Source organism: Convolutriloba macropyga, chromosome 1 (assembly GCF_964194025.1).
Source record: "Convolutriloba macropyga chromosome 1, txConMacr16.3, whole genome shotgun sequence".
Classification (NCBI taxonomy): Eukaryota; Metazoa; Xenacoelomorpha; order Acoela; family Convolutidae; genus Convolutriloba; species Convolutriloba macropyga.
In genome coordinates this window covers 17,138,619-17,248,641 of record NC_134468.1, presented here as the reverse complement: position 1 = coordinate 17,248,641, position 110,023 = coordinate 17,138,619, and the positions used below count along the sequence as shown (strand labels likewise).

At 34.3% G+C, this 110,023-nt stretch overlaps 3 protein-coding genes across 10 annotated transcripts; 2 read left to right on the top strand and 1 right to left on the bottom strand.

The window, feature by feature from the left end:
* Window positions 1-15,260: 15,260 nt before the first annotated feature.
* Window positions 15,261-19,196, top strand: LOC142346225 (protein CFAP276-like). Its single transcript, XM_075398742.1, has 3 exons — window positions 15,261-15,633; window positions 16,047-16,279; window positions 18,916-19,196. The coding sequence occupies exons 1-3, from the start codon at window positions 15,538-15,540 to the stop codon at window positions 19,103-19,105; spliced, it is 519 nt and encodes a 172-aa protein (XP_075254857.1). The 5' UTR covers window positions 15,261-15,537; the 3' UTR covers window positions 19,106-19,196.
* Window positions 19,197-24,590: 5,394 nt separating this feature from the next.
* LOC142335775 (uncharacterized) lies at window positions 24,591-96,758 on the top strand. 6 transcript variants are annotated; one of them, XM_075384130.1, is made up of 9 exons: window positions 24,591-25,192; window positions 54,075-54,567; window positions 59,617-59,729; window positions 69,464-69,784; window positions 70,334-70,882; window positions 74,125-74,175; window positions 74,314-74,334; window positions 77,135-77,248; window positions 96,144-96,758. In XM_075384130.1, exons 2-9 carry the CDS (start codon window positions 54,326-54,328, stop codon window positions 96,608-96,610), a joined length of 1,878 nt encoding a protein of 625 aa, XP_075240245.1. In that variant the 5' UTR covers window positions 24,591-25,192; window positions 54,075-54,325; the 3' UTR covers window positions 96,611-96,758. The 6 variants fall into 6 exon arrangements, with proteins under 6 accessions (XP_075240245.1, XP_075240266.1, XP_075240243.1 ...); XM_075384128.1 differs by lacking the exon at window positions 24,591-25,192 and adding an exon at window positions 40,828-41,160; XM_075384144.1 differs by lacking the exon at window positions 24,591-25,192 and adding an exon at window positions 52,293-52,815.
* LOC142346202 (uncharacterized) lies at window positions 82,336-95,532 on the bottom strand. Of its 3 annotated transcripts, none has more exons than XM_075398717.1 (6): window positions 94,390-95,532; window positions 92,795-92,983; window positions 90,500-90,795; window positions 89,637-90,168; window positions 88,942-89,266; window positions 82,336-82,834 (listed from the first exon to the last, which is right to left on the bottom strand). In XM_075398717.1, exons 1-6 carry the CDS (start codon window positions 95,123-95,125, stop codon window positions 82,630-82,632), a joined length of 2,283 nt encoding a protein of 760 aa, XP_075254832.1. In that variant the 5' UTR covers window positions 95,126-95,532; the 3' UTR covers window positions 82,336-82,629. The 3 variants fall into 3 exon arrangements, with proteins under 3 accessions (XP_075254832.1, XP_075254840.1, XP_075254847.1); XM_075398725.1 differs by having other exon boundaries at window positions 88,942-89,263; XM_075398732.1 differs by having other exon boundaries at window positions 92,795-92,980.
* Window positions 96,759-110,023: the final 13,265 nt, after the last annotated feature.

Here is a 110,023-nt window from a genome sequence, read left to right as displayed (position 1 = left end):
ATAAAGAAGACATAGACTCACTTGATCTTGGTGACTATGTGACTGAAATAGGCAACGCAATGAGTTTGCCACTACCACAGGCATGCAAACTTTTCATCAGCAACAAAATTATGTTTTGCATTACCGCAATTTAAAGTATTTTGTTCATAAAAGCATAAAAGTTACAAAAATACGATCAATCAAGCGATCAAGTTTGATCAATCAAAATGGCTTTCCAAATTAATTCATTTGAACACCGACGAGCGCCAAGAAGCAATTTCGAAAATCGATCAGGATTTTTACAAGCTGAAGTCCAATTTTTCATCTGGAAATGTTTTGAGAAACAGAGTGGCAGTAACGTTTGTGCAAACAGAAGGGGAACTTTGAAGGCTACCTCCGAAAACAACTTAACTTCAATCAAAGCAATCGACGGAGGCCACTCTATCACCACAAATAGGAAACGGTCAGTTTAATGGAACAAGCCTGCTATTGTGGGGGCCAGCATTCTCGAACTCTCAAAACTCTTCATGCCTAATTTTTACTACAATGTCATATAAAGGGTGACAAATTGACGACTGCTTTACTCCGACACCGATTCATTTGACTGCAAAAAACAGGTGATTTTTATTACGACCTAGAAACCAATTCAGCTCTCAGAGCGCTTTTTGTTTTTTCCAATTTTTGCAGAGGTCACCAATTATTTGACGGATCTATTAAAAAAGTTCCTAAAAGAATAAAAAAGTTTGCACAATTGAATCTCAACCACGAAAATTCAAAAAACATTATCCAAACAGGCGAAACAGTTCGCATAGAAAATGTAAATTTCACTTCGGAAAGACATCATTGTCAAAAGATGTGCGTAAATAAGATAGCACTCAGCGCATATGATGATAAAAGGTATATAATGCAAGAAAAAGAGACAAATTCACCTTTCGGACACTATTCCCTGGCAGACAAATTAACTTCCAAACAAAAATGTAACGATACAAAGTGGGGTATTCTCTCAAATGATGACGATCCAGTAAATGTGTTTTAATTGCCTCAATGTGGAGAAGCTTCATGCTGGAAAATTCAATTGAAGCAATGAATGACGCTATTGACTTCATTACTCTATCTGATATCAGTGATATAAGCGATCAGGAAACTCCGAACACATTTGTTTCTTTAGTAAAAGCTGAAGAATGTTGTGACTCATCTATCAGCAGTGATAATCTATCTTTGGCCATTTATCGAAAATCAAGGAGACAGCTAAGAACCAACAGTAACCTCTGCACTGAAATAAAATTCAGTGGTGATCAACCACTTTCAGATAAGTTGGAGGGTGAACTAAAAAACGTAGAAAAAGACAATGAATCGCCTATCATTTCAATCAAACGTACTAGCGCACGACGCATTGTTGACCTTGATAGCAACTGAAGTAATTTTTTTCTTGTTTTTTATTAGTACAGGAAAGTAAAATCGATTTCGGAAAGTAAATTTTCGAAACATGCAAAGAATAAAAGTTGATCATTCAGGATCTCATAGAACACAAAGATGCTTAAACTCGAGAGCCTGCAGAAGTTTTGACAGATAAGAATACTAAGGAATTGAATAGTAAGTTCTATCAGCAATGGGTTTAAACAATGACACATTACCTTGCAGACAGTAGCCTCCTGACCGTAGCAATCACCATTGTAAGAATCGTAGTAATAGGAAAGTTTAACAGGAATGGTGGTAATTGAAAAATTTAACTGGAGAACTAAAAGCAATAACAGATGTATAAAAAACAAGGAAGAAACAAAAGAACAGACCAAAAAATGATGTACAAAAAAACCGATAAACTAATGTATGAAATTATTTTATATCAAAATTAACTAAAGTGTTAAACAAATTTAAAAAAAATCGAAATGAAAAAAACAATTTACGGGCTGTCCCGTGGAATTTTGAATAAACTGGAATGACCAGAGTATGAATTAGGTCATTGATTTTTTTTATTTGAACCTAATCCGTCGTTTCAAAAGCTTCACATTTCGCTAAATTCTCATCGCCGTTGTCTTTTAGTTTGGAGGAGAAAGGTTATATTCTCCTTATAGGTCCTAATTGTGAGCTTTTACTTTAAACTGGGACTATCAGACAGAAAGGGTTTTATTGCAAGTTTTTATCAAAAAAGCATTCGTTTTCTACCCTGAAGACCCAAATTAGCTTCTCTGTTCAAAAATTAACTCTCCTTCAGCATTTGCTGTTTTACATTTATTTATATCTAAATTGGACTGCTTTTTCACCTCGACCCAAATTAATTTCAAAGTCGCTAAAACACTCAAGAAAGATTGACATCTATGCAATGCGGGTTTTTCAATTCCAAATTGGTACATGATGTTACCTCAATGTAATTGAACAGAAACCCGCGCCAATGGGAAGGAATATTGTCATACACAGTTACTGACAAAGCAGAACTCATTTCTGATTCGCAAATGTTATATGGATAGTAGAAATTAAAAAATGAACAGGAAATGAAATGCAGGGATTTGTTTATTTCTGTTTCTCTAATTGCTTTCACCAAAATTCACTTTTAGCCAACAGACACCATGTTACAGCCAAGTTTTCTCATACTTATTGTCCAGTTTTCCGTTTGATGATCCCGCGAATTTTTCAGGCACAACACAAAGATGCTTGAACTCGAGAGCTTGCAGAAGTTTTGACAGATAAGGATACTAAGTAATTGAATAATAAGTTCAATCGGCAATGGATTGAAACAATGACACCTTACCTTGCAGACAATGGCGTCCTGACCGAGGCAATCACCATTTTAAGAATTGTAGTAATAGGAAAATTAACAGGAAGGGTAGTAATGGAGAAATTTAACAGGAAAACGAAAAGCAATAACAGATGTATAAAAAACAAAAAAATAGAAAAGAGCAGACAAAAAAATGATGTACGAAAATAAAATCGATAAACTAATGTGTGAAATTAACTAATATCAAAATTAACTGAAGTGTTAAACAAATTTAAAAAATATCAAAATGAAAAAATAATTTACGGGCTGTCCCGTGGAATTTTGAATAAACTGGAATGACCAGAGTATAAATCAGATCATCCAGTATTTCTTCAATTTCCTCCAGAACAGAACTAATGTTCATAAGATGCTCAATGAGCTTCAAATTCTCATCTTCCCACCCATCTAAAACTTAGATATCGCCTTTTGTGATTGAAAGCTTGACATTTATGCCATGCGGATTGTCAATTTCCAAATTGGTAAAAGATGTTACCTCATATGATTTGACCAGAGCCCCACGCCAATGGAAATTAATATTGTCATATACAGTTACTGACAAAGCAAAACTCATTTCTGATTTGCAAAGTTTATATGGATAGTAGAAATAACAAATGAACAGGAAATGAAATCCAGTTGCTTATTTCTCTTTCTCTAAATGCTTTAGCCAAAATGCAGGTTTAGCCAGTAGACAACCTGTTACAGCCAAGGTTTCTCCTAATTTCCTCCGCTAAATTCCACAGAAGAGCTCATAAACAAAAGTTCGTATCCATTTGTTTTAAAAGTGTTAATAATTGTCTTTTGATTGAAACGCTGAAAAAAGACTCATATCAGGAAAATTTTCCGTTGTTTTTTTCGAATGCCCCTTGAACGTTGCAGGCACAACTGTTTTTCACGTGTTTTACAAACTCGTCTTTGTGAAGAACAGCCTGCTTACAAAGTGGACAAATTTGGTCACATATTTTCCCTGAAACTAGGGTCTGGTAACTATATAGGGGTAGATTTCAAGATAATTTTTGTATATTCGGTGTTTTGAGATCTGAAAAAAACAAATGTTTTTTTCATCTATTACCTTTATTTATGTAACGATTTTTGACAATTTGTAAAGTGATTCAATTTTTCTTTATCCTTTTCAGGACACAGCAGGTCACACATTTTTTTTATTTGAACTCAATCCGTCGTTTCAAAAGCTTCATATTTCGCTAATTTCTCATCGCCGGCGTCCTTTAGTTTGGAGGAGAAAGGTTATATTCTCCTTATAGGTCCTAATTGTGAGCTTTTACTTTAAACTGGGACCACGAGACAGAAAGGGTTTCATTGCAAGTTTTTATCAGCAAACCATTCTTTTTCTACCCTGAAGACCCAAATTAGCTTCTCTGTTCAAAATCATCTCCCCTCTAGCGTTTGCTGGCTCACATTTATTTAAATCTTAATCGGACTGCTTTTTCACACCGACCCACTCAAGAAACAATGACATCTATGCCGTGCGGATTTTTCAATTCCAAATTGGTACATGATGTTACCTCAATGATGTCGACCAGAAACCCGCGCCAATGGGAAGGAATATTGTCAAACACAGTTACTGACAAAGCAGAACTCATTTCTGATTCGCAAAGGTTATATGGATGGTAGAAATAAAGAAATGAACAGGAAATGAAATACAGGGACTTTTTTATTTCTCTGTTTCTCTAACTGCTTTCACCAAAATGCACTTTTAGCCAACAGACACCATGTTACAGCCAAGGTTTCTCATACGTATTGTCCAGTTTTCCGTTTGATGATCCCGCGAATTTTTCAAGGCACATCTGTTTTTAAAGTGTTTTTCGAACTCGTTCTTGTGAAAATAAGCATGCTTAAGAAATGGACAAATTTGGTCAAATATTTTTGCTGAAACTAGGGCCTGGTAACTATTTGAGGTGTCGTTTTCGAGACCTATTTGTATTTGAGGTGTTTTGAGAGTTGAGAAAGAAAAGAATGATTTGAGGAACAAAAAGAACTTTAGAAGCAAAAAATTGGTGATTCAAAAAATATCTACTGCAATTTTTTATATAACAAATCATCAATTTTTTATATAACAAATCATCACAATTTTTGTGATGATTTGTATAATGTTCCATAATCTTTCTATCATATAGCACCAGAAAGGAAGGCCTTCATTCCAAACTTTTATCAGCAAACCATTCAATTCCTACCTAGAAAACCCAGATTCGTTTTCCTTTTCAAAATTGATTTTTTGGACAACATTTGCATTATGCATTTGCTTGACTCTTAATTGGATCATTTTTTTTACATCAAAGCAAATTAATTTCAAAACCCGTAAAACACCGCAAGCTCATTTTTTTTTGTATTGAAAGTCGGTTTTGAGAAGGCCGCTTCGCTTTAATTAAATTCTCATTAAAATCATGACCCTAATGAAAATTTGACAAAAACTAAATTTTGCCCCTTTCAAACTCTTAATGTTCAAGTTAGATCCCACTTGCGCGCTGAAGCAAAATTTTCTTTGTGCCAAACTTTGTATTCCAATTTGACAAAAAAGATGAAGACACAAACTATAAAAGTATGAAACAGGTAAGGTAATCTTCCATATGACTTGTAATTACTCATTTAAATTCCTTTTCCGAACAAGAAATCAATTTTTTTAGAGATAAAATATATTGCAGGGGGTCCTACAGTCCTATGGCAGATTACCTTGCTACTTACGTGTGAGCTACAAAATTAAATTCTTCGGCCGATAAGAGTAGTGTGTAACGTATAAGTTGAAGCTACATGGTGCTCCGTTGGGTTGATCAATTGAAACTAACTTTTTTGTTCGTTTCAAATCGTGTTCGATTTCGGCTCCCAAATTCCAGAAACTGCTGAGATAAACTTCATCTCTCTGAGAGCATTCTTTTTTGAAAATTTTGAAAAAGTTCAAATTTCAGTATGAATGTCTCACCTGCTGCTTAAATTTTTGTTGTGCTTCTAGTCAACTATTAAGAAGAATTGGCTTCACGCAGATTTTGCCTTGCAAAAACGATTTTCCAAAACTCGAGCTTGAAAGATAATGCAGTCAGAAATTTGTAAAGGTTTTGTCCCAGAAGTTTTGTCCTAGCCGCCAATTTCGGGCTCAAATCAGTGTTTAAAACCTTTTTGATGATCTTTTTAACACCTCCAAACTTATGTCGTTCAAGTGTTCTTAAAGAGACAGCGTTTATTATTTTATTATTCAAAACTCAATCCAAACCATTTTTGAAGACTTCAAAACCAATCAACAGCTAGACCAGTCATTTTTGTCAGTGTTTAGAGAACATAAAAAAAATGACTTTCTTTTTTGCGTTAGCAACTGAAAAAAAATTACTTCTACTTGATTTTTAAAATATTCAAAATAAATGAAAATTATTTTAATTGTCCAGAGAAAAGCCTACCGTGCATCTTACGCAATCAAAAAATTACGCAATCAATATGGAGGATGGAATAAAACTAATGGCTTGTCCCCGACACTTAGTATAAACTGGCAATACAAGCAGTTTAGTCAAATATTCCAGTTCCTTATCTTTTTCTTCAAGACAGAATGAATGCTTATTAGCTGTGACATCAATTTGTTGTTTTTCGCGTCTATCATTGAATTGAGCAGTCCCGTTTAACGAGATGAGATTTGTATTATAAACATTATCGTAGCCAAACGTAGTAAACGAGACAATTCAGTTTATAAGTGAGGGAAGCACTCATTTTTATGTAGTTGAGGAAAACAACATAGATAAATGTAGTTTTTGGCCAGATGATGCTTACCTTGATATGAAATTCGTCCTATTATTCTGCCAACAAGAAAGATCACGTTAGCGCACTTTTAATAGCGGCCAACCGGTAGCTATTTTTTTAAAAGTAAATATTGAGTCTCAGAGTTCTCGATTACATTTCACTTCGTAGTTTATACCAGTTACCGCCCGTTTTATCACCACATATAAAAACTGCTTACGTAATCAAAACATGTTGCTGAAAAATGGGCGGAAAAACCTAATAGTCTTTTGTGGGCTGGCTCATTAAAGCATCAACATTTGCATTTTTTGTGAATGAGTTGAGTTTCTCTGATTTTCTAATAGCGCCAACAGAGAATTTTTTTTTAATTTGGATGGTTTAGCGAAGATCAAGAACAGATACTGGGAAATCAGAGCATGCAACAAAAAACAGTAGAACTACACTACACTATCTCCTGAAAATTTACGTTAATTAAGCATTAATTGTTAAAATTTTTCATCGAGTCGTAGAGTTTTCTAAAAGAAAACGGTTGGTTGGTTAAATGAACTGAAGGCTAAACTTAGAGCAGACTCGGAGATCAATTTGAATGAAAATGTTTACAAGCGGAAAAGAAATTTTGTGTTTGGAAAATTATGGAATAATCCTAGGAATATACAAAATACATATTTGTTTAGAATAGAAAACAATCTCCTCGATAAAACATCAAAGTTTACTTTCAAGTCGTCCATCGTTGTCTGAAAAGATCTTTTTGCTGTAGCACTCAGAGAAAAACCCCTTAACATGGTCTATATCGCTAATTATTGGAGCGAGTATTCGAGATATTTCGAAATTCTCTCAAGTTTTTCATAACGTTACAGAAAAATTTTGATTTTCTACTGAAGAATATTAGCTGACTTACAAATTTTCTCCCAAAGATTTGAGCAAGGAACTGGCTGTTAACAAGGAACTGAAGTCGGTCTTCGATATCGGTAACTATTCGCAAACAAATCCACTTTAAAGCACAACATTTGGGAAGAAAGTTTCGTTGTTCGACGATTAATTGTGTGGTGAGGAGGTTATGGTAGAGTTCTTGGGCTCAAAACCAAAAATGTACTCTATTCTATCTCAGGTTTAGTTTTTTTAATTAGAACTTCAACCCTAAGATTTATACTGCTTCATTTGGAGATCAACTTCTGGTAGTGAAAAAAAACCGTGAATAGAAATAAAAATTGTGTCTTCTTTGAATCACTGCTCGTTTCACTATTAGAGAAAAAGAGCATGAATAAGGTACACAGAATGAAGTGAACTAGAAATATCCAAAAACTTCTCACCAATAACTGTTTCGAAAACATTCTCTCAAAAAAAGGAAATAAACGAGCGTTAAACTACTAGATTATTTCGAAAGTGGACCCACTGTTAACAGTGTGAAAACCAATCGATTTTGATTAACCGCGTACGATGACAAAATACTTTTTTTACGAGAACGGAAGACATACTTCACCGTATGGCTATCATTTTGTCGTAGACAATGTTGTTATGTTGTCAAAAACTTGAAAACTGCACGATAGTATGAAACAAGTAATGCGTTGTTCTGGTGGAATTGATACAATTGATTGTTCAGAATGTAAAACAGCACAGAGACTGAAAAGAAACAATTCAAAATCTGTGGCTCAACCAAAATTTTCAAATACAATTTTTCATCATTTGATTAGGAGTATTTGTAACGGGAATATACAAAAAACGCGCTAGATTCAAATGGCAGTGCATACGGATTATCTGACAAAACTCAAAACAAATTTATTATGTCCGAACCGCAAGAAAGTGGGACCGAAAGTCCAAACTTGATTCAAACTAGTAAACAAAAAAGAAAGCGCATTGTCATTGAAAGCGGTTCTACCTTTTGAACTAATCGCGAATATTGCTGTTTTCAAAAAAACTTTTCACAATCTCCTTGAATAAAAATAGAGAAAAAAGTTTACCATGAAATACACAGATAAGAGTTCAAAATTTGTTCACTCATTTCATTTTGGTTAGCCAAATAAGCTGAGATCCAAACGATTGAAATTCAAAAATAAGGATTTTTTAAAGGAGAAACAGAGTTGCACTTATATCAAGAAACTGATGCCCGTAAATTGGAAGGGTTGAAATTTAATGAAGGTTGAAACTAAATCATGACAGGCATGATATAATTCCCGCGCTGATCAAACTCTCATGAAACATTTTTGTTCATAAGAAAATTTCTTTTCAGCTTTTTCTTCAGACGTATATAGATAATGCGGATTTCTCAGGAGTGCATGAACTACATTAAAAATCCTTTATTTTAAAAGATGTTTTGAAGCAAACTTTTTAAAATTATTTTCAACTGATTTTTCTACTTTTGCGTCTGAAAAGCTACTATAAAATTATTTGTTCGTATGTTTAAGTAGTTGATCGTGCCTTAAATTTCTACCAACAGTTTCCAAAATTAGTGTACTACACTTCTACTTCAACTATGTGTAATCAGTGCTCTAGATGAATTAACTTACATTGAAATAAATTAACCCGAAATGATTAATTTGGTTTACATTTTCAAAAATAAATTAATCTGTTATACAATGTGAAGCTCTGTTAGTTAAAACACTATTGGTTATGATGTTTAACTTGATAGTAACATTGATGATAGTGCTGAGATGGTGTTTTGTCTGTATACATCTGTTGGCTTTGCCTACTTTTGCATGTGTTTGAATGCTATTGCTCCTGCTGCCAATCAATCAATCGATAAATTGATCAATCAATCAGTCTACCAAATATTCAATTTAACTTTTGTCTAATTTTCTTCTACATTTCAAATTGAAGCAGCTGTTCAGCGGAAACTTCAATAGAATTATTAATTTGAATTAATGAAATTGGTGGAGAGAGCTGGTCAGATCAATTATAAAGAATGATTACGATTGTGTGATCATGAAGTAGGAGTTATTGTTTTGATTTGATATCCCTCACGACCAGCTATGGTCAGGGTTCCGTGTTGACGAAAAAACTCTACTTTTTATCTAGCTTCCATACATCTTTATTTGAAAAAAAAAATGTATCATAGCTATGTTGGATCTCACCGCTCATTGAGTCAGAAGAAATGTGTTTTCCCCTCTCATTGAATACTAAAAGCTTGAGAGATGAATCTATTCGTGATCGTTGTTGTCAACCCCACAATCAAACGCAAAAACAAAAAAAGAACGTTTAAACGAGTATACAATTAAGCAACAAGCAATAATCTGTTCAGTAAAGTGTGTTCAAGGGAATTTGGACTTAGTAAAAAAGGGCAATGTTAAAAATCACCTCCAAAATTCTTGAAAACAATTAATTTAAAAGTAATGAAAACCATTATCTAGCAACTGAAATTATTGAATAGCCTCGCTATTGAGATCTGTAAATTAGAGATATAGTCTATTGCGCTTTCTGTCAACGTAATTAGGGTGATATGGGACTGATCATTAATGTGTCGCGAATGTGATAAAATAACAAGTCAGCAAAAGTTCAACAAATTTGAAAATTGACGAAAATTCTATCAAAGCCAACAAACCAATCTTTAAAAGATAAAACGGCAAAGAAAACTACGTTCTAATTTACTTGAAAGAGAATGTAAGTTCTCCCTTTGCTGAGACTATGCGTCAAGATGACATAAATAAGACAAAAATAGTGAAGCGCAAAAAAGCGCTAAAACATTTTTTAAAAGAAAAAGTCATGGCAATCATCAACTTTCAACTGAAGAATCTAAGACTGTTTAATTTTACCTGTTTAAGAGGCCAATTGGACCTGTCATTAGTTGAACTTAGGCAGAGGAGATCAAAAATAATAACAAGAACAGGCAAAATTCAAGAATTCACGAATAATTTGTCGCAAACACAGTGCCGAAGCCCTAAAGAAGTTTGATGTTTTTTCATTAATCTTCATTTGCAACTAGGTTTATTTTGCGAATAGTTTAAAATTTTTCCGGCTCCTAATGAACATTAAAAAAATGGCAAAAGAAAAAGAACAGGCGCCCCATTACAATCCGATAAATTTTTGCTTTTTAATAAAGACCAAAAATAGTCCTACTTCTGCTGCTTGTCCATTAAAACAAATAGTTTGCTCATGTCTCATTAATTTAAATTCTTCATGAAAACAGACTTGTGTGCAATTGTGGGATGTAAATAATACAGAAAGGTTTTTTAAAAGACAGAACTAAAACAATCCGTGTCTTTTAGCTTCCAAAAATCAGTGATGACACCAAAACTGGTCTTGCTATCGCTAAGCTCCTGTTGAAAAAGATTAATCTCAAATAGTTGTCTAAAAGATTTATCAAAAGTAATTATTGAAATTTGATAAATGTCGATTTAAATTAGCGAAAGGACTCCGAATTGTTAATGCCAGAATTTTTATATAGGAATTGGAGTTAAAATTAGTAGGCTAAGAAGTAGGCTAAGAAAGCATTTTGGTGTCACTTTTCAATAAGAATTGAGGAAACTGTGATTTTTCCAAATTTTGGACAATTTTCCTAAAAAGTGTCCTTTTAAGCGTTTCAGGAGCTCTCTTTCAACTTTAAACTTAAGTCTTATGAAACTGCTGCTGGCTGTTTTGTTTTAATTTTAAAAAAAATGATCAAATTTCCACAAAGAGTTTTTCTACGAAAAATGAGAAACAGTGGAAGTTCTACTTTTTACAATTTTTCTAATGATATGATTCACAACTCTCTACAATGAATGTCGATCGCAAAAATTGGCCGAACAAAAAACACTGTTGAGCATATAGTTCATCCAACAGTAAAGTGGGTTGGAACCTTAAAGTGGATTGTGCTGTGAAAACCAAGCAAATTTTTGCGAATGGAGGAACTTCTGTGACTGCATAACATAAATATTAGATAAAAAGTCAGGTTTCTAGATCTACTGCACTGCTAATTTTGTCAGGTATTTTGCATTGAACACTGGTAGAATCAATCAGCTAGAAAAGGAATCGGATCTATTGTGTTCACCAATCATAGCAGCAAAACATCTGTTTTGAACATTTAGCAGATTTAGCAAACATATTAAGTTTTAAAAAATGTACACTAACAGGTGGTATTTACCTGAAAACGCATTTCTTTCCGGAACAAGGAACAAGTAGTGCTGGTAGCAAACATCAATTGCTGAGTTGTCGTCAATTGCATGAAACATTTAGGGGCAGCAAGGTGATGAACTGTAATTCGGAAATATAACCTAGCTGAGAGGTTGACTTCATGAAAAGACGAATAAAGTCGACCTGGAGTTGTTTCTCTACATTAAATAAACAGTCAACCTCCTATTAACGGTCTTCTAGTAACCTAAAGTCTTCCATAAGTCGACCAACTGTCTTTTCATACCCAATATCGGTCGACAACGGTCTTTTCGTAAATCGACCAACGGTCTTTTCATATCCCATATCCGACAACCTACGGTCTTTTCGTACCCAATATTGGTCGACTCATAGCCTTTTCATAAGTCGATAAACGGTCCCTTTGCAACCAATATCGGTTGACCACGGTCTTTTCATATCCGGTTCAGTCGACCTAAAGTCTGATCATAGGTCTTTTTCACCAAATTTGTAGGTTTTCCTAAAGTCGACTGCGACCAATATCGGTCAACGCACAGTCTTTTAATATATAATACAGTCCACCACCTAAAAGTTTTTCATATTTCGTCCAGCGGTTAATTCATTTTCAGTACGATAGACCTAAAGTCTTATCATAGGTCTTCTTTTACGGAAAGTTTAGTGCCATAGACAACGGTGTGAGGCTCGCGAAAACGTCTTGTATATTTTTCTAGGCTTCTTCAGCTTCTTTGACGACTAGGGACGGTTCATTCTAAGCTCCAAAAGGAGCGCACCAAGCCTGTAATCACCAAAAAAATAGAGAGACCATAGAAAAGGGTGCGTTGAAGCGCGAGAACACGAGAAAAAAATTTAAAAAAATTTTGCGGTAAACTTTATTCGAAAACTCTTATTCGCTGGTTTGCACATAATACCTAACGAATTACTATCTATTATCATGCTCTGCCTAGACGAACTCCACTATTATGTTTGATTATTTTTGATCAACTTCATGACTTTATTCAAAAACTATTTCTCAAGAAAACCTTATCATTTTTTTTCATTATTCTGTTTTTGTTGCCTTAAAGTCGACAATGACCAATATCGTCGACCTAAAGTCGTCCATGACCAGTATCCTTGACTTAAAGTCCACCATGACCAATGTCGGTCGACTTAAACTCGACCATGCCCAATATCGGACGACCTAAAGTTGACCATGACCATTAAGGCTGGCCTAAAGTCTGATCATATCCATCATCGGTCGATCACTGTCTTTTCATATCCGATATCCGTCGACCACAGTCTTTTCATAAGTCGACCTCTCAACAGGGGTATCAATTGGAATTAGACCGGTAGTTTGCGACGACTCAGCACGGACGACGTGGGAAGTAAGAGCAAAATACTTCGCTGCCTGCTTGCAACGATCTACCATCCAAAGACTGGTGCTGCTTGCGTAACGACTCAGGGTACATTTGGTGTTTGTCAAGAACAAGGTGACGATTGAGAAGAAGAATGTGAAGAACACTTCGATGAGTTGGTGTGAAGAAAATTGCGACCAGCAAACCACTTGTTGGGTCTACCCGTTGATTGATTAGGTTGGCGAGATCAGGCAAACCCCTAGAAGCTTTACTGTGAAAATCAAGGCAAAAATAAACTAATTATGCTATTAAAAACTCAACAAGTCAACATGTAACCCAAACTTGAAAAAGTTCAGTTATTCTTTGGCCCTCATCGTTGCTGCCAATCACGTGCGCTACAACAAAATATACATATAGCAATTTATGAATTAAACAGGTGAACGGGACAAGAAAGTACTGGTGAGAGCTGGTAGGATGAAAGAGGTTGTAGATAGAGAAATGAAAAAACTAAAAAACCTATCTGCTCAATAAAGAAATTGTCTTTTTACAAAATTTATTTGAAACTTTTCAACAAAATCTATAAAAAAGGCAGCAATTTGTCGCAGCAAAAATGCGTCAACCGAGTTTAGATTATTTTCTAAGCAATGTCAGGAAATAATGGAAATTAGTTCTGTGTAATATCAGGCGTCATTGCGCAAAATTTTGGCACTATTTAAGAGCATCAAATAATTTTCTACACTTTTCTTTATAGTTTTTTAAATCATCAGTCATCATTTCATTGCTTCAATGATACTTCAGCAGATTCTCAATTAAAGTTAGATACTGCGAACCAAAGTCGAGCTATGCTTTTATTGGCGAAATGATGGTGTCTTTTGCAATTGTTTTTTTCCCAGTATAATTCATTTTTATAGGTTGAAACATCATAGCTCTATAGCTTTATGTGTTTGAAACACATAGAGCAAACACGTTATGTCTTCACCGTTGTTGTGTGGGAGTAAAATGCTAGTTATTAAAAGGAGATCTGCCCCCAAAATGTTACTTAGATCAGTTTTTGAAAATGCGTACCGGCGGATCACGTTAGCAAGTTAGAGAACATAAAACATACTTTTACATACTTTTTCAAAAAAACTTTTTAAAAAAGTTTTTAGATCGTTGGGATCATTGTCAACGCAGATATTGATAACTTTTACATTACAATATTCTCTCCCGATGAGTGTAGAGTAGAAATAACTGAAGATTGAAATAGAAAACACTGGATAGAAATCGGAAAGAGAAAATAGAGAACACTCCATGCTGAACTAAAATTTCGGAGAGAAGTCAATCGTATAGTAGAGTAAAAGTGCAACATCAAAGGGTTGTCGCAATATTCAATAAGTTCTTTTTTCAAAATTTAAGTGCTTCGTAACTAATTATCTGTTGTTTATCTTCATTAGAGTGTCCAATTTTTTGATGACCAAGCTGAAATAAATTGAATTCTGTTAATTTCTAGCCAGGATGACAAACTTTTTAGCTGAAACATAGACGAGACAAATTGAAATAAAACAGCCGTTGTAAATGACACTGGCATTTTTGCTTCTGAACAAAAAAATTTTCAGCTAACATTTTTCAAATAGATCAAAAGTCAAGCGCCGAAGAGCAACTGTTTAACTTTTTGTTAAAAAAAACAGCAATTTTGTTTTCAAATATGAGCTCTAAGAGGAAAAAAATTGGGTATTTTTATTGTCTTCTTTTGGATCCGTCCATATATTTAAGTGTAGAAGTTAGATTGATTACGAAGCTGAAACTTTTCACAAATGTCACCAGTTGTTGGTTATCAAAATGGCTATCAGATCACACACACTGCTGCAATTTTTGAAGAATTTCTTCTTCGCAGAATTTTTGGTAGACTATTTAATCTGGGTATGAATAGTGCTCATAAACTAATATAATCTAGAAGTATTTTTGCTCAGGCTTAAGGAAATAAAATTTTATTTTTGCTAGGGGTGCCGATCCACGTCTTGAATTGGTTTCATATTAGTGGTAACCCTTATTTTGATTGCAGCGAGTTTTACCAAAGTTACGTTGTATGAATTTGAGATATTTTGGTATAACGCGTCGGAATCATTTATTGGGCACAACTACCACTCCGCAGTGAATTGTACGCAGACTGAGTTATTGATTGGCAACAATGTAGGCGCAAAGTAAACGAGAGTTTTTTTTAACATAAATTATCACCAAAGTCACATTGATTTATGTATGAGATCTTGTATTTTTGTAGAGTTACGTAAAACATTTTCATAAGTTTCTTGTACATATAATGAAGTGAATGTAGTACATATTTGATACGGCTCTCATCATTCTGTTTTGTGTGGTTTGACCGTTGCTTCAACACACGTTTGAGTTGATTGAACAAATTGAAAGAACAGTGTATCATTTTGCGCACGTGCGAGAGAAAAATTCCATCAAAATAGCAAATAATAACATCATTATTTTTCGCATTTGTGTATTACCAGCTAAGCCGCATCTAAGCTCCGTCAGCAACCAAACAACCAATCCTTATTAAACTAATCGCTAATCTCCGTAACGTCCGAATAAACAAACTATAATAACTAAGATTAGTTATAACTGCTGTCGTTAGTATTATTGTTATATTGATAACTATAACTAGCTTTACCCATTCATTAATCGTAAAAATTAGAGAGAATGATTGCGAGCAGTCTTATGTCCAGCAGGGATCCCTACCCCTTTGAGAAATTCCAGAATGACGACAACTTTAGAGGCAAGCCAGCTGGAACTATGGTAAGTTGCAAAAGTTCGATAATTTGGGTTTTTCCCGCTAATGTCCCCCCTCCCCCACAAAATTATGAAATTATAGCCCCCATTATGGTTGGTTTACCAAGATGGGGGCCATATGATATCTGACCAATAAGCTGGGGAGGGGGGTGTGGTGGCTATAATGGGAAAGACCCAATAATTTTTCACTTTGAAACCCCGGGTCTTTCATAGCCGCCAGCAATTTATAGCTCCCCCTTATGCTGTAACTGGACTGCATGTTATAGAACCACTAAGCTGGGGTCTATAATAGGAAAGATCTTAAACAGGAACGTGAAAGTGATGTTTGAAACTGGAACTTGCAGATTTCGATATGCAATGAATTATCGGCGGGCACCGGTTGATTAAGATCATGCTGATGATAATGGTATATATTGTAGCCCCGAGTGTACAAAGAGGCGACCCATTTGGACCAGCAGAAGGATCCCTGGAACAGACTGAACATGACCCCAACTCTGCAGAGTGTGCGTAGGAGGGTGAACCACTTCGACCCCCTCGCACCCAACGATGCTCTGGACTTTGAGCTGAAGACAAGCTATGACCAACATGCTGACCTGTTCCAACCTAGCAACTACTCTGTCCTTCAAAGGGAGACACTTAACCTCCCACACGGGTACATAATTGTTTATATTTTGAAAGATTTACTTTTGTCACCAGAAAATGAGCATCTGTCGTTAATACACGCACATGCATTTTTCAAAAATGCCTAAAGGCTGCGGCCGCAGAAGTTACAATGCCATAATATCTTGGATCGTTTCCGTTTGTGCCTCCTGTGCGTTTTACACCCCCCCCCCCCCCATTACAGTTCCGTTGTATAGTAACTGATTATGTAAAAATATTGCACATGCGCGGTGTGGCAACTTTCAGATCCTCCCGATTTTTAGCTCCCCGCTTTGTGTTTATATAACGTATACCAGTTAAGCATAAATATAGTGAGATTATAATTGCTAAAATCCAAACATCCGCGTTTTAAATCTTGTAACGTTTGTTTTTCGAGCAAAACTACATGACTCTCCAAAAGTCACTTTGAAATTCGGGCTAGAATCAAGCCGGTACGCTATTCTCATTGACCTCGTCCAGAAGTGACTGTGAGAAGAGTCAAGCAACATATCAAGAAGCCAAAAATCATTTCTAGCAATATCCTTTGTAAAAATGTTACTACCAGCTTAGTATGTGCATATTATTTGCTCCCCCAGACACACATGCAATGTTTTTTGCATAATGAGGCACAGACGGAAAAAATCCAAATAGTTTTGTCTGGAATGAAATTGATTTGTTCAAGCTAGCTGTTTGATCTGGCTCCAAAAACAAAAAAAGACTATCATAAGCAGAGATGACTTCTTCGACAAATTTTCCTTAAAATTTCCGTTGCTTATTGGAAAAACGCCCTTCTATCTCAAGCATCAATTACTTTGAGGCATATGTTCTAAAATTTATTACAGGTTGCATAATTTTAAGAATTAACAATTTTTGTATTTTTCTGATTTTCCCAGTGTCAGCTTGAATGCTAATTGTCAACCTCCTCATTACTTGGAAAATACATTTTGGTCTATATAAATAGCCGGGTTGTCGTGATGTTTTATAGGAAAATTTACCTTATCCTATACAAAACTCCAAAAATTGTTGATTTATGTTTCCAACTTTTTGCTATTATATGCGTCCAATCTTAAAATTTTCAGACCCAACCAGACAAGTGGTGCGTTAACCAAATAATGGTTCAATTGCTTGACATTTGTTTACGAAACCGTTCCGGCATTATTAATTGAATGTGAATTACAAATATAGTAACAATTTCTCAAAACATCAATATAATCAATTTATCTACAAAATCTTTGCTCAAAAAGACGTTTTCTTCTTAGAAAATCTCTAGAAAGCACGCCAGTTCCGGATGGCGGAAAAGTTTGAAGAGGAACTATCAGCCGGCGACCTAATTTCAGAACCGAACTTTTATTAATTATTAATGGTGTTACGTAGGTCAAAGCGATTGAGTTCAGTGTTTTTGATCAATATTTTTTATCCAGAATATTGTCCTATTACATTAATCATTATCAGAGTATACGTTTTTCAAATGTACAGTAAGTAAACCGTTTAATCTTTCAAATGGATCCACAAAAATACGCAGAACAAATTTAAATGATATCGTGGCAACATAAAATATTATTGCATTTTGTCAAAGGTTTCCCTATTCCACTTGTGTATAACTTTACCGATATTAGTGATGATTTGTATAATGCTCTTTTTGCTTAGGCTCGAAAGTTACTTGTTTTCGTTGCATTTTTATTTTATGTAATGTTTTTTTTTTAAAACTACTTGCTGCTATATTATTAATATGATTTGACTGTCTTAATTAGAGCAACTCTTTGCTCGTTATGTTCATTCTATGTCAACACAATTACTGTCAGAATAAAGTTTGGGACCTCTTTGTGTTGCGTCAACAATCTCCTAATTGATTGCAATCCTCTTCTCTCCACTGAGCAAACTGGTCCACACTGCGAGAGACTTAATATCCTCTTTTATACTGAGCTGTCATTTGAAGACTCGTCTTGTGATCACAACTTATTCATTAGAGTGTGTACGCTCACAGTGTTTAATACTTTTCGGAAAGTCACCTGAAAAAACATTTGAGCCAATATGTGCTCGAAGTGTTGCCTAATGGTTAATGAATTTTATGTCTACACCTCTTTTCCTGGTCCTTTTTTGGTCACACACCGTCTTTTCTTGAAAAATATGGCTAATGATGATAATTTATTAAGTCGGGATCTCCGGGACATTTAAGAGCCAACACTTTTCCTGGTCCTTTTTTGGTCACACACCGTCTTTTCTTGAAAAATATGGCTAATGATGATAATTTATTAAGTCGGGATCTCCGGGACATTTAAGAGCCAACATCAGTTGATTAGTTGACAAATATCGTCTTCTGGGAACTCATTTAGATCTTTTCTCAACTTTCACATGAAACAAAAATTTCGAGTTGGTCTCGGCAAAAGACAGTGTGCCCCCGACTTTATAGCGAACAGTTGTCGAAAACCATCGTTTTGTATATAATTAGGCCATAGATGTTATCTATGTTATCTACCGGCTATCTACTGGATTTTTCAAATAGGACATGCTATGGTTGTCTACTGTTATCTAGTATATAGAATTTGCCAATATCTGGAGAAAAGGGAAATTTACAGCTTTCTTTTTGCACTCTGAAGCAACCCAGCCTGTATATTTTGGAACATCACCATGAGTTCTTCTCTTTTTCAGGCGTGTGTTGAAGAACCGAGAAGTGCTTTCTAAGCTGCCCTATGACCCAATGTACCCTCCCCTGAGAGTTGCAGAGCAGGAGAGACGCTTGGACCCTAACAACGTCAAGGGTGCCATAGTGGGTGTCCACACAGAGATCACAAACCCAGGATACTCGAGGAAGACAGACGGAGGCATTTTCACTGCATAGACTCATTTATTGTACGATATAACAAGTGGAAACTAAAAAATTTGTTTAAAATGTTCTTCCCCTTACCAAATTAAACTTCTTAGATAAATCATTTCTTCTCTAATGACCATATGTATATATATTTTTTTCGTCCTGGAAAATGATCGCATAATTCTTTAATAAAATGCCCGAAGATTCTGCTCTAAAAAAAATATTTTTGTTTGTTATTAATATCAGAGCATTATAAATATGACCTGGATTTGATAATTGATAGAATTGAAATGTACGTATTGAGTCAGAAGGACTTTTTTAGACCTGTGCACAAAATGAGAAAAGCAATGTTTCAACTATAATTAAAAGGCTGATCAGACCGTCCCAGACGAAAGCGACATCTGATTAGACCCACCCAAACTGAATTGGCCTCTGACTAGACTTTTGTGCGCTCGAAGTTCCGTGTGCGCATAAAATGCGTTCGGAAACTTCCTCTGATCAGACTTTTGTGCACTCGAAAGTCACCCCTTGACCATACTAGTGTGCGCTCGAACCCGCCTCTGATCAGACTGATGTTCGCTCGAGATTGCCTGTGATCAGACTAAAATGCGCTGGAATGTGCCTCTGATCAGTCTAATGTGCTCTCGAAGTTAACTCCTATTAGACAGAAGTGCGTTCGGCTAGGCCTGATCAGAGAATAATTTTGGCCATGAACAAGTCTCTCATTATTGCTATAATATATTCATTTCATGAAAATTGATATTTTTGTTCCGACCCTCTTGAGGGGGGAGGAACTATATACTCAACTGGGTTTTTTTTTTGTTCCGTGAATTTTCGCCGCTCGATATATTCATCGTAGAGAGTTGAGACTGGTATCATTAGAAAGCTCATCCAGCGTAGAATATGGAATCAAAAAGATTTTTTAATTTTCGATTTCTACAGAGAGTTATCGAGGTTTGAAGTTCTGAGAAAAGAAGAGTGAATTCACGTTGTTTTTATTCACATTTTCCAGAATTTTTGCCTAAATTTTCGTCAATTTTGCTAAAATTTGTTATAATTTTTAGGAATAGTGTCGTTGATTTTATTTTTGAAGACGAACAAGCATTGTTGATTGTTTTGATTTAATTTTTTGGTCAAAAAATCTGGATAAACATTTCAAAATTTAGAATTTTTCATCAAAAACAGCACGAAATAAGCTAATTTAGTCCACTTTGATTAAAATTGCCGACAGTACATCCCCAAACAACACTCAAAAAATCTTTGTAGACTCAGAGGGGGGCTATTTCTACTTCAGAGTCCGCTGAGAGTGCACTGTAGTTAAAACCTTGCCGTTTTTTGCCAACTTTACTCGTTGATTATCAAAAATGCAGAATTTATTTTGAGTTTTCAACTAACAAATTATCTATATCTACAACATTCGAAAAATCAGTTATTCCTAAGGGACAATAAGTATTATTAGGGCTTGTTTTTGGCCATTCTAGGACTGTTACAATCCAAAAAAAATCGGGTTTTAATCAGTCGGTCTTTTTTTTTTTTTAAAAAAAAGACTTTTTTTTAATAATAAAAAACAGAACATATCAAATCAAAGCTCAGGAGTGATAGGTCCAACCGATTTGCTTGTTAAGCAGCTCCAAGCTAATGCATTAAGTTTTTTAACTGAAAATTTATGGTCGTTTCTTTTTTTAAAAATAATTGACCTTTCAATAAATAATGGCTTAATTAACTTTTTCTCTACTTTTTTTCTTAATTTGTACAACTTCCAGCTTAATGTCAGCAAAAAAACGACCGCTTCTTCTTTCTACTTATTTAACATTTATTCTCAGTTGTAGTTTTAAGCCTGAAATTATTGTTTTCTGGCTTTGATACCACAAGATTTCAGATTTTTTTTGTTTTGATATTTGCCAGTTTTTCACGTTTTCTAATTTTGTCACATTATCACATTTTTTGACGGTTCTCATGTCACCTCATTAGCATTCAGAATAAGGCAAAATTGAACATATTAAAATTCTGAAAGATATACATCATCGTTTTAACGGCCTCGACGCCTCTTTCTTGAAGAAATCAATTGAATTTTTTAATTTTGTCTCTAACTGTCATTTATACTTTGTCATTTCGGTCGTATGAAATTTCCTGTATAGTGATAGCTTTCATTGGCTTTTCATAGAAGAGTAGAAGAACCGATATTCTGATATTAGTAGATAGCTGATGGCTTTCATGACGATCAAAACAATCGTTTTCCAAAATTTAAAAAAAAAATTTTTTTCAACTTCGCAATTTTGTTCTTTTTATGTTTCTTTTTGTTACCTAATCTCGTTAGTTAACTACAGGTCAAATATAACATTATGGGTGTCAAAGGAATAAGAGGGATTGTTGTCCCAAAATCTTTTAAAGAATTTGTTATGACCTTACTGGCTTCGACACCGGTTTTTCACAAAAAAAAGTAAACTAATGTGATTTTTGTCATGTCATATTTGACGTTCTTTTTGTAGATGCAAGAAATATTCTGGATAATTACAGGTCTCAAGGGCTTTTTTTGAATAAACGACCCTATTTAAATAGCTCTTTTTGTTATTAATGCCTTTCATGACATTAAATGTAATTTTGTTTCGAAAAAAAATTACATACTTTAGCACTTCGCTTTTTTGTCTGCTTGTTACCTAGTCTTACTAATGAATAGCCACGTACTAAATTATAGCTGTTTGAAGAAGGCGCAATGAAATGTATTTTGAGTGCCAAAAATTGGCTTGACGGTTTTGACAGCGTTTTCTGGCAAGTTTCAATTGAAATTTTGTTTGTTCTTTGTTGTTGTTTTTAGCCGCTTTAAAAAATGAATAAGGACAGGTCCTAATGCCCTTCTATAGAAGTAGTGAAAATCGTAAATTTGTGGTAATATAAATTGATTCCTAATGGTATTTATTACTTTGAAGTTAACTGTTTCAAAAACATAAGTTAATTTTTTTTACTTTACTGTTTTTTTTCTTTCTTGTATAATTGTTACCAAACCTTTTTATGTACTGGTCGCATATGTTTTCTGGGGATTTATAATTTATTTTTGTTTAGTTTTGGGTTTATCTGACGGTATGTTGATTTTGTTATTAAATTTAGTTTTTAAGAGGGACATAAATTTTTTGATGTAATTAATGTTTGTTGTTGTTGTTGTTTGATTTTGCTTTTCGTCTTGACTCGCTTTCTTAATATTGACATATTCCAGCAATCTAATGCATCAACTTTTACTCCACTGAGTTATTTGCTTTGGAGGCTATCTTATCGTTGATAAAGAATTTTTTGAAAAAGACTTGGGATTTTTTGGGAATCGCAAAAAATAATTTTTGGGTTCTTCTACTGTTCCTCATTTGGTAGACAATTATGCCAAATTTGTGGGTGGGCGGGGTCGGAACCTTATGTGCCATCGCACATTACCGAGCCGCCTTGTCAATCATATATTCAACTAACAAAAAGCCAACTCTGAAAATATAGCTAATGAAAAGAAAACCAAGTGGCAAAAACAAAACTATTGAGTATGATTGTTTTCAATTTTTCGCTGAATAGAGAAAATTAGACCACTTTGCAAAAAAACGTCTTGATCTACAGTGATTCCAAATCTTTTCTTGAGGGGACCGGCACTTGCTATCAACTGGATACCATGGTTCTGATCAATCCCATCAGGCTCTCAATGGGGTTCTGATCACAATGATGCGTATTGTTGGCTCTTAGCAGAGACAACATCTGTCAATAAAAAAGCAAAAAACTTGGAAAAGAAGTTGCTTAACTTGGCCTCTGATCAGACTAGTGAGCGCTCGAATTTACTTCTAATCAGATTGCGCTTGCAACTGCTTCTGATCAGACCGCCACAGAGCGAAGTGATCCTTGATCAAACAAGTTCCAGACCATTGTCCAGATAAATATGCGTTCGAAGCTTTTTCCATACGATATAATTCGAACGCACCGAGAATATGTGTGCACTCGAAGATGGTCTGATCAGAGCTAACATACTTTAATGCGTCTTCTTGCTCTTTTGCTACCAGCCAGACAGTAATTACATCAAGCCTAATCTTCGTCGATCAGTTTTTGAGTCGGAGAAAAGAACGATTACCTTTCAGAAACACACTCGTGAGTAAAACTGAGAACAACAATTTTGTATAAAAAGAAGTTATGCAAAATTTAGGTTGTGAAAAACCCCAATTCCAATAGTTGCCATCAGTCTTAAATATACTGATCATAAATTGAGCATCATTTTTCTGAAAAAAACTTGCGAATATTTGGCATAATTTTGCGATTTTTTGAATCAGTGTTAACCATTTCCTCTAGAGGGTATCAAAGATGCTGCAGCTTGGTAATTTCTTAAAATATAGTGATGGTTCATTTAAAGGCTCAAGTGTTTGTTAAAACAGAATTGGATAAAGCTTTCAGCAGCAACCCGTCGAAGACACATACAGCTAATTGTTTTTGTTTGATTTCTGTAGTATTCATTGATTTCATAACTGAACCTTTTCAGGTCTTAAATATCTAAGTTTTTTTGTTCTCATATGATTTCGGGTAAATCGGGAAATATTTTTGACTGAAAACTTTCAGCGTCCCGATGAAATTCAGTGCCAGCACAGAATTTTTACTCCTCCAAGCGCACTTAATTTTACGTAGCTTCAATCTTACGCGATATATTCATTGCAGAAACAAACAGGATGATTCTCGGAATCAGCGACAAGACAAAGCTCTGATGAAATGTCTTAAAATGAACGATATATCCAGCAGCTAAAAGCGCTCATTACCAGTAAAATGGCTAAATTTGGCCGAGACATTGCATTCTTCCTTTGTTTACGGATTATAGAAGATGTATTAATGTCAGAGGGCGCTTGCCAGCCATTGCAATACATGTATCTAATACCTTTTTAATATTCCTGCCCGTCTGAAGACAAATCTACGGGAAAATTCCTAATTGCATCTTGGTCAAAGCATTGTGTGCGTTAAGCCCCGTACGTGCACTTTAACACACGCCTACTACAAAGACTGGGGAGGGGTAGGTAGAAGAGGTAAGATTATACAGATTGGTTTGCGTGAATTGAGGTAGTAATAAGGTTATTAAGGATTCTCCTGTTTTCAATCGATGAAGTGAGTCTTGCTTTGAAGTGTTCTTTTGTGTCTGCTTTGATTAGATTGGAAGGCTTTCTTGTCCGAGATGTCATACGCGGAGATTCAAGGAAAGAGCGTCCTTTGTTAAGTGGATTTATAGATTTCTGAGTTACTTCCTGTGCTTTTAATGGACTATATAGTGAAAACATTTTTGTTCAGTCTAATTTTATTGCAAAATAAAATGAAGGAGTTTTTTCCAACACAGACAAAGTGAAAACTTTATTTTGCGGATAAAAGTGATGCGAATTAGATGAGCTATAATTATGACCCGTTGAAATATCCCGCTGGCTAATCCGACTGGAAAATTTTGGAAAATATAGTCTTAGTAAGTCCAGGAAATTCAATAAAAAACTTTCTGGTTAGGGCTGAACTGCGTCAGAAATATTGAACTTTCATCGGGGCTACAGTAGTTGGTTGACCTGCGTTGTTTTTCACATTATCTGGACATAAATCAAAACACGGCAGTTGTTTATGCTTATTAGGATGCAGTTTAGCATGTGCATCAACGCAGCATGTCTGATATTTTTCTTTTTATCTTCACACAATAATTTTTCCCAGTCTTTCCCTGTTTTGGTTCTGAGTGACTGATTCTATTTTCCCAAAGGAGCCATTCTTCTTCCCTGTATTACTCCATATGCAGCCCTTATACCCCTCCCCCGAATAGAATATCCACGCGCTCGCCCATATCGATTGCAGAAAAACTGATAAAGATATACATGTAGGTGAAATAATTACCCCCCTTCAGTGCTTTCATCATGCCACGTCTTGCACCAAATAACAAAAACAAATTAGAGATAAACCTGATCCCCAATGGACCGCTGAGTTAAGGCTTTCATTCATGCTTTACATAACCAATCGCTGTAACTGAACCTAAATTGTGAACAGAACGCATTATGGATTTTAATCGTATTGATCATCTTATTGTTCACGGTCGATTAGCCTAGTTTAAATTGAGGTAAAGTGCACGCACCCACCTATCTTCAGTTAAAGGTAAGCCTTGTTTTCATTTCTTTCTTAATACAATTTAAATAATCATATTCAGAAACATTAATAGCGTTTCCATGTATTTTCATTTCTATCTTAAAACTGAAATAATCAAATTCAAACATTGTTAGCATTCCGAAGCACTTTTCGAAGATTATATTTATTGATATATAGAAGAATTTAAGTAGAGTTCGTTGAATTATCAATTGGTTCAGTCGAAGTTTTGCATTGTCCAAACTCTAACAAATGTCTACGAAAAGGTCACCGTTTCACATTTGGTTCCAATTACAGCAGAGCACTAGGCTAATAAAACGGTTTCAATAAGTACCACAATAATTAGGGGAAAGAAATATGGGATTTATACTTTATTTACTCGCGTTTCTCTTGATTTGAAAAATTCCCGAAACCAATGTTCCCTTTAGTTCATTTCTTTTTCCAGTAAACGAATTTGCGCAAAATTCCGTTCATTAACAGGCTTCCATTTCATTTTGTGCTGTTTTTTTTGTGTCTGGACCTGCAACAAAGGTAAAAATTACTTAATAAAGGTGCATTTTGATTTCAAATTTGCTCTGAATATCTGAAAATTTTGACAAATTTCTACTCTAAATTTAACTATTTAGTTCTACAGATTGTATTGGCAAAATGAATTTTTTTTGGTTTACAAAATATGCAGAATTGACAGGGTGAAAAAGGGTGGGACGTTTTCTAATCTGAGCTCAGTTCGTATTGTTAAATTAATATTTTCAATAAAATGTTGAAAACTAAATTTGGTTTGAGGTTTGGTACAATAATTGTTCCAACTAATTTTCAAACAGATCACGTTGACTTTTATTATAGAAACAGCGGAGAAACTTGTAGTAAAATTAGTTGGGTTAAAATGAGCTGTTATTTTCACGAGTAATCATTTCAGTTTCACGCCTAAAATTTAACATTTTAACAATCTGACAAATTTTCAAAAAAATTAAAAATTTCGTTTTTTTCTCTTAAATTTTTTTCTTTTTTCTGTCGCCCTGTTTTCTGCCATTACAGAACTATAGTATGAACCATTGTTTCTCTGCATCGAACAGATTTTGTGGAAAAAAGAAGACTTCATGCAGTTTACTGCTCTCAAATTGCAAAAATCGATTTTGAGAATGTAAAACCAAATGCCGAAAAATGCATTTTTTTCAAAAATCTAGAGCTGTTTTTGCTAACAATTTCGTTTTTTTTTACAAGAACTAACCACTTCAGTGTTTTCAAAACCGCGCACACATACGAAACCGGTTTCATGGAATCAAAATCATAACTGAAAAGTGAAGGTGGAAATCTTTTATCTTTTTTATTTGTAGTCTTTCTGCTATGTAAGAGCAAATGATTTTAACTAATCTCCTTTAATTTAATGCAAAATAAATTGAAAGTTAGAGTGCTTATTGATCGCCACGTTGAAAATTTTAATAAAATGTGCATAATTTCTTTCGATAATTAGAAAATTAATTTTCAATTCTCTGTATTTTGAAATTGTTTTTCAAATTGATCTTTTTCAAGATTTTGGACGTTTTTTGTAAATTCAAAAAATAAACTGCTTGATTGTGAAAGTCCTCAAAAACAATCGAAGAAATTTTTTGAAAGATGAAACAAAAATTATCTATTTTAATTTTCAGTTCACAGTAAAATTTTAATAGTTTTTAGTTCTTTGAAAATACTCCGAGTCCAATACAAGTAGAGGCAGAGTGCAAAAACTGTCAGAAATTGGAAAAAAACAAGATTATTAACGTTTTATTTGTAACAGTTTGCCGTTTTATGTTTGTCTAAAACCAAAATTCACTTTTTCAAATCACGCCAATAACTCGTCTGCAAAATTTGAAAAAATTAATATCTTGAATGAGCTCATGGGTCACCAAAGTTACCAAATATTTTCAAAAAGTTTTCAAAAATTTTATTTTAAGCTTCAGTGATAAAATTACATTTACTGATACAATTGCCCCAACCATTCCACGCCTACCTAGTTATTTAGAAAAAACGAAGAAGACCTAATTGAGTGCGGCGAACGGTGAGAGGTAATCAGTTGCTAAAATGTAAAATTTTTTTAAAGATTTTTGTGTTGGGCTTAGTATTTGTGTGATTTAATTGTGTGGGTAATCTGTGGCGTGTGTGTGTGTGTGTGCGTTTGTATTTTTTATCTGTGCCTGTGTCTTTCATGTACTATCTTGCTAGAATTTGCTGAGGAGTTTTCGTATTTGTTTGGCGAATAAATACGGCATATTTTGTGGTTCAAACAGTACATATAATTTCCTCCAATGCATATAAGTCGCTTTCAGATACTCACAACGGTTTATCTGACAGACAGAAATTAATGTTTGTTTTTGAAAGTTTGAGAGTTATGTTGGAATAGACTCGTACGATCAATTTCATTCCAGTAAAGAATGAGTCGATTTGTGTTGTGGTAAAAAGTACGTCTACGGTGAGGGGTGGTGTATAATCAGCAATTTTGTTACTTCACGGAAATCACAAATTAGATCAAGCACGTTTTAATTTGTTTCACGATTTTTGAGTTGATGAAATAAATTTTCATAGTGTTTTTTTATGTATCTTATCGGATCTTCCTTTTGATTGAGAGAAAGTGTATGTAAATCACAATTCATACTTCTTCAATTTATTTTCTTAATTTTCATTTTGAAGAAGAATGAAAATTCTTAATGTTCAAATGAAGAAATAGAAAACTTTAAAATCTAACAATTTCAAAAATTGATGATAAATGAAAGAACAACAATATTTAAAACCCAAATGTCAAAGCCAAATGATCGGTGCCACATCAGAGGACCGATTAGATTAGTTAATAATGAGACTACCAGAGAAGACAAACAAAAAAATCAATCAACAACAATTTACATTTCCTTTCACGCTAACCCGATGTCTAGTTTTTAAAAGAAAAAGTCAACATAGCATCGTATGACCCCTTATATACACAAATTGACTTGTTTTCCACTAGGGAAAATATGAGAGCTATCCCTAGTGAGACTAGGTAAAAAAAGACAATTAAGAAGAATATTAAAAAAGTTAAAAAAATACCTTGATTTTTTTGAAAACATCTAAATTCAATTCCATGAAAGCCATTAGCTATCAACTTAAAATGTTAAACAGGTTCCTTCATATCTCGAAATTGAGGCTTTCCATTATGCACAATATGTCCAATGACTACAAAAAACTCTTTGAACTAAAGCAAAAATATTTTTAAAAATTTTCATTCAATTTTTGCGAAAAAACGGCATTGAAGCCGTTTAAAGAAAAACTTATCACTAAGAAGGTTACAAATGTTCAATTGTGCATTGTTTCAGCTGAATTTATGCAATATATGACCCCTCATTCGCATGATATTGTGACAAGACAACAAAAAATAACCCCAACCATCTGCAAGTGCTCGAAAAAATCCTTATGAAAACTGGTATTATCAAAACCAAACAAGCATTAGTTGAATATGAAAATCACAGAGAAGGCTAAGTTTTATTTCTTCAGAAAAAAGATGAGATCTTTGTTTAGAGAGAACAGGCTACAAGTCGGCAAAAGCCAGATAAAAATTAGCAAAACTAAAAGTTTACTGTTTTTCTGAAAACAAACAATTTAAGAAATCATGACGAACTTAACTTTTTAACTAGAAAAAAAAAATCAATCAGTGATATTATCTTGTCTCTCCTTAAGAATTCAATTAGAACTATCATTGGTGAGATTGAGTCAAAAGGCTAAGAATTACAAAATGCACCGCTAGATCTCAAGAATTCAGAAACAATTTTGCGCAAATCCGATAGAATATCTTATATCTCGCTAAGAATGCAATTAGAAATGTCATTGGTGAGGTTGAGTAAAACAATCACGGAATATAAAATTTACTGCCAGAACTCGAAAGTTCAGAAACAATTTTGCGCAAAATTGGCGTTGAAGCAATGAAAGACATAAACTTTTCAATAAACTTGTACAAAAATGTTTATTGGGCCTCATTTGAGCGTAAATGGGCTCTGTCAACGACTAAGCCTTGATTTGAAATCATTTGTATCTGTAATTATCAAAAAAGAAAAGGAAATTATAATTTAAAAAAAACAGCTGTCGAAGTGAATACGTTGATATTTTGTTGTGAAAAATTACATGATGAGACTAAAGCCTTTCAGTGACCGTTTCGTTCATTAGAAGCACGTTATTGTTTCAAATAACCGCGAAGTAAAAAATTGGCAAAAAAATCAATGAATCAAAAATAACTGACAAACTTTTGAATTTCTTTCAAATTCAATTACTAAAGAACTGGCAAAAGATTAATTCAGATCACTTTCTCAGGAAACGGAGGCCATAGAAAGTCGATATCAAGTTTACCTTATTTTCAGCTAAAACGACAAAAACTTGAGCAAAAAACAGGGAGTTTGTCATCAAAAACATGAGAAGTCAGAAAAAAATAAAGAAAACTTCAAACCTCGATAACTCCGAGGCAAAAATCAAATCTCTTTAATTAATTATTTTACCTTGGTCGGGCTCGAAAAAAAGAAATTTTACAAAACTGCCAAAACTACTGATTGTTCCGTTGAACGATTTATTGTTTTATGCTTTGTAGTACTAATTGCAACAAAATCGAAAATTGGGTCTTAAAATGATAGTTATCCCAGTTTGACTTGTCAGAGCTTGATTTTTTTCTAGTGTCCTTTATGTGGCATCTTAGTTGCAAAACCAGAACGCTGATTTTTGTTTAAAAATGTAATTAAAAGAGAAGTATTTCAGTACAAATGCTGAACGATGTGAAGAGCAAAGAGAAGAGAAAACAAATTTTCCAATCATACCGCATAATTGAGAATGAGAGAGAAAAATTAGTGCACAAAATTTCGCTGAGCGATCAACAAACTTTTCCGAGTGAACTGATTTTTCTAAACCTTATTGTTAAGCAAGTGTGCGTTTGGGAGCTTTTTTCACAATATCAATCATATAATAGACTTTTGTAGTCAATTTTGTGCTTTTTGTGAACTGATATTTTTATTCTTTTTTGGTGGTTTTTGTGTTTTTTTCAAGTTTTTTGTAAAATATTCGTTTTTTTTTTCGTGTTGAAATAAAACTTTATATTAGTTTTGGTGACCTATTTTTTCAATTTCTAATAATCTTTTTCGGTTTTATTAGGAGAGCATGTTAAATTCAATTTTTTTGTTGATTTTTATTTCTTTCTTTAATTCTTTTTCTTCCTAGCTTCTATGTTTCTGTGGCTTTCGTAGTTTAAATTTTTGCTCATTTTTCCACCAAGGCATTCAATTGGAGTGCAGGTTCTCAAAGAAAAAATAAGCCGTCTTCTAAAGTGTAATGAGAAAAATATTTGAGATTGGGAAATATTTACAGATCATTTTACAAATTCAACAGATTTTTATACTTCTTTTTTCATTTTGCTCTGTTTTTTGTCTTTTTCTTAATGCGTTTCTGTTATTATTTTCTTTTTATCTACTAAAAAGACATTTGAACAAGACCTTAGGTAGTTTTTGGTAAATAGTAAACTACGGTAGTAACTATGGAAGTCATAAAAATATGGTAGTCACTTCGTAGTTATTTCAACATATCAGACAATGTGTTATAAGCATTGGTTTTGGAGTAGCGACTTGTCAAATGTTTCGCAGATAATTTTATCATAATTTGATTTTCACTTCTGATTCGGTTTCTTCGTTTGAAAATTTTAACTTGAAAAGTATGGTGATATAAATAGTTTTTTTTAATTTGTTGGCTAGAATATAACCTTAGTTTACTTCGATTCGATTTCGAAGTCGTCTTCCGGCTACTTTTGTTTATTTGATTTCCAAATTTTGTTGATGCGTGAGCAAGCATAAAAATCAAGTTGAGGGAGTGTATGAAAATGAAAGAAAACTTGTTCCTGTGAGCAAAATGAGAAAAAACGAGTTTGGTTTTTTGTTCTTATTTTCTTTCGAAAGAGATGAAGAAAAAATAATGGCAAAAAATTTTTGAAAAGTGTTTGGTTTTTTGAACCTGTTTTTTTTGGTTGTATGTTTTTCAAGTAGACTAAAAGCCCATTTTCGATCTATTTCATAAAATTCATATTGTTTGAGAAAGAGTATTGAAGTAATTTTTTAAAGAACAAGGGCTATACGCAAAGCAATTTTTTTCTCTTCATTTTTTTCTGCGTATTTTTAGACTACTTCAGCAATTTTTGGCATAATATTTTTTTGTTTTATCATTATAACCTTTGTTAACGGAACTGGACCCTACTGCTTGCTCGCTTTTTGTTCTGAAAACAGGAATTTGAATAAATACTTGTCTTGCAAAGCGAAGTTTTTTCAACTGAATTTGACAAAAAAAAATCGCAAAAAATTCGATGCGTTTTTTAAAAATTCTACTTCAATTCTTTTGTTAAAAAATTGACAAATTTGAGAGATTTTAAAGATGTTTATAGTCTTGAGCAAGAGTTGTTTATAGTTGATCAACAGAACTTTGTGGACAACAGCAACATTGGCCAAATCATCAATTAGTCATGTTTAATTTCTTCAATATTTTTATTGACAGCTTGAAAAAACATTTAGAAAGCAAGTCTTTTTAGACGCCATCTTACCAACGAAATTTTGTGTGCAATTGGTCGTCTTGGTCAGCAATTAGTAAAGCGAGGTTTTTTTTTGTGCGGTTGTTTACAATTTAAGTTTCATTTGATTTGTGTTCATAATTGAGTACTTCTTAAGGGCGATCATGGACAAGATTCACAAATTGAATCAAATTTACTGGAGAAAATGCACCCTTTGCAACGTTAGGTGGTCATATGTCGGGTTAATCTCAAGTTGGACACGGTTTGGTGCCAATACATTGCACTAATCGGTAAATCAAATTTTGGTTCGTTTTTAGCGACAAACTATAAACTTCAGAGATCAATAAAAATTTGACGGTTTTGACCAGTTTAAAATTGACTTGTTTAATTCTCTCTTAGGACTGCCTTTTTTCTGCTTTATTTCATTCTTCGGGTTTATTACTCAATAGTTTAACTTTCTCTTAAGATTGCTTTTTCTCTGCTTTATTTCCTTCTTCGACAGTGTACAATAGTTATTTGAAAGCTTAGTTTTTTCGGTTAAGACAATTTCGGGTTGCTTAAGGATTTTGTTTGTGTACGTTTTGAATAATGGCTGTGAAAAAAACTGACAGCTCAAACAAATTTCAAAATTGCCTCTAGCAGTAATATTTTTGTCACGCTGTTCACCCTTGATTTTTTTCTAAATACTTGTCTAAATACAATGTTATTTGGTTCTATGTTTAAATTATTGTTTAGTCAATGAAATTGCTACTTAATAGGACACGCACAAGACTTCACATATTGTGTTGTACAAACAATTATCTATAAATCGGCTTTTATTAATCCTTTAAAGCAATTGTAAGTGGCTGAATAGTGTGCTTGAGCTCCAATTTTATTCTTAATAGATTAAACTTTTTGTTCTCGTGAGTAAACAAATTTTTGTTCGCAAACGACTCACCTCTCTCTCAAATTTTTTTTGTTTTAATTTAATGAGTCAGGGTAAAATATGTGTATCTCATTCTCTAATCTAAAATTCTCTGCAGGCAGTTTTTCAAAATTACATATTTAATGATAGAAATTTAAGGAAGAAACTCTGTACGCAGCAAAGATTGAAAGAAACTCTGTTTTTTTCTTCCCAGTCTTACTTTTCAGTTATTGCTTGACTACCCCTCATCAGGTTATCTTATCTAGTTTCTGCTTATGTGTCAGCTCTGTTTATTTCTGTACTATGTAACATTTCGAAAAAAAAAGTTTCCAGAAGAGTTTTTACCATTGTAAAATCCGCGGTGTTCGCTACTAGATTTTTTTAACAGACTCACTCTTCCAAGTTTTCGAGTTAATTATTCAACTGCCTAAATGGTTGTTTTGGTTTCTGGAGAAAACGTGGACTTCTTTTTACGAAGTTTCTCTGCGAGGCTTTTCTAGCCTGCGGAAACACTAATATAAGGCAGTCTGAAATGAAAAATAATTTTATCTGAGTCACTGGAAAAATAGATCAACAACCATGCAACATTTTTCATCTAACACTAGTACTTCGCAAATCCTGCAACCGCAAAAAAACAAGAAGAATAAGTGTTGAGTAAAAGTTAACTTCATATGCGTTTTCGGATCTTTTCCGTTGTGTCCCCCCAGTACGTTATGCGCCCCCAAGTAACAGAGCACGTGCCATTACATAGTAAATTACTATGTAAAAATATTGCACGTGCGTCTGGGTGGTGCAAATAATTTGCGCCCACTAAGCTGGGGGCACAAACGGAAAAGATCCGCATTTTCTTTTTACTAGGAACGTATTAGTTTCAAACCTCCTCTTCGGTATTCTTTTAAAATTTGTATTCACGCGTTTTTAAATGAAAATGGAGTTGCGTAATTTACTTGGGGGGAGGAGACTTAAACTTTGTGGACAACAGCAACAGTGGCAAAATTAACAATTAGTCTAGTTTAATTTCTCCAATATCGTTATGGAGAGCTTGACAAACTATTTAGAAAGCAAATTTTCTTAAGCGCTATCTTACCAACGAAAGTTAGTTTGCAATTGGTCTTCTTGACCCGCAATTGGTAATGCGAGGTCTTTTTGAGTTTACAAATTAGGTTTCATTTGAATTGTGTCCATAATTGAGTAGTTATTAAGGGCATTCGTGGACAACATTGACAAATTCATGCAAACTTACAGGAGCAAATGCACCCTTTGCAACGTTATGTGGTCATATGTTGGGTTAATCTCAAACTGAAGACAGTTTGGTGCCAGTACGTTGTAATAACCCGCGAAGCCTTTTTTGTCGCTGCATTAGCGACAAACTTTATAAACTTCTGAGATCAATAATATATTGACGGCCAATTGATGTCTTCTGTAATACTCTACATAATGTAAATAATATAGAATTACATAAATTACAGAAACATATAATATACATAACATAATATTTCGTATGATATCCAAAAATTAAAAAATAGACCATGATCACAATAAAGTCTGAACAAAGTAAATCTATATAGGACTGTAAAAATATTCAGCACACTATGTTATACAACTGAATTTAAGAACAAGTGACTATAATTCAGACTGAAATGCGCTGAGACATAAAGATGCGACCACTTTCGCTGTCTGCAAATTGTTTATACAATAGCAAATGCCTTGAAGATTATAAAGCATCATTAAGTTGATCTTCTTAAGCTTAAGAATTTGAAGGGGGATATCGAACTTGATTACTAGACTTACGATATCTAGAGAGCGCCAGCCGAGCAAAGTTATGTGTTTATATTTCAATTCAATTGATATAAAGCTTACTTAGAATTAATATTATCATTGTGCCAATAGGTTCTATGTCTAGAAGTTTTGGGTCAAACTGCTAGCTGAAAGCGTTTCCGGTTCGTAGAACTTTTCACTTTTTTGTCACACTTCCTTCACTTAAAAAATTCACTGCAGCTTTTCTCACACAACAGCATTTAGCAGCTCTTTTCACTCCTTCATTCCTTTCATTACACCTCTCATTCACTATGCCCCATATATTGTCACATCACATATTTTAACCCCTAAATCAATTGCAACTCCTAATGCAAACGTTGAAAAACCTGATGCCAAATGAAAAGTCTAAACAAACAATTTTCTAAAAGAGTTATAGTACAAATAATCAAATAATCCTCTACTCATTAACTGATCTCAATCCAAGATGGTATCAATTCTTTGTAACTGTGATGGTCGTTTTATGCAAATTTGCAGACGACAAATTTTCATCCGACTTTTTTTGTATAAAGACTTTTCAAATAATGTTTTCACGCCTGACTTCATGATTTCCTGCGTGTTGAAATAGTGACATCTTTGATTTCCCGTTTCAAATGGAATCCTGTAGTATTGTACAACTAGTTCTATTAAAATCATTTAAAAAACCACTTGTAACTCGTCTACCCTGCCGAAGCAGCTTTTATTTGATCCCCAGCTCACCTGTTGTCTGAGAGCAATTATTTGGTCATGAACAAGTACATTTAAATAGCAATCCTGCTTTAAGAGTTGAAAAAAAAGCATAGAACTTTCGATCTTTCCAAACCAAAATAGAGATTTTTTTCTCATCCGAGAGAACGTATTTTTTAACTAAAAGGCCTTCGCTAGAAGCTGGCAGACAGTGCAATTTTTTTTAAAAATTAAGAGTCTTGGATGCAGTCTTAAATTTGCTAGTTGTAAAAACTTTCTGTAGTAAGCGTGCCTTCAATTTTTCTAAATAAAATTTGTTTATTAATTAATCTTTCAAAAAGTTCTGATCAGCAAATCTGAATGACCACAAGAAAGTATTAAAACTTTTTTTTGTGTGGCAAGGAGAGATTTCCTGCTTCGGCATTCGATTTAATTAAGAAAGGGGAATTGTGTCGAAAATACAACTTAATCTTTAATCTAGACAAGGCGGCTCAGTAATGTGCAATGGCACATAAGGTTCCGACCCCGCCCATCCACAATTTTGGCATAGTTGTCTACCAAATGAGGAACAGATAGAAAAACCCAAAAATTATTTTTTGCGAATCCCAAAAAAGCCCAAGTCTTTTTCAAAAAATTCTGTATGAACGATGAGATAACCTCCAAAACAAATAACTCAGTGGAGTAAAAATTGATGCATTAGATTGCTGTAATATATCAATATTAAGAAAGCGAGTCAAAACGAACAGCAAAATGAAACAACAACAACAACAACAAACATTAATTACATCAAAAAATTTATGTCCCTCTTAAAAACTAAATTTAATAACAAAGTCAACATACCGTCAGATAAACCTGAAACTAAACAAAAATAACTTATAAATCACCAGAAAACATATGCGACCAGTCCATGAAAAGGTTTGGTAACAATTATACAAAAAAGAACAAAAACAGAAAAGTAAAAAAAATTAACTTATTTTTTTGAAACAATTAACTTCAAAGTAATAAATACCATTAGGAATAAATTAATATTACCACAAATTTGCGATTACCACTGCTTCTATAGAAGGGCATTAGGACCTGATCTTATTCATTTTTAGAGCGGCTAAAAAGAACAACAAAGAACAAACAAAATTTCAATTGAAACTTGCCAGAAAACGCTGTCAAAACCGTCAAGCCAAATTTTGGCACTCAAAATATATTTGATTGCGCCTTCTTTAAACAGCTATAATGTAGTACGTGGCCATTCATTAGTAAGACTAGGTAACAAGTAGAAAAAAATGCGAAGTGCTAAAGTATGTAATACTTTTAATTTTTTTTCGAAACAAAATTACATTCAATGTCATGAAAGGCATTATTACAAAAAGAGCTATTTAAATATCCTCGTTTTTTCATGAAAAGGAAACCCTCGAGACCTGTAATTATCCAGAATATTTCTTGCATCTACAAAAAGAACGTCAAATTTGACAAATATCAAATTAATTTAATTTTTTTTTGTGAAAAAGCGGTGTCGAAGCCAGTAAGGTCATAACAAAATCTTTAAAAAAAAGATTTTGGGACACCAATCCCTTTTATTCCCTTGACACCCATAATGCCATATTTGACCTGTAATCAACTAACGAGATTAGGTAACAAAAAGAAACATAAAAAGAACAAAATTGCGAAGTTAAAAAAGTTTTTTTTTTAATTTTGGAAAACGATGGGTTTGAAAGTCATAAAAGCCATCATATATCTGCTAATATCAAAATATCGGTTTTTCTATTCTTCCATGAAAAGTCAATGAAAGCTATCACTATACAGGAAATTTCATACGACCGAAACTACAAAGTATAAATGACAGTTAAGACAAAATTAAAAAATTCAATTGATTTCTTCAAGAAAGAGGCGTCGAGGCCATTAAAACGATGATTTATATCTTTCAGGATTTTAATATGTTCAATTTTGTGTTAATTTGAATGCTAATAAGGTGACATGAGAACTGTCAATAATGTGATAATGTGACAAAATTAGAAAACGTGAAAAACTGGCAAATATCAAAACAAACAAAAATCTAAAATCTTGTAGTATCAAAGCCAGAAAACAATAATTTTAGGCTTAAAACTGCAACCGAGAATAAATGTTAACTGAGTAGAAAGAAGAAGCAGTCTTTTTTTGCTGACACTAAGCTGGAAGTTGAACAAATTAAGAAAAAAATAGAGGAAAAGTTAATTAAGCCATTATTTATTGAAAAGTCAATTATTTTCAAAAAAGAAACGACCATAAACTTTCAATTAAAAAACTAAATGCATTAGCCTTGAGCTGTTTAGCAAGCGAATTGGTTGGACCTATCACTCCTGAGCTTTGATTTGATATGTTCTGTTCTTTATTATTAAAAAAAAAGTCTTTTTTTTTTTAAAAAAAAAGACCGACTGATTACAACCCGATTTTTTTTGGATTGTAACAGTCCAAGAATGGCCCAAAACTACCCCTGATAATACTTATTGTCCGTTAAGAACAATTGATTTTTCTAATGTTGTAGATATAGATAATTTCTGAGTTGAAACTCAAAATAAATTTTGCCTTTTTGATAATCAACGAGTAAAGTTAGCAAAAAACGGCAAAGTTTTAACTACAAGGCACTCTCTGCGGACTCTGAAGTAGAAATAGCCCCCCTCTGAGTCTACAAAGATTGTATGAGTGTTGTTTGGGGGTGTACTGTAGGCAAATTTAATCAAAGTGGACTAAAGTAGCTTATTTCGTGCTGTTGTTGATGAAAAAGGCTAAATTTTGAAATGTTTATCCAGATTTTTTGACCAAAAAATTAAATCAAAACAATCAAAAATGTTTGTTCGTCTTCAAAAATAAAATCAACGACACTATTCTTAAAAATTATAACAAATTTTAGCAAAATTGACGAAAATTTAGGCAAAAATTCCGGAAAATGTGAATAAAAACAACGTGAATTCACTCTTCTTTTCTCAGAAGTTTAAGCCTCGATAACTCCCTGTAGAAAACGAAAATTAAAAAAATCTTTTTAATTTCATATTCTACGCTGGACGAGCTTTCTAATGATACCAGTCTCAACTCTCTACGGTGAATATATCGAGCGGCGAAAATTGACTGAACAAAAAAAAAAAAAACCCAGTTGAGTATATAGTTCCTCTCCCCTCAAGAGGGTCGGAACAAAAATCTTCTTATCGAAAGAAATTCTTCCGCAACCACTGAAAAGAATTTTAAAAAAGTGAGTTTATTTCTTAATTGTCTCTGAAAGTACGCAAAAATCATTTATTGAAATTCAGCTGTAAAAATTATCAATCAAATTCTCAATGCTTGTTTTAAAAAATTTAATATTTTTTTAATTTTAATAGTTTCTTACAGAAATTCTTCTTTTCCGTCGTTTCAAGTAAACTGGTAGGTGGTTGCCAGTTCCTTCCTTGTCCATTCACTTAAAAATGATTTTCCCAAAATTTTTAGGTTGAATTTTTCTGTTAATTGACTATTATGATTCTGTCTCCGCAAGTGCGCTAGCAATCCCGACATTTCGTAATTTTTTAGTTTAAACGTTTGTATGATATTTCAGTTTGGCTTATCAAGCTGGTAAATTTATTACATTTCCTTTACCAAAGAAAATTTTGTTGATTAATTTGACGTGTTTGCTGTTGGGTAAGGCTTGTGTTAATTGGTACACCATAAATTAAAAGACCAAGTTAATACAGCAGTTGTGTGTCATGTCTATAAGTTCTGATTGATTGTTTTAAACTGAGATGAGGTTATACAAGGTTAAAAATGCCGACGACTCTTCTAAAATTTTTATCAGCCAATACGTTTTCTTTCATACCTAAACAATTTGAGTTGTTTCAGAATTTACTATAAAAAACATGCGCACTGTTTTGTTTGTAGGTGCACCTTATCTTTATGTGCGCAATAATTAAATTAAATATATTTCTTCCATCTTTCTGTTACTTTTTTGAAACTTGGTGCTAGTTCTGATTTTTTAGCTCTTCAAATACTTCAATATGCTAGGCATATAAAAACGGGATTTATTCAGGCATTGTTTAACAGATAAAAGGGATGCTGACAAAAAGTTGTTTTAAAGGTGAACTCTATAGCACTCCACAGCTTTTTTTGACGTTTTTGCATAAATGCAGTTTTTCTCTCTTATTTAAAAAGTAAGATTGATGATCAATGGAATTTTCATTGACAATTTTACATCGATTGATTGAAAGTTTTACCAGAGTTTAAATTATTGCATCCAATGTGACCTCCTAATGAGGAAGTCCCTCTGCTAGGAAGACAAAAATTTATATTGGTAAATAATTGGACAAACTTTTTCAAAGCTTTTGGTAAAACAGCTAACTTACGTCACACATCACAGAAATCGTTTTCTGAATTTTCTCGTGAGCCTTTTTCTGTCACAATAAGTTTTTTTTCAATTTTTTCTGTTATAATGTGTACTTCAATATAATTTATTCCAGAAGAAAAGTTTGAATTCGATATCCGAGTGGCAACCACATGACCTCATTTTTTTGCGAGGCTTGTTCCTATTTCAACAAAGAGTTTGTTCATTTCTTCTACTTCAATATCTGCATGCTCTTTCCCCCTATATTTTCAATATTCTTGCCGTATCTTTTCAATGTGACCACAAACATTTTGTTTGATTTGTCCCTGCTTTTATGAAAATCTGAGCAAAAATGCTTCAGTTTTTCGCAATAAATTTGTCTTCAGTTTTTCTTTTTGTTTGAAGGCTTTCCTGCTCATTTAATATTTTGTTAGTGTTTTCTCAATTCACCATTTGTCGAGGCAGCAATTGATCAGTCAGGTGCCTCTTACTCGTCTTCAGTTGGTATCTATTTCGCAGCACATCGCTGCACATACGGGTTTAGCGTTTAAACGTTTTAACAGTTGCCTACTGAAATCCAATCGAAACCCTCAACAATCTATTTCGAAGCCCTCTGTATAAGAATGTGTGATTACCGTCTGATTGCTTTTTCTGGCAGTGTTAGTGCATCAAAACACCTCCTAGTTTTCGCCACGATTCACTACTTCCTGCTGAAATTTTGCGAGATTCTTGCAGTTATCTAAGCTCACCAAGTTGCTATGCTCAAATGCTCATTATAATGGAAATGGCTATTATGGAAGATTTGTGCTTATAAAAATGCACTCTTGAAGTTAACCATGAAAATCGCCTAGTTTCGTGTTTCAACTCTTTTCAGCTGCTAGTGCAGTCTGTCAATTATTAGTAAACAGTTTAACCCGAAGCTGTGACAGTCTACACATTATATTGCAAGTCTGCCCTATAGCTTGTGCATTGTTAATGCTTCTATTATTTTCAGTTTCTGACAAAAAAAAGCAATTCAGTTTTCAATTATTCTGACTTTTCTATGAAAAAAGCTCTTCAACTCGGACCATTGTTGCTTATATGGCGTAGACAGCTATCATAATAGATGTGTGTAAATAATATAAATATTACAAAAGAGGTCTCTCAGACAATTGAAGAATTTATTGAGGCTGTAAGATATAGGCATCACTTTCTAAAACAGACTTCACATACAATTTTGTGACTTCAAAATATTAAACTCTGTAAACCTTTCGATTATCTGTCTTTTCTAATCAGTTTTCAAATCTTAGCTTTAATATATAATTCAAATATGCTAACTTTAAACATTAAATCAATTTTTTAGCAAGGCGTTTAGAAGTGCTGTTACAGTGTTGCCGGAGAGCAGCTTGTTTGTACTCGTAAGTGCGCAAAATTCGATGATGACGTTGACGAAAGTGCGTTCTTATTGTGTTTGTTAGTAGAGAGAAGAATAAACGTCGTACGTGTGTCTTTTGTTGACCTTGAGAGTGTTCTAACACAAACAAAGAACGAAGAGTCGGAAAATCCTGTAATATTGATCAACGTGAGAGCGACAGACGTTCAGTCTCTGTGTTAGACTTCTGTCACGTGTTACAGTATCTGAATCAGTTCAGTTTTATGTTATCTTTTACAAGGAGATTGCAGGGAATGCATATTTGTGTACTTGTTTAGCTGGGGAGAGTTTTGCAACTAGTTAGTTTTGCTACCATGGACAACCTGCAAGCCTTGACCAAGTTAGTTGAGCTGACCTTTAATGTCATTTTTCCAGCGCTAAATGCTAAAATAATTGATTACAAGCAGTTTTTTATTGGTGCCGAGGCGTTTGCCGTACGAACTCATACCAACCTTTTAAGGAATATAAATATGAAAAGGGAATTTCAGAAGCCTTCATAAAAATTTTATATTTTAAATGTAAAGGAAGATACTCGTAAGTTTTGTGTTTTCTTGGTTTCAGCGAACGCCAGAAGCAATACTTCTGGCTCATTACAAAATATTTCAGAATTATTTTTTGTTTTGGCATTTTTCAATGAAAACATCGTGAATTAATGCAATTTGAGGGACTTTTGAGTGGAGTTTCTCTTGCATAAAGATCCTTTAAACAAGGGAAGGCAAAAGTACTTAAATGCCATGGAGAAATCACAATACCAAGTTTAGCTAGCTTGGGTCAGTGTTTCAGATTTTTACTTGAGCATATTGATAGAGAATGTTTTTGGATAAGATTACGGAAAGTTTTCTTTTCCAATGCGACAGAAAAATCTTTATAAATTAATTGCACCCTTCCTTTTAAGCCCTTGACTTTTTTGTTTGGCGTGATCTAAATTGCTCTCTCAGTCACTGTGTTTTGTCAGCAGATCAACGCGGAAGTGGCGGAAGTTTACTGCTAAAATTCAAATGGAGAGTGCGCCAAAAATGGTGTACTTTTTTCACTTCAAGTTTTAACAGTGGTATAAAATAATCTCTAGGACAGTTGAAGCATTACTTAATGAATTTTGATAGTATTAAACCCATCTTTTTTCAAATTATGCCGCAGAAATAGCCAAAGCTGTTTTGCAAACTTATTTGAGCAACTGAAAACGTGCTTCTTTAAATTTTTTGACCTCCACACGACCCAAAAACATTAGGATAGTTATTGAACATAAAAGCTTTGTCAACTTTTTCTAGCTTCAAGCCTGTTTGTAAAATTCAGAACGGTATTCAACACCAGACGTCATGATGTTTTGCATATTGTAAAAATGTTTAACGTGAAGTTAAGTTTTAGATGAAGATAACATTCGGGGAAATTTTTTGGTATTATTTCGATAACAGCCCATTGCACTCAAATTTTTCAAGGAATAATATAATCTTATTATTCGAAAAATTTTGGGAAAGGAGTAAAATTTTGAAGCCTTAGAAAGTTATTTCCATTTTTCTGAAATTTTTTTTCAAAAACAGGACATGAGCTAAAGGTTTTTTAAAAACTAAATACCGTTTAAAATCGGTTTATCCACCGTGGTCTGTGATTGAAAGTGTTTCTGAAAGGAGAATACAAAAAACTGGTTATCATTAATGAGATTTTTTGCTGCCTGGCTATGTCATTTTGTATTTTTTCTGTATAGTTATTGCAATTTTTTTGAAAAAATAAACTGTGCATACATTGAGTCCATTAGCATAATTCGATTGGCTTTTTTCATGTCTTTAGGATAAATTTTTTGCTAAACTGTTCAAATTTAAGATTTCTAATCAAAAATCGCTTCAAATACGAATTTTATGACACTTCAAAAATGCCCGAAGTAGAGACCTAATACCCGCGGTCAAAATCTTTGAAAACTCAAAAAATGTTAGTTATACTTCCGTTTCATGTAGAAGTCTTCTGGAAATAAAAGTTTTCTGCAGCCTCATGACATCGTCCCTATAATCATATATTCAATTGGGTTCTATATGTGGACACAATTGAACTAAAGTTGGACCTTTGCAATGCTTTCAGTTATCTAATGCCTCTGAAGATTTCAATTATAGGTGTATTTAAGAAAATGTCAGTGAAGTTTTGAAGATTGCTTTTTGTCTTAGTCTAACCCAGACCAGAAAAGCTAACTCGCAATAAAAACATTGAAAAACTTATTCCATGAGTTGCACAAAATACTTTTTATAATGGTTTATTATGCTTTATAATGATACCTTGGCTTTCTTACTAAATTTCAAGGTTTTGCGATATTTGCATATTTCTCTGTATTTGAAGTTTTGATTTGCTCTTTTTCAAAATTATCACAAGGATAATTTTAATTGGCATTGAAAGACAGCGCAAAAGAACATTTTTAAAGCCTTCAGTGAATAGCTTACAGTTTTAAAGGATGCGCAATCGTTCTAATTTGCTTCTTCTTTTGCCCCTAATTGTCGTTGTTTTGTTGTTGCACGGCATTTTCTTGACAATCAAAAGCTTTAATTGTTAAATCGAATCCCTTTACTGATTTCAGCGGATATGTTTTGGTGACCATTTTATTTATACGTGTTACAGAAAATAGTTTTGTACTTGTGAATATATGTTCTCATGGTTCTCAAGTAATTAAACTCATTTTTGAAAGAGAGCATGAACTATTTGTTCGTTCACGCAATAGTACAATAGTAGCGCTATTGGTTAAGTTTTGACTGACTTCTCCGGAGATTAGAATTATTTTGTGATAAATTTTTTACTGGTTATGTCCTTATTCCGTATTTGATGTTTTTGTCTCATGATTCTTTCTTGTAAATTACAAGCGCATCTAGCCTCCCGGTCGGTTGCAATTTAATTTTTTCCCTTTTCCTTTAAGTTAAGAGTTTATGGTTTGTTAGAATTTTGTGAGTATTTAAGAAAAATCAGAGATTTTTTAACTTCGTTACTTTTTTATTATTTCTGTGTTTTTTGTAGCTTGATTGCTGTAACGGCAGGTGTTGTCCACTTTCCAGTGAACCAAGATCCAAACTTTATAAGTTTTGCTTTCAGCTAATGGGTTCTTTGCTTTGATACCGCGCATTTTTAGTGATTTTTTGATATTAGCGCATTTCTGAGCTTATTTGTTTTCCTGTATCATTATCACTCGCAATTTGCGTTGAAAAATTTGGGGTTGAAGATGTTTATTGTTTTCTGTTAACAGTTGCGACAACGCTTTCTAAGTTTGATTGATTTTTTGGTTTTGCCTTTCTGCTTGTAGTCGCCTGACATACTATGGATAACAACAGGTCTGTTTCTTCCTGGGAGTTATACTCTAACTATAACAATAGACGGAGTTGATGTGTATTGGATTTCATCAATTTGAAATTGGTTGCTTTCATAAAAACTACTAGTTTTGAGCTTTGCACTTTTTACTGTTCTTTGTCGACGTGATACGAGTCTTATTATTGACAGGTCTCATAATATACGTTAGGAAATATAGGTTAATTTATTTAGTTCATTTCTTATCCGATTCCATTTTTTGTTATTAAATAATTGTTTTAATTAGTCATCAATTTTGGTAGTAATTAATGTTTGCTTTTTTATTTTTATGGTTTTTTCAACTAATGGCAAGACTCATAAATGGCAAGTCTCATCAGCCCTCTAATCCAGCAATATTTTTTCCTGTGGTTGTTTGTTGAACGATATATGAATTTCTATACAAAAGGGTATAGGTTTTTTTTGAAAACTTTTATTTTTTGCGTCTTATAGTACAACTTTGGATTTTGTTCTTCAAGCTTTTCGCGTTTAAATGAGTTTTCCGAGTGTTGATGTTTAATTAGTTTTTATAAGGTTGGAAGGAAAGCTAAAAGCTGATGCAAAATGTAGAAAAATATTGCTAAATTGATTTGAAGAAGATAACAAAGTTTGAAAGCTATCAAAAACGATATTTTAGTTACTTTTTTGTATGAAAACCAACTTTTCCCGGTGGATTTGTGTTAGAACATCTGCTTAATTTGAAATTATGTAACCAGAATTTTCTGTGTAATCGAAAATGAACCGTGTCATACATTTGCAGAACTAGTTCAAGAGCATCTAAGCTTCGCTATACAAGGTTAGCACGATACAATAAGCAAAAAATTTTAAATTTAAGACCAAAAGCATTTATTTAAGATTCCCCCTCCCTCGACACTTTGTCAGAATGAAAAACCCTATTGACTAGTTGATCAAAGATCTGAAACATATGAACAGCTTGCGGCAAATATTTTTTAAACTTAAGAGCTGACAAATATTGAGCGCCTTTTAAAGCCGATAAAAACGACTAACGCAAACAAAAAGTGCGCTTCTTATTGAAGTAGATGGAACCGACAAAAATGTTTGAAATGTCATTTGAGATCAAAGTCGCGAAATAAAGCAGGTTCGGTTGGTCAATGAAAGCATTGTTATTTTGCATGATCTTTTCATTTAACTTAACCAATTGACGAGAGAAGGCAAAATTTGTGCAACTGGACGCCTCCACTTTTCACTTAATAATTCACCCTCTGATTTATCTATGAAAACAGTTCATTTCAAACACGTCTTAAAGGAAGGATTTTTATTCACTGTTAGTATAATAATTATATGAGTCTTCTGGTGTCTCGCGATTATTGTTATCGCTTGGTAAGTTGTCACCTTTTACAATTTGTTTCTGATCACGCGGAGCCAACTGTTTTAATACCATTCGACGAAAGACTAAAGCAATTTGCAAAAAGCAACGAGTTCATCTCGTTTGCCCAGTGAGCTTAGAGCGCATGTGTCCACTCAATAAACAGCACCTGAGTGGTTAGCTATAAGTACAAAGTGTCAGGATATGCGTATTTGTGACAGACGGTACCTACAACTAGATCAATTCAGCTCTGATGGTGATTTTTGCAACATCAGCAAACCAGGACGCAGACTGTAGTCTGTCAGTTTATTTGGCCACTTCTTAACCCAATTTGATAGTTTGGCAACTTCAAAAGCGCCATTTAGGTTTACTACTTGATGATAAATCATTTGAGTGTAACCTTCCGAAATTTGCGTAGCCATCATTATACTATTTTGAATTGTCTTATTAGTTCAGTTTCTTTACACCTCTTATTTTCTTATGATTTAAGTAATGAGATGTAGTTAGAATCGAACCGTGGGCCTACCGCGTAGTATTGTTTGGCATCTCGAAAAATCAACAAAATTCTGGTAAAAATTTTGATCTGTTTAAATTTTGAAGGCTAATAAGGTGACATGAGAACTGTCAATAATGTGATAATGTGACAAAATTAGAAAACGTGAAAAACTGGCAAATATCAAAACAAACAAAAATCTAAAATCTTGTAGTATCAAAGCCAGAAAACAATAATTTCAGGCTTAAAACTGCAACCGAGAATAAATGTTAACTGAGTAGAAAGAAGAAGCAGTCTTTTTTTGCTGACACTAAGCTGGAAGTTGAACAAATTAAGAAAAAAATAGAGGAAAAGTTAATTAAGCCATTATTTATTGAAAAGTCAATTGTTTTCAAAAAAGAAACGACCATAAACTTTCAATTAAAAAACTAAATGCATTAGCCTTGAGCTGTTTAGCAAGCGAATTGGTTGGACCTATCACTCCTGAGCTTTGATTTGATATGTTCTGTTCTTTATTATTAAAAAAAAGTCTTTTTTTTTTAAAAAAAAAGACCGACTGATTACAACCCGATTTTTTTTGGATTGTAACAGTCCAAGAATGGCCCAAAACTACCCCTGATAATACTTATTGTCCGTTAAGAACAATTGATTTTTCTAATGTTGTAGATATAGATAATTTCTGAGTTGAAACTCAAAATAAATTTTGCCTTTTTGATAATCAACGAGTAAAGTTAGCAAAAAACGGCAAAGTTTTAACTACAAGGCACTCTCTGCGGACTCTGAAGTAGAAATAGCCCCCCTCTGAGTCTACAAAGATTGTATGAGTGTTGTTTGGGGGTGTACTGTAGGCAAATTTAATCAAAGTGGACTAAAGTAGCTTATTTCGTGCTGTTGTTGATGAAAAAGGCTAAATTTTGAAATGTTTATCCAGATTTTTTGACCAAAAAATTAAATCAAAACAATCAAAAATGTTTGTTCGTCTTCAAAAATAAAATCAACGACACTATTCTTAAAAATTATAACAAATTTTAGCAAAATTGACGAAAATTTAGGCAAAAATTCCGGAAAATGTGAATAAAAACAACGTGAATTCACTCTTCTTTTCTCAGAAGTTTAAGCCTCGATAACTCCCTGTAGAAAACGAAAATTAAAAAAATCTTTTTAATTTCATATTCTACGCTGGACGAGCTTTCTAATGATACCAGTCTCAACTCTCTACGGTGAATATATCGAGCGGCGAAAATTGACTGAACAAAAAAAAAATCCAGTTGAGTATATAGTTCCTCCCCCCTCAAGAGGGTCGGAACAAAAAGCGATGAGCCCACCTAAATTAGTATTTGTGCTCTCAGGAAAAATCCGACAATAAAAAATATCTAAGCTATATCGGTGCATATTATTTCTCAAAAAAATGTTTGAGAAAAAAAATTTACAGAAAATTTTCAAAGCTCTAAGGTTTAAAAATTTTTTTTAAAACTTATTACATATTGATTTTGTCAGAAGCAAGAAGCTCGCTTTGTCAAACTTTCATTTTAAAAAAATAGCGGAAAAACATACAATTTAAGATAATTTACGAAAAAAGTTACAAAGATCGTTGCTATAATTTCATTTTTTGAAATAGCTAAAAGTATCTGAAGCAAGTAGGCCGTTTGCATGGCGAAATAAAATTGGAAAATATAAACCAAGAGTTCTGACTTTTTTCAGAGCAAAATATTGATCAAAATTTTTTTTTCGGCTTTTGACTCATTGACTTCAACTTGTAGTACAAATGTATTAAGTTATTGATTGGGCAAAAACTGAAAAAAAATACTAGGCTTATTTGGGCAAAAAACGAGAAAAACATTAAACAGATATAAAACCATGATAACTAAATTTTCTAATAAAAATAACTTGTTAACTCAATATCACAATTGTCTGCTCAAATATATAATACCGTAAATAAACAAAACATTAGCTGTTTCTCCATTTAATAACTGATGGCTTTAAATGGTGGTCCTGACGAGAACACTTAAAAATGATTGCTGAAATAAAAAGAAGCCTTGTAGAACACTCATCGCAAAATTGAAATCAAAGTGGCACATATGAAAACAGAACGAAAAGAAGAATTTTGGTGAGAAATAGCGAAAAACTAGGTGGCGCTGTGAACCAGATACCACCTGAATTAAACCGAAAGGGCTCTAATCTTGTGTTTTAAAGCACAAATAAAGATCGTCAAACAATTTTTGAAATGCATCGTTTATCTACCATGTGTAGGGCATTCAATTTAAAATTTTTTTTGAAATATTCAAATTGAAATATATAAATCTCAAGTTAGTCGAATACTTTCTGGGACTTCAAACTCCTTTTATACATTGGACCTTTTCAACTTCAATTATATTGTTTCAAAACATTTGTTTGGGCCCAAACTGCGTAAAACAGTTTTACCTATTAACTGAAAGTTTTACCTATTAACTGAAATAGAGAATACCCTCTATGCCACGCATATTAGTTACAGTTTTTGAGAGCAAGTGAGCCTAGATTAATTTAGATTTTGAAATGCATTTGAATCCTGACATTATATTATACCATATGTACTTTTTCAATTGAGTCACTAGAATTTGTTTTTAATTTTGCATATATACGTGTAACTTTCGTTGTAAGCATTACGTATAATAAGAATAATTTTTTTGGAACGGAGAAATGTGAAATCTGGAAGCGCTTTCGGATTTTTCTGACTGTTGTCCCATTTTGAAAAAGAAGAGGGGCTATGCTTCAAAGAGCGATTTGAAGCTTTTCCGGAATAAAGCAAACTTATTATCAATTAAAAGATCAGGAAAAACTGTTCACTGTTAGAAACCGCATTTTGAACTTTTTCTAGAAAGGTTCAGATTTCCATTTTCTCTTTTATTGCTTTTGCACATCACCATTTTACTTAAATTCGCTGAAATTTCGGTTATTTGTCTTGAGAGCAATTTTACAATTGTTAAACAACTTTAATACAGGATTTGGTTCCCATTGATATGAGTTTTCTCCACAATTGTCCATTTCCTTTATCCCTAAGGATATAAAATGCCGTGAGTCATTTTATATCTTGATTAAAAGTTTAACGACTGTTGTAGTCAAAAGCAGTTGTTGGAATGCGTCCATTTCAGACTTCTTCTACTGCAGACAAGAACCTCAACCGTTTTTAAACGTCTCCTAACTTCTACTAAGTTTTTAATGTACTTTTTTAAAACAAGTTTTCTCAATTAAAAAAGTGCACATTTCATCACGGATAGTTTGCCTTCATCTTTTTGAAAAACGTTAGAGCTGAAAGAACAAAACGGTTATCTTTTTTTTGAAAAAAAAAATGAAATGCTGTTGCACAAATAAAACGTTTTGGATTTTTCAGGCTAATCTATACAACACGCTGTGCATTTTATTTAAAAATTTGTCTGTGAAGACAAATTGACAAATACAAGGTACGATAGCAGCAATCCCTTTGCTACCCTCCAATGTTTTGCAAATCTGGTCGTACTGTCTACAGTCTTGAAGCCTTGACCGTCTCTCTATGTGATCACCTTACTCGTAACTTGTTCTAGAAAATTGCTTGCCTAAGAAACTACAAAAACCTACAATGAAAAATAATTTTGAATGCAATTTGCCGGCTTTGATTCGAAACTTTTGTTAAAGAACTAAAGACTCAATATAGTGTAGAAAAAAAAAACTTTTAGGATCAGATTTATTTTCGATTAACACGTGCCATAACTATTAACTTTTTCTACTTTTACACAGTTTTATCAAAACTGAATTAGAGTGAAATCAAAGAGAGAAGTCACGGGGTTATCAAAAACGTATGAGAAACCCCAATACATAGCTCGGTATTTCTATTTTGAATAGAAATTTTGAGTGAAATGACACAAAGCAAAGTCTTTCCTTACTCTTTACTGTTGTTTTTACATGGTATTGACAATAATCATGTGAAACTGACAATCAAATTAATTATGAATAAAAAAATTCTTAAGAAAAATTATTCAAAAACGTATTTTTTCTTTTGTTTATGAAAAATGATTTCTCAACCATCCTAAAATTTGTTGTACTGACATTATAAACCTGCCCAATACTCGAAAACCTACTTTGATATCAAAACTTTATATCTAACTACTAAAAGAATGCAGTTTTTGCTATAACCACAACAGAACACTATATGAAGTTACATTTCTCCCTATCAGCCATTTCTTGTACGTAACTGATTGACCCTGCTTTCTTGGAACTTAAGAAATTTGTAATATAACCACTTGTAAGGACTTAATCAAATGTAATATTGTTTACAGGCCCCTCACATCCGAATATCTAAAAGATTGACATTAAATTAACTAAATATTTTTCGGAGAACATGGTGTCCGTTTTTTTTTAAGAAAGAGAACATATTATTTAACTAAACTAGCTAAATAGTCTTTTTAAGTAGTATTTGATTGGTGGTCTGTATCAATAAATTAATTCAACTGAATCTTCTCTATTAGCGATTTGATTTGATGTAAAAAATGTACGCTTTTCTAGTTAATAATTGAACAAAATTCTTTGGAGTATTTGCAACTCTATCAACATTTATTATAGGCAGTATTAAATCAACTTCTGGCAGCTAACTGCTCTGCTATTTATTTTTTACTCACTCGGGGTTCTATAATTATTAAACTGCTAGCACTTTCGTGATATCAATAATCTGTTTCATGTCAAAAGGCAATTTTGAAAGGACCAATAATAAGTCGAGGCTGGTGTACATATATCTCATCTCCAAGGGTATGTGTTAACTGTTGAAATTACACATTTCATAAAATATAACAAAATGAGTCAATTCAGAACTCCCGTATGTACGGACCAGTATTACCGAGCCTCTTTGTTATGCAGATATTTAAAGAGGGATTGTTGAAAACTTTCATTTCTTATTGGTCAAATCAGGGCCCTTAATAAAATTAGGGCATCATGGTTAACTATAATTATTTATTCAAAAAACTACGGATGGACTGGGCGGGGTGGGTCTCTATGTCGGCTCCCAAATCACTGACCTCTCTTGTTTACCAAGAACTTAAATAATCTTAATTTGTCATGAGTCTGCTGCATTGCAGCTCTTTAAATTGGAATTAGGAAAAAAGTTGAGAAAAAAGATTATTTAGCTCAGTATTAATGAGAAAAGATTAGATTTCGATTGTTGTAAAAGTTCATAATAAAATTCAAAAATGCCCCCATTTTAATAAGCTAATGTCACTGCAATCAATTAGGTATTCGTTATGACCACATGGAACTCGTTCCCAGGAACTGTTGATTTCAGTACTTGTGAAAACTTGGAGTATTTGTGCCAGAATTTTATGTATCCATTTGGTTCAAGTCTGTCTCAGGTTTGAACAAATCCTATTAGTTGATGGAAATTTTATGACATCCGGGGATAAAATTTACTCTGGGATTTGTTCGACTGGCACTGGCAATCCGGATAGTTGTCTTAGCCTTGTATGTACTACAGTACCATAAATCTCAATTTACTTGAAATCCAACACTGGGTAGTCTTAACATTACTCTGTGCGTCCTTGCAAGGCTATTATTCGGTTCAGACTTGAAGTTACCTTGCTTAATTTGCATAAAACTCTTCCGGAGACGCCTTGTCCAGTTATACAAAGAGGCAGCGCCAACCAAAAATGAAATAAAATGGCTAAATTGTCTGGCTTTTAAAAAATTTTTCTGAAAAATTGAACTCATTTTCACTTTCATTCGATCGATGAATTAAGCTCTAAAAATAGGTTTATAATAATTCAGAGACATGTAGGCGTTGTAGGAGAGAGTTTTTGCACGTTTTGCGGTATTTAAGTGATATTCTTTCTTGAGGTGGGTAGGACTAGTGGACTCTTAAGTGGAGTTTTTCCTAGGAATTACGGGGATATATATAATACATAAACTGAGCATGTTAGGAGCGCTTAGCGCCGTACAGTGGGAACATAAGGTAGGCTCGAATGCTAGCTACTGCTATTAGTATTAGTAGTACTACTTAATGGCGATCGCCAATTGGCCGAAAGGGGGTATGACCGACAACCAAAAAATAAAAATTTAACCCGTCAACCCGAACGCTCACCACTTGTAATGGCCGGACGAACTAGAGATAATTCGACCCATCCAACTTTTCGACTAATCAGAATTAAGCATCAGCTAGGTTTCTTTTTTTTTCGTTGTCGGCTAAACTCCCGGTCGGCGGATATTCCTAGCACCCTACTTAATACTCATACTGAAAATACTTCCATTCTCTATTCACGCTATATGCGTATAAGGCCGTGGATTCCTTACTCTATGTATATATTCACTCTAATTTTCCATAAAGCTATTCCCTCTCGATTCCATCTCAAAGGGGAAAAGAATATTTTGGTGCTTTAGTTAAGATTACTTAAGAAAGGAATAGGTGTATTTTTATGCTACCACTGGGAGAGAAGTTGATTTTCCCAGAATAGATAGCTAATGCAGGGAAGCCATATTAGCCCCGTGTTTTTGTTCACAAACACTGAAGAAAATTGCACTTGCCCAAAGTACTGTTTTGCAGTATGTTGTGTTAACACATATTTAGCCCGGGTTAAATTTGACAGAACTTTTATTTACGTAAAAGTGCCTCCCAAAACTAACAAAGCTTGAAGTTACCCTGTAACGAAGCTTAAAACTGTCTAAATATTACAAGCAGTCTAAAACAACCCGTTATTTGTCAGAAATTTGTTCAGTTATTTCAAAAAGGAACCTTGTCTGTAGGAAAACTGCATTTAATTCTTACCAAAGTTTAACGATCGCCAATTTTCGTGTTCCATTGCCGCGAATGCGTCATACTTATAACTTGGTTACAGCTTGGTTATGATAGCAGTTGTTATAATTAATCGCAACAGGTAAGGGGAGCATATCCCGTTGAGTTTCCTTATTAATCCTAATTTATATCTGATTTCCTGCCCTAACTAGTTATCTCTGCCCGCTCCTTAACTGTTCTTAGAAGGCGCTGTTCGCTTTCATATTTTGTTCTGCTACAGAATAGTTCAATCTATTTGTAATTTAATAACCAGTAATAGTTATTATTTTACCTGCAATCCATACTTCAAAATGAACTTTGTTTCGAACTTGTCAGTTTAAAAGGTAATACCAAATTAGTTTGTTTTTTTTTAGTGTTATACTTTTCAAAACTGTGGGAAAAATGTCATTCGTTCTTCACCTTTTCTTTCAAAGTTCACAATTGGTTGTTGCTTCAGGAATACTTAAATGCCAAATTATTGAGTTACGCAATTAGAGAATTTTTCTTGACAAATTATTCGTTTTTTAAAAAATAATTTTTGTAAACGAAGGAACACGTTTCCATTTTTAAACATTTATTGAGGTAAATGTTAGTAAGTCAAAAGTATTCCGTGTCAGTGTGACGTGAGAGAAATCGTATCATTGTTTTTGACAAAAGCCTGAACAAATCGCCGCCTTGTCTTTGTGTTTGTCAAACATTAACACAATTATTTTACGACCTTTTTACGACATCGTTGAATTATACTCATCAATTCATGCCATATGCGTTGGTCGATTTATACCTAGCTGAAAAATCTATATATGTACACCAACCAATCATCAGTTAATCATTGGCTGTTTAATTGAATTTCATGAGCTATAAACCCAATTAATTACATTTTGAAGGACCATTAACCAGTTATTTACCATATACAGACAGGTGTGAGCAAATTATAACCATCTTAACTTTGTACTAACTTTGTGTTGATTACGTTCTCAAATAGGTGACAAGTGTGTTAGAAGAGTTTGACTTGCTTTTTCAAAATCAGCTCCGAAAAATAGAATAAAACATTTTGTTCACCAAACTCTTGGTATTTGTTTTTGTTGCGTTGACAGTAAGTGTAAAAACAATCCACCTGAAGTTAATTAACTTTCGTTATTAAATTGACAAAACGCAGCAAAGCAAGCGAGAAAAGCGAACAAAATTTAATAAATTGGGTATTTGTTCTCATACCAAAGAAGTCGGCTGAAACTTACAATTCAGAATATTAGTCTTCTTCTAATAAACTAAAAAACAAAATGAACATCAGTAATTTGAAAAATATTACTTGAAAGGATTTTGGAGCTTTGGATCATAGCTTTGAATTTATTTAACCTTTTTCAGCTTTGCTGCAGATGTGTCACAATGTTGACAACTATCATTTAAAGCCGAGTGCGTGGAATTCTTAATGCAACCAATATCGTCCCAAATTGGAAATTCCTAGAAACGCGATTTATGAACAACGGAACAATGATAATCATATTTTCCCCTCGAAATACAAAGGCATTGTTGAATTCCCCGGCGTGAACTACCGCAACTGAGACGTGAACAGACGTTATATATGATGTAGAAAAGGGGGTGGAGGTAGTGGAATTATGTCAATAATCAACTTGCATACACCTTGCTACAAGGAGGAACAAACAACATTACCACAACACTCACAAGGGACGTCTACAGCAGGAAGTAGCAAGACAAAACCCAATTTGTTCACACCAGTGAACCTTAACTACCTTGGACATCTCGTTAAATTACTTCTATTCATGGAGGCATTGTGCTCTGTTACGCGCTACTGCCAGGCTGCAACCATCGAATTTGATTGGAGCAAGCATAACAAAGTGTAAGTCGTACACTGCTGCATGTTTCTCTTCATACATTCATGCTAAATGAGCAATTAAAAGGCTTCATTGGGTCAAAAAGGCTTAATATTATTAGATAAAACAGCATATTTGTCCGCTACAATTACCCTCCGGCAAATTTGGCTTATAAAAACTAACTTGGCGAGAAAATCGCCCGAAGGAATTTGAAGGACTAACAATTATTTTGCCCTTGCTTTAGTTATTAAATCTGTATGCTACTACAAATAATCAACTTGGCCAGAGGCTCTTGAAAGATTTACAGACGTGATAAATTTGGTTCAAAATGACTGAGAGGCTCAATATTGGTAAATAGATACTATTCGCAATTACAGCATTTTCTATACAATTGCATCAAATCGTGCCAATTTTACTTCAGAGACAAAAATGTAATAAAAAAGATTAACTATTTTTTATCTACATGAATAATTTTTTCGCTCCTTATGTAAAATGAGCTAACCAGAGTATTTGCATAAAGAAGCGAGCTAAGAAGAAGCGAGCACATCAAGTTCCAACTCTTCCAATTCAACGAATGGTGTTTCACAAAGTTAATATTTCGTTTTCGCGCGAGGTGTAATCACTATCAATATTTATTAATAGCTCACAAGGCGAAAGATGCCTGTTAAAGAATTTAAATTTGTCGTGACTTTCATTACAACAGCTTAAATTAGGTCAACTAGGACAAAATTAGTACACCATGAACTCACAGGAAAGAAAAATCAATTATTCAATCCTTTGAGTTAGTCAATGAGAAGGAGAATTGAAATAAAAATGTCCTTTTCAATAACAACAAAAATGTAAAAACTTGAATTTCTTGAAAACTAGGGATGAAACAAAGGTTTTAAAGCTTGCTTTTTGATATCAGGCAAAGCAATGTCTTCTAGTAAATTCAATTCCCCTAACTAAAAATCCAGCGCCCACTAGCGTAATATGTAATCAGGATGGCTACACAATCACAGAAAGCAGTGTTTTATAGACCTTAACCATTAGAGCCACAGATTTGATTGAGGAAATCAGCATTTTTTGGTCTATCAATTTCAAAAACAGACGAACTGGAGGAATAATTTTGGTTGAATCGAAACAGAATAGGCTGAAACTCACAAAAATGACAAAATTTTCCAAAAAAGGAGTGCAAATCTGTTTTTGCTGTTGTGCAGTGTAAAATAATTCAAACAGTAAAAGTAATTTAGATTTTTAAAAATAAAAACGCTTAGTTAATATAGCTTTTTATGCTACCTTGAGGTACTGGCAAAATAAACAAAGTGTTTCAACTTCAAAACATAGCCAGCTATTGCCACTTTGAATTTTGCATAGAATGGCCACTTTCTATCTTTTCCGGTGACCTTTTTGGCATCTCTTTTTAGTGAATTTTCTCGATATATATGACATGATCTTTGATGAATGCAAAACCTGAACGAGCTAATGAAAAAAAAAATAATGAGTATTTATGATTTCCAAAGCTATAAACATGATGAGATGTTTTCAAAATTTTCAAAGAAAAGGCGACTAGGATAAGCAATAGGCGCGCTTAACTTCAAATATGTTCATTTTGAGGTATTTTTCAAAGTGTACAAAGTGAAAAGTTTCCCATAGTTCAATGTAACACTTTTAGTTTGGCCGGCACTATATCACAATGAAAGACGCGTATAAAAATTACCAAATTGCGAAGATACTCAGTAGGAAAGAGCCTTAATTTGTTTCGCATTCAGGTTTTTTTCTTTCTGATATTTAATTAGTAAACATGAATGAAAACAAATTTTGCCGATTGGACATGTAAAGATTTTCCGGCACATTTCACAGGTTGTGAAATCAACGACTGCGAAAACCAATTTCAATTATCCGTCCCAACCTTTACAAATTGAAAAAAATATATAAGAAGGCTCGCTTGTGCTGTGCGTAGAAAGCATTTGCATTGAAAGCATAATATATAACATAACCGACTAAGGTCGGGCGAATTACTCTAAGATGAACGGTGAGCGGTTGGCTATTACCAAACATTGTTTTTATCAAGCTGCTGCGAAAAAGCTACAGCTGTTCAGCTATTTTGAAACAGATGCAACAGTGAATAAAGTTTGTTCTCGGAGAAACCAAAAAATCTGAGTCAGTAAACTTTAATTACTAAAATCCTTGTTGCAATTAAATTATGGTAAATATAATCAAAAGAGTTTTTCTAAAAAGTTTTCTAAATAAACACAAACACTTGACTTCATGATTAAGGACGCGTTCTGCTATCGATAAAGTAGACGGGCTAACACAGTTGGGAAAAAGATGTTAAATTTACTATTTTAAACCTGTTGTTCTATAGTAATAAAAACTAAATACAAATATTTAACTAAGAAGCACAATGACGCACCCACTTCACTTGATAAGATAGTTATAACAAATTACTATGGGGAGCTGAAGAGCTGACAAAGTTAGCAGACTTGATTTGGTTTTTCAACGCAGGTGGCATCTCACTTAATTCAAAACAAGCTAAATTTTTAAAGTTTTTAAAAGAACACAAAATATTGAAATGTAAAACTTAAAAAAATGCATCTGGTTATAATTTTGAACAAAGTAGCCGTAAGGAATCCAAGATTTAAATAAGAAAGAGCTTTGCTTTCTTCACATCTTGAGAGAGCCTTTTCTATGTTAAAGAACTGAATAAGTAAGAAAGATTTCGTGGCTTATATATTTGTGAGCATAATAAAACACTCTCTGCAGCACCTTATGAAATAGTAAAAATTTGATTCTGTAGTTTTGGTTTTATCATTCAGTGAAGGAATACATTTTTATATGAGCAATAAATATCATGAAAAATTTAATTCTCAAAAAAATCAAATTTAATAGAAGCATCAGCTACCTACAAGAAGGGTAAGACAAAGACGTTTTATTTTGACTAGAGAACAGTTTAGATCTCTTAATTGAATATGTGTTGGACAGACAGAAGAAACGTTCATCAATAGTAAGATTAAAAAATAGAATTCAAAAAATTATCAGACTCATAATAAGTGAATCAAACAGTTGAAGCTTATCACTGATGGAATTATATTGTTGCCTGTTAGCAACAGTTGTGAAGAAATCTGACCTTGAAAACGGGATAACACTAAAAACAGCAGTCAAATAACGGCAAGTCAGCAAAAACTCGCAAAAATTTGATTTTTTTTTATCTCAGAAATGGCTTTTCGCTCTTTAAAACTTCTGTTTTTAAAATTTTTTCTGGTTTATTGAGGTTACTTGTTCCTCAAATTGCCCCCTCAAATTTGATCTAACTGATTTCAAAGTCATCAAAATCGTGAAGGGTTCTTTAACTGCACTCAAAAGCAATCTATATCATAAAATTATAACTGCGAAAGTACGTGGAGCTGCTTCTAACAGCTCATATTTGTTGCTGTTTTAATGAATGACACAAATATTATTAAAAAATCTTTTGTGGCAGGAAAAGGGGATCAAAATTTTAAAATTGACAAAAAACGATATCTGATTATTAAAATTGCATTGCAGTCCTCCAAAAAGGATTGAAAAGCAAAGTCAGTCATTGTTGATTGGTGTTCCGTTAATTTTGCAGGCGGCAAAACGTCAGGCTATCAGTAAAATTTAAAATTTCTCTTAGTTTTCCTGTAATAAATACCTTTATAGTTTTTTGGTTTTTCAAAAACTTTTTTGTTTATTTACCATTGGACACCTTTCTGATTTTTTCTCTGTTCATAAAGACTTAAATCAGGATTTGAAGTAAACTGCACAATGGATGAAAAATTAGGTTAACACAGGTGATGGACGTGTTTATAATTGAAAAAATGTCTTAAACTGGCTGAAAATGTGTCGCAGTTTTTTCAAAAAAAATAATTTTCTTCGTTTTTATGTACTATATCGTGGTATTGACAAAACGATAAAATACCTGTTTTTCAAAAGTACCCTCGAAAAATAGCTAGTTGTCGTAATTGATTGAATTGTGACCAAATTTTTAATTTTGACCAAAAATTAGGCTTAATTGCCTAAAATTGTGAGTAGAAAATGTTGAAAAATCAAATTTACTAAATTTCTTTTTGTAGTGAAGTTCTAGACGCAGGGAGCTTCACGTTGAAACCACAAATACTGGCCTGGGTTGGCTTCAAAAAAAGTCAAATTTTGTCTGAACAAAAAAAGTTTGGCTAGCATGAAAGTTCTCCCCTTTTTTCCGTGTCGATGCTTTTGATGAGAGTGCAAGAATTGTGGTGAACAGCGGTAAAGTCAGTTTTTCACGCTAAGTGCCCGGAGTTTTAGCTGTTAATGTTTTCTTTTGTGGGACTTGCAGTTTTTAGCTGTGAATTCTGGTTAGATTTGCACTTGAGAGGCGAAAAGTTCATTCTCGCCTCTCAAAAATTTTAAATTCTTGCCAAAATAATCCGGGTACCCTTGTTCGAGCCTCTGACGTGCATGCAAGGCAGAGTTTTCACTGCTGAGCTAACCGTCACGTTCTACCTTGAGATTTTCTTTCTATTTGAATCAGATTCACTTCTCTCTATATTCAAACCTATGAGTCGAATTATTGTAAGATTAGCGATTTTTAGAGGTTTTTAGTTGTGTTTGTTTTTGTTTTCACCGCTTGCGCTTTAGAGAAATATATTTGACCGGTGAATATAAGATTTTCATCGCTAAAAAGTGCCAGTCTTACATAATTCACCGCTAAAAGATTTGCAACGATTTGCAAGATTTGCGGTTTTTAACGGTGAAAATTTTTTCGTTGCTTTTACCCCATTAAACGCTTAAACTGAAATTCTTACAACCATTCACCGGAAATCTAAAATTTTAATAAATTAATAGGGCTGACACCTCAACATAATGTGTGTGAATAATATTACAATTGAGGGCAAATTCCTCCCATTTTCATTTTAGTACCGGATCTGCTGATAGATGTCATTTTTTGGTTTAATTATAGACTTATTTTGATAGAAAAATTGTAAATATTTCAAATCAAAAGAACACAATGTGGCATAAAATTCGGAACCCCAGACAAATTATGTAAAATGGGACTGGTTCTACTAAAATGGGATTGACTACTGTGATTATTTAAGGTTTCGAGAGGCGACAGCAGGAGGTCACTTGGTTCGAGTGCACATAGGGGACAGGCTACATATCACGTGCAGCCATCCACACTCTGTCATCATACTCACAGACAGCTTCCAAGGTGAGTCCGATTAAAATCCACCCTAGTGAATAGCTTTTGGCTTTTGAGTAACAATATGGAATACCAATATGCCCAAAAATGTGTTGAAATAGCTCTCAAGTTTGTACCACTGGCGTTTGAATCTTTCCGGGGCTTCGTACAGTTGGTTCGAAAATCTCTGAAACGTATAGCCTTGCTTGCCGATAACCGAAAGCCTTAACCGGCTGGTTTATCATTTGCCTACAATCAGTTATTTCAAGGAGTTTCAGTGACTTTAATGAGAGGTGCAGCCACAATGCTGATCGCTAGAAATCCCCTGTTATGAGAACCATTCATGCGACAACACCCTCAATGGTTAAGTTGTAGTCTTGGCTTAGACAAATTTTAGTTGCTCAGTAATTGCTGTGCGAGAAATCGTTCGTCATCCAATGAATGGGGACAATCCTCATTTTTTTTCAACCCGATTGTGTGGGTTGATGAGTTCGAAACTTTGAGGACACGATTGTGTGGGTTCATGGGAAAAACAAAAGGCAAAGACTCAATTGCGTGGGTACCATGGTGATTTGTGGGCACAAACCTGATCGTAATAAAATTTGCTGATAATCGTAATAACATTAGAATTGATTTTGATCATGAGTTCTCATTTTGTCATTTTTTGTCATTTTAAAAACAAAAAATGTATGACTTTTGGCTTCGGAATTAACAAATTTAAACTCATTTATTCAACTTTAAATGAAAACTTTGACCCTTTAAATTTACTCTCAATTTGTTAAATATTTCGCATTGTGACATGTTTTCTATCATTAAGTATTGGTTAACTACCACTAGCTTTTCATTCATTTTTGCGCTGTTTTGCTTTCTTTTTAAATGTGGGCTCTTCGACGCGGGCAAGCATAGTCATTTAGTTGGAACTCCATGAACTATAATTTGCATGAATGTGCTTTTGCACTCTAAACATAATTTTTATTCGAGAAGTTACTTCAGTCAAAGATCAGTTGATCCACCCTTCAGCTGAAATTAGTGATAAAAACGCTAAAAATTGTAGAATTGAACTAAAAAATATAAACTGTAATTATATAATGCTGTCTTTCCCACTAATTGCGACCCTAACATTTTTGATTTTTAAGATCTGAGTCCCGTATAGAAAAAAAATGTAAAAAAACTATGCTAGAAATCCTCAGATTGGTTTCCCCTTCTACAAAAACGATTATTCAAAGATTTTTGAATTGATGAACAGTTTTGCATTAATTTAGATAAAAATAGAATTAGAAGAGTTTTGTCTTGCTTGGCTTTGAGGCTTCTGATATTGTCACGTCGTTGATCAAAATTGGATGTTAGGTACTCTTAGGAAAAAAAATTTTTGCAAATCAATTGATAGTATTTAAATAATGAACAAACTCAATTGATCGGTTTTAGCGCTTGAGGTCTGAGTAGAACAGAGTTAGCGGAGATAGCGTGCCAAAATAAATTGAGAAATTGTGAAAAGATTGATGAAGGTTTGGTGCAATGGCAAATCAGCGAAACCTTTTAATGAGTTTTTGTGTGGAATTGTGTTTCATCAGATGTAGCATTGCCAATCCTGCTCTATAAATTTGGTTTCAAAAATTATATCTTACAATAAATGTTCTAAATTAAGTTTTGAAGTTTTGGTTGATTTTTTGATATAGCAAACCATTTTGTAAACTTTCAGATCAATAACCTATCTAGGAATAAATACCTTCAAAATTAGCACATATTGTGAAAATTCTGCCTACATGAGATTAAACAATTAAAAAAATGGTGTGTGGAAGCTTGGTGAATTATGAATTCATAGACTTTTGTTTGGAAGTGACAATATCGGCCAAACGTTGACGCCTGCGTATTTTTATGTTCTTTAGTTTGACCAAAGACACCGCATTCTTTTTCCAGAGTGAAATTAGAGAAAGAGGATTCCTTAAATGAACAAGATATCATGAAATGAAACAAAGGGGTTTAGAAATTTCAATCCAGAATTTAGAAACATCCAGAATTTAGAAACTCCGCATCTCTTTTGCTCTAACTATATTTCAGCGGGATAAACTTCAGTTTTCGAAAGAAGACCAAATCTGTGGAGGTCAGGTTGTTATAGATGAAAAAAATTACTGTTTTTATACCGCAAAATTCTTGAAATTAAGAAACTTCTCCTCCGTTCGCTAAGGCTAATAGTTTACTGCATCTGATATAACATTTGATATGAGAATTACTTAACTGAGCAATGTGACTGACTGCTTGTTGTTTTTTGAACGCAGTCTTCTTATTTGAATTTTGCAAAGCTAACATCGGTTTCATGCCTTCATTAATGAGGCTTTATCTATGTTGTAGATAATAAGGTTCTTATCGTTTCACTCAACCGTGTTTTGTGATTTGTTTTTGAAGTAGATATTTTTTGATTTGATTAGCGGCCTATGATGTCACTTTTTTGTTAAAAATGTAGATTATGAATACTTTCAGTGAATAATCGTTACAAAACTCTTAATGCGGTTCAAAAAATGGACCTAATGAAAATGGTAGTTTATAAGCACTTGCATTTTTAGATAAGAACAAACAGTTAGCAGAAATACCGTGATAAAATAATAGGAGTTTTTAAAAGATCGGTGTGAAGTTTGAGCAATGGCCAATCAAAGAAACTCTTTACTACTAGATTTTAGAATTTTTTAGCATTTTTCAAGTTTTTTTTCCCGTTTTGTCACATTATTACATTATTGACAGTTCACCTATTATTTTATTGTCGTTGGAAAGAAAGCACAATTGAACATATAAAAACGGCTTGGACACCCCTTTCTCGAAGAATTTAGTTGAATGTTTTGTTTTTAACAGTAGTTTTCACTTTCTTTTAGTTGTCTGAATATGTTTGGATAAAGAAAGGTCTCATTGGCTTTTTATGGAAGAGTAAATGAGCCTATAATCTGCTTTGAGTACATAGCTGATGGCTTTCATGACTTTGAAAACAGCTGCTTTCAAATATAAAAAAACTAAATTTCATATTTTTTGGCTATTTTTTGGCTTAGTCTCTTTAATTACAGGTCACATATGACAATGCTTTTGTCATGGGAAGGTTCAAGTGTAGAAAATCTATTTTTCCTATAGAATTCGATATGAATTTACTGGCGTCTGGACACGGGTTTTACGCAAAATAAAATCAATTTCTGGTTTTATCTATATTTGGCGTTCTTTTTGTAGACGTGAGACATATTCAGTAAATGCAGGTCTCATGCGTTTCCTTTGGCTTTCGTGTCTTTGAAAATAACTGTTTTCGAAAAGTACAAAAGTAATACTTACTTTTGCCATTTTCCATGTCTACTTGTTACCTATTCTAATCAAAAAAGACGTCGCATACCACATTATTTGCGTTCTGGAAAGGCTCAATTGAACATATTGGGAGGGGCAAAATATTGCTTTACGGCTTCTACAGCGTTTTCTCTCATTTTCCAATAGACTTTTGTTTGTTGTCTCTATTTGTTCTTTTTGTAACGGCATAAAAAATTGATTAATGACTGGCCTTAATGCCTTTTTATAGAAGCGCATGTGATCATAAAAATATTAGACGTTTTCATGCTATGAAATGGTTTTCATTAGTTTGAAATTAATTGTTTTTAAAAATTTTTGTCAATTTTTACTCTGGCGTTTTTTTGTTATTTTTTGTCTATTTATTGCCGGTCCTTATTATGGAGTGGTCCCATTTCTTTTCTAGTGAAGTACAACTTATTTTGTTTAGTTTCAGTTTTATCTGACGCTATTTTGACCTCGTTAATAAGTTTTTTTTTAATTTGGGTAAAAAGTTTGGGATGAAATTAAAGTTTGTTGTTATTGTTTGATTTTTTTGCTCGTCTTGAGTTGCTTTCTTAATATTGGCTGATCTGATCAGTCTAATACGGCATTTTTTTTACTCAACTGATTTATTTGCGTTGGAGGCGATCTTTTGTTTTGATACACATATTTTTTGATAAGTTATTGAATCTTCGGGCGTTTTCTATCTGTTCCTCATTTGGTGGACATTTATGTCAAAAATGCAGATGAGCGGGGTCGGAACTTTATGTGTGAACGCACATTACCGAGCCTCCTTGTTAGCTTTCAATAATTGTTTCAAATTGATTTATTTGTTTTGATGTTTCCCTTTGGGTTTTTGAACTTTAACGAACTGGAGTCACGTCTTATTCGCCAAATCTGCGGTTTTTCGGTGAAACTTTCAAGCGATTACAACAGTCATTTATCCTCTGCGTTTTATTGGAACAAATCCTAAATACTTTTACCCCCAACGTGGCGCCCAAATTTGTACGAAAACGGCACAGATTTCCATTCAAGTTATATCTCTGCGGGTGATCTTGCTAATCTATCAGTCTGGATTCGTTCACTTATATGGTATCCAATTCTCGTTCCTAATTTATCGATCCTTGACAATTCATAACTAATCTCTTTATTACTACACCAGTACCGAGTTCGTTTTCTGCAAAACTTTGCACTCTGCAGGAGCACCCGTACTTTTTCCCAGATATTGGCTTTGACAGACAAGATCCTATAATTCGTGGGAAAATCACACAGACCACCGTCACGTGAAAAGGATAACAACATAACTGTTATGGCTACAAGCCTGGAATAAAATCACGTGATAAAAACTCTGTCCAATTTATCTTCTCAAAGACATTTCGTACCGAGACTTTGATTTGATTTATGTCAAAATTCTCATTATATTAGTACACACCGTATTTATTAGGGTGCGAAAATTAATGTTAGTTTGCTGGTTTAATATTAAATATTAACTTCAAAATCGATTAAAAAAAGCGAAACGTATATTTGAAACTAGGCCGATTAAAGACATATTAAATTCTCCCAACCCTCGAAGCGTAGTAAAGTTGGACCCAGTTCTGTAATGTTTTACAACCCAGTTTGCTTTGTAATCTTGCTTGCTTGCTTTCGGTCTTATTTATACTTTGATAGATATGTTTATTCCCTAGTTTACATAAATCAATATTTCAGTTAGCGCCCTCCAATTTCCCTAAATGGGCAAAATGGAGCGCAAATTTTCAAATAGTTTTGAGTAAGATTGGCGCGCTAGAATAACAGCAACTAGCGATTTCATGTTAAGCCCAAGTTTTAGTCTAAACACTTGTCAAAATTGATACCACCTACGCTTTTTTCACCTTCAGCAGAACACACTTAGCCTCTCTGTGAACTGAGTTATGCGGGGAATTCAAAACCAGGTAGAAAATGGATTGCCTGATTAACTCAAAGCAACTGGCAAAATGTCCGTGTAATTTTATGGCTTGTCAACACAGGCATTTGACTAGAGATTAAAAGATCGACGTAAGTGAAATGAAGCGAGGTGTGGGTGTTGACCCCCAAAATTGGGCTTCTTCAGAAAGTTCATTCTTCGTTAAGTAGTTTTAAATAAGCGATCTATCAGGTCAGAAAGGAGCCTGGTCGACAAACAAACTACTTGAAAAACATCAGAATATAATCAAAGTAAGTTTTGTTCATGTTTTATACATGTTCTGTTGCTACAGGGGCGCGAACTTAGATATAAGGGAATTTCGTCTCAATGAAATTTCAACACTAAATTGATGGTTTAATTGAACTTCAAATGCGCTCAGCAGATTTGTTAAACACGACGTTTCCATTAGATTTGCTTGTCACCGATGATAACGTTAATTCAAAATTTGTAAAGATTAAAAAAATTGGCAAAAGTTTAACTGAAGAAGTATCAAACCTAAAAATCTGAAACTGTTGACTCGTCCGAAAAGGTATTTTTCAAAGATTTTGGCGTTTTAGGGAAACGAGTGGCATTATTTCGCTGCTATTTTTGATTTTACGCAACTATTCTCCGCGGTGAAATAAGTTACCCAACATGCTTTCTATTACAGTTGAACCAAAGTAATGAATTGTCCTTGAAAATCTTGGAAATTCCAATTAAGCATTTTTGCGTATACACTGGAAGAAGTAACCTACAGTAACGATTATTATTCGGCTTATTAACTAATATCGCGCTTCGACAAAGTTCTTGCACTGGGAATTAAAAAGAATTAGTCGGAAAATTTAACAGCTTTTTAAGCGAACAATCAGAACATTTTGGTCAATTCGGATTTGTAAATTTTTTTTATAAAAAGCCAATGAATGCAAATTACGTTTAGAACAAACATTCAAAAGCAGAAAAAGCAGAGCTCTGATTGAGTGTGTGTTTTTTTAAAAAAAATAGAGATCAATTTGACTAAATGGTACATTGGCTTCGGCTCTGTTTTTTCTTCAGGTCCAAAAAATTAACAAAACTATGGTGCTAATTGGTTTTTGAAAGGCACTTGAAATTGAAATAAGAGTTTGAATGTACAAAAACTGTATATAAGTCAGAAAAAAGTTTTCTGAAAATTGCCAAACTCTTGCCTGGCTGTCGAAAATAAGGAGTAACACCGTTTTGTTATCTTTTTTTGATCTCAACTAATTGCTGAAAAGTAATCAATCCACTCAGAAGGCATTTTTCAACAAAAAGCTCAACTCACTTCACGAATATTCTGATTGTCAAATTTTTGTAAAAATTTTGACACCAAGCACTAAGTCATTATCAGTAGTGGACAAATCTAACTCTAACTACAATATTAGTAATGTTTCAGAATTTTGGGCTCGCCGCATTGGCGCAGTCTACATTCCAAAACATTAATAGCTCAAATTTTGGCCAAAATATTTCCCAACTGAGCTACAAGGCAATCGATAGTTTAGATGTTTCTACTACTTTAAGTTAAAAAATTTTAAGTTATTTTTTAGCAATTGGAATCATTTTTGAACAGAAGCGTCTAATTTAAATTATTGACGAGTTCTAGTGTAAATAGTCGTACTTCTATGCGAAAGATTTATTTTCGCAAACTTTTAGTGGTATTTTGTAGACGTGTTTTGTCCAAGACATGTCCCATTTAAAAAACGGAAGTGTTTACACTTTCACTCAAAATTGTTTCTTTCGTTTTGAATATTTACAGATTTTAAATTGGGAATCAACTTGCTTGCCTTGTTCAAGCCGTGCCTAGAACCTGGTAGAGTTGTTAACACTGTTATACTGATTTGTTTGGTACTGATTTTGCCTTGGCGTCTGGCGTCTGGCACAAGTGGCGTGCTCTTTGGTATCCTTTTATGTACTCCGAAGAAGAATTAAATTCATTGTTTGAGAAAAATTGCAGCTCCTTATCTATAATTTATTTTAAATAAACACTTATCAACAAAGTCCAAACAGCATCAAATCAGACTAAACGGACCTAATTGTTTATGTATCAGTACAAAGCAGATAAGAAACCCCATAAAATCAAGTCGGAACAGGTATTCACAAATTCACATAACTATTTGGGACGCCGACGGGACTTGTCATAAGTGAGACTAATTCATAAGACAACAAAATAACAAGAAATACAGGAGGACTTTAAAAATTAATTCAAATTCCCAAACACAAACATTATGCTGAAGCCATTAAACTTTAGGCTACCTAAAAAGATTTTTTATGCTCACTTGGTCATAGTTTGGCAAATTCATTTTTAAAGGGCAACTTGAAAAGAAAACATAAGAACCGCAACTTATGACGAGTATTAATTACTTACAAAAATTTTGATAAGAAATCAGAGTTTTGAAGTCTTAAAAGCATCGGTTAAGAAAGAAAACTAGTAGAGATAGATAGTAGACTTGATTCATAAGCTGCTCACCCGAACAATTTTTTTCTTTAATTGGGCGTCTTTTCAACGTCAGTGGGACGTGCATTCTTTTCGTTTGTATGATAATCTGCCAGGAGTCCAAAGGAGCCACAAATACAACCAAATATCAGAAAATCAAAACTCGTACTCTCAAATGCATACAACCAATAGTTAAACTAAAAACTATGAGTGGAAAGAAAATTTTGCATGTCCATAAGGAAAGTAAGCCAGAAATAGCCACAATATGTGTACATGAAAGTTGTTCCTGCAGATTTTTTGTCTGTACATACGGTAATTTGGGAAAAATGGTCAAAAGCATATTTGCTGCCATTATGGGCATCTACCGCTACCAAAATTTTGAGTAAGTTTAGTCGTTTTTGTTACCATATTTTATTTTTTCCTTTGTCAATATATATTGTGCGTGTGAAACTTAAAAACTTCTCGGACGAAAAGGCGGTGCTCTATATAGAAATTCCAGTTACAACAATTGCATTTCTCTGCAAGAATGGTGCGGCAGATTAATTGCAATATAATCCCTCAATTAAGTAATTTTAAAACATTAAAGCGTAAATTAGGGTTGAGGGATTTAAAAAATTTTTGTGAATTGCCCCCACCTCAAAACGTAACTACTTTTTACAGTTGTTTTATCCTATTTTTCATTTTAAGGTTTTTAATTGCTTTATGTAAACAAATCTTGCGAAAATTTAGTTTTTTCCGCATTGAACAGCCATTGGCACTGGAGAGAGCAAGCCACTTTCTTTGTGATTAGTTTGTTCTCAGTACCAGTAGACGTTCGTAATGGCCATTTTTGTAACAACTTTTATATGCTAGGCAAAAATGTTAGCAAAATCTCCAAACAAGCAGTTCATCGACGCTCATTTGTTGTTTATGGTAAAAACAATAAACTACAATTAGCAATTTCAACATGTTTTAGCAGAAATGAACTCAGCAAAATTTATTGAAAATATGAACAAAAACAACGGAAATCGTTGAACTTCGATGGGTGTTAAAAAAAACGAAATCCGACAGAAACAGTTTAACTATTCTTCGGTTGATTTTTTGTAGTAATAACACTCATGGTTTAGGCGTCAAATATATACATCGACCAAAATTGATTGAAAGAGAAAGTACAGTTCAGCATAGGGGGACATTATGCTGAACTGTGCTTCCTCTTCTAATCAATTTTGGTAGATGTATATATTTGACGCCTAAACCATGAGTGTTCAATAAGCGGGGTGGGAACAGAATTAAAAAAACAACCTCCAATAAACTCTACTGATACTCACGCCAAATCCGATGCAAGTTTATTTTATTTTGCATTAACCCATACTACCATGGGGAAACAGAGTAACAAGAGAAATTTTAGAATTGCAAAGTTAGAAAGCAAACTTGAGAAAATGAAAAGTCTGGTTTTTCAATGATGTGGTCACAATTGTAGCCAAAAAGTTGGATCAAAATGTTAAAAGAACTCTCTTCTATCTAATAGGGTAAAACCAATAATCTTATCGTAAAACAAGATTATCACATTTTTAGCAAAATTGATCGACACAACAGCGGAAATTAGGCGATTGTTTACAAATTTGTGAACCTCGATAGCTCCTCGGAAAGGTGAAATTTAAAAATACATTTCTACGCTTGATGGCTTTTCTAATGATACCTCACAACACTGTAAGATGAATATATCGATTGGACAGAAATGACAAAAGAAAAACAAACTCAGTTGAGCATATTGTTCCTCCCCCTACTAAGGTGACTTCGGAACAATAACGCGCTTTCAAGCCTACACGAGTAGCTATTTTTGATCAGGTTTTCTCATTTATGAAGCTGGTGTCCACTTTCGTATCTTAATATCATGTTAAATTGGACTGCAGTTACTTTTATTTAATCCTCTGAATTGGTCTATATATAAGTCGCGGTTACTTTATTTGCGAGTGGATTTGATTCGGTATCCGCAGTATCCCTCCCACTTTCACACTTCACCAAAACCAACCGCTGGCTTGTCGTTAGAGAGCAATCCGTCCGACGCTAGTCCGTTTATTTATGTTCAGTTCAACTGATAATTGGTCGTTTTTGTTGTAGATTATCATTCGTGCCAATTTAATCATCTGGACCAAAAAATAACCAAAGCATCATCCAGCGCAAACACACCAGTGCAATCATCAGGCGACACAGAAAGTTCACAGAATAGTCAGACAACAGAATCTGAAGCAATCATTAGAAGTAGTAGTAGTAGTAGTAGTAATAATGGAAGCAGAGAGCCTCTATGGATGTACAATTGCAGTAAAGTATATGGAGCAGGTATGGGATCTTACAACTACAAGACACAGCTGTCAATCTACAGGTACCCGTCTGTAGTGGGAGAACCTAGCTTTCAATTCGCTCAGCCATACTTCCTCATTGGTAAGCTCTCAACTTCTGAATATTTCAGCAATAGGATCTATCACTAATTGGATCTATTGTTTCACTCCCCGCCATTTTTTAAGCCCCGAATTACAGTTTATGTGTTATTATATACCACGTTACTATGTAAAACTTAGCACGTTGCGCTTGGAAGGGCGCTAAAGTTATGGGACCACTGGGTTGGGGGGGGCATCAGAAAAGATCCTACAAATTTTATACGACTTTTGATGGCATGGTCAATTTTATAACAACGACAGCTGTGGTAAACATTTTAATCCCCTGGATATGTGTTTTTTGCAAAAATATAGACCAATTTTTCTTTTACAGTTTTGAAAATTGCCAAAATGACGGAGCGTTAAACGGAGCGTTGCCATGTTAAACAGATACGGGGCTTCTGAAAAAGTTTGAGCTGCTGTTCCAGGTTACAATATTTATGTCATTATTATTGACTTAGAAACATTGCAACATTGAAAAATGCCCTTTATATTCATGTTTCGCTTTGACGCATTCTTGATTCCGATTCGACTAACTGGAATTGAACTATTTCAGATATAGGAGTTCCAACACCGCCAAAGAAGTCCCCGTCAGCAAGCCCCACCCCAATTCCAGAGAGCAGCAATGTCAAAAACAAAAACTTATTTGACCTGGAACGATCGTTACAATCTCGCAGCAACACGCCAGATGACTCGATGATTCGAGGAAAACCGAAGAGTGAAAAATTACTGATGAGCCCGCAGTATCTATATAGGGTCACTTCACCACCTTCACCGTACGATGCAGCTCATCGCTTCTTAGAGAAAGATGCTGATTACATGCTTATGGACCCTCCTGTAATCTCAAACTCAAGCGATCAAACCTCGAGTTCCGACCAAAACAGACAAAGTGACAAATCCCTGCCAGACTTTTCATCGCATGATGAGGGTGATTTGAGAGCGCGTGAACGAAGGAAGAAAGGGCAATCAAGTTCGAAGCAGAGGGTGAAAGGTCATTTACATGGCAAGACAAGAGAGAAAATCAGCAGTGGAGCTAGTCATAGTTGGAACATGTGTGAGCTATATCAAATGAAGTTGTCACTGTTCGTTGAATTCAGAGACGATAGTAAGTGCACATTTAAAAAGTTCATCCTACCTGAACATAACTTAAATTCAGGTAGGATCATGCAAAACCTAAGTTCAGATATATCAGATATTCCAGACACCTGAAGATTTATATCACATTACTTTTAAAAACTCACTTTTTAAACCTGGAAATTAAAGGTAAAAACACCTGAGCAAGACCTGTTTTATACCAGGAAAATACTTTAACGATCTTTTGCCTTCTGAATTGAATTTGAATTGATTTGAATTTTTATGGCAAATTAAAGTTAAGGAAAACTGTTGCAAGACATACATTATATATCACTTACAATTACACCACAACGAACTAGATTCAAGCTCATTTACTGCAAACCATTTAAAAAAGTAAACTGGTTAACTGAGATGATTCAATGCTTCTTATAATAAACAAAAGTTAAAAAATTGAAAAAAAAGCATTCAGAAAAAAGTGACCATTAGCAGTTTGTTGTCTTTAATGTAATTGATTTTTAGCTGCTTAAAAAGTGTTTGCAGTGAGTAATGGGACAAGTTTAAAAGCTTCTCTGGGTAGCAATTAATCAATTAGGGAAGTTATAACACTTGCTCACATTTACCTCTAGCGACTTGTTTTTTTTGCACTAGTTTTGCGAGCAGTACTGGATATCATTTTGTGAATTTGTCGAGTTTCATGCACTACGTCAGTAAATTTTAAGTTTAAATAATTAAGTGGAGCTTATTTTTTCAATTGTTCAAAAATCTTTTTGAAAAGAACAGAAAAATAAGACAGAAACACTTTCGATACTGGTTTTATCAAAAAGGTCTGAAGGTTGATCAAACTTGCGTCTGAAAAACATTATTCTTAGTATTGAGTTAAGAGCGAAAAATGTTTTAGATTTTCATTGGAAACAGATTAAACGGGAACTAATTTACATTTGATATTTTGTTCTCTAATACTGTACAAGATTAAACCCGATGAAATCTCTGCTAATACCTTACTCAAAGAGTTGTCTAAAAGATGTCTTTTGTGTAGCCAAATAGGACAAATAACGGGATTTTTTCTGGTAAAAATGTATAACTTATCTTCGAGACCACTCTGCCTTACAAATTTTCCTCGTAGTTTTCCTCGTTTATTTTAGATGTGTCAAACTTCGCTGACACATTTTTTTACATTAAGCAGAGATGCAGATATTGAATTATATTGAGCAGGAACATCAACATAAACATTGTTTTTCATGAAACAATGAATTCGTGAGAATATTCTTTTTAAATTGAGGGCCTTCTTAATACAAACACAATAGCTGACAGATTTCATAAGTTCTTGACTAACGGAAACATATTGAAAGGTTTCTTCGCAGCATTCAATTTCTCAGTTATCTGGGGGAGACCGAATTTTTATTGCGTAATATCAGAACGAAATAAACAAACACATAACTGTTTTGAACAGCTTTCTTTGCTATGTGAAAATATGTTCCTAAAAACCTGCTGGTACAATCTGTACAAGCTGGGTTATCATGCATGGGTTTGAGCAATGTGAAAATGTAATATATCAATATGAGGAGTTAGAAGGGTTAAAAAAAGATAGATAAAATATCATCATGTTGGAAAAAGATGTATATCATGAAGCACAACAGAATGCTTTGCAGGAAAAATTTTTCCTGTATAAATTATGGAAGAATTTTTACTCGGCGCACAGATTAATTGTCGCTGTTAGTTTTTAAAGCTATCCGTTTAAATTTTATGGGGGGGGGGTTCCCCAAGATCACCTAAAACATTATTTTCAAAAGTTTGTAATATTAAACACTCTACAAATTTTATGAACACTACACATTTTATAGTAAGAGAGCAATTCTCAATAATGATATTATAATCATACGATGTAAATGATCTGAGAAACCTTTTGATACTATACATCATATATTCTTTTTGATTTGGATTTTTAATTGCTTACGCAGTTTATTAACAATCTATAAGAGAGTTTTATGTAAAAGTTTAGTTTTTTGGACGAATTTATAATTAGCTATTTACGCCACAATAAATCTAACATTTTGAAATTTGCAACAATTTTGCAAAAATTAAATGAACGAAAAATGAAACCAACCTGATGTACAAGCATACCATAGATGTAGCTCTAACACTAAATGTTTAATAAAAATATGAAACTGGTCATAAAATTGCAAATTGTTTGTAGTTAGTATATTGAACAAATGAAACAGTAGTTTATTGCTCTTTCTGTGGTTTTTCATTTTGTAATTTTGTAAGATTAAAATGCCAAATTCAATTTTATTGGCACCCTTCTGCAGCAACAAAACAGGCACCAGCAGGAAAGTTTATTAAGTTTTTTGTAGTTTAGATGTCTTGCAGATTTTGATCAAACTAGCTGACTACAATTTAGATCAACTTGTCATGTGTGTTATTGGTTGTTGCTTCGGTAGGAAGAAACCACAAGTTTCATTTCTAAAAAACACTATTTCGGTAATAATAAAATTGTAGAGTTGAACCATTTTTGAGTTAACTTTATGTAACTATTCGCATTGAGGCATGGTGCGACGTGTATACCTGATATTTCAAGAATCTTACATGTAAATTCTTTCAAAATTTTATGCAAATCAGAAGCATCTTTTAGCGTTGAATGCGGTGAACTTTTGCGGCTTTAGCGATGATAACTTTTTTCACCGCATTCACCGGATTTCTTACAAAAAAACTCTCGTACACGGGTTCGAACCTCTCACCTCCTGAATGTCAACAACTTTTTATTCCACTGCGCCATTCGTCACTTACTTCAATATTTCCTGTGAATAAGATTAGCGCGATGAATATTTGTAAGATTTGCGTTTTTAGCGTCGAAAATTTTCACCGCTCAAAAGTTTTTTCATCGCATCGAACGCAAATCTTACACTTTAACTCAAATTCACCAAAAATCTTACATATTTTAGCGAATTTTAGCGGTGACACCTCGACCCGGGGAGGTGTAGTTTTTATTAACAACACCATGGAAATTTTCAGCCCTGATGTTATCAGTTTTTTTCAGGGCTGCGCCTTTGTTTCCCGCATTCAAACCCTTATGCGGCCAAATTTGCAACAATTTCTGGTTGAATGTGAAAATTTTAAAATGGGTGTCTTAGCACTAAGCAAGGCGACGTACAAGATACGGTTACCTGAAGTGATATGAAATAACTGCCTTTTTGCAGAAGTGATGCAAGAACATTTGCAATCATTGTAGTTTTTATCGAGGTGAATGGTTGCAATAATTGCTTTCTTTTGTTTCAGACATTGGTTCTGCTCACCTGCACTTGCCAATACACGAAGAAATTGTAGCAGGTATGCACTGCCGTTTCTGATTTTTTGAAATTTTTTGTAACATTTTCAAGACCTACAAGATACCTGCAATATAGCTGAAAATTGACAACAGCGCAAACTTGGTGTCGAGTTTCTGGTGATAAAACATTTGAATTTTAGTTCGTAAAGCCCTAGAGAAAGGTAAGCTATACTTGACTTCAGATTTAAGACTGGCTATCTATCCCTAACTCTTAACCATTTGAGTTTGCTTTTGCCTGCTAATAAATCATTTCATTTGCTTCAAGTATTGCTGAAAGCGTTTATTCAAATGTCTGACTGGTTTTTATTGCCATTTGTTTGCCAAATGTCCTTGTGTTATGTGTGAACATTCTGGTGTGTGGAATATGAATGCATTAGTAGCACTGGAGTTGAACTTCGCGTAACTGATGCCTTTCAGTTGAAATTATTGAGCCATATATGGTAATGATGACAATTTGGAGAGGGTGCTTAGCTTGAGGAAATGGGCTTGCTTCCCCCTTCTCTCTCCCCCTTTACCTCTAGTCCTGACTCACTCATATGTATAATCCATCAACACACCCACGACCCTTTTAACCCTACAACCCACAATTTTTCATCACCAACACCACCATGAAAACTTTCAGCCCTGATGTTATCAGTTTCTTTCATGTTGTGCTTTTGTTTCCCGCATTCAAACCCTTATGCGGCCAAGTTTGCAACAATTTCTGGTTAAATGTGAAAAAATGATAACCGAAATTTAATGCACAAAATGATTGCAAGACCCCCCCCCCCCAAACCCCCTTAACTCAATACTTAATTTTTAATTTTGTCATTCTCCGATACCCCCCCCCCCCCTCCGCCGTCCCACTCCTCTTTTTCCTCGCCAGACAGTATTTCTAATATGCATATGGCATCTTTTTATTTCAATTCAGACAGCAATTTCAGATTAGAGACAGCTTAGCGGTGTCTGAGCAATGACTAGGATTAGAAGTGCGTGGGTGTGTGCTTTATTGTTTTATTGATTCCATTCTATTGATTGCTCGATTGCTCTGTCTCTTATTACGCAATTCAGTAGATGCTTCTGTAGGCTATGCTTGGCTATGCTTAAGGCACGATGATTCAATTCTATCTTTGAGAGCTTACTGAAGAGAGGAACAATAAGTGTGTAAAAGGTGTATTGTGTTCAAGTGGGACTTGGTCATTGATTGATTAAGTGATTAGTTTGATTTATCGACAATCCATTCTAATCTGGAATAACAGATTCCTCCGAACTAAGACATTGTTGTGGAATCTGAGACGTCTGCAAGCGGAATGAGTAAGCTCGCTTGAATTGCGAGGAACTACACAGGCAGATAGTGTTTTCATGCAACAGTCATGTTTTCAATGGCTAACTATTCGGCTAAAAATAAACTTAAACCTAGAAACATTAAGTTGAAATTGTGTTGCTACAAGAGTAGCTATTACATGAATTACTGCACTTTGTACAGGATTGAACGTTACATGAATTTCTTGTCTAATGGTTATTGCATCAACAAAAAACGAGTAAACTAGAGTTTTTCACCTATTTTAATCGAATTCCAAGGCTGAGAAAGTACAAAGTGATCCTGATTTCATATATATTTTTCCAAAATTCAACAAAATCTATATTTGAATGAATTTTTCATCATGGTCTCTTCAATCTTTACATAATCTGCAGAGAACAATAACAAAGTGATGCTGTGAAACAACAATACTAATCATTTGACACATATTTGAGAAGAGACAGAAAGAGAGATTAAGAAAAACTCTTGTTAATTGCTGTCAAACAATGTTTATAGCAACTATATTATTCCTGTGATCTTTTTAATGCAATTTTGCACTCGAACAATTTTTTTACCGACCCTTTTGAATTTTAATCTTCAAAAACCGTGATACACCTAGGGGGCATTAAGGGGGATCTTAGAGCCTTTTGGCTTACTAGACTCTGCATGCAATCCACCAAAATATTTTTGGAGACAACTTGCGCTCGTCTCTCCTCCGTGCGCTCCCCTCCCCTCGTGCCCCCCGTGAGCTTTTTTGACACTCGCCGATCTCAGCCCGCGCCCCTTTAATTGAACTGAAGCTAGCCTTCCTAAACTACAGCTAGCTTTTGATGAAGCCAACTGCTTGCCAGTTGTATGAGAATTATTCGTCCGACGTTATCCAGTTCGAGCTTGAGTAAACACCTAAAATCTCGTTTGGGCTTTTTTGCAAAAAATGTTGTCGATGAGAATGTGTAATTACTTCTTTGAGCATTTATTTTAAAATACAATTCGCTAATTTTGCTCTCTGTTATTCCCGAGTTTTCTAATGAGTGTCTCAGAAATTTTTGCAAAAGTTTTTTAGAAGCTTTAGTGCAATACATTTCAAAAAGCTACTAATTGTTTTATCAGCACTCATTGCATTATGTTTTTCCTGAGCTAGACTTCATAAGGCATTCTGCATAAAAAATCATGCTTAGCTTTCTCTGAGAAAAAAATTTCAGATGACAAACAGTAAAAGTTTTGGATAGGAAAATTGCTACTCCACAAAAATTTGGCTTCAACAATAGATCTTCTGTGTAAACTATAGGTGAGAAGAGACTGCTTTGAACCCCAACAGCATGGTTTAGTTCTCAGATCTTGCACAGCTAAAAAGCAGGTTCTGGGGTTTTGACGAATTATAGATTTATACTTTGGAAAAATTGTTGTAGCATAAACAATCGCAAGTGACTGATGGCCGAGTTGTGAAAGCTTCTATCGATAAATTTTAGAAAGTTTGAATCTAATACATTTAATTAGCATTAAGTTAAACTCAAATTTTGGTTATCTCACATTGAAAATTGTTACCAACAAGAGACATCTTGTTGGTCTTGAAATAAAAACTTTATGCAGGTGTCTTTCTCACTTATACCCTCTTTACTCCCGCAACAGTATTTTTGAATGATGATTTTTGATTTCGCGAAAACGTAGATCTTGGGTTTTAGAAAACCATCTGACTGCTGGAAGTCATACAGCTAATTACAGTTCTGCATTCTACTTCAAACTGAGACCACAGAGGCAACTACAAGAGCCAAAGCAAAATAGTCAATCAGAAACAGGTGAGCTATTTAAACATAAACAATGCCCACCAACCCCTCGATAGAAACTAGGGAAAAAACAGCACGGTGAGGCAAGAAATCTGAGAATATTATGTTTATGATTCCATATAAAAGCGGCAAAAACATCCAAATGCTTTTGCCATATAAGCATTATTTGTTTTACGACTTTGCATTTTAACCGCAGCAGTTTAGTAAACATTAAACAATAAGTTCAATGAAAGCTGAAACGAAAGCATGGCTTAAGTCAATTGCTTTTATAACGGGTCGGCGAAGTTCATGAAGTTGATAACGCACTCAAAGTTTGAGCTTGATTATAAAATTTCATAAAATGCTCAATATCAAATGCTCTAAAACTATCTCGTGTAAACTTACACGATTTTTTCTCGATTCTCTCGGCCTTAAGCTCATGGTTTTTCGCGTGATCCATAGGAAAAATTGTGAAAAAAATCCGATTTTTCTGTAAATAATACGAATTTTCGCTGAAACACGAAATTCTCATGTGGAAACACGATAAATACTTAAAAACATGAGAAACCATATCAATTTTACGCGATTTATCGTGTGTTTTCACATGAGAATTTTGTGTGTTTTTTAAGCGAAAAATCGTATTTTTACAAGAAAAATTGGAGTTTTACACGCCAAAATTCACACGAAATTTTTTCGTGTGAATCACGCCAAAAGCCAGGAGTTTAAGGCCGGGAGAATTGTATAAAAATACACAATTTATTATGTAACTGTGTCCCTTTTTTGGCTCCCTCATGACTAATTTTGTGATGATATATCCGAGATTTTTCGATGCAGAGCTATTTTTCAGTCTTGTGAGAAATATCCAAAACATTTTTTTCGATGTTGGTTTTCGCATGTGAGCTCATGTGCTGCCTCTTTACAGTCGATTATGGAGAAAAGTATCTTTCCGTATAAGTATTGACAAAAAAACAGTGCATGCATTAAGATTGAGGCTTCTCAATCTCTGAAAAATGTTTAAGAAGAGTATATTTATAGCTTTTTGTTCCGATTTCACCTTGGTGTGGGAAAGAACTATGCTCAACTTTTTTTTGTGAAGTCACTTTTCGCTGATTGATATATCCATCGTGCAGAGTTGTGAGTAGTATCCTTAGAAAACTTGTGAAGGGTAACATATCAAATTAAAAGGAGGTTTTGAATTTCGTGCTTTTCTGAGGAATTATCGAGATTTAAACGTTTTGCTGGCATTACCGTAATTTTGTTGGTCTTTTCACATTTTTCACGTAATGTTAGCTCAAAAATCATGTAATTGGTAACGATAAAGTTGTTGATTTAATTCTTAAACATAACGAAGTGTCGCTGAAATTACTCATTTAGTTAAAATGTTGGCTAAATTTTTGAAATGTCATCATTTTTTTAGGGTTCTCATTAAAAAGCCACTAATTTTGCTTCTTCACCCTAATTTGTCCAAATGTGGCCATAGAAGATACAAAAAACACCGAAACATTCTTTGTTTACTCAAATGAGGGCTATTTTTACCTAATTCCAACGAAACTGTTCTGTAACTAACAATTATCCGTCTTTTCTCTACTTTATCGATATTTATGCGAAACAAATTCATTTTGATATTCAGATTTTTTGCGCACAAGTTATGTATCACGCAACCGATGGGAATGAAGCCATTTAGCGATAAAAGGTCAGTTTTGGTGTCTTCTTAGATTTTTAAAACCAAAATGGATTCGGATTGTATTGGGATCTCTGTTCTAAGAAACTTTTTGCAAAATTTTTCCCCCATCACAGAACAGTCTGTTTGCATTCAGAAGTTCAATTGATGAAAAAATTTCTTTTACGTTCAAATTAGACCCAAGGAGCCCATATTGTATTTTCAGAGTCAGCTGATGGTTTTCAAGACTCGAGTGACTTTGTAAATTTCTTTTGAATTCTTGATGAGTTAATGAGTTTCAATCATTTTTACCGGAATTTGTAGTTTTTGTAGTGTTATGACAGATTCTCAATAATTAAGGGTGCAATAAGTCATTAGTGAGTTTTTATTATTTTCAATGCGTACCTAATCGCTCTTATGTTTTCGAATGTCGATCTTTTGAAAATTTAGTTGAATTTTGGATCTTTCCAACTTTTCAAGCTTATTTCTGCAAAGTTGTGGCTCAGATTTGTTCATGACTTGTCCCATCTTCTGTCTTATGAAATCATATTTAATTTGAATTACGGTTTTGTGGCGCATCTTGTGACTTTAAATGTACTTGTTTGAAAAATATCAGTACCAATATTTCTTTCAAATTTTAACATTGTCCCAATAATGGACAGGTTTTATCTGAGTTCGAGTAAAACAAAAACTCATCAATTTTTGGTTTAATGTTTTGATTTGACGACTTTGATTTTAAGAGTTTACATAGTAGAGATGTTTGGACGTTTTCCTGTTTTTATCGTTATTTTTTGGTCTTTTTTCATAATATGAGCCACAAGCCCCTTGCTGTTGACAGGGCCCCAGCTGAACCTATTTAACGCTGTCAGAAATAAAATTGTCAACGTTTTTGATGGCTTCATTGCTTTTCTCGCAAATTTTGTGAATTTTCTTTTTTTATCCTTTCTGTATTAAGACGTATTCTGGCAACTGAGATATAAGTGATTTAGGTTACCTCAAATGACATCTGATGGTATTAGTAACTGTTGTTTTTTTCTCAAAATTGACAATTTCGAACTTGCAACTTAGTCTCATTCGTTACAGGTCTCCATCCAATTTCTTGTGTTGCAAACACTAAATTTATCTTCTTCGCTTTTACAACGATTTGTTTTCTGAATTTGACTATAAGTTTCTTATGAAAAACTTTTGAGCATTTGATACTGCTCGTTATTTCTTGTTCTTTCGACATATACAATCGTTTCCTTTATTAGTTTATGCTTTCCTTGGCTTCATAACTTCGAGTTGTTGTATTTATGTTTTTTGAGCTTTTTCTGTATGGATCCTTTTGTAGTTTTACGTCTTAGTGTACCTAAAAAAGCGAGGTTTGCTGCTGAATTGCAGGTAAAACCATATTATTTTTTAGTTAAACGCTGATGTTTTTTTTATTTTTGACGCTATTTGGTTTCAAAAGAGTAATGAAATTTTGACTTTGCCTCTTTTTGTTGACTTGTTGCCTATTCTTATTAAGGACAGGTCCTGTCTGCTTTGTAGTGAAATAATGTTTGGCTGTGGTTTTTATTTGATGTTTTTACTTTGCTAGTAAATTTATTTAAATATCGAGCTTTGACGCTGGCTTTTGTTTTGTTTTCGTGTTCTTCTCTGGTCTCGTGGTGGCTTTAACGGCAGTTCCCAATGTTCCTCTTAAGCCCCATTATTTAATTTATTTAACGTTTTAAAGTGTCGATTTTTTTCCATGCACCTATTATTTTTGGAAAAGTATGTGAGTGGTTCTGTTTCCTATCTCTTACTCAATTGTTAGACAAGGAAATTGAAATGTGGAGAAGCGGGTTCAAAACATTAAGCGCCAGCGCACATTCGCGAGCATATTCATTGTTTTTGAGGTTGAGATAATTTTTTGAAAGTGTTTTTGCTGATTTAAAATTTTTGCATTTTGTATTCTAATTATCAAGCTCATAGTTTTCATAAGTTGTTTAATCAATCTTATCTCCAACTGATCTCAATTTATTGCAACTATTTTTGTCCTGATTCTTCTGCACTTTTGTGACGTACAATTTTTCTTAGCGTATATTAACAACAAAATTAGTGTGTTGGTCTCGAAAAATTGCATTGCTTGTCGCGATCTCGGTAAGGACTTCTTCTTCTAAAAAACTAAACGTGGGCAACGGGCTGTAAATTTTTGTGCATTTCCCAACTGTAAGGCAATACTTTGAATTAAGATCAGCTCTAGAGCAAATGGAAACGCTGTGATCAATTCGGATACTTTAAAATTGTTTTTTTTTTGGTTCTTCTCACGAAAAGGGTTTTCTCAGATTTGGTTAAACAATACGTCTATAAACTATCACAATATTATATCATACGTTATCATAATAATGCAATTATCTGTATATTGTCATACCTGAAAAAAGGTCTTACTTTAAGTCATACAGGGCCTGACAAAAATTTTTAAGAAAGAAGGCAGCGATATTTTTCAAGTTGTAGGAGATTTTTCTCACTAATTTAGTTTTTGAATTTCATATTATTGAAACGTCAATGCTTTTTAATTTTTGCAATTTATATTAATTGAAGTTCAACAACATCTGTAAGCAAAAAAATGGATCACGCAAATCGTTTGCAGTGTTTTAAACAACCTGTCCAATCTTACTTATCGCCTGCAGAAATGGTACAATTTGGTGACACAGATTAAAAAATTGTCTTGCAGCTTTTTGGACCTCAACTCTAAGTGTTTGTTAGAGTAGAACTCTGGGAATTCTAAGATTTACTAGGACTCAAAGCCGAGAGTCCTTGCGCACGAAGCTGAGCTCGAATTGCCGGAAATTTTCAAGAACTAAACTCTAACTTATTTGGACACCAATCTGGAGGTTCAAAACTCAAGAGAGAACTCGCTTGAAAGTTATAAAAACATTTCAATTCTCTATATTTCCAAAAAAATTTCATGAACTCGGTTTTGCTGGGAGACATTCCATTTCACAATGATGGCAAAAAACGAACAAAATTAGCAGGAACAATCTCGAATAGAGTTAATATCAATTCAGATAATATTTTCTCCTGAACTCCTGATTCCTTTGCTCCTACATTATCGCGGAGTTGCCAAAAATTTTTTTGCCAAAATCTTTTGGATGTTTTATTAACAAAGATTTTTCAACGAAGAAATTGAGGTCTAAGCGGTCTTCACTAGTCTTATCTGGTTTAACTTAAGCTTCTGAGGAGGCATAAATTAATGGTGTAAAAGGCAGTTTTTTGGACCCCGCCCTTTCTGCCCTTACTCTGGGAAACTAAAAAACTATCCTAAAGAAACCATAGCCAGCGCAACACCATTGAGAGTAGTTTATCCGATTTTAGTCGTTCGTGTTCAGAACAGGATATAGTTTTGAATTGTCTGTGGACCAAATTCTGTCGGTCTAAGCTCGCTCAACGAGATTGGAGTATATCGATGTTGAATTGTTTTTTATTTCCAATTTTGGTCCATCAGATTTTCATTTCAGATCCTTCGAGATAATTTGATATTTACATCAGCTACTTTGCATTTCAAAGCTTTTTTACGGCCTGGAAACAAAAGTGGTAGAATACTTTCTCAACAATCTCCTATTGGTAAGCAAAACATGAAGCTGAAAGATAGAGCAGATATTATATATCAACCACGAGAGAGCAGCCTTTCGTCTACTGAGTTCAAGATAGACTAGATACTAAATATAAACCACGAAAGAGAAGCCTGGGTTCTACCATCGCACGATTTGAGTTTTTTAAAACCACTTGATTAATTGGTGGTCCAGTTCTTGAGAATAGCAGTAGTGATGCATCTATGGTGATACAAGCGTCTGACACCATCCCTACTGTCCCTTTTGACTGTCTCGCTCCCTTTGGAGATTGAAGACCCGCAGCTGCAGCACTTGAAGCACAGTTTGTGGTACATTCGTCCGTGAGAACTCCACCCTTCTTGTGCATGAACAACTCCTGAACATCTAAAACAACACGACAACAAAACCACTTGAGACTGAGAGATGGTAACCGACTCTCATTTTTTTCGGTATAGGTGAGAACACACTATCTGAATTTTAATTCATATAAGCAGTCTATATCATAACGTTAAGGCAACTGTATTCAATGCGTATCAAGGCAAAAAAGCATCGTTTACTTACAGGCAAATCTAGCTTGATCTTTTTTAGCAGGTAATTGTCTGAGCTGAGATTGGTCACCAATACGTTTTCGAAACATAAAAATATTCAGCCTAAAAAGAGCGCAATCGATTTAGTATATTAGTAGGCTCAAACGAACTTTTTATGCTAAACTTATGCTAAACGAACTTTTTCCGAGCTTTCTATGCCAAATAGAAGAGATTTTATGTGCATTCAATCTTTTTGTAAGGCTTACCTGGTTATGAAATTACGTTATCTTTTCTCGCTGCTTAAATGGCGCTTTAAATGGATTGTTCATTTCCCGCTTTATTTAAATGCTTATTTCAATCCTTGCTGCTCTTTTATTTACTCAGCAACATCCTCCGGCCCGATAGAAAATGTTGGGAGGATTGGTACAAGCTTAACGAGTGGGCGGACGAGCGATCCTGACAACGTGCGTACGACGGCGGAGCGGGCAACGCTGTCGGAGCCGTAACGGAGTTCTTCAATCCGAGCAGTTGGATAGTAACCCCTAGGGTTGCTTTCTTCAACGATCCAAACTAAATCACCAACCTTGAGGTGCTGCTCGGCAGGCGTCTGCCACTTAGATCTACGGTTCAGCGCAGGTACATACTCCTTAAGCCAACGTGTCCAAATTGCATTGGCGTAGGACTGTGCACGGGCGTACCGCTTACGATGATCGAACTCGTCGACGCCAACGATAGACGGAATTCCGGTTGCTTGGTTACCGAGTAGAAAATGATTTGGTGTTATTGAGCCTAAGTCTGACGGGTCGGCGCTTACGGGCGTTAACGGACGTGCGTTTAGTGCGTGTTGAACAAGACAAAAAGTAGTGTTCAACACCTCGTCTGTGAGGCGCCGTGTACCGAGGATGGTGTACAGTACCCTCTTAAAACTACGGACCAACTTCTCCCAGATGCCACCTTGGTGTGGCGCACTGTGCGGATTGAACCTCCACTTAATGCCCTTCTGTGCAAGTTCGGCGGCAATGTTCAGTGTATTCCATTTTTCGATACATTCACGGAGCTCTTTCTCCGCTCCAATGAAGTTCGTACTATTATCCGACCAAATCATAGCAGGAGTACCCCGACGGGAGACGAACCGCTCCACTCCCATTACACAGGAACTAGTGTCCATGGATGGGACGACTTCAACATGGACAGCACGAGTAGTGAGACAAGTGAAGAGAAATCCCCACCTCTTCTCGGTAGTCCGACGAACTGTGACGTAGAATGGGCCGAAGTAATCAACCCCGTTGTTGGTAAAGTGAGGATACTGGTATGCGAGTCTCTCCTTTGGGAGTTCTGCCATGATAGGTTGAATGGTTGCTGCACGGAACTTTCAAAACAAGACGCAGTTTGATTTGATGCAACGCAGTGTGGGACGTAGTTTTAGGATGGCAGAACTTTCTCGTTCTTTTGACCTTAAGTAATCGATGCCCTGATGATGGTTCTTCAAATGAGTATGCCGCAGAAACAAATTAACAAAAGTATGCCGCGCATCCAGCACGATAGGATGCTTAGTGTCAAAGTCAATTTCCGCTAGCCGTCGGAGTTGACTAGAAGAACGGACGAGACCATGAAGACCAATAAACGGAGTAAACTGAGCAATGCGGCTGCTCTTCTTAACGGATTTGTTGTCAAGAAGATCCTTTCTTTCAGTATTAAAGGACTCTCCCTGAACCAAGTACTGGAGATGACGCTCGGCTTCGTCAAGCTCAACAGGGTCGGCTATGCTGCCGTCTACGGTACGGTAAATTTCATGAGATGGTAAAAGACTGAGCACATATGCGGTGACACGAAGTAGTTTTTGATAAGAACTGAACTTATCAAACGGGATTAGAATAATGCTTTGTTCCTTAGGGGGCTTGGTTACGGATGCGGCTAGAGATGAGATGGAGTCATCATGTTGTTTCTTGGTTGCAACGCCGAGCTTGATGTTATCAACAACGTCAGTATTTGGCACAAAAGGGAATTGCTTAGTTCTCAAGAAGTCAGGACCCCTCAACCAGCTACTTGATTGCAAAGCTTCAGCGGACATGCCACGCGTGCCAGCATCTGCCGGATTATCACAAGTGGCGACGTGGTTCCATTGGTCAACGCTGGTGTTCTCCAGGATTTCACTAACACGATTTGCAATGAAGATGTGGTGTTTGTTGAGTTTATCCACTGCAAGACGATGGTACTATCTGTCCACATAAAGACTTTATCCACAGTTACCTTTAATGTTTGACAGATTTCCCTTTTTAAACGGGCTGCGAGGAGAGCGGCTTGTAATTCCAACTTAGGAACTGTCATTACTTTAATAGGTGGAAAACGGGCCTTGCCCAAGACAAACGCCAGCTCTGTTATAATCTCCCCGGAGGTGCAAGTTACTTGAGCCCTAAGAAAACCTAGTGCCCTGAATACTTCTTGCGAGCTATCACCAAACATGTGGAGTTCAAGATATTGGAATGGTCCTGAAAAGTAACTTCTCGGTATAGTGATCTCAGCTAACCGCGGCAGTTCAACACACCAGGTAAGGAATCTGTCAACTGTGTCTTTAGGTAACTCATCATCCCAACTTTGTCCATTGACACGCCAAATGTTTTTCAAGATTAACCGAGCACCAACAGTAAACGGTGCGACAAGACCAATTGGGTCGTAGACCTTTGACACAAGACTTAGGACCAAGCGCTGTGTTAAACTTTTCGTGATGGCGCTGTTAGTACCCCTACTCACAACCAGAGTATCGTTGTTGTGATCCCACTTAAGGCCAAGCACGTGCATTGATTCCTCCTTGGATGAAACGATGACCTTCGATTCCGTGGATTGAGCAGACGCATCAATTTGGTCAGCCAGATCTGGTACATTGATTACAAACTTAGAAAGCTTGAAGCCACCTAGATGGAGAAGATGTACCAATTCCTTCAACCTAATGAGGGCCCTCTCGGGGGATTCCACTGAGTCTAAGTAATCGTCCATGTAAGTTCTCAAGGACGGCTTTCGCAGCTTCTGGGTACTGCTTAGAATTATCACTTGCCGTGCGTTGAAGTGAATAATTGGCGCAGATGGGCGAATCTTTTGCCCCAAACATGTGGCGTGTATACTGGTGTACCGCAACATTTGATGTGGGGTCCTCCCGCCACAAAAAGAGCAATGATGGCTGATCACATGGTAACACTCCAACTTGGAGGAACATTCTCTCGATGTCGGCGGATACGGCAAATGGATGTTGTCTGATTCGTAGGAGTACATAGATTAGGTTTTCCAGTAAGTCAGGTCCGGTGAGTAATGACTTGTTAAGAGATGCGCCGTAGAATTTAGCTGCTCCGTTTAGTACCCTACGGACCTTGCACGGCTTGTTCGGGTTATTAACGGGATGGTGTGGTAGGTACCACTCTCGTTTCGAGCGACTTTCCCATTTATGAGCATCTTTGACCCTTACTACGTAGCCCTTGTCTAATTCCTCTTTGATGGTATTCGAGTACTTTTCCCTTAAAGTCTGATCTTTCGTTAGCTGCTTTTCCAAAGATTTCAATTGAACCAGCGCTGAGAAATAATTGTTGGGCAGTTCGATGTTGTCTTCAGCCCATAGCATTCCAATATTGTACCTTTTTCCATTATGCACTGTGGTGTTTTCAAGAATATCATGCGCACGTGCATCCACGGCGGATCGAGGGTCTACTTGCCTAAGTGCGCCGTACGACTCCATGTCGTACCAACATTTTACCTGGCTAGCGAGTTCAAAATCCTGCTCCATATTTGCTTTAAAACAAGTCCAGACTAAACCTGAAGACGACGGTAGAGTGCCGCTTAGAACCCAACCTATGGGCAAGCGAACAGCGAAGGGTGAGCACTTCTCGTCGGCAGCGAAGCACTCTATCGGGCGGATGGCATGATACACATCCTGTCCAAGTGTCATCTCGATAATTCCATAGCAATATGTAACTGGTTCTAGAACTGCTAGGTGCGGGTATGTTTCCTGAAGTGCTTTAATGTTGATGACATCGGCGCATATATTCAAATCTTTCTTTACGTAAGGGCTTTCTTTAAATGGTTCAAATGCTTGGTTGTCGCGTGGTGTTACAATTAGTTCAACTAACTTAGTGTCTACAACCTCCTCGGTATTTATACCCTTGACTGTTAGTTTCAATGCTGTACCGTGCAAACCAAGTCTATTTGCAAGATCATTGGACACCCAAGAGTTACTGCAAGTGGTATCGCACAAAACTAAAGCCGTGGTATCTTTATCAGAAGAGCTCTTCAACTGTAATTCAGTCACCTGAAGGAAGCCTTTCACATAACTCACAGATGACAAAGTAGTGGTCTTACTCGATGATTGGACACTAGAAAGTTTACTTTGATTTGCGCCAGCATTAGAATTACTATTGTTGTTTGAAGGGGATTTTGATGGATAAACCCTCTCAGCTCCATGAAGAAGTGTAATATGGGAGTTGTTGCAACCGTCCTTTCTGCATTTCCTGAGATTTGGGCATTGCCTGAACATATGCATTTCTCTCAAACATGAGAAACACAGTTTTGCTTCCGCCACTACCTTTGCTCGCTGAGTGGGAGACTTCTCTTTAAGTAACCTACACTTCCAGATGCGGTGGTTACCTTTACACACAATGCAGCGAGGGGTTGGAGGTGTTGCCGATGTTGAGGCTGGTCTCTGTGTGCCCTTAGATTGCGTATTAGCAGCAAAAGTTCTTGAGGCATCTTTGGTCTTTACTACTGAGTTGGTGTTATCCTCAGTTCTTGCCTTTGATGAAGTTTGTTTCATTAAGTCGTGTGCCTTGGCCTTCTACTTCAACCAATCGTTGAAGTCAAGGAGTGTTGGCTTAACCCAATGTTTCTTCACTGTGAAGAGTGACTAAGACTCTTTTAGATTGGGCGGCAACTTTTGCACAGCCGTGTTAAGAAGTGAGGCGCTCTTAAGGTCCGAGTCATATCAAAGTGATTTGAAGACCCCAACAAGACTTAAAATTGTTGCAGAATAGTTTATGATATCACTTTTGTGCATGTTTAGTGGAGGAAAAGAGCTGAGTTTGTCTAAGTGTGCACTGACTACTGCCTGTGGTTGGCCAAATTTACGTTCAAGTGTCTTAAGTGCATCCTTATACATTACACCACAGTATGCAAACTCAGCGATGGCGGTTTTAGCTTTTCCAGTTACAAGAGTTTTTAAGTATGTTAACTTGACATCATCAGACAAAGACTGTGAGTCTTTGGGGCTTTTAAAGTGTCCGAACCATTCATGCCATTGCAGGGATCACCATTGTACTGTGACAATTTCCACTCGGGCAATGGGTTGTTTTTCTTACAAATGATTGCGTCCGCCAACTGCTTTATCAAATCCGCGGAGTCCAAAGAAGGAGCCGAAGGTGTGGGATGCGGCGGGCCACCCCAACACAACGGATTTGGAACGGTAGCTCCATACGTTGGCGGAATGATCGGAGTGACAAAGGTGGGGGCGGCACCTGTGGAAGAACTAAATGGATTTGCTTGCATGAAGTCTGATGTTACGTAATTTTGAGCGCCTGCTGCTGCTTGTACATGAGAGGAGCGGAGCGATGTAGTGATATGAGGGTTGATTAACGGGGCCGGTTGTACGGTGTATAAGTTTGCAGATGTACGTACAAGTGGTACTGCATTAGATGGGACTGCTGCCGGAAAAAGTCAGACATTTGAATCCGGTGGAGCAGGTGGTGCGTGGGTTATAGGGACAAATTTTTGGGGCTGAAGGCTCCCACTAGTTTCAACACCAGAAATAGACACTTCAACTAGTTTCGGAGAGTCGTTTTGAGCAGTACAGTGGATAATAGGTTCCTTTTTCCCTAAACAAACTAGAGACCTGCTTTAGTATTTCATTCGAAATCCATACTGTTAAACTAACCACGTCTCAATTTTCCATTTCCGTATTGATCTAATGATCTACTGGCTGAGACTTACACTGGACACATATTTTTGATGCAACTCCAGTGAGCGAGCTGAGAACTGTTTCCAAAAAAATCTCTAGACTCATCCCATTGAATTTCTATCCCGCACACTACACAATCAAACGTGTCCTCAGTTCTGTTCTCCACTCTACCATAAGAGGCACTTTTGGTCTCCAGACCTCGACTACCATTTCTGCTGGTAGTCGGTTCCCTGAGGGGCATCGGGATGTCTGCTTGGAAGACACTGCCCAGTGATCGTCTATTTGGGGGAGTGTCACTGGTGTATGACATTTGACGGTAGGGCATTGAACTCTGTTTCACGAGTGATGGACGTCCTACTAAACAGAGCTAGAAGTTATTGATATATCCTTAATCAGTGAAGAATAATGGGCGGATCAGTAACGTTTTAGACTAGTAATCTTTCACGGTCAGGCTTGAATTCTTGGTCTGGGTATATAGTTTAAATATTGTTTGTCCAATCATTAAATACTGAAACAGTTATTAATGAATTCAGTTCAATTCATTGAAGTCATTCCAGGTTACGTTCTCAATTGACTTTCGAATGTTGGACACGAAATATAAAACGATTAGCACAACCCTTATTGGAGAGCATTTTCAAATGTTATTTTTTGCGCGGCTTCCGTCTAAACACCTTCCGAAGACATTTTTGAACTGAATATGTCGAATGGACCCGCTGTTTGCACATACCATTTCTTGGGTCATGGTGGTACAACTCTGGCGTACTTCGCCTCTGGTACCACAACTGACGTCTGTCAATCACACCTGCTGTACTTCGGACACCACTGTCTTTTGCAGCCCCATTGCTGTTCTCTCTTTTCTGTTTACTCTTCACGCAAAACGAGCACATCAACACTTTCTTGCCATCTTCATTAGCGGCCAATGACAGCCTGCTTCCGTATGAACTAAAAATTCCACTCTTGGGAGATGAAATGTAAGGCGAAGTTGGCGTTGTCCTGCCAGATGTTGATGGCGAATTCCTGTACATAGCATTATTATGCCAGGACGACTTTCGTCTATGAGTTACGCCAGTGTTCCCCGATTGAACAAATTGTGTCATAGGTCCTCCAGGTGATTTGGGTTCTTGTGCGTGTAGAGAGATGCAGGAACCTGCAGTGTTTGCAGTTGCAGTAGTGAGAGAGCGTCCACATGACGTGCACTTGCAACACTGTCTGTGGTAACTCTGACCTTCCACACTAACCTCTTCCATTGCAAACACAACCTGCAAATCAGTTTTCTGAAATTGGAGGAATTAGATTTTAGTTCTGTTGTTTCCCGAAGAGCGTGTTCAGATCCATATCAACTTGAACCGTTTTATCGGGAGAGGTTGCAAGGTTAGCCTTCCCTTTTTCATTTTTTAGACTTAAAAATACTGACTAAAAATGTTATTAGAAGCGTATAAAAAACGTTAAAAATATGAAAAAACGTTCAAGTCCAATAGTTGCAATCCATATCAGAAAAATACAACAACTTTTCTCATGCCTTCTTGGCAGGTATCGCATCGTTTTTAATACGCTTGCAACGAAAACTCAGAATATTATTAGTCGACCTACCTGGTTACAAACTGGACAAACACTATCCATGCAGTCCTCGTGAACCCATTTTTCATTCACACCTTCAAGACAACCGTCATTAAATCGTTGTTTCTTCTCACCATCAATTGATTGTTTGCACACAATACAACTAAAAACCGTGTCTTTTTCTGGAGTCTGGGCTCTTGCAAAAAAATGCATACCACCGTAATTTATAGGTGCGAATATTCCAGCAGACTGGCTCCGGTTCGTTCTTGGTTTTGGCTCGCATTGGATGGTGGATTCTGTCAGGTCTGTTCTGGAACTGTATCTGCTACCTAGATGAGAAAGAACCAAATTTGTCGCATATTTATCACATGTGCCCGTAAAACTTGTTAAAGAATTGTGAAAGTTCGTGTCGTACAATCATAGTTTTATTTTTACAAAGAGGATCAATTATGTGCATTCGTACATATAAAGCCAAACCATCAAATTGACTAAAAATAAAAAAATGCAGATCCTCGGGTATGTATTTAACATAGCAATGCTCCTCTATAATATAAAGGCTGAGCATTGAAGGCCATAATAATTGGTTTTTTAAAACAAAAACTAAGTTGTAAAATATTTCGGAAAGAGTATTTTTTTTCAATTTGCTCTGCCCACTCGTCAGTTTGCAGCCTTCGGGTATGATCATTCATACCCTGTGGGAAAGGAAAATTCAAATGAAAATTTATCACTAAATCAGTTTATTTTCAAGTAAACACTGGTGATAGGTGAACAAGAACTATGAACTTTTGAACACAAGAACGAAAATTCTCGTCACTTCAATTGCTTCAAAATGCTTTTTTTCGTTTATCAAAATACGTCTATAAATTCTAATTGATGCGGTACTTATATTAAGCAAACCATTCGAGCTAATAAAAGTGTAACGAATAAGGAAAATAATTTTTTTTCCTGTAAAAAAATAAATAGTATTGGTAACAAAATACTTATTCTACCGGTCCTTTTTTGAAAACCTTTTCAATGAGCATGGATTGAGAGTTTTATGCAAAAGTTTTCAAAATAGGACATAAAATGAAAGTTGAAATGAAATCGAGTTTTTTGATAAAGGAACTATGGTTCTGTCGTAATTCAACTGATGCTTCCATTTTGTATCTATAACTTTGCTGCAGTATTAAAAAATGTGGTCGTTAAACGTTATTATATAACACTATGAAGATTTAAAGTGAAAACCTGACACCAATTTCCGCATAATTTTCATTCGACTTCTGGAAGCAAACTGCGTCAATTGAGTTCTGCTGCTTAATTTTGTGAATGAGAGAGATAAGATGCGAAAATTAGGAGCACAAAAGTTAATCGAAAAATCCAATATGGTAAATTTTCATCTAAAAGAGCAACTTTGATCTAAAAGATTGAAATGTTTTTAAAAGTTTAGATGGAGACCTTAATTTGAAAATAATGATTTTGAAACCAACAATAATTTGAGAAGAATGATCTTTATGGAAATAAAATTGTTCCAAAAATTTTTCTGTATGTTTTGAACTTATGCTCACATCAACAATCTCAAGTATTTTAAATGTTCATTAAGTTTTCTCAGGAACATATGAAATCATTTTGTAATAGCATTCTTGGATGACAAAGTGAAAAATGATGTTTAAGATTTCTCTGTTACTATGTTCCCTTGGATGAATCACTGTATCTATTTTTGCAGGAAAGCTTATAAGAATATCTCTACACATATTCCATGATGTAAAAATTGCATGTTTATTATGTATGAAACGCATCTACGGACTAAAGGTTATATAAAGTTTGAAAGTCAAACCAACAAAAATATTCGCAGTTTTCATGTTTTGTTGAGTTGGAGAAATTGAAAAGTCTCTTCAAAGATCGACCAGTTGTTCAAGAGTACTAAATCATAGCCCTGTTGCATCTGTTCTCTTCTTTGATAGTCATTTTTGCAAATGCGTAAACCCCCCCCCCCCCCCCCCCCCCCCGAAAAATTTTGGCTGTTTGGAACTACAAGCACTACAAGAGAACTCCATGGATGTGATTATCTATGGTGGGAAGGTTACCTACGCTAATTTTTAAAAACCGCAAATTTGAGGACTCAGCCATAATCAGAATCAATTAGTTCAGTCAGAGCTCACGGGAAATGCGTTTAAAGTTACATGTTGACAATGACCATTGTTGTCCGAGCATGACTGACTATTGCTTGATTGCGTTTGATCACGAGAAATTTGTAACTAGAGACACCACTGCTCACTACTTAATCAATTCAGGAGTGACGAGTGCCTTTTTATTTCCTTAACTTGTCTATACTGTGACAGAGGGGAGTACCTGATATATTGAGGACAGATGTGTCATTTGAGTTCAAAGAGGACTCATCATCAGAGGACACAGTTGCAGTACTCTCCCATACATTGTTGTTGTTAGAAATGATTGACAGGGATTGGGTGTCGTCTTCTCCGTCTTCAGCTAAAGAAAGGGTCTCCGAGGTCGCACTTGTAGTTGTGGTGTTGTCATCTGCTGAAGTTAATACATGCCTTTTTCCAACAAATAGAACATGATCAGTTTCATTTTTGAATATAACAAGTTACGCATCTAAATACGTCGTGGTTTTCGATGTTCAGAAATGCTCTCAGCAACAGTAGTTAGTGTCTTTGAATAGGTTTTTCAATATTCTCCAACAAACAAGAAATCGCTCTAATAAACATTTCAGATTTTTAGAAAACGTGCCTATTATTGTAAACAAACGAACCCATAACCTTTTCTTCGAACAAAAATGTAAGTCAAAATGGAGTAATGGTTCAATTGTTCGTAACTTCATTCGAAAATGGAACACACTTCCAATTACAATTAGAAAAGAAACGTCGAAGACCAAATTTAAGAAAAAGTTACAGCGGAAATGCTTAAACGACACGAAAGAGTTCCAATAGACAGAGAGTTGCAGGATTTAAACATATTTTTTATTAAATTATTTTACGAAAACCGAACCTTAGTTTGTTATAAATTAGAAAAAAATAATGTTTGATTAATAAATTTCTAACATGTAACATTAACCAAGTGGTTAGTTTAATTTACATGTTTGCAGATTAAAAAAAAAAGAATTTTTTCAAACATTTTCAGCGAATGGTGCATAGGGAAATTATGATACCCATGTCTGATACCCATTTTTGCAAATTCGTTACGCCCCAAAAATTTCGGCGGTTTGGAACAACAAGCAGTACGAGAGAACTCCATGGATGTGATGATATCTATGGTGGGAAGGCTACCTAAGGTACTTTTTAAAAACCAGAAAAAAGTATAGACTCATTTCTAATTAAGAATCATGCAAAACTCAACTAAGTGGTGTAGCTGTAAAATTGGCTATTATCTGACTTTCTACCCGATTTATTCAGAAAAGTACATAAAAATACCTCCAATTTATCAGCCGGTTAAGACTTCTGCCATTTTGCATCCTTTCTCATAAAATGCATCCAATAGAAACAAAAATGTAATTGTGTAAAAACTGCTTTGTTGGGTGGTACAGTAGAATGTAAAACTGCAATTTGCACACTTAAACTTTTTAGGTCAGTATTTCTAATTTTGATGCAATACACGTTAATCTTTTCTCACTGGGATCCCCTGTCATTTTGGTCATTTTTGGTGTTAAAATGACTTAGAAAACAGAATTGGTTGGTTAAAGGACATTCAAAAGCATATTAACATGAAAGAACCACTTAAGGAAACAATGAGAAAAAAGTGTTTTTTTCCTTCCTTGGTACATAAATTAAGTTTGAGGCTTAGGCTTTTTAAATTGTATATTTTTAATTAGCAGATTTGGGTTTTTGGCGGAAAGTTTTGGGAGCAGTTTTTAAAAATTTCAGGTCACGTTGAATGAGACATTGAAAAAGTTTTTCATTTTAGATCAATGTAATTTGTTTCATCCGTACCGTTTTGCTCATAAATATGACTGCTTCTCGAAGACTCAAAATAGCGTCGATAGTCATCAGAATGTGGTGGGAAAAGGTTGGACGGTGTTGTATTATTTCTCCTTAATCGACTTTTCCTGTTCACCCGCTTTCTATCTTTCACTGTGCGTGACTTCGAGTTAGGCGACGGTTGATACAACCTTTCATTGAGTTGGTATCGTCTTTCGTTACTGTGTTCATCACCTGTGAAATCCGCTTCTGAATAACGAGAATTGTCCATGCCCGAGTTGGAAAAATTGTACTCAGATTGCGTTTCTGCATGAGATGATTGCTGAAAAGATGCATTTTGATTGGACGTGACAGCATTATCGTTCAAACCGAATAACTCCAATCGACGTCGGAACTCGTCCAATTCGTCAATTGAGTTTTCTTGGCTCCTATTACGTAATTTTTCTTCTTGTGACGTAAACTGTCCTGTGATTGGTGCCATTTTGAAGTCTGGCGCGCTTTGCTTACGTTGAAAAGCTATAGGTCCGTGTTTTTGTATAACTCTTGTGCGCGAAGAGCCGCGTTCGGATAATTCAGGCCGTCTTCCAGATCCCTGCATTCCTGTTTTGTTTCCCGAGTCTGTAAAATTATCTTGCAGAGATTTTAGAAGATTCTGCATTTCTCGTTCGATCTGATCAAATTCATCTGCTGTATTTGCCCGACTGGTTTTGTCAGCCGAACCGGATGATGCTAAATTTGAACGCGACATTTTTTTTAAAAGAATGGTTGCCTGAGGATGATCAGTTTTTGAGAATCGTGAATGAAGAAAGGTTTTGATTTAGTGAAATTCAACTGTTTTTGGTAAACATTCCATTGAAAGTAATTTAGTTACAATTGGCTATTTCTGCTGTTGTTAAAGGGGTGGTTTCACCTTCGTAGCTTTGATGGTAAACAATTTTATTAGCTCAGTCATTTAAAGTGGCTTTGTAGAATATATAACAAGCAATTAGTTAGCCTTGTGAACTCTCGTAGAACACCAATTGAGATGGAAAGTCAATCCGGTGTTTAATAAACAACACTAAAACGTAGAGTTGTAGTATAAATATAGAATTTGAATGGCTCTCTAAATTTTCCACTTCAAACTAATGTCATGATTAAAAAATTATGAAAACTTTCAAGTTGGGGTACATTTGATGTTATTGTGTGACCGACCCTAAGCATAGGATTTTTGTCTGTTGAATACGATCTCACGTTGTTTACAAAGATAAAGATTTGTGTCATCCGATAAACATGGAAATATACAAGCCAAAATTGGCATCAATGAGCGAAAGAGAGTAACCCGAGGTTCGAACGTTTTTTTGCATCCATAAAACATTTCTTAAGCAACACGCCGTACAAATTAAATTGCCCCGCCTGTCGTTTGAGAGCAATTCATTCGACGTTAATCGGTCTATGTTTCGCTTCCACCGATGATGATCGGTGATTTCAGAAAAAAAAACGCAAAAAACTCAAAAACGATTAGAGAGCTGAACATTTAGCGCATTTGGCGAATCCTCGCGGACCTTGGACACTCCTTAGCGGAGCGTGTGTTTAATAATTGAGGTTTAATGTTAACCTGGCCATTTTTGACGATGTGGTTTATTTCCGTTGAGGTTTTTTCCGTGGATGGCTAGTTACTATGAGAATCAGACGGGGGGTTATTTCCTAGACCCATCCGGAAAGAATAGATCCTGTCATCAGCCGATAGGCTTTACAAACTATTCGGTAACTCAACTCTTTTGTTTCAGATCCAGAGGAAAGGAAGTTTCTCAAGTTTTTTCAAGTGGCGCATCCCGGAGACACTGTTCCGCCTGAACAGCCCTCAAATCCAACTGACCCGACAACCCAAAGGTCATCAAGCGCATCCTCGCCCTCCTCGCAGGGTTTGTCACCCTCATCATCTGCGTCTGCTTCGACTCCTAGGACTAACTGGGGTTCCTCCCATTCCACTGCCGATTCTGACTTCATGACATTCAAAAACCACTCCGGGTCCAGGAGTGCTGCACCCTCGGGGACTCCTGGCGAAGACACAAGTGGCTATGGGACAGAGAACTCGCGCAACTCCTCTGCAATTCAGAGTTCTGAAATGTACAATGGCAATACTGAGAATGCTGGTAATGGAAACGGAGAAAATTCGATTTCGGCAACCAGCAGGCATGAAAATAATTGGTTAATACCCAGTTTAATAATTTTAATAATTAACTATTGGTGCTAGCAAACAAAGCGAATGAATTAATTTAAATAGTCTTGATTTTTAAAATTTGTTTTGATTTCATGCGTTCACTATTTGCTGCTCTGTTTCTTTTTGTAATTATTGATTAGTTGTTTTAGATAATTGCAATGAATTCACACTCCAGACATTAGTTTTACTTCATGCTCTTTAACCGTTCTAAGTTCAAAGGATTTGAGGTCAAACAGGTCTGCGTTGAATGCGGTGAATTTATGTAAGCAAAGCAGATGGCACAGATAACGCGTCAGAAATTGAAATAGTTGATAAGTCCAATTCTTAACAACCAATTTTAACCAAAAAACTGAAAACCAAAAGTCAGACAAAGCTAAACAATATTCCGATGTTTTTTTACAAAATAAAATGGCTTCAATGTTTCAGCTATTATCAGCTACTGGCTAAAAATCAGCTGTCGGCTGAACAGGAAATTTTGATTCATATGCGCCTCGCTGCGAACTTCTGAAGACCTCAACAATTGAAGCAGGACAACAAAAACATTCAGAGTTCAGTTTTCACCTTTTTGAAAGCATTGACAGATTTAGCACTACAGATTTGGAAAAAATAGGCTCAATATCGCTCCAGGGTTACTTAAGCCTGTAATTATTGAAACTTTTAATAAAATAATAAAATTTGGCAATTTTTTTTTAAAAAAATGGCCTGAAATTTTAACAAAATTAGTGTTAAAATTAAAATGTTCACAATTAATTAAAACTCGTAACTGCTCCAAAAAAAGAAATCTGAAAATTTTAGAGCCAACGCTTGTATTACTACCACTCACAAATATTAGATGATTGGCAGAAAATGACTGAAAAAACCCAGGTGATCACATATCCACCCACAAGTGCAGGCGCGCAGAAATTTACCTCAACTTAAATGTGAAATTGTATTAATTCGCCGATTAATAAAAGCTTGTAAATATGTAAGATTTGTGGTGAACGTGAAAAAAATGGGATTCAAATCGCCAGAGCCTAGTGGCGCAAGACCAATAGATATAATCCATGATTCTTGCAATTTGCTGTTGGCCGAGCTCCGCTCTCATTGGTTGTGTGAATACTTTTTCTCAATTTGCATAAAAAATTAAAGTAAATGATCTATTGGTTGTAAAATTTAGCCCTAAGAGAAAAATATCAGAAACAACGCTATCATCTTAAGCTTATGTTGTTCGAGCATTAAAGAAATTTTTTCATAGCTGCGAAGTGAATGGCTATTTAGTAGCATTTTGCAGGATAACCATTTGGAGTCAATTGGCGTTTACTAAATTTAGACAGACTGACATCAAAAATTTTGAAGCAGTATGATGAAAACGGATCTTTAGGTTTTATTCTAAATTTATTAACACAAAAACTACTTCCAATCTGTTGAAAAAGCAAATCAAGATGGCAGCCGGTTAGTATTTTTTAAAAGAATGAATGAAAGCTTTGTATATATGGGCATGCTGATTACTCACTGTTCTTATACAAGAAAAAAGTTTGCTTTTATTGAAGATTTTCACAGCGAGAGAACAAAAACTTCCCAACAAACATTTGACTAGAAGCCATGTAAAAAAATCTTAGCTATTCAATTTCAGTTTAAATTAGAAAATTAAATCAAATTAACATTTAAATGTGTCCAAATGATTCAGGGAATTCCAATAAAGAAAAAAATTGTTGATTAGTGCCATAAAAAATGGAGCTCCCTTTTCTTTCATTAATTGACTTTTAATTTTTTAAAAAATGAAAATTGATTGGAAAATTTCAAAGTGTGTTCAAATAAATACAAGGAGGCTCGGTAAAGTGCATTTTCATATAAAGTTCCGACTTCGCTAATCCTCTTTTTGGCATATATGTCTACCAAATGGGAACAGATAGAAAAACCGCAGGAGAACTCATGTATTTCTTTTTAAAAATGCGTATTAAAAAAATAGCCTCCAGCGCAAAAAATTCAGTGGAGTAAAAAATACCGTATTAGATTGATGAGGTAACATATTATTGAGAAATCAAGTCAAGAAGAACAAAAAATTTAAACAGCAATAACAACAAACATTAATTACATCCAGAACTTCTTGTCCATTTTATAAAAAAAGTATTAACAAGGTCAAATAGCGTCAGATAAAAATGAAGGTAAACATTTTTTTTTGGAATTCATTAGGAAAGATGTGAAATCGCTCCATAAAAAGGCTTGGTAACTAATTTCCAAGTAATGAGAACCATAAGATAGCAATTGAAAACATCTAACAAATTTGTGATCACATAAGTTACTTCAAGAAGTCATGAAGAACCGTCATTATTTGCTTTTTTTTGCTGTTGCAAAAAGAACAACAATTAGAGACAACAAACAAAAATCGAATTAAAATTTGCGAGAAAACGCTGTCGAAGCCGCTAAACCATATTTTACCACTAGAATATGTTCAATTGATCCTTTCTCGAACTTTTATAATGTGGTATGTGACCTCCAGTTAATGAGAATAGGTAACAAGCAGACGAATAAAGAGAAAAAAGGGGCAAAATCAAGTAATACTTTTGTCTTTTTCAAAATCAAATATTTTCAAAGTCAAGAAAGCCATTAGCTACAAAATGAAAATTTTAAATAGGTTCCTTCATTTGTCCAACCGAAACGCTTGAAACTTGTTCTTGTTCAGAATTTGTTTCACAAAAAGAACGTCCAATATGGATAAATTCAGAAATTTTTTTTTCTGCGTAAAACGCATGTCGAAACCAGTAATTTAGTAAGAAAATCTTTAAAAACTATAAATTTTATACACATATTCCTTTCTCTGACTACAATAATGTTACATGTGGCCTGTAAGTAACGAGACTAGGTTGAAAATAGACAAAAAACAAAAACTCGCAAATAAAAAGTGTTTATTTTTTTTGAAAACGATTGTTTTCAAAGTCATGAATGCCAATCTGCTCAAGTCAGAGTATAGGCTCAGTCATTTCTCCATAAAAATTAACGAGACCTGTCATTATCCAGGCAGATTTATACGACCAAAAAAGACAAAATAAAAACGACAGTTAAAGACAAATTTAATAAAAATTTTATAAAATTCTTTTATTGCCTCTGAAGACTTTTATATGTTCAGTTGTTCCTTTATTTGAACGCTAATGATGTATTATGTGATATGACAATAATGTGCTAAAGTGAGATTATGAAAAAAATGTGTAAAATATTGCCAATGCCTAGAAATCAAAAAATGTCGTGAAATTTAGTAGTATCAAATCCAGAAAACCAATGCTGAACTTAATGCGTAAAAACTATAAAACAGAGTATTTTTCGATCCAGTATAAAGAAGAGGAAGGAGAAAAGCATTCTTTTTATGCTGACACTAAGCTACAAGTTGATCAAATTAGGAGAAAAATAGTCGCAAAGTTCAATAAGCCCTTGTTTTTTGAAAAATCAAACATTACAACTGAAGACGACCATAATTTTTTGAGTAAAGAAACTAGATATAAAAAATTTGGAGCTGCTTAGGAGGCCAATTGGAGCTATCAACAAGGAGCTTTAATTTGAATTGTTTTCCTTTAATTTACAAAAAACAGCTCGAAAAGCTCGACTGATTACAATCCGATTTTTTTGAATTGTAACCATTCACGATTGGACATAAATGAGCATGGCTATGGCTGTTTAACCATAAAGAACACTCAATGGTTTGAAATGTTATAGATCTAGATAATTTGTTAAGATAAGATCAAAAACAAATGCAGTGTTTTTGATAATAAAATCAACAGTACTATTGTTAACAATTTTAAAATTTTTAAACAGAAAAATTGAAATTATAGGCAACAACTCCAAGAAATAATAGTAAGAATACCGCGAATCGATTTAATGCAACGCAATTTTTGTACACCTTTTTTATATACTTATTTTAAAATATTTTTAACTACTTTTTTGTTATATATTTTCAAAATTGAATGAAAGCTTTGGCACAAATTCCGTAAAATAGGAAAAAAGTAACACAAACAGGTCTAATATTCACAAAATTTTAAATCACAGTAACTCATTCTAGTAAACGAAATCCAAAAAGTTTTCTTTTTCCGTTTTCTGCGCTGGACGGGCTTTTCAAGGATACCACTCACAGCTCTCTACGACGAATATATCTATCGGTCAAAATTGACTGAACAAAAAAACCCATTGAGTGAATAGTTCCTCTACCCCTCAAGAGGTGTCGGAAGAAAAATTCCCTCAGATCGCGTTTGAAATTTTTGCTCTGATGCACTAAATTTCAAAAAAAATGTCAGAAGAAATGGGTCTTTCGTACTAATTCCTTTTACTGAACAACAAGATAGAGTGAACAAGGTTAAAAATAGAAAATAAATAAAGCACAACAATGTTCTTTTCTAGAAAATTCAGAAAAAAATTAATTTTTTGCGAACAATGAAAAAGTGCATCTTGAACTAGACATGAACCTTAATGTAAAACTCGCAAACTAAAAATGTAAAGGGAGGGGTCGAAAAAAAAGAAACGAAAATCAGAATGAAGATGAAGCTTGGAGCTCACCTAGTCAAAAAAACCGATTTGCAGTAATCTTTGGTTTTGAAAACCCTGAAAACTCACAGCTTGCGTTTTCTAGAGAGATCCTCAAAACTGGTGATCAGAACTAGCAAAATATTAGCTTGAAACTGATGTTGTTTTTCAAAACTTCTTGAAATTGAGGAACCACAAAAATTAGAGAAGAAATGAAAAGTTCAATTGCAATAGCTGTTCATTGAAAACATAATAAGAGGAAAAACTCAAAATCTCAGGTTTTTTGTTTTGATTATCAAAAATTAAAATGCAGGGTTTGTTTGCTCCCAGATAAAAATTTTTCAGATCAGTTGCAAAATTGTTTATTTTTTTTTTAATTTTAACTGCCTTTTCTCCAGGTTAGAACAGAACAAAAAATAATCCTTTGTTTAATTTTGAACAAACTAATTCTAAGAAACCTTGTTAAATATAGTACAATCCGGTTGAGAATTGCTGTCGATGGTTTTAAAAACGATGAAAATAGTTTTGCTATAAACTGCTGGCAAATGAAACTAACTTTTTAATTGAGTGAAACTGATCAAAATCAAAAATTGCTTGACTTTCATAGAATTTAATTTTTAACAACCGAAAAAATGGATAAATCTTGATTTAAATTTTACCACAAATATAAATTGATATTATTTTAATTCAAAATGTCAAAAAACTCCATGAGTTATGTATGGGAAAATTATTCTAAAGCACCAAATATTTCTTTCCAAATGGCGAAGATTCTTGAACATGATTTCTTAAAAATTTTGTATATAAAAATATTGTCATATTGTCTATAAAATTTTTGTGCTTCCTTCAAGTAATCAGCAGTATTAACCGATCAGTTGGACAATTTATCCAAGCTAAAAAGTGTTCGCTCTGAAAACCATTCTTCTATCGTTTCTCTGTGTGAAAAATAAGTAAGATTCTCAGCACTGAAACACTCATGTGAGCAATTAAATATTTGGCATTTGAAATACCTAATTTCATATAAATAGTTTGTGAGCTATCGAAAACCTTTAGCAGGAATCAGAAATTTTTTGTATGCTACTTTTTGTCGGCTCAAAAAAAATCAACCGCAAGTGCAATTCAGAAAAAAGAGCTTTACTGAAAGTAGATAAGATGGAACCGTTGACCTGAACAGCAGCCTAGCATCTAGCTTCGAAAAGTACCAAATGTCCAATCAAACAAATTGACTTTTCACTTATTCAGCAGTTATATAAAGGTTTTTTTTGAACTTAAGCTTTGAAGATCAAATTGGAGTTACTTTTGAAAGCTATATGAATTGTGCCTTTCGAACAAAATTCCCCACCTTTATGAATAATTTTTTTCAAAAGTGCTGGGAAATTATTAGATCTCTTTTTGCGACCTTCATCGTCCATTTAATTTCTTGAAATCTAGCACAGTTTTCAGCAGGATCACCAATACAGTTTTTTTCGAATAATCTTTTTTTTCTCTACGCAAAGAAAACATGTATCATCGGAACACTACTTTTTAATAAAATTGCGTTGTCCACTGTTTTTGGATTTCATAGTTTATCGCAAAAACACTAGAGGATTTAAATCTGTTTTGTGTAAAGGGAACGGTTTATAAATATTCAGTCAGAATAAAATTTGTATATATATATATATATATATATATATATATATAAATATATATATATATATATATATATATATATATATCAACACATACGTTATCTATCATCAACACATTTAAGCTAGAAAAGATTTCAATGAATATACTCAAATTTTGGAGAACTTTTTAATTTTTAATTTTTCATAAAAGAATATAGCGTGATAGTGAACTAAAGATTTTAAAAAGATCAATGAAAATCGATAACAACCTTTCAAGATCATTCTTGTGGCTTCCGCCAAAAGTTTGACAAAAATGAAATGGCATTTGTTAAAGTTTTACCTTCTTGGAACCTCATTGAAGCTCAAGTGAATTTTTCTCCTCTTTAAAAAGTTCCTTTTCTGAAACATGTTTTCAATCTTTTCTAAACAGATATGAAATTATTTTCCTGATCCATTAGAAATTGAGAAAATATAAAAACAAAAAATTGATGGCTGTTCATAATTGGACATTGTAAATTCAGGAACTTGTCTTGAAAAGAAACTGGATACAAAAATTTGGAGCTGCTTAGGAAGCCGATTGGGGCTATCAAAAAGGAGCTTTAATTTGAATTGTTTTTCTTTAGTTAACAAAAAACAGCTCGAAAAGCTCGACTGATTACAATCCGATTTTTTTTGGATTGTAACTATTCACGATTGGACATAAACGAGCATGGCTATTGCTGTTTGACCATAAAAAACACTCAATGGTTTGAAATGTTATATCTGGATAATTTGTTTACTAAAAGATCAAAAACAAATGCGGCGTTTTTGATAACAAAATCAACAGAACTTTTGTTAACATTTTCAAAAAAGTTAAACAAAATTAATTGAAATTATAGGCAATAATTCCAAAAAATAATAGAAAAATACCGCAAATCGGTTTAGTGCAACGAAATTTTTATACACTTTTTTATATACTTATTTCAAACTATTTTCAACTACTATTTTGTTATATATTTTCAAAATTGAATGAAAGTTTTGGCAAAAATTCCCGAAAATATGAAAAAAGCAACACAAACTGGTCTAATATTCACAACATTTTAAATCACAGTAACTCATTCTAGTAAACGAAATCCAAAAAGTTTTTTCATTCCGTATTCTGCGGTGGACGGGCGTTTTAAGGACACCACTCAAAGCTCTCTACGACGAATATATCTATCGGTCAAAATTTACTGAACAAAAAAACCCATTGAGTGAATAGTTCCTCTACCCCTCAAGAGGTGTCGGAAGAAGAATTCCCTCAAATCGTGTTTGAAATTTTTGCTCTGATGCACTAAATTTCAAAAAAAAATGTCAGAACAAATGGGTCTTTCGTACTGTTTCCTTTTACTGAACAACATGATAGAGTGAACAAGGTTAAAAATAGAAAATAAATAAAGCACAACAATGTTCTTTTCTAGAAAATTCAGAAAAAAATTAATTTTTTGCGAACAATAAAAAAGTGCACCTTGAACTAGACATGAACCTTAATGTAAAACTCGCAAACTAAAAATGTAAAGGGAGGGGTCGAAAAAAAGAAACGAAAATCAGAATGAAGATGAAGCCTGGAGCTCACCTAGTCAAAAAAACCGATTTGCAGTAATCTTTGGTTTTGAAAACCCTGAAAACTCGCAGCTTGCATTTTCTAGAGAGATCCTCAAAACTGGCGATCAGAACTAGCAAAATATTAGCTTGAAACTGATGTTGTTTTTCAAAACTTCTTGAAATTGAGGAACCACAAAAATTAGAGAAGAAATGAAAAGTTCAATTGCAAAAGCTGTTCATTGAAAACATAATAAGAGGAAAAACTCAAAATCTCAGGTTTTTTTGTTTTGATTATCAAAAATTAAAATGCAAGGTTTGTTTGCTCCCAGATAAAAATTTTTCAGATCAGTTGCAAAATTGTTTATTTTTTTAATTTTAACTGCCTTTTCTTCAGGCTAGAACAGAACAAAAAATAATCCTTGGTTTAATTTTGAACAAACTAGTTCTAAGAAACCTTTTTAAATATAGTACAATCCGGTTGAGAATTGCTGTCGATGGTTTTAAAAACGATGAAAATAGTTTTGCGATATAGTGCTGGCAAATGAAACTAACTTTTTAATTGAGTGAAACTGATCAAAATCAAAAATTGCTTGACTTTCATAGAATTTAATTTTTAACAACCGAAAAAATGGATAAATCTTGGTTTAAATTTTACCACAAATATAAATTGATATTATTTTAATTCAAAAGGTAAAAAAACTTCATGAGTTATGTTTGCAAAATTAATTTTAAACCACCAAATATTTCTTTCCAATTGGCGAAGATTTTTTAACATGATTTCTTAAAATTTTGTGTATAAAAATATCGTCATATTGTCTATAAAATTTTTTTGCTTCCTTCTAGTAGTCAGCAGTATTAACCGATCAGTTGGACAATTTATCCAAGCCAAAAGGTGTTCGCTCAGGAAACTATTTTTTCTAACATTTCTCTGTCTGAAAAATAAATCAGATTCTTAGCACTGAAACACTCATGTGAGCATTTGAAATACCTAATTTCGTATAAAAAGTTTGTGAGCTATCGAAAACTTTTAGCGGGAATCAAAAATTTTTTGTATGCTACTCTTTGTCGGCTCAAAAAAAATCAACCGTAAGTGCAATTCAGAAAAAAGAGCTTTACTGAAAGTAGATAAGATGGAACCGTTGACCTGAACAGCAGCCTAGCATCTAGCTTCGAAAAGTACCGAATGTCCAATCAAACAAATTGACTTTTCACTTATTCAGCAGTTATATAAAGGTTTTTTTTGAACTTAAGCTTTGAAGATCAAATTGGAGTTACTTTTGAAAGCTATATGAATTGTGCCTTTCGAACAAAATTCCCCACCTTTATGAATAATTTTTTTCAAAAGTGCTGGGAAATTATTAGATCTCTTTTTCCGACATTCATCGTCAATTTAATTTCTTTAAATCTAGCACAGTTTTCAGCAGGATCAACAATACAGTTTTCTCGAATAATCTTTGTTTCTCTACGCAAAGAAAACATGTATCATCGAAACGCTACTTTTTATTAAAATTGCGTTGTCCTCTGTTTTTGAATTTCATAGTTTATCGCAAAAACACTAGAGGATTTAAAACTGTTTTGTGTAAAGAGAACGGTTTATAAGTATTCAATCAGAATAGAATTTGTATATATATATATATATATATATATATATATATATATATATATATCAACACATACTTTATCTATTATCAACACATTTAAGCTAGAAAAGATTTCAATCAATATACTCAAATTTTGGAGAACTTTTTAATTTTTAATTTTTCATAAAAGAATATAGCGTGATAGTGAACTAAAGACTTTAAAAAGATCAATGAAAATCGATAACAACCTTTCAAGATCATTCTTGTGGCTTCCGCCAAAAGTTTGACAAAAATGAAATGGCATTTGTTAAAGTTTTACCTTCTTGGAACCTCATTGAAGCTCAAGTGAATTTTTCTCCTCTTTAAAAAGTTCCTTTTCTGAAACATGTTTTCAATCTTTTCTAAACAGATATGAAATTATTTTCCTGATCCATTAGAAATTGAGAAAATATAAAAACAAAATATTGATGGCTGTTCATAATTTGACATAGTAAATTCATGAACATGTTTTGAAAATTGATTCAATCGGCTTGAGTCTTTGCTATACTTGTCCATATCTGTTTCTAATGTGCTAGCAAACTAATGTAAACTGCAAGCATATAAAAAAGTCAAAAAAAAAACGCTACGAAAAAATTAAGAAATCAATTTCGCCTCTGAACTGAAAATTTTCAATCCTACCCAAAGAAAGAAAAATTATCCCGAAACCATTTTTCTGCTAATTGTCTACCACATCAGACGATGTCTAAAAACGGAAGATGACCACAAAAATTTCAATTTCTTGATACTTAATAATTGAAACCACTAGAGAAAAAAGCTGGTACATCAAAAACTGAACAAAAATTTTTCCAGAAAAATTGATCACCAGGGTCATCTATTCACATCCTCAAATTTGTCTGCAAAAATGATTTCCTGAAACCATTTTTGCTGTTTGAATCGCTGTTTGGCATTGATCTGGGATGCTTAAAAACATTTTTTTGCTGACAAATTTGGCCTCGCATACAGTTTTAGCATTCTTTTTGAGAGTCAGTGGTAACAGTGTGCTCATTATAGTGTGCCACCATCTCTAATAAAAATTCCAAATTGTTACAACATACATGAAAAAATTACCTTTGGTTTAAAAAATAATATTTAAATCTATGGGTTCAAAAAGTAAAAACTCTTGGCAACAAAGGTTTTTTGAATCTTGCAGAAAGTTTTAATCCTTAGATTATCAAAAACTGTTGTACTGTTTAGTATAATAAAAGATACGGTTCATGATGCTACGATTTTTGTCCCAAACTTGTCATCACGTTCTTTATGCGTTCAACATAATTGTGATATGTTTCCTGCTAGTAAGCAATGAGTTGACAGCTTTCTGACAGAAAATGTGAGTTACAAAAATGATTCGAAGTTGTAAGACATTGGCATTTTAGGCCAACTTTGGAAATTTTACAAATACTTGAAATAAATTTATTCAACTTTATACAAACTTAACTTTAATTTTCGGAAAGGTCGTAAAAAAACTAGATTTCAGCATGTTTTTCCCACTGGCAGATACAAAGGATTGTGTTTTGCTTGCAAGACAAAGCCATTTCCGCTTTGAAAAGTTCCAGATAAATTGACGTTCTCGTTTTCCAACATATTGGACACAAACATCAACAACAGCAGTACATTTTGATGAAATTGTATACGCTTTAGCAATAACTACTGATTTCACTTTTCACTAATCTAATCAAACTTTTTAAAATTTTGTGATCGATGTAAGCCAAAAAGAAATAACTTTACGCTCATATTCTTGTTTTTTTTGAAGAGTTTAATTGATTTTTTTGTATGATTTATCAAACTTCAAACAAATTTATGATTTAACTTTTCACTAATCTAATCAAACTTTTAAAAATTTTGTGATCGATGTAAGCCAAAAAGAAATAACTTTACGCTCATATTCTTGTTTTTTTTGAAGAATTTAACTGATTTTTTTTGTATGATTTATCAAACTTCAAGCAAATTTATGATTTAACTTTTCGTCATAAATGCAAAAAACTTTGGAGCCGAAAAATATAGCAAATTAATTTGTTGCTACTGACCCGATATTATTTTAAAATTACTCATTTTTCAGTTGATTGACGATATTTTGATTGGGGAAATCAGATGTAGAATCATGTTTTCGTCTTTGTGAGGAATTTTTACTTGAGGTGTCATTGTTACATTTAACAATAAATTATCTTTTGATATCAGTGTCGTGGAGGATCTATTTGTTGATGACGGTTTTAAGGCTCTTCAAGAAAAGAACGACTGAAAAAAATCCAAAATTGTGTTTTTAAAGATTTGTTTAAACGTAGAAAAACAAATCATTTGTGTGGATATTAAAAATCAATCTTTAGTTTTTTGTTGCTATTTTTCAGATAAAACTTTTCGTCAAATCAAAAGTTTGAATCTTGTCCCGGGGATAAATGTTTTGTGAATTTTTCTCTCTAGATCGGCATCTCATTAATTGGGTGATTGAAAAAACACGGTTGATGAAAAACAGTCACCACATTAACGGCCCGTTTGCCGTAAACCAATCATGGACGAACAGCAAAAGACCCGTTTGGACTCTTCTGTTTATAAACTAGTAAAAATCTGGTGAAATTGCGCCTACTGAGTTCAATGAGGCACATCCCTTGATTTTTATAGCCAACATAATTGCGACAACCTCTTGTAGAATACAGATTGTCGCTTTAAAAAAACTCCGACTGTCAGCTAACACTGCCAACTTCCTAAGAGCTTTATTCAATATCAACTACAGACCACCAAAAGCTTCTACTGCGAGCTTTTCAAAAGAAAGCCCGAGCTCATTGCACTTAGTTTTATATGCATTGTACTTTCGCCCTTTAGCCATTTTGAGAGCAACCACTATCCTCTCTTCCGCATTAAAAATTGTTATTGATTGCAGCCGTGAAGACAAGGTAACAACAACTCAACTGGTTTTCCGGCTTTCCGTGATGGAATTAAAATATCACCTGGTATGATTTCCTCTCTACAACGTCTGGAAAGTTTGTAGACAGGAAATTCAAACAAGGAGATTTCTGATAGGATAATGTGCGGTTCCGTCTCGTCGGCGGTTGCAGGTGACCGCATGGTCGCCGGGGCATCTTTTGTTCCCGTTCTGCAATAGTGATATTGAATTTCACTATCTTAAACCGGAATGTCTTGAAGGTACAATTTTTTAAGCTTAATCAAATTTCTTTCTTCTGCAAATGGAGTCCTAGTGCTGGAATAGGTGGTACTGAAAACCATGCTTCTGCTTGTGGAAGTAACTGTGACAAAAGTCATTTTTTTATTCTCGCGTTTGCCTGACTGTCAAATTCTTGAATGATTTGGCATCGTGAGCTTATTGATTTTGTTTTTTGTATAATTTGTAACGCCGAGATATTTCTTAGGTAGTTCTAGTTGAAAATCTATGTAACATATCTTAGGTACTTCTATGTTAAAAAAATTCATCTTATTGAGTCTTTTTGCAACCAAAGCTTTCGTTGTTTATCAAAGTTCTGGAGAACAATTTTTGAGTCTGAAAAATGTGATTATGTCGGTTTCTAATTTCTTAACGCCATGATTTTTTCATGGAATTGTCATTTTCGACTATTTGTTGAAAGGAGTAATTTGAATTTTTTCAAATGAAATCTTCGAAATCTGTTTAAGATATAAAACAGCTGCTTAAAAGTATGATAAAATATGAAATTATGGTCAATGCTTTCAATAAAATGGGCATACTAGAGTTTGATTGCTCTAATGCTTAAAGGTAAAACCATACAAGTCCTTTACAATATGCTCTCATGAATAGGAGAAACACTTTTGCCTCTAGAATTAAAATTAAAGTTACTCAGCTTTTACACAACTTTAATACTTTTGAGGATTCAAGTCAAAAAGAGGTGCAAAATAAATCCCATCCTTTTCCTCCATTCAGTGGACAAAGCAAAGCGTAAAATATGATGCAAAAAAATCTGATTGTTTTCAAATTAGAGTAATTGTCTGGACTGTTCTATATTAGTCTCTCTTGAAAGGTAAACAAAGAAAACCAATTCTCTACAGAATAAATTGGTTTTGTAAAATTTTTGTTGTTTTTACTCTGCAAAAACTTTGATATTTTTGTCTGAAGTTAGACTTTTCATGATAAAAAGTGACATGATCTGCACTGTGTGCGTTCAAAAGCCTCATTTTGAGACATTCTGTGCAACGCACAGTCTTATGTTTTC

Coding starts and splice junctions, on each gene's coding strand:
- LOC142346225 (XM_075398742.1), top strand. CDS start 15,538: ATGATTGCGAGCAGTCTTATGTCCAGCAGGGATCCCTACCCCTTTGAG. Junction 15,634..16,046: donor GCAAGCCAGCTGGAACTATG/GTAAGTTGCAAA, acceptor TATATATTGTAG/CCCCGAGTGTACAAAGAGGC. Junction 16,280..18,915: donor ACACTTAACCTCCCACACGG/GTACATAATTGT, acceptor TCTCTTTTTCAG/GCGTGTGTTGAAGAACCGAG.
- LOC142335775 (XM_075384130.1), top strand. CDS start 54,326: ATGTCAATAATCAACTTGCATACACCTTGCTACAAGGAGGAACAAACA. Junction 59,730..69,463: donor ACTCACAGACAGCTTCCAAG/GTGAGTCCGATT, acceptor TTTTTGTTGTAG/ATTATCATTCGTGCCAATTT. Junction 69,785..70,333: donor TCAGCCATACTTCCTCATTG/GTAAGCTCTCAA, acceptor GAACTATTTCAG/ATATAGGAGTTCCAACACCG.
- LOC142346202 (XM_075398717.1), bottom strand. CDS start 95,125: ATGTCGCGTTCAAATTTAGCATCATCCGGTTCGGCTGACAAAACCAGT. Junction 92,984..94,389: donor TCATATTTATGAGCAAAACG/GTACGGATGAAA, acceptor TATTAACTTCAG/CAGATGACAACACCACAACT. Junction 90,796..92,794: donor ATCTGTCCTCAATATATCAG/GTACTCCCCTCT, acceptor TTTCTCATCTAG/GTAGCAGATACAGTTCCAGA.